The sequence below is a fragment of the Magnolia sinica genome, chromosome 6, assembly GCF_029962835.1.
Source record: "Magnolia sinica isolate HGM2019 chromosome 6, MsV1, whole genome shotgun sequence".
Taxonomy (NCBI): Eukaryota; Viridiplantae; Streptophyta; class Magnoliopsida; order Magnoliales; family Magnoliaceae; genus Magnolia; species Magnolia sinica.
Genome location: NC_080578.1, coordinates 81355099 through 81499277, shown reverse-complemented (window position 1 = coordinate 81499277; position 144179 = coordinate 81355099). Strand labels below are relative to the sequence as shown.

The following is a 144179-nucleotide window of genomic DNA, read 5'->3' as shown; positions in this document are numbered from 1 at the left end:
TGTGATAAACTATACATGTGTGTGTACTATGTGAATATAAAATGCATTCTATGTGTTTGTTAAAATGATTGAATGAAATTGTTATTATGATTTATGCTTGCCATGACTATTAATCTGGAATATATGTTTGTTGTACCTATGACAACCCCTTTATGAAAGGATTTGCCTTAATATATACTATAACTAATTTAGTTGTGTATATAGTATTATGTAGTCTAAGTGTTTGATAAAATGTCTGAATGAGAAAGTGTTTGATAAATTGCTTCCAACAAGGGTGTTGAGATAGGATTCTCAACTACCTTGTCCACAGTTATAGTTTCTTTCATGTAATGTAAATTGTTACTACGTGATTTATGGTTGAAATACACATGTATAACTATATGTTTAATATGTTCGATAAAGTGCTCGATGGGAATTATGCTTGAATTGTTCGTCAAATGCCGTTATGTTTAATATATGTGACTGCCTATTACATCTGAGTATGATTGGGACTACTACATAGTCCAGGCAATCGGTGACGGTTTCTAAGAGGGTGGCCGAACTAGTTTCGCCACATTAGATACGTTCGATGAATCCGAGCCGTACGGTGATTGTCGATAATGGTTAGGCAACGCGGAGTGCTTAAGTGCTCCATGCTGACTAATTCAACGTGCGCTCGTACCAATCGCACTTGTCAATTAACCCGATTGGCCTATTGTGTGTTTACCATGTATGAACACTATTGTTTGAATCTAAGGTATCACTTACCAATGTAAAGCCTGTTTAACCATGGTACCAAGATCCGCTAAGACTCATGAGCCAGACATGGTGGTGTATGGGACAACATCGTGGTTAAGCTGTAGGCCTACGCTGGGGTGACGAGTCTCCCCATAGTGACCAGTGAGCAACCCAAACTCGTGAGCCGAATATGGTGGCGTATAGGACACTGTATTCGAGCTATTGGCCTAGGTTCAGGTGAGCCTCCTGTAGTGACCTCGAGTATAAATTAGGCCACACTGAGGTGATAAGCTTCTTTATAGTGACCTCGAGTGTGAACTCGTGAACTTACCTATCCACTGCTTTTCATCAGGGGTGATGCCCTACAACTTGCCTATCATATGTGATTAACTAGGATTGACGATCCTAGATGGATCATTGTTTGGGTAAGTGATATAAAGGCAGGCACCTTGCTTTCCGAATCTGCTATATGAATAAGCCTAATAAATTACTTAGCTAACAACCATGCACCGCATTGCATTTGCTTTGGCGAGGAAGTAGATGTCTAAAGAGTTTGCTATGTACGACCGTGAGATGAAGTCGCTGAGGGAGTGCAGGCGAGGGCATGCATCATTACACATATCATTCCTGCATTAACGAGAGAACTTAGGACATTATTGTTGTATTACTTTATCATTGCTGCTTGACTGAATTGATAACATGTTAACCTTTACCTTATAGTACCACTAAATTGATCACTCACTCCCACTCTGGGACAGTGTTTTAAAACACCAACCAGACTCTGATTTAGATGCAGGTAGTGTTGCAGCTTACATGACGAAGCCAGACTTCATAGATGAGGAGGAGGAATTCTCCTATATTTAGCTATTAGGTGGGTCTCTATAGACTTTGTTCTGATTCGATGGGTTACAGGGATACATGGATTAGTTGGCAGTTACAGTTTGAAATTTTGTAAATTTTGGAACAAACACTTGTATACATTCAACCTGGAATAAATTCATACTTCGGATGGTGAAATACTTTTATATTATAATTCAAGTACTTAAGTCTTCCGCTTTCTTAATTTAATTACACCTGGAGTATGATATGTTATTTTAGAATAATCTCACCCATGTTTCATGCACTAATATGGATAACATTTAAACATCATTATCTATGTTGCATAAGTGATGCATCAGATCTCGGGAGTTGAGCCTTTGCTCGACCCTCGGAATTCGGGGCATTACAAGTTGGTATCAGAGCATGATTTGGATTAAACTGGACCTGGGTTATGCTAACACGACGCACACTGACATACTTCGACTTAGGAGGGGGCGAAAAAAATGTAGAAATGAATGTAGGATTCCCAGTTTCACCTATGGACGAAACTGACAGCTGAAATGCACCCCATATGCGTATAAGATTATGTGAAATGACCCCCATCCCTTTCTAGACCGTTAATTGACGGGTTGGGACGATAATTCGGTGAATCCCATGGTCAAAACACACCAAAAAGCGTGAATACGTGCGACTTGGAACTCGAAAGCACCTTAAACGGATGTGGAGGGCCACACTGTAAAATACAGTGGGACCTAAGGGGGTCCTGCATGTTTCCGGCATACCGGGAGGGGGTGGCCACCACCCCAGGATGGAGCCACCGCCGGAGGTCCAGAGAGGGGGCGGCGGCACCGCCCGCCTCACAATGCTCGGGTGGCAGCACTGCTCACCGCCCGGCCAGGTGGGCCCTAGCACACGTGTGGGACCACCCCACCACCCCTTTAAACCCTTTTTGAAGTTGTTTTAACCCATTGCATGCCTCTTCCACTCCATTTTCACTCCCAAATCCTCTAAACCTTCCTTTCCTTTCAAATCCTTTCATCCATACATTTCAAAGCTTAAAATCTTCTTCCTTATTCATCATTATTTCACTATTCCTCAATTTCATCTCCTTATCTTCACTATTTCTACCCCTTTGAGCACAAAAGCCCTCTTTTGTGTCTCATAACTTTCCAAATCTTCTACCCATTACATCTACCCACCTCTATTGCCTTGAAACCATCATTTTTATCTTTCTAACTTCCCTATCTATTGAGCACAAAGGCCCTCTTGTATCTCAAAACCTCCAAAAACTCACCAACCCATGTCATCCTTCAACCATTTCCACTCCCAATGGCTCTTTTTGAGTTTGTCACTACCATCTTCTCAATCTCTACGCTCCTTTCTCTCATGGGAAGGAAGAGAGCGGCCCCGAATGAGGCCGGGCCGAGCCAACCATGTTGTATTACGAAGAGGGCGGGCGTTAAAGCCAATGCGAGTGCTGAGCGTGAACGAAGGTCCAAGCGGGACCTCGATCCTCGAATTTCATTGGAAAGATCGTTACCGCTGGACATCAATCTCAGTAAGTTCTGCAACCGTAAGGTCGTGTTTGAAGCACACATCGATGAGAAGTTGTTTGGGACGTATCTAGTCATCGACTTTCTCCTGAAAAGTGGGTGGGGTCCCATATTTGAGGGAAACACTCATGTGCGTGAAGGCACTATGCATGCTTTCTATGCCCACATTCACAACCCATTGTTGAAGCCTCTTAAGTTTACTATCCCTTTGGGAAGGCAGGAGACTATGGTTGGCGTGGATGAGATTGCCCGCATTATGGGAGTTAAAAGAGGTGTGGTATGTGCCAGTGAGAAGAACCTCGCTAGTGAGCGAGACAAAAGACGCCGCACACATTTCCTATGTGGCCAGCTCAAGCATTGGAGGTGTAGTATAATAGCCTCGCTTCATCCAAGATGACGAACGACTTCCGCCTGCTCCACCACATATGCATGTATAATGTGTATCTTAAGTGTAGTAACCGCACCGAATGCAAAAGGTTCATGGTGGATTTCTTGTATAGAGTCGGGCAAGGAGAGAAAGTATGCCTGCCTACTCTTGTCCTATCTCAGATAATCCACGCTGCACAATTTACTAGGGAAAGCTCCTCGCCACCTTTTGGTTGACTTGTTTGCAAAATTGACCGCCATTACAGTTTCAGACTCCATACGGATAACATTGCCCTAATCCACATTATCAGCGAAAACACACTCGACAACATGGGCATTAGCCTTAAGCGATGCCAAGCCCGGCTTGAGGAGCAGAGCGATGATACAGAAGAAGAGAGTGAAGATGTCAAGGGAAGTGAAGGTGAGGAGGAAAGTGGTGATGAAGAAGAAGGAAGTGGAGAGAAAGGCAGTGGAAACGAGGGCAGTAATGAAGAGGGAGATCAGGAAGAAGAGGAGGAGGCCCAAGACTCTAATGGAGGCCCTCCTGTCACACCTGAAGATCGCCATGATCGAGCTGCCTTAGAAGCTTGCTTTGCTCATACTGAGGAGAGCTAAGCAGCCCTGAGACAGGAGGTCAGAGAGACCTAGGCTGAACTAAAATAAAAGCTTGAAAAGTTTCAGGCTTACATGAAGTAGAGATTTAAGAAGTTGTCCTACACTTTGAAGGCCCTCCTGTGCTGTATGCATGACAAGGGTGCTCCTCCATCATCACTAGATTCAAAGGGCTAGCCATGCGATATAGTCGCCTTTTATTTTGCTTTGTTTCTAGCTTTCTTTTGTAGTAGCCTTGGTAGGCTTGTTGGTTGTTAGTGTGTTTTAGGGTTTAAAACTTGTGTTAGAATAGTTCACATGCATCTTTTGTCATGATCCATGTGAGACTACATCTCATATATTTTGACGATTTTGGTTAAATGAAATGCATGAAGCTTCTTTTGATTTGGAATGTGAATGATGTTTGGATAAGTGTGTATCATTGTGCTAAATCTTATACGGGTTGCACCCTATGTTGTATATAGGGAATGCCACCTAAGAGCACTCGGAGCACTACACGTCTGGTACTTGGTGGATCGTTTGACGGGGCACCTCCCCTAAGCGATAGCCACACGGACCCTACTTTGGGCCCTGATAGTGACACCATGCTGGATTCTAAGCCGGCCACTAGCCCCACGAATGGGCCAGCATCTAGTGCACCACAGGTTCCAGAACAGAACCGTGCGTCTACCTCGACGCCATACATGCCTCAAGCGGCTCCTCCTCCTGATAGGTTGGAGCAGATGATGCTCCTTATGTAGCAGCAATAGTAGGTTTGGACCATTATTGTGGGGGCCCTTGCCCAAAACATGAACATGGTCCAGCCTGCACCACCTATACACCCTGCTGGAAATATGAATGCTAGTGGTCTTTTTGAGTTCTTCCAGCATTTCCGACCTCCCACCTTTGTGGGCACTCACAAACCCGAGGAGGCCGAGTACTGGCTTGATCGCATCTCTAAGATGTTGAAGCCACTGCCCTGCTGAGGTAGAGCAACTTGAGCTAGTCACCTATATGTTCGAGAAAGAGGTTAGTCTATGATGGGATAGCATCCTACGGACAGTTCCTGTAGGACACGTGTGGACCTGAGATGCATTTAAGACGTGCTTCCATGGGAAGTACTTCCCCCTCACTTACCGTAATGAAAAAGAGGGTGAGTTCCTTCGTCTGCAATAGGGAGGGATGACCATAGCCGAGTACGAGAATAGGTTTATAGAGCTGGCCAGATATGCTCATTTAATACTAGTGGAGGAGCCAATGCAAATGCGGCGATTTTTTGAGGATTTGCGGCCTAAGATACTTACGAAGATGTGTTGCGCTAGCATTCCCAACTATGCTAATCTAGTGAACATGTCCCTTCGAGCTGAGCAGGATAGGGATAGACTATCCCGAATACATGTACCCATGGGCCCAAGGCCCCGACCTGACTTGCTGAATCGACCATTCATCGGTAAGAGGCCATGTGCAGATTCACCTCCCAGGCTTATGGCTCCATTGACTCAGCAGAGGTGATCAGATTTGTGAGGCACCTACTGTAAGAGGTCGGGCCATTCAGATACTTACTACTTTACCAAGATGAGGGACAACGGCTTCTGACCGCCTCAGAAGATCAATTGCCAGCTTCCTCCAGCTATCTCAGCTTCACCTCTACGATCACTGCCACCAGCAAAACTTTTCTATAGGCCAAATGTACCTCGTAATAGGCTGCCTCAACAACCTATGATAGCCCAACCGAACTGTTCTCAACAGGCACGAGTATATGCGCTCGTAACTGACATCTGAGTCATCAGTTACAGTGCCTTTAGCCTTCGAAGTCACTGCCCACATCCAAGGTACACCCGTATTTCTATTGGTGGACACAGGGTCCACTATTTCTATGATATCATGTTCTACGGTCAAGTGGTTGGGCTGAGTACGACCCCTATGGTTGGGGTGAGAGTTATTGCATCAGTAGGAACTTCCACAGATGCCACTAAGTTATGTGAGGCTTGCTTGATAGACTTAGGAAGCATGGTGGTGTCTGTTGACCTGATCGTCACCATGATATACCAATACAACGTCATCCTCAGCATGGATTAACTTACTGAAATGAAGGCCGAGATCGACTGCAAAACCCGACTGGTGACTGCACATAGGCCTGAAAACACGACCTTCACCTTTCCCGTTCAGGTCAGTTGCCCCTTCCGGGTTCTTTGTTATGATTCCCTATTGAAAGATCATGATGGTCCGACAATTGGAAATATGCCTGTGGTTCAGGACTTCTGGGAAGTGTTTAAGATGATCCTTGGATTACCTCCTTGGCGAGAGATCGACTTTACTATCAACCTTATACCTGGTGCGAGATTCATTTCCTTGCCCACATATCGCATGCCTCCATGTGAAATGGAGGAATTGAGGAGACAGATTGATGATTTGTTGGATTCAGGTTTCATATGACCGAGTTATCTCCTTGGGGAGCACATATGTTGTTTGTGAAGAAGAAGGATGAATCACTATGATTGTGTATTGATTATTGCAGGTTAAACCAAGTGACAGTCAAGAACAAGTATCCTTTGCCCACAATAGTTGATTTGTTTGACCAGTTGAACGGGATATAGTATTTCTCGAAGATCGACTTACAGTCCAGGTACCATCAGTTGTGTGTCGGGGATGAAGATATGCAGAAGACGACATTCAAAACTAGTTTTGTGTACTACGAGTTCCTCATGATGTCGTTCGGACTTACGAACACACCGACAGTATTCATGGACCTCATGAACCGGGTGTTTCGACCGTACCTATACTGCTTCATCATCATATTTATAGATGACATTTTGATATACTCTAAGAGCCGAAAGGATCATGAAGAGCACCTGCGAGCAGTCTTTGATACTCTCAGGAAGAACTGGTTATTTGTTCAATACAAGAAATGTGACTTCTGGATGGAGGAAGTCAAGTTCCTGGGACATGTTGTGTCCAAGGAAGGTATCACTATGGACCTTGCCAAGGTGGCCGCAGTTTATGATTGGGAGCAACCCGGTTTGGTTACAGAAGTGAGAAGTTTTTTGGGACTTGCTGGCTACTATCGCTAATTTATTAAAGATTTTTCCAAGATAGCTAGACCGTTGTCTCAACTTATGCGAAAGGATTTTAAGTTTGCCTGGAATGAAAAGGCAGAAGCAGCCTTTCAGGAATTGAAGGACAAGTTGACGTTTGCACCCGTGCTAGTATTGCCAAAGCAAGGGGATAGGTATATGATTTACACCGATGCATTTCATGTTGGTTTGGGTTGTGTTCTTATGCAGAAGGATAGAGTGATTGCCCATACATCACGATAGTTGAGGAAACACGAAGAAAACTATCCCACGCACGACCTGAAAATTGGTAGTAGTTATCTTCGCATTAAAGCTCTGGAGACATTACCTCTACGGAGAGGAGTTCAAGCTCTTTTGCTACCACAAGATCCTCAAGTATATATTCATGCAGAGGGACCTAAATATGAGGCAGCGACGATGGATAGAAACCTTAAAGGACTTCATGTTTGAGGTCTCCTACCACCTGGTAAGGCTAACCTTGTGGCAGATGCGTTGAGCTGCAAGAAGACAATAGAATTTACAGCTCTGTTCATGATAAAAGATTGGAACATGGTAGAATTTATGCGGGACTTTGAACAGAAGCTTACGGTAGAGGACCCATTCGTGAGCGTCGCACATATTTGTGTGCAATCACTTATTGATGACTGAATCGTTGTGGCTCAGGGAGAAGATGAATGGTTGGTGAAGATGAGAAAATGAGCTAGTGACGATGAAGACTCTGAATGGAGAGTTGGTTCAGATGGGGGTTTACGTTATCGTGGCCGCTTATGCATCCCGAATCTTTATGACTTGAGAAAGGAAGTTCTCAAAGCTGCTCACAATTCGAAGATGGCAATGCATCATGGCAGTATGAAGATGGACCGAGACATGAAGCGTTCGTATTGGTGGGACAACATGAAGGCCCACATAGCAGATTTTATATCCCGTTGTCTCACATACCAGCAGGTCAAGGCCGAGCATTGCCGACCTCTTGGTTTACTTCAGCCAATACCTATAGCTGAATGGAAATGGACTTCATATTTATGGATTTCATTTTTGGATTATCGAAGACAAGGAAGGGACACGACTCAATTTGGGTGATTGTAGACCGATTGATGAAATCGGCTCATTTCTCCTATTAGAGTCTCAAACTCAGTAGATGATTTAGCCAAGCTGTACATCAAGTAGATAGTACGTCTGCATGGAGTTCCTATGGAGATTGTGTCGGATCGACACACCTGATTTACGTCTATCTTTTAGACTCGAATCGAAGAAGCAATGGGGTAAAACTGAAGTTCAGTATCACGTTCCACCTGCAGATTGACGGGCAGACAGAATGGGTAAATCAGGTGTTAGAGGACATGTTGCAGGCATGTGTGCTCGATTTCAAAGATAGTTGGGATGACTGTCTTCCCTATGTAGAATTCACTTATAACAACAGCTTTCAAGTGAGCATTGGCATGGCTCCTTACGAGGTACTATATGGGCGCCTATGTCGAGCATCGCATTATTAAGCAGAAGTTGACGAGAGAAGCCTGGTTGGCCTAGATTTAGTACAGGTGACTTCTGAGAAGATCGACATTATCAGGCGTAGACTTCTTACAGCACAGAGCGGAGAGAAGAGTTATGCCAATATAGGATGGCAGCAGTTAGAATTCGAGGTTAGGGACCATGTATTTCTTAAGGTTTCCCCAATGAAGGGAGTCCTTTGTTTTGGTAAGAAGGCGAAGCTTACGCCATGATTCATCGGCCTATTCCATATTCTAGACCGAATAGGTGTGGTAGCATACTGCCTCGCCTTGCCCACACCACTCGCAGGCGTGCATAACATATTTCATGTATCGATGCTGAAGAAATACGTTCCTGATCCTACTCACATTATTAAGTGGGAGTAGATGCAGTTAAGTAAAGATGCTACCTATGTACTGCGGCCAACACATATTTTGGATAGGAAAGAACAGGTACTACGCAACAAAGTTATCCTACTTGTGAAAGCATTATGAACACACCACACTGAGGAAGAGGCGACCTGGGAAATAGAAGCCGAGGTCTGTAAGAACTATCCTTAGATTCTCGAGGAGTACGAAAAGGTACTAATTTCGAGGATAATTTTTTTAAGGGGGTAGATTATAACATCTCAGAAAAATTCGTACAAAGACCCGAGTACCACCTCAAGCAGAAATCCTTAATGAGCGAATCCTTTAGAAATTAGACGAAAATTTATTAAGTACTAAATTAAATTAATCGGTGAATTATCTTGAATTACTATCTATATGAACTGTAAGACCTAAAACCATTAGAATCGCTAACTCATCATTACTCTAGAACCTAGGAGCAATCTTAAAACCCAGTTGCTCTCGGGAGCACATTGAAACTCTGTATCGGACCTGGACCGTCCGATTGCAGTGAAACTATAAGGTTATGACCGCCTTATTGGGCTTGACAAGCATCGCAAGAATCGATCCCAAATAATATCCAGAAACGTACAACTTGAGCCTGGAGCAAAGTGTGTGAGAAATGCGAATATCTTTAGAAAATGAACCAGAACTTAAGTGAATTGGACCATTCGCTTGCAGGTGAAATTGAAGGTTTTAGATTGTTAGATTTTGACCAAACTATTCCCTTGGATCAGGGAAATTTTCCTGCACAGGTCTGTACTTGTGGCCTTAATCGAGTGACGATGACTATTGAACTGATATGGGTCATCCATGGTCGATCCACAAATCTGATCAGACCGAAACCTTAACCTAACTTAGATCCATGGTCAGGGAACTTACTCCATGACATAGACAGGTAATGGACCTCCAGATGAGCTCCGTTTGCCCGAAACAGACGCCTTTTGGCTATAACTCAAGTATACCATGGCCATGGGGCTATTAACATCACTTCTAAGCCTATATAATGCCCTTAAACTACCCTTCTCTCATTCCATACGATTTTCTCTAACCCTAAGAGAGAGAAGAGAAAAGGAGAGAGAAAAGTGTGGAGATCGAAGGGAGATCCTTGAAGTTTGCTGTGGTACTTCTGTTCTGCTACTCCACGCATCGAATCGCCTTTACGTCTAGCTACCCAACTCATTTCAACTTCGTTTTGGGTAAGAATCCTAACCCTAATTTTGTTTTAGGGATTCAAATAGAGGAATGATAAAATAACTAACCTATCTCGTGATTTAGGTAGCCGTTATGCTGTACACGGGGATGTAGTATACGAATCGAGTTTGTAACGAGTGTACCGATGAAAGGTGCGAACTATTAATGTTTAAGTTATGGTTTTCAAGACTTTCAATGTCAGTAATGATTTATGTCTGACTTGATTGCTGTCATATGATCTTAGTTATGATGTATTTGATAAACTATACACGTGTGTGTACTATGTGAATATAAAATGCATTCTATGTGTTTGTTGAAATGATTGAATGAAATTGTTATTATGATTTATGCTTGCCATGACTATTAATCTGGAATATATGTTTGTTGTACGTATGATAACCCCTTTATGAAAAGATCTGCCTTAATATATACTATAACTAATTTAGTTGTGTATATAGTATTGTGTAGTCTAAGTGTTTGATAAAATGTCTGAATGAGAAAGTGTTTGATAAATTGCTTCCAACAAGGGTATTGATATAGGATTCTCAACTACCTTGTCCATAGTTATAGTTTCTTTCATGTAATGTAAATTGCTACTACGTGATTTATGGTTGAAATGCACATATATAACTATATGTTCAATATGTTCGATAAAATGCTTGATGGGAATTATGCTTGAATTGTTCGTCAAATGCTGTAATGATTAACATATGTGACTGCCTATTACATCTGAGTATGATTGGGACTACTACGCAGTCCAGGCAATCGGTAACGGTTTCTGAGAGGGTAGGGAACTAGTTTCGCCACATTAGATACGTTCGATGAATCTGAGCCGTACGGTGATTGTCAACAGTGGTTAGGCCATGTGGAGTGCTTATGTGCTCAATGCCAACTAATTCAATGTGTGCTCGTACCAATCGCACTTGTCAATTAACCTGATTGGCCTATTGTGTATTTACTATGTATGGACACTACTATTTGAATCTAAGGTACCACTTACTAATGTAAAGCTCGTTTAACTATGGTACCAGGATCCGCTAAGACTCATAAGCCAGACATGGTGGTTTATGGGACACTGTGGTCGAGCTGTCGGCCTACGCCGGGGTGACGAGCCTCCCTATAGTGACCAGTGAGCAACCCAAACTTATGAGTCGAATATGGTGGTGAATGGGATACTATATTCGAGTTGTCGGCCTATGTTCAGGTGACAAGCCTCCCGTAGTGACCTCGAGTATAAATTAGGCCTACGCTGAGGTGATGACCCTCTCCGCAATGACCTCGAGTGTGAACTCATGAACTTGCCTATCCACTACTTTTCATCAGAGGTGATGCCCTATAACTTGCTTATCGTATGTGATTAACTAGGATTGACGACCCTAGATGGATCATTGTTTGGGTAAGTGATATAAAGGGAGGTATCTTGGCTTTCTGAATCTGTTGTATGAATAAGCCCAATAAATTACTTGGCTAACATGATCATGCACCGCATACATGTGCTTTAGCGAGGAAGCACACGTTTAGGGAGTTTGCCATGCACGACTGTGAGATTAAGTTGCTTAGGGAGTGCAGGCGAGGGCATGCATCATTATGTATATCATTCTTGCATTACCAAGAGGACTTAGGACATGATCGTTGTATAGCTTTATCATTACTGCTTGACTGAATTGATAACATGTTAACCTTTGCCTCATAATACCACTGAGTTGATCACTCACTCCCACTCTAGGATGGTGTTTTAAAACACCAACCAGACTATGATTTAGATGCAGGTAGTGTTGTAGTTTACATGACGGAGTCGGACTTCATAGATGAGGTGGAGGAATTCTCCTATATTCAGCTATCAGGCAGGTCTCTGTAGACTTTGTTCTGATTCGATAGGATTACAGGGATACAGGGATTAGTTAGACAGTTACATTTTGAAATTTTGTAAAATTTAGAACAAACACTTGTATACATTCAGCCTGGAACATATTCATACTCTGGATGGCGAAATACTTTTATGTTATAATTCAAGTACTTAAGTCTTCCGGTTGCTTAGTTTAATTGCACCTGGAGTATGATATGTTATTTTGAAATAATCCCACTCATGTTTCATGCACTAATATGGACAACTTTTAAACATCATTATCTATGTTACATAAGTGATGCATCAGATCTCGGGAGTTGAGCCTTTGCTCAACCCTCGGAATTCAGGGCGTTACAATATAGCAATGTCTCTTTGATGGTGATTGTGTATTACAGAAGAGATCTTCTTCCATATGTATCGTGGTTATCTCCCCGAGATCCACGACGAAGATCTCGGGAAGATCTTATCTCAAAATATTTTAAGTATATTTGTATTATGAGCTGGTGGTCGATATCCGAGGTCGACCTTCGAAGGCCGATGTTGGTACCCAAGGCTGAGGTCAGTATTCGAGGCCGACCTTCGAGGTCGAAGTTGATACCCGAAGCCAAGGTTGATATTTAAGGCCAAGGTGTTTTTTCGGCCCTTAAGCAATCCATAGTCTTCAAGTCTGTACATCTGGTCAGTTCATTTTTACCCATACCAGTAGCCCCCTACTTCCGAGTGTTCTTTAGGAGCTCGAGAAATAAGTTAGTGTGGACTGACATTGTGTGATTCCTTGTGTCGAAGAGGTCAGGAGCTCGGACGGAGTAGATCTAATTGGATGAACAATAGTAAGATCGATAAGTCAATTGTTCAGTGGTAGATCGCGCAAAGTAGAATTAATAGGAGGGACTTTTTCCCTTCAACTGAGGGAAGTCCCGGTCATCAACCAATCGAAGTAGAGTGAGTAGGTTGGGCGATGCAGAGCTAATAGAAGAGACTTTTCTTCCCTTCAACTAAGGGAAGTCCAGTCGTTGATCGCGTAGCTCGGATAGTTGGAAATTGAAAGAAATTCTCCTCCCTCGACCTGCGGAGGTTCTTTCGTAGTGGAATTCACAGTGGAAGACTTTCTTCCCTTGCACTAAGGGAAGTCTTTGTAGTCAGTCATATAGTTCGGATAGTCGAGAAATCATTTAAAAGAATTTTCTTCCCCTAACCTGGGGAAGTTCTTTTATTATAGAACCCGTAAAGCAGTAGAAAACACAATAGTAGAATCATGAGCACCTTTTTTCCTTTTGAAAAGGGAGGTCGCTCTTGGTCAAGTAGGTCGGGGTTGGCCGACGAGTCTTATTATCGAGCTCAGTTGATTAGTTCAGCTCGGTCGTCAGGTTTCCTTGATCAGCTCAACTTCGTCAAGTACATACTTCGACCTGGTGTTTAAGGGAGTGTATCGATGAAAGCGACTTTTCAAATGTTGGGTGGTACGATGGTCCTGATCTTGGTCATTCTCTTTCTTTCTTTTGGCATTAACGGCAGAGGGCACCCCTTATCCCCTTCACTTCCTATCCTTAGCAGAGTTGTTTCCTTCTCGAGCAACTCTTCGTGAACTAAAGAACTCATCGGCATTAGAATATTTTTAAGCTCAGTTAAGTAGGTCGGCGAGGGTAGTCGGGAGGTTCTTACCAATAGGGAAGAGGAACTTTTCTCTTTTAAGGCTGACTAACATGGCGGCTAGAGCTATCTGGTCGGAATAGTCATCGACTTGGACAGCTTGTAACACCCAGTACCTTTCTGTACTCGGGTATTATCGTGAAGATCTAACTTAGTAATATAAACCTAGTTCATTGTACGTTCGCCTTTATTTTAGCATAAACCTAACCATACATCTTAGGCTTTGAAGCTTGAATAATCAGGGCCACGACGTCTTGTACTTGACACGTTGCTTGATCACACTAATAGGGCTCCTTAGGAAACCACGGATTTATCATTGTACCTTAGATCCACAATTAAGTTGCTAATAGGCAATCCATCATTGTTTACAATGATTACATTATTTGACCACCTAAAAATACCATCATTGTCCTTTAAACAAGTTAAGAAACCTTTTATTTTGGTTTGGGTCAGATTTGAAATAAAATCTGACTATTTGAAGTAAACCACATATACAAATTGAGTCATCCCTAAGTTGACTGGCAGGATGGACCATCACTTTATCAGAGAAGACAGATCTAGCCATCCATTGTCAATATTAGACATCGGATCATCAAATTCATTGTTCATCAAGCCACAGGGCCAAGGATTTATAATATGCATTAATTATAAGCTAAACACGTGAGTAAACCATCATGTTTCCTCTAAACTAGGTAGGGAGCTCCAAGGAGCGCTAATCATCAAGTAAGGGCATGATCTGACCGTTGGATCGTCGGGTGTTACCATATGGAACGGGAAACTATCAAATAAGGCCCACTTAGGCTATGGATTTCCCTCATAGTCATATTGGTGGCCCATTCTAAGCTGTTGGAGCTGATGATCGGGTTAGATTTTGTAAAGCTTCACTGTGAACCCCACTTTTGATCTAGGTGTGCACTAGTGCATGTGCACCCACTATGCACTGAACCAAAAATCGAGCCAACCGTGTGTTGATCCGATATCCTTCGAAACAGGGAAGTATCTTCCTTCCCTTTTTCCTTTAAAAAATAACCAACAACTGGAAAATCGTCCGTTGCCTGTGATCATGGCCCACCATTCGATCTTATTTAGAAATCCAAACCATTCATTCGAATTAGACGAGGATTTCAAATGGATCCCCATTTGACTTGATAGAAAACATAAAGGAAGGAAGAGGTTATCTCCCTATTCTCGTCAATGAAAGTTTAAACGGACAATGTTCGTTGTTTTGATCAGTGGTCCACCATCTGTGGTCACATGCATGATCAGAGCAGTCCATTATGACCAGGGGCTACCTCCAACCAAACCCTACCCCCTCCCATGTGCTGGAACACGTGTGCATGCACACGTTCTCTGGTGCAAACTGGATAGGCGCGACCATTTTTCCAAAAAAGAAAGCATATGTTTCTCATTACCACGCTGGCAGTCCGCATGCATCCCTACTCCTCTATCTCAACCATCCATCTGAAGGAAATCTTAGCCTTGCATTCAATGCCAGAAAAAGGTAGACACCCTGTTGGCAGATGAAAGGCAGTGGGATGCTTTCCTCTTTGGGTATGTAAGCTGGTGCAATCTTGGCTGTTGATGAGGCTTCGCCTAACCATCCCAGACATCCGAACTAAGGCAGCCTATGGTGACCAGCCTCCTGAAAACAACACCCCTCACGCGATATTTTAATTGCAACTGAAAATCTCGCTAGAAATTGGAGGAATCATGATTGCTGATGGGATAAGTGGGCCCCACAATGATCATTGGTCCCATCCAGCCCGTCCAGATGGCTTGGATAGCCATCTTAGACCATTGATGAGAACTCGCCATGAGAGGCGACTTCATCTTGCTCGTCCATCTTTGAAACCCACCATGACGCTGCATGCACCATTTTATGATATAAGTCGTTCATCTGGTGGCCCATAGTGCCAGATGATGATCCTAGACTATAAACTTCATCCATGCAAGCCGAAACGATAGGTGCAGTCATCCATCTGAACTGCTTATGGCATGGGATAACAATTATTGGGTGCGGTCGAAAGCTAGCCCTAGCCTTTATAAGGATCACGTTCTTTTTATGATGCGGCCAAGATTTCACGGAATAGAGAGAAAGAAGGAGATAAAATGGGAGAGAATAGAGGGGGAGTGAAACTCGGCGCGAGTGCGGGACTACTCCACACCAAGTCTCAGACAATCCGATTCAAGCCAAGTTGGGGTGGCCAGTAGCCTCGATTTTGATAAAGAATCAGAGAGAGAGAGAGAGAGAGAGAGAGAGAGAGAGAGAGAGGAAAAGAGAGGGCAAGGGAGAGAGAGGAGGACAATCTATTAATCACCGCTACTTGCTGTGCAATGCCATATTTCCGCTCGAGTAAGGCCGAGTCACGGCTCGAGTGGATGAGTTGGGGTTGAGTCCATAACTCTACTTTAACACTCCAGTGGGTGGTCTTGAGGGGGTCAATGAGTAAAGTTGGACACACCCCTCTGAGTTTTATGGCGCTCGGGTGTAACTCACGAGTCGAGTGAGTTGCAGGCGAGGCATAAGCTAGAGGCCTTGTTGGATCCCAGCAAAGCATAGGTAGCGAGAGAGAGAGAGAGAGAGAGAGAGAGAGAGAGAGAGAGAAGGCATGGCTGCTATTGAGTCCAGGAACTCGACTCACTGGGTTCGAGTTCAAGTCAAACCGGCTGGGTTGAGCTTCGTTTGGGTCTGCTCCAGTCATTGTTGGAGTTCCAGTAAAAGAAAAGGGGAAGGAAGAAAGGAGAGAGAAGAGAGAGAGAGAGAGAGGATGAGAAACAAGAAAGAGAGAGGGAGCTTGAGCTGTGGGTCATTGTCGGGTCGAACAAACTCGGCACACAGAGTCTAGTTGGGGCTGGGTTAGTCCAATAATTTTGCTAGACGTGTACGCATGAGTGAAGAGAAAAGAAAGGGAGAGGAGTTATTGTTGGACCGAGTTGGGTCCATTCTTGTGCAAGTCCAACTTGTTGTTGGGTCATGTAGACTTGACACGTTGAGTCAAAGTTGGGTTTGGGTTGCTAGCTAGGTAGCTAGACAAGTAAAACAAACAGGGAGAGAGAGAGGGAGTGAGTCGAGTCAAGTCTACCTCGGGAAGATTCTAAGGATGCATGCCCTTCCTAGCAACAATGTAGGCGATTCTACACTTAAGGTGATGACTTCTTCCCCTTAAGCTTTTCATTTCCAAATTAGTTTAAGAAATAGTGTTCATTGGAATTACAAATGTTATCATATAACATGTGGCCTCTTACATTAGTTATCTACTCTTAAGGCATGACTTACATTTAAATTACAGTTAATAGTTGTGAACTATGATTGCATGCAATAGTTACTTACATGATAGCTTCCATTTAAATTTCAATTGATAGCTTATATATTTGAATCATGATCTATTGTGATAATTATAAACTTAATGCTTAACATATATCTGACATGTTGTATCTATACGCTTTCACATGTTAATGAATTGTTGTAAGTCGCTTATGGATCTAAATTCGCTACATCTACTAGTGGAAAACTCCACTTGTGTATGTGAACCCACACTTAGGATGTAACAAGATAGAATGTGTTAGAGATGGACCCTCGACTTGGAGGTTATTTGGGGTGTGGAATACTAATGTGGGTTTACCATCCACAGGTTGTCTTGCCTACGTGGCTTTGGGAATGACTTCTTTACTGCTCTAATTTAACACTGCCCTACATAACCTCTTTACCATTTCGATTTGGTATTTACTTCATGCACCATTTTACCGCTTCAATTTAAGTAATTGTCTCATGATTTGATATTTGCCCTACGTGGCTTCGATAGTTCATTCCCATACAACCGTGTGATGGTAATTCCGACGTATTAAATTTGATTGGCCACTAGTCGATGGGCGTCCATTAAACATCCTAAGGCGAGAAATCTCATGAGCCAGAGATGGTGGGAATAGGACACTATGCCTAAGCTGTCGGCTTACGCTGGGTGACGAGGACCCGTAGTGACCTTTAAGTTACTTAAATTGGCTAGTTGTAATTGAAATAATATGGTTTGGCTAATCATGCATTCATATCATGCGGACGATGATGAGTGGCTAATTCTATATGTTATAACATGTGCCCTTAGGTTTAGTATGGTATCGTTTCACTAGCTCCCAAACCATCGACTATCGACCCACGTGTAAGGCCCGTATCCTAGTTCGTACCGTTCCTTAGACTTCCCCGATCATCCTAGTCGAATTCCAATACCTCGCGACCTGTAATCAACATCTGCGCCTGACCCTAAGTCACATCCTATAGATCTGAGTCAGCTCCACTTGAAACTTATACCTTAGCGACCGCGTCATCGCCGTAGTTGCAATGCTGCGTCTTGCGTACCGATGCAATACCCACGCCAGGAGTTATAGGCCCGCATATATTCCAAAGAAATGCCACATGTTGCGAATCCCGAGAGAATCTCTACCCAAACATCACATCAATCAAGTCAAGTATAACCTATCAATCACCCATATCTCTCTCTTCACTAAGTCAAATAAACCCATACCTAGTCATTCCTTTCTTACCAACAAGTCAACTAAGCCTATACCCTCCATCCCATCTCCCTTACAACAACCCATCCTCTCCCTCTCATTTTCTTTACCCATCCCAAGCAACCCAAGGAGAGGAAAACGTCCAAGCATTCTAAGGGAGAAGGAGAACCTAAGTGTGGCCCACTTCCTACCCCCAAATCTCTCATCATAGCCCTTCAATCATCATCATCTTCCATCAAAAAGAGAGCTAAGGAGTTTGGCATTCCATAGAACCAAGAAGATCTAACAGTGGGTGTTTTATAGGCTTAGATTTGTGTTTTGATGATGGGCCAAGTGGGCCTAGCGATTGATGGTATGGATCCTATTTGCGACCCATTTTGATGTATGTATTATAATCCTAGGAGAGCTCATAGTGGCGGAGCCCTCCATCACACGATTCTCTCTCTCTCTCTCTCTCTCTCTCTCTCTCTCTTTCTCTCTCTCTCCCTCTTTTGTGATGGTGTGTAGCCCACCTGTTCTAGACCGCTCGATCGTGAGGCCCACCTTGCTGCTTGCCCATTGGGACAAGCCCTGGATGAAGGGAAAATATATATTAGCTTGATCTAAATGTGTGGCCCACTAGACGTAGGACCACTGTGATTTTTGAGTTTTATCCACACTGCCCATTGTCTGGGACGGTGGGACCCACCCTGAACGTTTTGCACATGTGGGGTGTGGGGCCTACTATGATGGATGTGTTGTATCCTCACCATCCAGGGACTGGATGGTGGGAAGTAGATTGGATGGAGTACCTCACACCAGCTATATAGTTGTTGTATGACGTCAGCAAGTTCTGTGGGCCACCATGATGTACGTGTTTCTCCAAGCCGTCAATTTGTTTGGACGTGGGGCCCACCCCACACGTGTGACACATGTGGGCAGGTGGGACTCACCTTAATGTATTTACTCTATTCGCACCGTCCATCTGTCTAGGATGGTGGGCCAGATCATAAGGTTGTGTTATATCCAAACCGTCTGTCTGTTTGGGCACATGGGGCCCACCCCACACATGTGATATGTGTGGGCAGGTGGGACCACACCTTGATATATGTGATTTATATCCACACTGTCCATCTGGACGGGCAATGTAGGCACACTGAAATGTATGTGGTTTATATCAATGCCACCCATCTGTTTTGAGGTGTGGGCCCACCCCACACGTGTAGGTAGGAGGTACCTACCTTGATTAATGTATTTTGTATCTACACCATCCATTTGAACGGTGTGTTGAGTGGGGTGCGCATGATGTATGTGTTTCATTCTTGCTGTGTGGTGCACACCATAATGCATGTGTTTTTCACCCACGTCGTCCGTTCACTGGACGGGTGGGGTCCACCTTGATTTATATATTTTATATACATGCTGTCCGTCCACGGCCCACCATAATATATGTGTTAAATCCACACTGTGCATCCGCAAGGCTCACATGATGTATAGCCATACCGTCCACATGGGACGTGGGCCCCACGTGATGTACATGTTTGATCCAAACTACCTATATGTGAGGCCCAATCTGATGTGTATGAGGCCCATGTGATGCGGCCCACTTGATGTATATGAGGCCCTTGTGTAAGGCCTATTGTGATTGTATGAGGCCAATTATGACCGTATGAGGCCCATTGAGATTGTATGCGGCCCATTGTGATGTGTATTAGGCCCGTGTGATGTGGCCCACTTGATGTATATAAGGCTCATGTGATGCGGCCCACTTGATGTATCTGAGTCCCTTGTGTAAGGCTCATTGTGATTATATAAGGCCCATTATGATCGTATGAGGCCCAGATTGTATACGGCCCATTGTAATGTGTATTAGGCCCATGTGATGCTGCCCACTTGATGTATATGAGGCCCTTGTGTAAGGCCCATTGTGATTTGTATAAGGCCCATTATGATCGTATGAGGCCCATTAAGATTGTATATGACTCATTATGATGTGTATTAGGCCCATGCGATGCGGCCCACTTGATGTATATGAGGCTCATGTGATGCGGCCCACTTGATGTATATGAGGCCCATGTGATGCGGCCCATGGGGTGAAGCCCATTGTGATGTATGTTGGGCTATTATGTGAGGCCCATTATGTTGTATGTGAGGCCATAAGCCCCACTATATGTTTGGCCCTATGAGGGCCACTCCTTGGCAGTAATGTTGGTTGAATGTCCACATTGATGGGCAGTGATGGTTAAATGTCCACATTGTGACCTTCCCTTAGGCCTCGTTAGGCCTATTCTTGATATGAGTATGCTGTCTAGGCCCATCCTTGATATGAGGAGAGTACATCATCATCATATAACATACTTAGTATAGCTCTACAATCTATGCCCATGTGTATCATATGCATGCTTGATATAAGGAGTGATTAATCATAACACATGTCATTGGGCAAATTATTATGGGACTCCTTGAGAGACGGAGTTACCCCACATGAGCGCGCGGTACGCGCAGGTTTGATGCATGTCTGGATGGTATGACTCATGCATCTCGTATCTTGTGATATGACCACCATGCGCCCTAGCAACATCAGGGTCGTGGCCTCCACAAGCATGTCATGGATGGCCAGATGTGACACTAAAAATGTTTAGTTCTAGTATACAGGCGTGATAGTTGTCCCTGGGTGAAAATCCCTAAACCCCAGAGGCCAGGGGATGCCCCAACGTCTAAACCGAGTAGATATATATGAGCGCATGAGGGTCATATACTAATAAGCTGCGTCTCTCACTGTGTCATGTGTTGAAGGTTAAATATTGCTTATTAGACCTCAGTTACTACCTGGATTTATGAACATGGTACTGTTTAATGGCCCGATTTAATCGTGTTTGTGATGCAGGGTGTATTTACGAGCTTAGATTGAAATAGGATGTTAAAAGCATGGATTTAATGCCCATGAGTCACTAAGGCAACAGACGGACCACAGGGGACTAAGATCGACGGATTTGCATGTCAGAGATCCAAGAAAATCGAGAAAATGAAGCTTAAGTAGTCCGAAAGACGTCCAGAATGCAAGATCACAGGGTTCCGACCATCTGTTCAGCTCAAAACTCCATACGTGGCCTGATGACTATAAATGAACCGTACACGTCAAATTTTAACCCTCGGATCCCTGTAGAAGTGGCCCAAATGACAAATCAACCCATAAACTGTTGATTCTGGGCCCACCTGCAATCTGGATATGTTTCAAATGTTGGCTCAACTCATTAAACTAGCTAAGAAAAGGGATGGATGGATTAGATTTCTCATATCCATCACCATGGACCCCACTAGAGTTGAGAGTGCACAAGTGCACTCGATCGCACCATGCGGTCAAAGTCGGTTTGACCAACCTTCTGTTTTAAAAACAAAAACGGAAACCTCCGTTTTATCAGCGTCTGCACCATACCATCCGTTCGCAGTTGTGGGCCCCACCCATTGTACATTGGACAGTCCAAACTGTCTATAAGATTCCCAAGGCCCATTCTACCAAGGACTAGGTGACAATATTTTAAGAAACAAAGAGGATGAGATCATAACCATTCAAGCATGGGACAGACGGTGGAAAGAAAAATTCTGTGGGCCACACCTAATCCGAGCCAAAACAATTCATTCTTGAATGGTGTTTTACGAGGAGTCTAATGGACGGAGTGGATTTCGTAGACATTGGAAGGAGTGGGCCCCACCAAGAGTCCAGCGTTGACCTATATGTAGGCCCTATTTATGCACAGCGAAAAGCCTGGCCGATCCGAGCCATTTTGCAGTCATGAATAGGATCGGTCTGATGATCTGGACCATCCAAAAACATCCTAAGGAGGGACCGACCAGAGCCATGAAGCCTGAATGGCTTAGATCTTGCACTTGGAATTCATTTAGCCAAAAATTTCATTCAGACATAATCTGCTCCGTAGCCTTTCACTGCGAAAGGTGGTGCGGATGATGCATCTATGCTACCTGACTCCAAATTGCCTTTGGCTCGCAAGCTTCTAGTCACCGACTGCAACCGACCTTCCCTTCTATAAAAGAAAGAAAAGAATGTGAATCCGGGGCCTTTTGGTTTTGAATGTGTGAGAGAGAGAGAGAGAGAGAGAGAGAGAGAGAAAGATAGTAGTTTTTTTCTTTTCTTTTTTACTTTTTATTTTGTTTCTGTCTAAGGGATCTAGCCCATTCATGTTGGGCTGAACCTCTTAGTTAGGGCTAAGAGGTGAAGCTTGTAGTGTGATTAGGTTGTTAGCTTTGCTTTGATTCATGATTATTGAACTCTTGTAGATTTTAGTTTGATTATTAAGGAATACTTTTAGTTTTTAATGGTTTATTGTGACTTAAATTTCAATAGATCCGCAATAGCTTTAAGTATGTTCTTTTCATTATGAGATTGTGAACTTAGGAGGCCCTGTTGTTCACCATTGTCTCCTTGGCATAGTTGGGTGACGGAACCCCTTCCTAACTTTAACAATTCTCTTTTGATTGGCTGTGGTATTGATAAATTGTTATTGTTTACCATAGTCTCCTGGGCATAGTTAGGTGATGGAATCACTTCCAAATCTACACCAATCGTATATGTTGATGATTAAATCCATGAGACATTCAGAGATCTGACAAATCTCTTCTTACCAACTGGATAGGATGGGACTCTGATTCCAGTTGTGTCCTTAAATCAATATAAGGTAACTTCTCAATTGCTACATGTGGATCCTTGGCACCCTAGTTCCTACCTTTATTTTTATTAGTTTTTAATTAATCTATTCACAATTATTCCCTCATATTTTCTTGATTTAGATTACATCTTAGTCTAGTTCTAGTTCTATTTAGTTTCAGATTACGTACAGGTTTCAGTCCCTTGGGATTTGACCTCGGTCTCACTGAGTTTATTACTACATCACAACCCTATACTTGGGAAGTGAACATCATGGTTGGTTGGGAGGGGGTGTGGCCTTACCTACCTGAGGGAGTAGGCAAAGTTAGGTTGAGTCTGAGTAGCTTGAGGAATGGGTCCGTTATCGACGAGCCAGACCCGATATTCGCAGACAGATAGTAAGGTCTCTTCCACTTACCCAGTTGTGCGCTCGGATAGAGGCGGCAAGCTAGCGTAGAGTGTACTAGACCTCGATGATGATCCTAAAGATGTACGACATTGATATGTGGACTTATTAAGTCGGAGTTGCATACTCAGCATTTTACTCATTCATTCACTATCCACTTGGTGCACAATTAATTGTTATGTGTACCTTCGCAATGGTCAGGATCTCGGTTAGGGTGCACGACCAACCTGAGATCAAGAGTTTACCACATTGAGTTTGGCTATCTAAATTTAGGTATGAGACTAGTTTGGATAGAAGTCCCTTATGATGGACCTCATAACCTGTGATACTTCGTACTATCATCTTGACTTCACACTCCATCTTGGTCATTTCATTCACACCGCATATTACATTACATCCTTAGCACATAACATTTAGTTTACTATGCTTCTGTATTGCATAGCCTGAATAAGCTTGATGGTATTATGGACTTGCCAGGATCTGTATGAAGCATTACATCCGCGGCATATGACATTTTGGGTTATTATGTTTCTGCATTTATATGGCCTAGATGAGGTTAACGGTATTCGTGGACTCGTTAGGATTTGCATATTACATTGCTTTTTCGGTATATAATATTTGGCTTACTATGCTTCCGCATTGTATAGCTAATCTACATTGCTTCCTCAGTATCTGATATTGGCTTATTATGTTTTTGCATCGCATAGCCTAGATAAGGCTAATGATATTTATGGACTTACCGGCATGTTTTCGCATTTCTCCAATATCGCATACTTGACACGTACCTTATGTACACACTTTCATCACCCTTTAAGCTTTCTATAAGCTTATGCATGATAGATGCGTGCACCTAGCGTTAGGTGGCAGTAGCATTGAGCATGGAGCATGCAGCTGTCTTTTAAAGCTTTGATTTTCGATATATGTATTTCCCTTTCAGCACTGTATTCAACTATTTATATTAGTGGATATATGATGATGATGTTGCCTTTGTGATTTGGCTAAACTTGTGGTTATGCTTCTTACAAAATAAATGTATATTGGAAAATCCTCCTTGTAGGATCCTAGGATTGGAATCTAGTGTATGGGTGCTGGAAGCCAAGAATGGGGTACTACGGAGGCTGTCGGGCCGGATTTGGTGATCGAGAATTTTATGAGCCCAGTTTTTGAGTTTGGGGTGTGACACCACGTACGTGATGTACAATGGCTTGGTCATTATGCTGTACATGATGTACGCACGTGATGTGCTACATTGGTGACCAGTCATATGCATGAGTGACGAGCCCAAGTTCGATTAGATAAGCATCCCCAGGTCGATGTGCATTCACGTATCCATGCATTTAAACAAGACTGCATCATGTATTGTTTTGAATGCCTTGTTGTTTTTAACTATGTCTAGCTAAGGCGACGGCGTGTAATCTTGAGAAAAATTCAACTGAGTTGACCACTCTTCATCGAATATATAACCGTATAGGTAATACAAGCGACTTAAAAGATATTCATGTCCAAATGATAAAGAGTAAGGTACGATTATTAGGGATGCACGGCTGTATCTGCCAAGAGAGGTAGCATGATCTTGCGGCTCAAGTTTATATGGATTTTATTATTTCTCATGTGTAAATTGTGTAATTTTTGTATTTGTTAATATAGAGACATTAGTTTGTATAATTCATTATGGGCAGCTGCTCATATATTCTTAATGAAAATACAAATTTTCCTTTATGTTTGATTTTTCCATCTTTCACTAAACTACTAACTCTGAAAAAAGAACCTGAATTTGACTATCTTTAAAGGTTAACACTCAGGTTTTTAGAGAATGAGTTATATATTTAGGTTCCGAAAACCCGGGGTGTTACACAGCTTCAGTTTTAAAACATATCACATAGTCTTTTATCAGCTCGTCCTTCCTCCGAGTAATTGTAAGAAGATGAGTTGATGTCTTTCTTTTGTCTTTCCCACATATGAACTGTGTGACGAAGGCCTTGCTAAGTTGAATGGAGTTGATGGACTTCGGCTTCAATTACCTGTACCATTTTCGTGCAGTCCTTGATAAAGTCAAGGAGAAGGCTCGAAACATAACCGAGCGTGACGGGATGTAGAGCTCATCCATACCCTAAACGATTCCAAATGCTCGATCGGGTTGCCAGACTCAGAGTAGGGGGTGATTTATAGCATTCAAAATTTGGGCAAGAGTTGGGCTCCCATAATGTTGTTCGTAAACGACGGCTCAGTCTCCTCTAGCATAGCTTCGACATAGGCCGGTATTTGGGTGCGGTTGGCTTGGCGGATATCGCCAATCTGACTTCATGGTTCCCTAAGTTTTGCCTTTCAGGGCTCTCGTTCTTCGCTATTGCCTTGGGAGCCTTTCCACACCTCTTCTTCTCCAATGTGTGACACAAGTCAGAGTTGGTAGGCATGGCAGTTCCCGAGGTATGGGAGGGCGCATGGCTCGGCTGCCCAGGATGTTGCTTAGTTCTCTAAGAGTTGACCGGTGCTTGAGGTGGTGCAGATACCTCGGTGGCTGCCCGTACATTTATCCCCTGGTTGGAGATGGGTTTTGTCTTTCCAAGATCTACATTATCTAGTTAATGTTACTGGTCAATGATTTGACTTGATGTTCCAGAGAGATGAGTTGATCTCCTCGGTTTTGGGACCACTGCGCAGGGCCTGTGGGTGCAGAATTAGCTTGAAGTTGTAAGGGAGGGTCTTCGTGGTCTGTAAACTGCTCCACTGGGGGGGGGGGGGGGGGGGAACAACTGCTGCGATCACAGCTTGGGCCCTCTTCATACTTTTCACCATTGTAGAATCACTGTAAAAGATGGGAATGGCCTTGATGTCGTTCCCACAGACAGCGCGAAAAAGTTGATGTAAAAATTTGGTCGATCCTTCCTCACCTCATGCTAGCCGGAGTACCTGTGATTTAATAGAAAATAAGGGAAGACATTGGGGCTGTCGGTTAAGGACAGGGACCCTCCGATGCGTAAGTCAGGGTAGGTCTGTTGAAAGTGTAGAAGAATCGAGATATTTATTATGTGCACCTTTACTCATGGCAAGGGTGTATTTATAGACTTTTGGGGTGGTAGCATATATGACAATGCCTCTTGGATGGTGATTTCTATTACAGAATACATCTTCTGGATGCGTCGTGGTTATCTCCCCAAGATCCACGGTAAAGATCTCGGGAAGATCTTATCTCAATATATTCTAAGTATATTTGTATTCCGAGCTGGTGGTTGATATCGAAGGCTGACCTCCGAAGGTCGAGGTTGGTACCTGAGGCCAAGGTCGGTACTCGAAGCCGACCTCCGAGGCCGAGGTCAGTATTAGAGGCTGAGGTGATTCTTCAGCCCTCAAACAATCCATAGTCTTCTAGTCTATACATCTGGTCAGTCTATTTTTACCCATAACAAAAACCACCATTGATTTATCTAAATAATTGAATTATAATGAAGATCCTAAAAGAATCTAGCCAATGAATCAGATTTTGATTACCCTAAGTACATGACCCGAACTGACTAAATTACCATTGTGACACAGAGAACCAAATTAATTCAACTAAATCCCCTTAGGTAACAAATAAATGCACTTCGTAAACTATATCGTATACTTAACAATCTCCTCTACAAATCTAGTATTAAGATTTACAAAATCCTATTCCTAAAATCACCTTAAAGGTGGCCAAAATGCCCAAAAGAGATCTAGACCTTTCATTGATGGGCCAACAATCATGAAACTATAGGAATACGTTCACATTAGTGGACTTGAAATTTCACCTGGATCAGATATCTAAGATCATATCCTGAATCGTGTTACTTATATCAAAACCAAGGAGTGTGAGTTTTATGACTCACGTTGGTTTCTAGGAAACTCTATATTATAAAGGGTTTCACTTGGGAACTAGGGTTAGAAAATCAAAATTTAGGATTTTTCATAGGGTTTTAAGAGGGGTTTTGTTAGGAGACTTTGATTTAACTGCCAATTCTTCCATCCGATAACACCTTGCAGTGATTGAAGGTAATCATCCTACTTTAAAATTTTGAGACTGAATTAGGTTTTCTTGGGTTTAATTTATACTTTTTAAAAATCCTTGTAGGAATTAGGGTTTTTCTTAGTTCTTCCTATCCTAAATATCGTTAATACGTGAAATCATATCCGTGTGTGAGGACTATTCTTCTAAGTTAATATCTATCAACTTGTGATAGTTTTAGTTACTAAATTTTGTGTTTATATGGAGAATTCTCCTTTTCAAATGTTAGGATCTTACTAAGGTTATGATTCATATGCTATGTGTATTTACTTATATGTAAGAATGTTTAATTGTATGTATTTCTTATTCATAATGAGCTTATTGTTGTGAAAACGTGAATTTGTGTGTTTCGCATGCCAAGCATTTGGTTAACTGCCTAAGTGATGAAATTGATGTTATATTATGAATTTGTACTTCTTAACATGTTTAGGAGATTAAATACATGCACTGGATTAGTTTCTGAAAGAAACGTGAACATGTGATTGCCTACTTAGGGTTTGGCCATCATAGACTTATTCAGTCATTTAAGGTGGAACATGACCAAGCGATTCCAATCGGGTTGATTTTTCCATTGTTCACTCAACCCATTGAATCAGTTTAGGTTATAGATAATCATAATTCTTTGAACATTGTTGAATATCCTATGGAATCTATAATATTATGATTCTCATGGATGTACAGTCACCATCTAGTGATGTCTGTAACTCAAATGATCATACTCGTTACAGCTCATGGACCAAACACGTTGGTATGGTACACCGTGTGTGTTGTCTTTGACCTATACTAATTTGGTAATCTTACAGAGAGTCTTGAGCACTGATATAAGTGATGAGCCTACCATCATTGATCTTAGGTGACGACCCATACTGTATTAATTTAATGTCTTGTGTGAATGCCCGTACTTACGAAATTATTGATCTAGAAACATCGGATGACAAATCCTAATGAACTTGGGAACTGTGCAGACGAGCCATCTAGTTCCTACCTACTTGACTCATGATATAATTATGGTGTTATGGCTTCCCCGATACCATTGTTTTAATTGGGATTAATAAAGGCTTGACAATCATGGACGCATCACACTCATTTGATAGAGATATGTAACCCAAGTGTGGTATCCTTACCATCATTTGAACGAGATACGTAATCCGAAAGTGTGGTATCCTCAACATCATTTTCTAAATGCACGTAATCCCAAAGTGTGGTGTCACCAATATCATTTTATTGATGCACAAATCCCAAAGTGTGGTGTCATCAATATCATTTGATCGATGCATGTGATCCCAAAGTGTGGTGTCATCAACATTGGCATATCATAACCTACATGCATTAATTAACTAGATTAGGAACTATTTGCAATATTGTCTTTTATTACCTAAACTGGATTGTGTTAATATGTTTTGTTACCTGAACTCGATCGTATTGATAACATCTGTAACTTAAGGAATGGTAACACTGAGTTGATCATTCACTCCCACCTGGGATGGTGTTTTAAAACACTAACCAATCCTTTTTATGTAGGTTTCACCAAAGCCATTGTGATTGTTGATCAGGTATAGCCCGATATACTGTCGTTCTAAGGCTATCTATTAGAACTTTTATGGTGTCACGCCCTGAACTCGAAAACCGGGCTTACAAAATTCCTGATCATTGAATTCGGCGCCGACAGCCTCCATAGTACCCTATTCTCGGCTCTCGGCATCTATACACCAGGTTCCGATCCTGGGATCCTACAAGGAGGATTTCAAGCATGATTTTGATTTAGTATAATCATAATCATAAGCATAACCCACGAACAATAACCACAAAAATGCCATCACAAAATCCACTATGATAAAAAACTTTGAATACAGTGCGTATGAAGGAAAATACAAGATAATTATAATAATAGAAACTCTAAAAGCTCGGCTGCACACTGCAACTGCGATAAGGCGACGGCAGCGTCCTGGCGTCACCTGCACGCATCAATCGTGCATAAGCTTATAGAAAGCTTAGAGGGTGGTGTAAGTATGTGCGCAATATAAGCGTACTCAGAATGTAAGGTCAGAGAAATGCGGAATCATGCTGATAAGTACATGAATATAATCAGCTGTACCAAGGCTATGCGGTGTAAGAAATGAATGCTATCGGCCATGTCAAGACCATGCGATGCGAGATGCAGTTCAAGCATGCTAATCCTCATCATATATCAGTACAGTTATCATTCTGGATATTCACCGGGGTTCAGTACACTCCGAATGGCACTGCCGCTCTCCTAGTCGCATAGTCTAAGTGAGCGTAAGAAACATCACTATCCGCTTGGCCAATAGTCTGCCAATACCTATCCGCCACGTCGATAGTGGACCCCTTCACGAGCTGGTCAAACTCAGCCTAGTATTTCCCCTACTCTTAGGCGAGTAAGGCCACACCCCTTTCCAACCAACCAGGACACAGTGGGAGATGCGACCTCCTGGTATACAGCCCTCATGCGCTCATATATCCACTTGGTCTTGACGTTGGAGTCATCCTCTTATACCATCGGGTTTAGGAATTTTCACTTAGGGACATCTATGGCGCCCCGATGCTTAGTAACAATATTTTTGGTATCTGATCCTGCCATCCATGATGTGTCTGTGGAGGTCATAACCCTGATATCACTAGGGCATATAGTAATCATGTCATACAAATGTGAAGTGCATGAATCACACTACCAGTCATGCAACAGTCCCGCGCGTACCGCGCGCTTATGAAGGGAAACTCTGCTATCAGGGAGCCCATAAATAATCTACCCGAAGGCATATGCTATGACCAGTGACTTCTCATATCAAGCATGCATATGATGTGTATCTGCATGAATCATGTATTTATACTAAACAAGTTATGTGGTGATGGGCTCTGTTCATAACGATGATGGGCCTAGACGGACTACACACTATAAGTATGGGCCTATTAATGGGCCCTAGGGAGAGTCATAATGCGGACATTTAACCAACATTATCCTTACAATATGGACATCAAACCATAATTGCTCCCAAGGCATGGCCGCCAAAACATCATTTCATAACCCATGGTGGAATCATACATTGTAATAGGCCATATATATCACATTGGGCCTCAATCCATGGACCTCAGATACATTAAATGGGCCGCATAGCATGGGCCCATATATACATCAAGGTGGGCCTAATCACATAGGCCTCGCATACATCACAATGGGCCTCATAACATGGGCCCCATATTTATTAATGCGGCCTCAACAACGGGCCTCATACAAATCAAGGTGGGCCTCAACAATGGGCCATAAATATGGTAAGTGGGCCACACCACATGGGCCACATGTATATCAAATGGGTCACACTCAAATATAAGTGGTGATAAGGATTTCCACCATTAGAATTCCTAAGGGTTTAATGGTGGACGTTCAAACCCACTGCTTTCTATAATATGGTCCACCTGATCCTAGATCTGTCTTATATATATATATATATATATATATAATTTTATTCCATTACACCTTAAATTAATCTCCAAAATGATTGGACGGTTTGGATGAAACATATGCACACAGTGGATCCCATAGGGATGGGAAGGATGGACAGCATATATGAGGTGCATACCTCATGGTGGGGCCCACACTAATGGAAGGTGTGGATCACAATACATACATCAGTGGGTCCCATGTGGGGCCCACCATAATGTTTACTTTCCATCTAACCCATGGATAAGGTCACTTAGACCTGGGGGCCCACCGTACTGTTTATATGACATCCAAACTGTTGATAAGGTTATTCAGACCTGGGGCCCACCGTGCTATTTATATGACATCCAAATTGTTCATAAGGTCACGTGCACCAGGGGCCCACCGTAATGTTTATTTACCATCCAAACTGTTCATAAGGTCACGTGGACCAGGGGCCCACTGTAATGTTTATTTTCCACTTAACCGGTTGATGAGGTCATGTGGACCTAGGTTGAGGAGGAAAAACAAATTTCATATTGATCCAAAACTCCTGGCCCCAAAAAGGGTGTCAATGGCAAACGTCCAAGCCCTACTGTTTCCTATCGTGTGGGCCACCCGAGTCCCATGTACAACCTATTTTTGGGGTGGCCCGCTGTCAGAGGGGACCCGACAAAATGCACGGTGCGGATGTCCAAACCACATCATGGTGGGGCCCATGGTTGGGACCGTGGGTCCCTACTAGCCGCCCGTCTGTTTGCACAGCAGGCGCTGCCTGCGCACGTTCTGACAGCAGCAGTGTCAGCTGCATGAGTTTTGTTTATTTATTTATTTAAAAAAATTGTCTTACCACTATTTTTCCTATGTGGGGCCCGCATCAGGGAAATCGGACCTGGCCATTGGTTTCCATGGCTCCATACAAACTTATCAAGCCTAATATTGGGTATATTTCAGTGTGCAGAATTGTCGAGGCGTATTTCAATGGCAAAGAATATTATTCTCAATACTATGGGCCGTCAAGAAATCAGATTGAGTTTATTTTCGGCTCAACGCCTAAAATGATCTAAGGAAAAGGATGGACGACTTGGATTGAGTACATACATCAAGGTGGGGCCTGCATAAGTGGCCCACCATTTCCTTCTTTTTTTTTTGGTTAGCTCGTTAGTACACTCCCATGTCAATACACGCACTCCATGTTAGCCGCCCTTATCACGTCTAGCTTCTAGAGACGCTGGACGGCATGGATAAACAGGGGCATCATGGTGGGTCCCACATGCACGTGGCCCACCTGTTTGGACCACCTGATATTTATGTTTCCTTCCATCCGGGCCCGCTAATGGGCTGGATGACGTAGATCCAACACATTCATCCGATGGGTCCCACATGAAATATGTGATTCACAGTGGGCCACACTCACCCCTTCATCATCATCACCATTCAAAGAGAGAGAGAGAGAGAGAGAGAGAGAGAGAGAGAGAGAGAGAGAGAGAGAGAGACCCCGCCACTATGGGCCCCTCATGGATACAACACATACATCAAATGGGTCCCACAACAAGTGGGCCCTCAAATCATGAAATCAACGGTAGAAACTCAAAGATCATCCACCTCTAGGCCTTCTCCTTGCTCTCTTAGGCTCCTATGCTCCTTAGCTTGCCTTTTGATGGAGGTTGATGGGGTTTTAATGGTGGTAGATGATGATTGGAAGGTTGAGATGGAAGATGAGAAGGTGGGAAGAGTGGACCACACTTGGAGTTGGGAGTGAGGAGCTTGGACATATGGAGTTTGGGTTCCTTGGGAGATTTGAGAAATGAGAGAGAGAGTGAGGTGATGGGAATAATAAGAGGTGATGGAGTGATGGGTTTGTTTGAAAATTTTGTAAAAGAGGTATGGTTGTGTTTGAATTTTGGAAAAAGAGGAATGGGTAGGGAGAGAGAGGGTTGACTTGTGAAAAAAGAGGGATGGGTTGTTGTACTTAAGATATGGTTATACTCGACATTAATTGATTGATTGATGTGACATATTGTAGAGATTCTCTAGGAATTCACACGCACGACGTTTTTCTCGAAATGAACGTGGGCCCATATCTTCTAGCCTAAGTATCGGTTCGGTGCGCGAGTCATAGTGTTGGAACCGCGAAGACGATGCGGTCACTAAGATACAAGTTTCGGTTCGAACTGACTTCCATATGTGGGACCTGGTTTAGGATCACGCGCAAACGTTGGATACGGGTCAAGGATTGCCGGAATTCGACTGAAAGGACCGCGAATGCCAACAGAATGGTATGGACTAGGACACGGGTCTTATAGCTCTCCTCCAAATAAAAATTTCATCCTCGAAATTTACACAATCATTGCAAGTAAACATAATTCAGAAATATGAGAAAACATAGCATCATCATATAAAATCGGAGACATCATACAAGATACAACATACAATCAATCATCAAAGAGATGGGGATAGCGCTCTCGAATCTCGGCCTCACGCTCCCAAGACGCCAAATGGTGACTCCACTAAACCTTCACCAAGGGAATGACCTTGTCCGGAGGACCTGCTCCTTCCGATCAAGGATACGAATTGGTTGCTAAATGTAAGAAGCGTCCTCACGAACCTCCAATGACTCCCAATCAATAACAGGATCTACGTCTGACCCACATTTTCTCAACATAGAGATGTGGAAAACGTTGTGGACGCCAGACAACTGAGATAGTAAGGCAAGCCGATAGGCCACGACACCAATGCGCTCAGTGATCTCGAATGGTCCTATGAATCTCGAGGCAAGCTTGCCCTTCGCTCCAAATCGAACTATGCCCTTTATGGGCGAGACCTTGAGATACACTGTCCCCTACATCAAACTCCAAAGGATGATGCCGGCGATCAGTAAAACTTTTTTACCAGCTCTGAACTGTGTGCATCCTCTGCCTGATGATATCAATAACCTCTGATGTTTACTGCACAAGCTCGGGACCTAGGAGACGCCGCTCTCCGACCTCGGTCCAACAACTCGGAGATCTGCACGATCTGCCATATAATGCCTCAAAAGGAACCATGCCAATGGTCGCCTAATAGTTGTTGTTGCAACGAACTTAGCCAACTGCAGATGCTCATCCCAGCTACCCCTGAAGTCAATCACGCAAGCCTGAAGCATGTGCTCAAGGATCTGATTGATCCTCTCAGTCTGACCATCGGTCTACGGGTGATACGTGGTGCTGAACTGCAAATCAGTACCCATCGCTCTCAGAAACGATCGAGACTGGAACACCGTACAGTCTCACAATCTCCTTAATGAATAACCTCGCAAGCCGGTCCAAAGGCCAAGTTGCACGAATTGCAAGGAAATGTGCTGACTTCATCAAACGGTCCACGACAACCCAGATGGCGTCATGACAGCGCTGAGTCCTCGGCAAACCCATGATAAAATTGGTAGATACGTGCTCTCAGTTCCACGTCGGGACACTCAACGACTGCAATAGACCAAGGGGGTCTCTGATAATCGGCTTTGACACGTTGGCATGTGTCACACTTGGCCACAAAACTGGCGATCTGGCGCTTAATCCCCGCCCAAAAAGACTGTCTCCTCATATGACGATACATCTTCGTCAAGCCAGGGTTGATAGAAAACCTCGATCGATGTGCCTCAGTCATAAGATCTCTACGCAGCTTAGGAATATCTGGGACACATAATCGGCCTCTGAAGTGAAGTCCACCATCAGCACCAATCTGTCAATTTGTCTGACTCTCAGATGCTGCCTCTGCTCGATAATCCTATAACAACTCATCTGTCTGCTGAGCCTCGATCACCCTTGCGAGAAGAGAGGGTTAAATCAACAGACTCGATAGTTGAACGATAGAAGATTGCAAACCAAAATTGAAGTAGTACTCTGTTATATCCTCGAGCATCCTCCACTCCTGAATCATCATATGTGCCACCAGGCCTTGTGGCTGATGGCTGAGGGCATCCGCCACCATATTCGCTTTGCCTAAGTGGTACTGGAGGTCAAAATCATAGTCCTTCAGAAGCTCCATCCAATGTCTCTGTCTCATGTTCAGCTCGGACTGAGAGAATAGATACTTTAAGCTCTTGTGGTCAGAGAAGACCTCGAACCTGACCCCATAAAGATAGTGCCTCCAAACCTTTAGTGCGAAGATGACTGCTGCCAACTCTAAGTCATGCGTAGAGTAGTTCAGCTCATGGACCTTGAGTTGACGGGACGCGAAGGCTACAGGTCTGCCGTGCTACATCAGGATAACGCCTAAACAATATGTGAGGCATCGGTAAATACAATAAATCCATCACTCCTAGAAGGAAGATTGAGGACAGAAGCGGACATCAGACGGTCCTTCAGCTCTATAAATTCCTTCTCACATGCGTCAGTCTAAACAAAATCTATGCCCTTCCGAGTCAACCTGGTCAACGGTGCTGCAATACGGGAGAAGCCCTCAATGAAACGCCAATAGTATCCCGCTAAATCATGGAAACTGCAGATCTCAGACGCAGTTGTGGGCTGATCCCACTGACGCACTACCTCAACCTTCGAGGGGTCCACTGCAATACCTTCCCTCATCACCACGTGACCAAGGAATCTCACCCCTTCCTGCCAGAACTCGCACTTCTCTAGTTTCGCATACAGCTGGTAGGCACAGAGGGTCTGCAAGGCAATCTCCAGATGCTACATATGATCCTCACGGGTCCTCGAATATATCAAATGTCATCGACGAAGACTACAACAAATTGATCGAGATATGGATGGAAGACCTCATTCATCAACCGCATGAAGAACGTGGGTACATTGGTCAGTCCGAAGGATATGACCTGAAACTCAAAATGACCATAACGCGTCCTGAAAGCCGTCTTCAGGATGTCCTCCTCTCGGACTAGAATCTGATGATAACCGGAACGTAGGTCAATCTTCGAAAATAACTGTGCACCCTACTACTGATCAAACAAATCATCTATCTTCAAGAGTGGGTACTTGTTCTTGATCGTGACCCGGTTGAGCTCACGGTAATCCATACAGAGCCTCAAGAGACATCCTTCTTCCTGACGAAGAGTACCGATGCTCCCCATGGAGAACTGCTCGGATGAATGAATCCCAACTCATGCAACTCGTCTAACTGCCGCTGCAGCTCTCGCAACTCCACGGTGCCATACGGTACGGGGCCTTCGATATAGGCGCAGCACCGGGCACAAGATCAATCTGAAACTCAATATGCCGACGCGGTAGTAATCCTAGAATCTCCTAGAATACATCGAAAAAATCACAGACAATCGGCCACTGATCAATACAAGCGGCAACAGGCTCCTCAACGGCACAGGACATCAAGCAAGACAATGGCTCTCCTCGGGGCTCGGCAACAAACTGAAACTGCGGCAAGCCTGGTATGCAGAATGTGATTGTCCTCGCGGAATAGTCCAAGATGGCGTGGTACTCGACAAGCCAATCCATGCCTAAGATAACGTCGAAATCTGTCATCGACAACACAAATAAGTCAGCGGGCAAAAAGATATCACCGACCAAAACAGGACAAGATGAACAAAAACGTCTTAATAATATAGTTTTCCCCAAGAGCGTCGATATGGTCAATCCCTCACTAGCAGACTCTGTCGGTAATCCAGTCAATCGGTAAAAATCCTCAAACATGAATGAGTACGAAGCACCAGAATCAAATAACACTCGGGTGATGCATAAAGAGACTGGAAGTATACCCTCAACGACTCATCCGGAGGTCTACGGGTCCTGCTGGGCCGCATAGAATCTAGCCTGAGCTGTTTGGGGAGGTGCTTGTCCCTTCTGAGGTCCTTGATGCTGCTGATGCCTTTGCGGTGCCCTGTACTGCTATCTTTGTTGCTGCTGAGGCCTTGGCGGTTGAGGTGGCTGCGGTCGCTGCTGCGCTGGAGGCTATTGTGGCCCTCTTGACTGCCGCAGATGAGGGTGAGGGCACTCAGACAAGCGGTGCCCTGTCCCACCACATCTAAAATAGGTCCCTACAAATGACTGCTAGGGTGGCGTTGGAGGTGCTGCGGGGGTTACTGGTGCTCTAGCAGGTGGGTGACTCTTGTACCTCTTTGGGCGTCGATGCTGATGAGAGCTACTGGAGGGGGCCTACCTCTTCTGGCCTCTCCTCTGATCTCGATCACCCTGTGAGCCGGCCCACTCAATCTCATAAATCTAAGCCCTCCGCACTACCGCCTGAAAAGTCAGGAGCTTGTGCCCAATCACACGGCCTCAAAGATCGTAACGTAAGCCGTTCTCGAAACGGCGGGCCTTTCGCCCCTCATCATCAACCATATATGGTGCGAACCTCGATAACGCCACAAAACGGGACTCGTACTGCGCCACGGTCATGTCCCCCTGCACTAGAGTCTCGAACTCCAGTGCTCCCTGACGTCGAATGTGGTCAGGGAAGTACTGCTCCTCGAATCGGTCGATAAAGTCATCCCATGTCCAGACATAATGAGGTCCTGCGATGCGGGTATCGGAGGTCCACCAATGCTCGGCCTCTCCCTGGAGAAGAAATACATCCAATCAGACTCGCTACTAGGTCGTACATGCCATAGTATTAAAGATCTTGTCCACATCGGAGCGTCATCTCTCGGCTGCAGTCGGATCTGGCAGGCCCTGGAAACGCAGAGGATCGAGTTGTCTGAACTCTCGAAGAAAGGCGCTCGTGCGCTCCTACTCGGCCTGAGTTGGTGAAACAACTGGGCGCATACCCTGTCCATGAAGTGCGGTTGTTACAGCTTGTAACATCTGCTGTAACTGAGAGGCACTCACAGGTACAGTCGGATCCACACCGGCCTCAGGTGAAGGAACAACATCCTCAGGCTATGGAGTAGGGATCTCTTAGGGTGGAATGGGAGCCGCGGGTGGTAAAGCGGGAGCATCGGGTGGTGGAGCGGGAGTCGATCGGGTCACTCTCCTGCGTGACATATCCTATAGAAAAGAACAAAGTCGCCTATCAATCTTTGAAAACTCTCGAGGGCACGTTAGGAGACTCAATCGGAAGGTTACACACTCAGAACCTAATCGTCTTAAATTCATAACAAATATGTGATGTTGTTCTCATTTATTCCCAAGTTATGCTCTGATACCAACTTCCTTCAAGCCCCGAACTCAGAAACTGGGCTCATAAAATTCTCGATCACCGAATCTGGCGCCAACAGCCTCCGTAGTACCCCATTCTCGGCTCCTGGCATCTATACACCAAGTTCCAATCCGTGGATCCTACAAGGAGGATTTCAAGCATGATTTTGATTAAGTATAAGCATAACCATAAGCATAACCCACGAACAATAACCACAAGAATGCCATCACAAAATCCACTATGATAAAAAACTTTGAATACATGCGTATGAAGGGAAATACAAGATAATGATAATAACAGAAACTCCAAAAGCTCGGCTGCACACACTCCAACTGGGATAAGGCTACGGCTACATCCTGGCATCACCTGCACGCATCAATAGTGCATAAGCTTATAGAAAGCTTAGAGGGTGGTGTAAGTATGTGTGCAATATAAGCGTGCCTAGAATGCAAGGTTAGAGAAATGCAGAATCATGCTAATGAGTACATGAATGCAATCAGCCGTACCAAGTCTATGCGGTGCAAGATATGAATGCTATCGACCATGTCAAGACCATGCGATGCGAGATGCAGTTCAAGCATGCTAATCCTCATCATATATCAGTATAGTTCTCATTCTGAATATTCACTGGGGTTCAGTATACTCTGAATGGCATTGTTGCTCTCCTAGCCGCATAGTCCAAGTGAGAGTAAGAAACCTCACTATCCGCCTGGCCAATAGTCTGCCAATACCTATCTGGTACGTCGATAGTGGATCCATTCACGAGTTGGTCAAACTCAGCCTAGTATTGCCCCTACTCTCGGGAGAGTAAGACCACACCCCTTTCCAACCGACTACAATATAGTGGGAGACGCGGCCTCCTGGTATTTGGCCCTCATGCACTCATATATCAACTCGGTCTCGATGTTGGAGTCATCCTCTATTACCATCGGGTTTAGGAATTTTCACCCAAGGACATTTATGGTGCCCTGATGCTTAGTAACAATATTTTCGGTATCCGATCCTGCCATCCACAATGTGTCTATGAAGGTCATAACCCTGATGTTGCTAGGGCGTATAATAATCATGTCATATAAATGTGAAGTGCATGAATCACACTACCAGTCATGCAACAGTCCCGCATATACCGCGTGCTTATGAAGGGCAACTCTGCCTATCAGGGGCCCATAAATAATCTGCCCTAAGGCATATGCTATGACCAGTTACTCCTCATATCAAGCATGCATATGATGGGTATGAGCATAAATCATGGATCTATACTAAACAAGTTAGGTGGTGATGGGCTCTGTTCATAATGATGATGGGCCTAGATGGACTACACACTACAAGTATGAGCCTATCAATGGGCCCTAGGGAGAGTCATAATGCGGACATTAAACTAACATTATCCTTACAATGTGGACATCAAACCATCATTGCTCCCAAGGCATGGCCGCCAAAACATCATTAGATAACCCATGGTGGAATCATACATTACAATAGGCCTTATATTCATCCCATTGGGCCTCAACCCATGGACCTCAAATACATCAAATGGGCTGCATAGCATGGGCCCATATATACATCAAGGTGGGCCTAATCACATAGGCCTCGCATACATCACAATGGGCATCATAACATGGGCCCCATATTTATTAAGGCGGCCTCAACAACAGGCCTCATACAAATCAAGGTGAACCTCAACAATGGGCCATAAATATGGTAAGTGGGCCACACCACGTGGGCCACACTCAAATATAAGTGGTGTTAAGGATTTCCACCATTAGAATTCCCAAGGGTTTAATGGTGGACGTTCAAACCCACTATTTTTTATAATATGGTCCACCTGATCCTAGATCTGTCTTACACACACACACACACACACACACACACACACACACACATATAATTTTATTCTATCACAGGCCTTAAATTAATCTCCAAAATGATTGGATGGTTTGGATAAAACATATGCATCACGGTGGATCCCATAGGGATGGGAAGGATAGACGGCATATATGAGGTACATACCTCATGGTGGGGCCCACACTAATGGAAGGTGTGGATCACAATACATACATCAGTGGGTCCCATGTGGGGCCCACCATAATGTTTACTTTCCATCTGACCCATGGATAAGGTCACTCAGACCTGGGGGCCCACCGTACTGTTTATATGACATCCAAACTGTTGATAAGGTCAGTCAGACCTGGGGCCCACTATGCTGTTTATATGACACCCAAACTGTTCATAAGGTCACGTGGACCAGGGGCCCACCGTAATGCCATCCAAACTGTTCATAAGGTCACGTGGACCAGGGGCCCACCGTAATGTTTATTTTTCACCCAACCGATTGATGAGGTCACGTGGACCTGGGTTGAGGAGGAAAAACAAATTTCATATTGATCCAAAACTCCTAGCCCGCAAAAAGGGTTTCAATGGCAGACGTCCAATCCCTATTGTTTTCTACCGTGTGGGCCACCTAAGTCCCATGTACAACCTATTTTTTGGGGTGCCCCGCTGTCAGAGGGGACCCGACAAAATGCACGGCGTGGATGTCCAAACCACATACCGTGGGTCCCTACCTAGCCACCCGTCCGTTAGCATAGCAGGCACTGCCTGCACACGTTCTGACAGCAGTAACATCAGCTACATGAGTTTTGTTTATTTATTTATTTTTAAAAAAACTTGTCTTGCCACTGTTTTTCCTATGTGGGGCCCGCATCAGGGAAATTAGACCTTGCCATTGGTTTCCATGGCTCCATACAAACTTATCAAGCCCAATATTGGGTATATTTCGGTGTGCAGAAGTGTCGAGGTGTATTTCAATGGCAAAGAATACTATTCTCAATACTATGGGCCACCAGGAAATCAGATTGAGTTTATTTTTCGGCTCAACGCCTAAAATGATCTGAGGAAAAGGATGGACGGCTTGGATTGAGTACATACATCAAGGTGGGGCCTGCACGAGTGGCCCACCATTTCCTTCTCTTTTTTTTTGGTTAGCTCGTTAGTACACTCCCATGTCAGTACACGCACTCCATGTTAACCACCCTTATCACGTCCAGCGTCCAGAGATGCTGGACGACATGGATAAACAGGGGCATCATGGTGGGTCCCACATGCACGTGGCCCACTTGTTTGGACCACCTGATATTTATGTTTTCCTTCCATTCGGGCCCGCTAATGGGCTGGATGGCGTAGATCCAACACATTCATCCGATTGGTCCCACTTGAAATATGTGATTCACGGTGGGCCACAGTCACCCCTTCATCATCATCACCATTCAAAGAAAGAAAGAGAGAGAGAGAAAGAGAGAGAGAGACCCCGCCACTATGGGCCCCTCATGGATACAACACATACATCAAATGGGTCCCACAACAAGTGGGCCCTCAAATCATGAAATCAACAGTAGAAACTCAAAGATCACCCACCTCTAGGCCTTCTCCTTGCTCTCTTAGGCTCCTATGCTCCTTAGCTTTCCTTTTGATGAAGGTTGATGGGTTTTTGATGGTGGTAGATGATGATTGGAAGGTCGAGATGGAAGATGAGAAGGTGGGAAGAATGGGCCACACTTGGAGTTGGGAGTGAGGAGCTTGGACATATGGGGTTTGGGTTGCTTGGGAGATTTGAGAAATGAGAGAGTGAGTGAGGTGATGCGAATGATAAGAGGTGATGGAGTGATGGGTTTGTTTGAAAATTTTGTAAAAGAGGTATGGTTGTGATTGAATTTTGAAAAAAGAGGAATGGGTAGGGGGAGAGAGAGGGTTGACTTGTGAAAAAAGAGGGATGGGTTGTTGTACTTGAGGTATGGTTGTACTTGACATTGATTAATGGGACATGTTCTAGAGATTCTCTGGAAATTCGCATGCACGGTGTTTTCCTCGAAATGAACGTGGGCCCACATCTTCTAGCCTGGGTATCGGTTCAGTGCATGAGTCGCGGCGTTGGAACGGCGGCGACGACGCAGTCACTAAGATACAAGTTTCAATTCGAATCGGCTTCGTTATGCGGGACCCTGTTTAAGATCCCCCGTGAACGTCGGATACAAGTCGAGGATTGCCGGAATTCGACTGAAAGGACCGCGGAAGCCAAAGGAACGGTACGGACTAGGACACGAGTCTTACATATGACACTTCATAAGACTCTTAAACCATGTTGTAAATGTATATCGAGCCCCAACTAAGTAGATTTTAATGTTGACTTAGATAATTATACGGATATTATTGTGATTATGTGGCTCCACTTTAAACTCATACTATATATACATTATTTAGTTTAAATCTTCACTGATGAGTTGAAGTCATTTGATTTGTGCCAATAACTTATGCTTCCGCAATCAAATGTGACCCTCGAGAATTTGGGGATCGTTGATACACCCAACCCTTTGATTTCGGGGTGCAACATCATGTGAAATGCATGAAGTAGATGTAAATATTGAATGTAAATAAATAAAGATGTGAATGTGGGTGTGGAGTGGGTCTAAGAAGGGGAGAGGGGTGGATTCACCCAAAGCAGTGTACCTCTCATCTAGTGGGGTGAGTTCCCCCTGAGCACTGTGGATTGCACTTGGGACTCCCAGGTGCAATCCACAGTGGTCAGAGGGGATCCACCCTGCCAAGTGAGATCCAAATTGCTCAGGAGGGATTTGCCCCCCTCAGACCCACTCCACAATACATATACACATTAAGTTCCATATGCACTTGCACATCTACTTTCATATGCACTTGCACTTTCATACGTGCACTCATACAATTCAAAATTCATACCCACATGCATATGCACTTTCACACTTGCATTCATGCAATTCAAAATTTATAATCACATGCACACGCATATCCACTTCCACATGTACCTGCACATCCCACATACATCTTTTGTGAATAAATCATATTCTTTGAAAGAATGATAGAAGATATGAATGTTGAATAGAATGGATGAGTATGTGTATGTGAATGTGAATGTTGAATTGAAGATATGAATATGGGTGAAGATGTGAATGTGGATGTGGATGTGGTGTGTATAAAGATTTAAGTGTGGGTGTGGATCTCCCTAGGCACTGTGGATGTCACCTGGGGGTGTGGATCCCCCTCATCACTATAAATCCCCTTAGGACTACCAGGTGAGATCCACATTCATACAAATCTACTCTGCTTCACTTTCAAATCACTTTTACATTCACTTTCACAATTTCATTCATACAACTCTACATTTACAGTTTTATATTATATAATTAAAAATTTACAACCAATGCACTTACATCCGCATTCATACAAATCCACTTTCACATCCACTTCCATATGCAGTATCACATTCACTTCCATATTTTCATTCATGCAACTGAACATTCACATCCACATGCTCTTTCATATTCTCATTCATTCAATTTAAAATCCACTTCCACTTCCACATTAACAACTACATCCACATTTGCATTCATACAATTCAACGTTCACAACTCACAATCACATCCACATGCATATTCATTCATTCAATATTCATAAAAGGGTGCCCGGGTGGGATCCATAGTCATCAAGTGGTATCCATAGCGGGCCAAGAGGGATCCAGAATGCACAACTGGGATCACCATTGATCGCGAGATCCACAATGCCCACGTGCGATCCACAATGACAACCCTTTATAAAAAAAATGTTCACACTATGTATTGTTATCTCTACCCGCCATATTAATTGCACTCCCTTGAAGGAAAACTTGAAGAACTTCAAATTGATCATCGAAGTGAAGATAGTCACTAGATTGAAGGTACTGTCACCTCAAAATGTCATCGGAATGAAGGTACTGTCACTACAAATATGCTGGAGGATTGTCGGAGTGGGTCCCACAGAGGTGGAAGTAACGGTATTAACTACCTTTTTTAATAGCGGTGGTAGTCTCCTCTCTCTTGATTTGGTGGTCGTGGTCCCCTCTTTTTAAAAAACAAACCTCTCGAAATCCTTAAATGGGTTAGAATATGGGTCCAAGCTCACGTATATGCTTATGGAATGATATTGTGAGGCCCACCGTGCATCTTCATTGAAATCTCCTCCGACAATTAGCTTTAAAAAAAATAATATAAGGGCATGGGCCCAAGAATTAGGGAAGAAGATATCAGGGATGGACCACACTAGATAAAACATGCCAACAGAAAAAGGCCACTGTTCTCTTTATTGGGGGCCGTAGAGGCCTTGGATAAAGGTGAAATCAGTGCCCTCCGATGTCCCAGCATGCCCTAAAGTGAATGAACATATCAGATCTCCCAAGTAGTAGACCCATTTGTGGCTTCATGGGATCGACAATCTTTTCTTCAAAAATAAGTTTGCAAGCTATGACCGTATAATGGAACAAGTGGGCATAAGGGCACTTTCGTCCAAATAATGGGCAAAATCTCATCTCAGGGCTAAAAAAGTATAGCACCACGAGAAATTTGTCATTTTATCACTTACTTTATGCTGTAAGACTATTATAGTAAAATCCCCTCTCTTGTGCCGGTGGGTTTGGGAAGTCCTTAGTCATGCGTTTGATTTTGTTGGGACTGTGTTTCCATGATCCAAACTGTTCTAATAAGAGGCTGTTTAGGAGCTTGTAAATGAAGGAAAATGAAATCCATTTCATATTTATTGTTATTTCAACTACAAATGACATGCTCATTTGCATTTGAACGAAGTAAAAGAAATGCATTGAAATTTAACTATTATGTTTGGATGGGGCAACAAGGGATCGGAATGCATTGGCAGTTTTTAATATTTTCACAAAAATATATAAGCTTTAATATCCCAAATTAGCATACATGTGCAATATGTGAGGAAATGATTGTAATAAGTCCATTAAAATATATACTTTAGCCAGAAATAAAGAAATTCAAAGCCTCAAGTGGGCTACAAATGTAAAGATCACAAACAAGCAACTTACCAAGAATTTTAAATTGTTCAATTAAATGGCCAATGTTTGGACAGTTTAGATAATTCTATTGATGTGATTTTAGTAATGTACCCGATAATTGAATTGTTTCGAATTATCATCAGCGTGCCACGTGTACAATGGACACATGCATAGTGACACCCTTGTTTACTATGAAACTCTCCAAGGGAGCCTAAAAAGGCATCTCACACCATTTACTCCCAAACCTCTTCTTCAGGATTTCAAATAAGCCCTACTTATTCCCACTTCCATCCAAATGCATCTCTTACCACATTTCCCCCAATTTCTCTCTATTCCTCTCATTTACTCCCATCCAAATGACCCAAACGTCAGCCACCGTGAGTGGACTATGATGCAAATTTCTGTGAAAGATCCTGCCAGTCCCATCCTTGGCCTTATTTTTCAATAAAGGTAGACCGTTATTGTATCTTTCTTAATGATCAATTTTCAAGCCATCTATGAAGGTTTATGATTGTACCACATCGAAGGCATTTGGTGAACGGGCCATTGATAGCATGGCCCATCAGATCAACGGTATTTTGTGAAAAGATAGGTGCTTGGAAGCTTCGACAATTCATGTACTTTGGTGAAGGATAGCATAATCCCAATTCTAATTATAATTGGGAAGACTTTTATGACAATCTCTTCTAGCCTTTAGTCAATAGAAGTGGGCCCATGGTCAATGATGCAAGCCGTTGATAATAGGCCCCGTCATGGACTTATTATTCCTAAGAGTTCTCACTAATTGGACCATTCTAACCCTTCCATCTAGGGGAGCGGATTCGGGGGTAACACCTACTTCAGTTAGACCATAAGCATATGTTGTACATCCATGCCGTCCATCTGTTTTTCCAGCTCCTTTTAGAGGTTGGGTTAAAAAAAAAAAAGAAGTAGATCCAAATCGCAGGTGGACCACACCATATGAAATATGATTCACCATAAAAACTTCTCATGGGCCATAAAAGTTTTGGATCAAGCTAATATTTGTATTTTTCCTTCATCCATATTTCTGTGACCTCATCAATAGATTGGATGGCTAATAAACATTATGGTGGGCCCTAGGAAGTCTTCTATTGTGGGTGTTCAATCACCAATGTTTCCTATGGTATAGCCATCTGAGACTAGATCTACTTCATTTTTTAGCTCATGTCCTAAAATAAGCTGGAAAAATGGATGGACAACATGATATACAACCCATACATCAAGGTGGACCCCACAGTTATGGCCTGACCGAACTCAGTGTTATCCCAACCTCATTCACTCCCTTCCATCAGTGCCATACATGAATGCAACTTTGGTGGATCCCTAATTGTGGGGTTGATTGAGATATATGTACCTTACATCCATGTGCTCTATCTATTTTGACAACTCATTTTAGGGCATGATCCTAAAAACGAAGCAGATTTAAATCTCAAGTGGACCACACCACATGAAACAATGATGATTGAATACCCACCATTAAAAATGTTATGTGGGTCATTGAAATGTTTATTTGCCATCAATTTTTTTTAATAAGGTCACAAAGACTTGGACAAAGGGACCACACAAATGTCAGCTTAATCCAAAACTTTTGTGGCCCACAAGAAGTTTTTTAATGGTCAATTACCACTGTTTCGGTGGTGTGATCCATCTTAGATATGGATCTACTTAATTTTTTAGATCATGCCCTAAAATGAGCTATTCAAACAGATGGACGGTGTGGATGTAAGGCACATACATCACAATGGGCCCCATGGTAGGGATCCACCAACCTAAAAGGTAGGTCTAAACTATCCAATCAATGGCATGTAAAATTGAAGGTCTAAGATCGCTCTTGAAAGTTAGGTCCCGTTGTATATGTGGAAGACCATTTGATTGCTATGACTTTCGCCTGGGCGTGGAAGAGAAGGTTCTTGTATTCATGGATGGTTCAGATATGTGATGTGGATAGAAATAAGTCAAGATGCAACTATATGCATAGTAAAGTTTTAATGCACTTAGGCCTCGTTTGACAATGTGGATTCAGAGTAGTACTTGATTCCCTATATTCAAAATACTCCGTTGTGCTTGGCACCTTACCTTGGATTTGAAATCCCTGCATTTCAGCGATAGTTATGCATTGAAATTATGTAGTATATTTATAGGGGTTTGAATTTAATTACTAAATCAACTTTAATATCCCTAATCAATATACATGCGTGATGTTGAAGATAATTATTATAATAATCTAATAAGCTGGTTTTCTAATACTCCAGTATTGAGTATCATGGGGTGTCACTAGATTCTTTTTATCAACTATACAAATGCACCTGTGTACAAAACTCAAATGATAGAATCTAGGTTCCAACAAAATTTTGTAATCCCCCATAATGAATAAATTAAATCATCCATCATCAACATCGGGCCCTGGATCACTAGATCCACCGTCCATCTGATCCACAACTAATTTTGAGCGATCTAACACTCAAGTGCTACAATTAAATCGTTTGATCAATAAGAATGCTATTGATGTTCATATAAATTAGATTGGGAACCCTTATAACCATTAATATCAAACTAGGAAGCTATCTGACCATCGGATCGAAAGGAATCAATTTTTAAAACTTAAAACCTAGAACTGTGGCCAACCTGAACATTGGATCTACCTGAAAAATGGACTGAAGACCTATTAGACTCAGAAAATCTATATGATCGGTCTAGATTAAGGATAATTATTATAATGGACCCCTAACGGTTGCTGCATGTACATAGAGTGTGTGCTCTCACATCGCACTGAGCCAAACCCACGGTCAAATCGGGTTTGACCCAAGACCACCCGAAGAGGAAGGTCGTCCTCCTTTCCCGCTGGGAGACGGTTTAAACAGATATCATCCATATTTCTCGATTAGTGGCCCACATACATCATCGTAATGGATGATCTGAACCGTCTATCTGGTCCATAAGAAAGACTCGACCAAATACGTGGTCTTTTTACTCGTGGTTTCATGTGTTCGGCTGCACAAACTCTGCTCAGACAGTGATGTGTGCGGCCGTTCCACCAAAAACAGCATCACCTCTCCATTAGCAACCCTGGTAGTCTGTGGCAACTGATCATCTCAACCCTTCCTTTTGGTGCATTGCAGCATCCCATTGCAAATCGTGGCTTAATCGAGGACTCCCAAGAGCTTCGATCTAGAAGTTCTTCCAAGTCATCGGGAGCGTCAATCTTAGGGCGAGCATCAACTCATCCGGTTAAGATAGCAAGTTCCGCGAGAATATTTTTCTCGTGCAAGAATTTATCCGCGACAGAAATTATCGAAACCCATCAATATTTTGAGGAAGTTGTGATGATTGGTGGGTCCCTCCGTGATCATTGAGCCAATCCACACCGTTCACACGTTACTGATCATAAGATTATCCACCCAATTGTGGTTCGACATTTGAGGAGGTGTCATCTTCCTCGTGTTACTGGAAAAACCAATCTTCTTTGAGTGGGCCCTAGTCTCTAATTTGAAACGTTTATCTGCTGGCCCACATCCTTTGATGACCATCTGTAACGTTTGATTCCAACCATGCAATCCGGGTTGAGATTAACAACCCAATCTCATCTCAAACTTATAGTTTAGACGCATATAACTGTAAGTAATTAGTCGATTAGCTATGCTCGAATACTCTAGAAGCAGATTAGGAATACCTATAAAAGACTAGCTCGTAGGGTGACCTTTTTTGAAAATAGAAAGACAATGAGAAAGTGTCGTTTCTATCTTCCGAGTCTCGTACCGAGCAGGGACATGACCGAGTCACAAACTCCTGTCTGATCGGGTTGATGTCTGTTTCGGATCTCGTCGGCTGTCTGTAGGAGAAGCAGAGGGTGGAGCAAGCCAAGGTGAAGATGGTGCAGTGATGTTTCTCTTGGTAAGACTGTCAGCAGATGGGTTGACTTAGTCAATTTCTGAGTTCATCTAGGATGACTGGGTCCAGTTCCGCTGGACTCGAGCTGTTGTATTTTGTTTCAAAATTTATATTTAAATTTGAAATATTTTATTTTCCCTTCACATTTGAAAATTTTGATGTTTTGAGTTGTGAGTTTTGTCATACATCGAATTTTTCAAAAAAAATCTTCATATATATAAGATAAGCCTTTTGCCTTAGAGTTTGAACCCCAATGAGGGGGCATGTGAATAACTCTAATATATGCCATTGACCACACACGCACGCCAAACTGTGCTGTGTCGAGTCCGTGTGTGTGTGTGTGAGCGAGTGCGCGACGGGGCGGGACGGGATGGGCGTGGGTGCAGGTGCGGGTGCAAGTACGAGTGTACTCGTATGTGTATATGTATGGGTACTCGCAAGACTTTATTTGTGAGAGTGTACTCACACTTGCACCTTTTCATTTTAAACTAGAGAGATGTGTCCATTCGGTTGGTCGCACCTATTGGGTTTAAACCCAATGGACTTAACCTTTTCTAAAGGGTGCTTAATGCACCGCTTCAGAGTCTATAAAAGGACTTCCGTTTCAGTTTCTAAAGCACAAAAATCATTTCTTATATTATAAAAATCTCTCTATATTCTCGTTTACGAATTTTGAATGTTAAGTTCATCACTGAGTCAACTCAGCACTTTTGGGTTAAACTACAAGTGGTTCGAGCTCGCATACAATGAGTCCACCGCTGGGACCAAGTCATAGTCATTGTATCCTAGAGGTTGATTGCTCTAGAAATCTATTGCACTTGGGACGTTGTTCAAGGAGAGCAAATTCAATTTCAGGCCGAGTGACTCACGTCACACCTCGACTCAATTCAATAAGTCCTCTTTCTTAAGTTTTTTTTTTCTTGATTTTTAATAGTCTATTTAATTCAACCAAATATTCCAACAAGAGAAACTCAAATCCCCTCCAAGCACCCTAAAGGAGCTCTGGAATTGAGTTGGTTCTATCCAACCATTCAGATTCATTTGGCGAGTCAAAACTCGAGTCGATTTAATCGTAACTGGTGCAACTCATAACAAAGTTAGCTCATCTAAACCGCTAAGTTGATCCAAATCATGCTCTTCCTAAATGATGGTCAGGTAGGTGCGATCTCGATTATTTTGATTATTGGGTAAGGACAAAACAATGTTTAAATCAATGATATATATGAGAGCTGGAAATTGATTCGAGTTAACTTGTTTCAACTATATGAAGTAACTTGGTAATCTATGAGTCCCAGTTAGTTTTAGAAGCTGAACTCGGCTCTTGAATCATCAACAACCATTAATCCTCCCAAATCAAGTGAAATCTGATGATTTGAGCTTCGTTACGCTAGTTGGGTCCCAACCAAGTCGAGCTATTGGGGTAGCTCGAATCTAGGCAGACTCAGTGAGTCATGACCAAGTGAATGCCCAAATCATTACTCACTTAGCACGCTACACTAATATCAGATAAAGGACCTGGTGTAAGTAGGTTTATCTCAACTCTTGTGAGATTATAAAATTGGTGAATGGGCCATAGTCAACTTGTTTTGAACCGACTTAACTCCGATCAATTTTACTAAGTCTCTTTTGATCGAATCCTTGAAATCGAAGTTCACTTGAAAAAAGATCTTTTAAAAATAAATAAATTTAAGCTCCAGGTCAAATATAAGCTAACAAAACTATCGATCTATGACTAGAATTGTGTCACCGTCTAGCCTAGTAGGCAATCGAACAAAGTGACTTCTACTCTATAACTTCATAATCAAATTCCCTTCATCATTAAGAAGAAATCTAATGATCAACTCTAATTGTGGTGTAGGAGGCTGTATGTTCGTATATCTTTTGAATTACTAGACTTGGTGTTTGGCTGTTGAAAAATAATTAGCCCAAGGTGTTCAGATTTTCCTAATCTCATAATATATCGAGTTGGAGGTGTTCTCTTATGATGACTTTTCCCCTCGGGCTTCATGTTGGTCCAAGTGATAGTTTCACCTATAAACTTTCGCTAGCTTTATTTCATGCTCACCTATTTTAGTTATTAGAATAGATCTTCGAATCATATGCTCAACACTTATTTAGTATAAGCACTTACATGTTACACATAAATACCCCCTCATACATGTTAATTGTTTATGAAGCTTAGATTACCACATTAATTAGTGGAAAATTTAATTCATGCATGGAAATCTGAAGTTAGAATATGAACTTGAATGATCGTGATCACCTATGTCACGCCCCAAACTCGGAAACCGGGCTCACAAAATTCCCGATCGCCGAATCCGGCGCCGACAGCCTCCGTAGAACCCCATTCTTAGCTCCCAGCGCCCATTCGCCAGGTTCCGATCCTGGGATGCTACAAGGAGGATTTTCAACATCAGTTTGATTCGTAACAAGCATAACTAAAGGCATAACCCACAAACAGCAACCAAAAACTCCATCACATTTCTACTATAATAAAAAACTTTACAAGTACAATGAGCATAAGGGAAATACAATGATGATAGACCAAAAGCTCCAAAAAGATCAGCTACGCGCCCAAGCCTCAGCGCTGCTGCGATCCAACGTCACCTGCACGCAACGGTCATGCATAAGCTTATAGAAAGCTTAGAGGGTGGTGAAAGTGTATGCTCAAGGTGATAATGTAGCTATGCAGTATCAGAGTAATGCGGAACATGCTGATGAATGCCAAGAATACCATTAGCCGTACCAAGGCCATGCGGTGCAAGGAATGATGTCGGCCATACCAAGGCCATGCAATGCGAAATGCAACTCAAGCATACAAATCCTCATCTAAGTCCACATGTCAATACAGCTCAAAAATCTGGGATATCACCGGGGTCTAGTACACTCCAAGCCAGATTGCCGCCCCATCGCGCGTAATAAGGTGAGTGGAAAAGACCTCACTATCCGCCTGCCAATATCGGGCTCGGCTCGTCAATAGCGGACCCATTCCTCGAGCTGGTCAGACTCAGCCTAGCATTGCCCCCTACTCTCTGGCGGGTAAGGCCGCACCCCCTTCCAACCAACCACGACACAGTGGAAAGCGCAACCGTCTGGTAATCGGCACTCAGCACTCATGCATCCACTCGGTCTAGACGTTAGAGCAACCTCCTGGTACCATAAGGGTTTAGGGACTTTCACCCAGGGATATCTATAGCACCTCATGTAGAACAAGATTTCCGGTATCCAATCTTACCAACTACGATACGCCTGTAGAGGCTACGACCCTGATGTCATTAGGGCGTACAGTAACCATGTCACACGATGCGAAATGCATAAATCACACTATCCAGTCATGCAGTAATCCTGCGCATATCGTGCGCTCATGTAGGGCAACACCCCCTGTACGGGAGCCCCTAAACAATCTGCCCAAAGGCATATGCGATGATCAGTCATTCCTCATATCAAGCATACGTATGATGCATATGGTCATGAATCATGGAACTAAACATGCTAAATATGATGGATGATAATCATAACAAAGATGGGCCTAGACGGCCTACACATAACACGCATGGGCCCAACAATGGGCCCTAGGGAAAGGCATAATGCGGACATTTAACCAACATTATACTTGCAATGTGGACGTCAAACCAACATTGCTCCCAAGGCACGACTGTCATAAATCATGTTGGGATTGCACATTGCAATGGACCTTTGGTATATCCCATTGGGCCTTCAATACATCAAATGGGCCGTATCATATGGGCCTATATTCATTAAGTGGGCCACATAAATGGGCCGCACCAATGGGCCTTATGTACATTGCAATGGGCTATCACCCGTGGGCCTAAGAGTGCATCAAATGGGCCTAATCTTATGGGCCTTATGTGTATCAAATGGGCCACACCAATGGGGCCCCAAATGCACATCAAATGGGCCTCAACCCATAGGCCCCAATACGTCTTAATGGGCCTTAAACCATGGGCCCTTAATACCTCAAATGGGCCTCGACCCATTGGCCTTACATGCATATCAAAGTGGGCCTCAATCATGGGCCACAAGTAACTGAGGTGGGCCTCCCACCAATAAATATTATGTTAAATATGATAATATATATATATAATACATATGATATTATATATAATATAATATTATATATATATATATATATATAAATATACACACACGCACACACCACACACGCACGCACGCACACACACACGCACGCATAAGGGCCCCCAACTGTGAACATCACAGTGGCCCCACACAATCATCACAGTGGGCTCCACCGTCCAGGCGGACGGTGGACATTAACACATACATTTTGTGGGCTCCATGTGGGGCCCACCGTAATGTTTACTTTCCATCCAACCCGTTGACAAGGCCGAGTGGGCCTAGGTGGAGGGTGGGAGCAATTTTCACCCTGATCCAAAACTTCTGTGGACCCCAAATGGGTTTCAAAGGTAGAGGTTCAATCCCACTGTTCCATACGGTGTGGGCCACCTGAGTCTTGGATCACGCTGATTTTTGGGGTGGGCCCATGTCAGGGGGTGGCCCACCCTATGAACGGTTTAGATGGTATATAAACATCAAGGTGGGGCCCACAGCCACGGCCGTGGGTGGCTGGACGCACGTCCGTCCGCCCGGACTCTGGCGCAGGCAGCGCTGCCTGCTGCCGTCTGACACAGCAGCAGCGGCTGCTGTGTTGCCCTTTTATTTTTTTTTTTGATTTCATGATTTCCAGTGGTTTTCGCAGCAGGGGTCCACATCTAGGCGATCCACTCCGTCCAATGGCTCTCCATGCCTCACGACAGTCAAAACAAGCCCAATATTGGGCCTGTTTCAGTGTATAGAAGTGATAGAGGATGTTTCAATGGTATGCCCACTGTTTGCCATGTTATGGCCCGCCTGGAAGTCTGATTGGTCTCATCTTTTGGCTCAACGCCTAAAACCATCTTGGGAAAGGAATGAACGGCATGGATTTAATACATACATCAAGGTGGGGCCTACATGAGTGGGCCACCCAAAGCCTTGAACCAAGCTAGCATTTGTGTTTTCCCAAAAAAACGTCCAGCGTCCAGGGACGCTGGACGGTCTGCCATACAAGGTGGGCCTGCTCAGGTGGGCCACCACTGATGAATGGTGTGGGTACTACACATATAAGGTGGGCCCCACTAATAAATAAACAAAATACATGCTTCATGGTGGGGTCCATTCAAGTGGGCCACACGACCTCAATATCACCACAAAATAAAATAAAAAAATAAAAGAGAGAGAGGTAGAGAGTGAGACCGTGTGATGGAGGGACCCCGGCACTATGGGCCCTCCCTTGCACTAAATCATACATCAAGTGGGTCCCATTACATATGGGTCCATTAAAATTAAATCCAACGGTGGAGATCCCTTCTCCACTAAATTGAACGGTCTAGATGACCCTAAATATGCAAGAAAATAAACATCATGATGGGGTCCATGGAGAATGGCCCCATCATGGAACGATCATGATGATCCAAGTGGACCATCGGCCACATCTTAGGGTCCAAAGTGAGATCCAAACCATTGATCGGTTGGCCTCACTTGGCCCATCTTTAAAATATCAAAATCTACCCTATCAAGGCACCCACCACTTGACCTTCTCGCTCCCTTGGCTTCCTTAGCTCCTTATGCTCCTCTTTGATGGAGGAAGATGAAAAATGGATGGTTGAGATGAGAGATGAAGGGGTAGGAAAGGTGGGCCTCACAAATGAAATTTCTCACCATGGGAAGGCTTGGAGAAGTTCATACGTATGGTGCTCTCTTGCTTGGATTGGATTTGAAAAAATGAATAAGAGAGAGAGTTGTAAAGGGAGAGAGAGAGGGAATGATGGGTGATGGGGTGATGGATGGGAGAGAGGGATGGGTGTAAGAGCTCTTTTTGACTTTTTTGGCAAAATGTGTAAGAGGAGTTATGGGTTGTAAGAAATTTTTTGACTTTTGGGGCTTGCTTGGGTAAGGGTGAAAGTTGATGTGTACTTGACATGATGGGATTAATGGGATTAATTGATTGATGTGACACCTTGAAGAGATTCTCTCAGGATTCGCACCCGCGGCGTTTTCTCGCACCGAACGCTGGCCCACAACTCCCAACCAGAGCATCGCATCAGCGCGCGAGTCGCGGCATCGGAACCGCGGCGACGACGCGGTCGCTAAGGTACGAGTCCTGGGTTGAGTCGACTCGGGTTGACGACACGAGAATCCAGGTCTCGCGCAATTACCGGTTAAAGGTCAAAGGTTGCCGGAATTCGACCAGGAAGACCGCGGAAGCCTATGGAACGGTACGGTCTAGGATACGGGGCTTACAACCTATATAAAGTGGTTCCTCGAACTAGTAGCCATTTCGTGTAACGGATTAAATAAAATTTTGTTATAAACTTACCATCTCGTGGGTCATTTATGCATATGTGGCTTTTCGATTAACTCTCTTTTTATCGTATCCTTAAATGAACTTTTTTCCCTATGTGGCTTTTGATAAACTACTTTCAAATAAACTTGTGATGGTAAGTTTTACATGTTGTATCATGAAGCTACTTAGAAAGGTGATAAGGAAGTCTTTGGAAGGCAGTAGTGCTAAACGGTTACATGACAGGTGGCAAAGGGAGAAGCAAAGGAGTTCAAGTAGTGGATAATGGTTACGACAACCATTAAAATGTGGGAAGGATCCAAAATAGTTGGATCAAAGCTATAAATAAAAGGGAAATGCAATAAAGAAAATGGTCTCACACCAACCTAAACAAACTAAAAAAATTATATTTTCAATTATCTTTCAAATTATCCTATTGATTTACATTCATTAGTGTAATATTTTACTTTCCTTATTAAGAAAATTATATTTCTTAGTGTAATCTTTACTTTCCAAGCTTGCCGATTTATATTTCTTAGTGTAATCCGTAATAGTAACTAAGTAGCTAGTAATTCTAGCTGTAATTCGAGTCCATGCTTGCATGCTGGACTCAGTTAATCCATCAAAAAGGTATTCTTCAATGGTTCTTCACGAGCGACTGTAAGGATTTCTTTCTCATTTCATTTCATTTGTATTGAAAAGTCCTTTGGAAAAGAAAGCATAGGTATAACCCATCATCAGAGGATGAACCCCACCCTCTAAATATTGCCTAATCCAATTTACACATTGAGCGAGTGGCTAAATAGGCGACCAATCTCTTTAGATCTTAGTCATACACTATGTGTTTGCCTATCTTGGTGCTTGAGGTCAATGTTGTTTGGTTTAAATTGGAGCCGCAATTTCAGTTCTGGCACGCTTGCGCACTAGTGCAAAAAAAACAGCAAACACCAGTGTCATAAATATTTTCAAGAATTCGGTGTAACATTTGAGAATAAAGCGCATAGATATCCACCATCATTTTATCTGAGAACTTATTAAAGAACATGTCATATCACTGGATTATGTGCCCATTGAAAAACAACTTGCCGATATATTGACAAAACGTTTGGATGTTAGTAGATTCGGAAATCTCTAAAAGTCCATTGGGGTAGGTGCAACATAGGTAATTATTGGCTTAAAGGGAATCAATGACATATCCGAGGAGTTATAGCCTCAATGAAAAAGTTTGTGTATAAACTTGCTTGTTGTTTTTTGCTTTTGTGTTTGTCCTTTTTTTTAGGTGTCCTTAATTGTGTGTACAAATTTTAGTGTTAAAGATCAATATTTTTGTACATCTCATATTCAAAGTTAAAGCATACAAAAATCGATCTAACAAAGCTATCTGTTTGGCTTCGATGGGACCCTTGATGTCACGTCGATGCCATCGAAGTACTGGCTTTGATGACATTGAAGGAGCTTCGATGCCATTTAAGTATCGATGACATCAAATATAGGGTGCACGCAGTGACTGTTTTACTTCCAAATTCATTTTTCTCTTCTCTCACATTGTCCATTTGGCTCCCACATCTCTCCATCTCCTTCATCTTGTTGATTGGGTAGGTATATCGCTCCGGCATCCCTGGGTTTTAGTAATTATTAGTGGTAAGTCAGTTCCTTGTTTGTATTTATGTTAAATCCGTTAGTTTTTTTTTTTTTTTTTTAAATTACCACCTATTCTTTGCACGATTCCTATTTAGTGAGTTTCTTTTCCTTCAAATATTCTTTGTCATCCTTGCTCAATCATGCTGAAGCAAAAGGGAAAAGCCCTGGCAATTGGAGAGTCTTCTAAGGCCACATCGGATTTTGTGGCTACTCGATGCAACATGCGCTAGGAGGATCATCTCGATCTTATCATTGCTGAGTAGACGCGGTAGGGAGAGCATTTATCATTCCTGGAGCAGATGATCCAGACCGTTTAAAGCATAGTCCAGGATCTTGTTGATCTCATATCTTACTGCCAAGACGATGTCATCCTGTCGGGGTCTGGGCCGGATAGCTTGTTATTAGTATAAGGCGTGTTCAGTTTATGTCTGATCATCTTTGTCATGAATATCTTTTTGGATGAACCGAGATTGGATTACATGTATTTGAGAGAATTAACAGTATAGTTATGGATGTATTGGATAGTTGGGATGTTGCTACATTTTTTTTTTTGGATATTATATATTAACCGTCTTTAGCTATCTTTTATGAATGATATTTTCATATATACTTATGCTTTCCCCATACGTGGTTTTATGATTATTGTTCTTTCCTCTAAATATTATATCATACTCATATTTTCAACTATTATGATCACTTATGTCTTATCTAACATCATTTTCCAATAATTGACAAAAAGGGGGAGAAACATACTCTCACCATCTATTTCGGTTATGTTTTTGGAAATAATGGTGTTGCAGGAATTTAGAGGAGCATTGAAGAAGTATGTCTTGTGTGTCATGTAAATCATATATATTTTTAGTTCAAGACATCTAATCTTAAGTATTGATCAATTTGTATAGGTGTTTGTTAGGCTTTGTCACGTAATTGACAAATGAAGAGATTGAAAGTACCATAATTTGTTAATTAGCGTGAATTAAGAATCTTAGAGTCAAATGAGCCCTAAAGAAGAACCAAGATTGAAGACTCAAAGAATTGAAAGCATTTGATTTAAGACAAAGTAAGTAAGTCACAAGGCCTCATCAAACCCTATACCAAAACCCACCAAACATAGCCCTATACCTAGCCAATACCATATAGGAAAACCTATTAAATGTGAGAAAAAGTTAAGTAGGTCGACGCTCGAGTAAATGAATAAACTCTAAAAACAAACATCTTCGATGGCATTGAAGTTTCATCGAAGTGCTTTGATATCATCGAAGGCAGCTCGATAAGATCGAGCTTAAAGCACCATTTGTCTAACAAGAAATTGAGTTATATCTGGATTTTTGAGATGACATCAAAGATCCTTCGATGGCATCAAAAAACTCTTCGATGACATCGAAGAAATACTCAAATAGTCCAGTAAGAAATCATTTAAATTCTGAAATTTTGCGATGGCATCAAAGCAGCATTTGATACATCGAAGGGGCCTTTAATGACATTGAATGTCAGCTTGATGGTATCGAAATTGGAACCTAAATTGTCTAGCAACCTTAAGTCATAAAATTGGATTTTTGTGATGGTATTGAGCCATCCTTCGATGACATCGAAGGCCACTCGATGGCATTGTTAGATTTAAAGAAACTATCAAGCAACCTTTTGAATTATTATGCTAATTTTAGAGATGCTATTGATGGTCACTTCAATGACATCGAAGACACTTCGATGACATTTAACCTAACAGTTTTCTGTCCATTTTTTTACCATTGGAAATCTTTTCTTTATATTTATTTAAGATATTCTTTGGCAATTTGATGAGCAATTACGAGAGCTTTGTGAGACTTAATGCCCATATTCTCAAGCTCTCTTTCCTCGTGCAGCTCATCATTCAATCCTTTTCTTAAAGGCAATCATTGGAACATTTAAAGCTTGGATTGAATAACGAACTCTCCATCATTCATTGATGCTCTAGCAACCACATTCATTAAAAATTTGTATGCTAGTAAGTATTGAATGCTTAGCAATAAGGATCTTAAACTACTTCTTAAAGACCCATCAATACATAGTTAAGGATTCATCAAACCCTTAACCCAACAACCTCAGCATCTTCAACGAAGCATCATCATTTACTTGTGATACAAGGGAGTTGAAGATCCTTTATCATTCAAGAAGATCTTCATTAAAGTGTTTAATGGGGTTCACTCACTTTTAAGTAAGTACCAAGAGTCCATTGTATTTAGAAACCATTCATTTGTAGTTTTGGGTTTCAAAGTTTGAACTTCCAAACTTGACAAGTCCTTGTGTAGGCCTTCAACAAGAGAGTATGTTTGTATTATCCTTATGTAGGACTTCTCAAGTTCTTGTGTAGGACTTAATAAGATCTTGTGTAGGCCATCGACAGATGGAAAATGTTGACCTTATGTAGGTTGTGAAGGTTTATGGTGAACTTGATTTAAAACCATCTGAATAGTGAAATTCGGTATACTCTTGGAGAGAGTGGGTTAGCCGGGAGTGGAGTAGGCACATAGCCAAACTACTATACATCATGAGCATTGTGGTGAATGATTTGAATCTTTATTTATTATGTTTGGCTAATTAATATACTCTGTTTATTTTCCACAGCAAACATCTTTTGCAAAATGCATGAATGATGTGTTTCACTAGATAGACTATGTTTGTACACTTCTTCTTACTTAAATTTCTTTAATTATGTATCTAGAAGCAAGCACATGTAAATTGTTTAAATAAAATTTTAAAAGTCTTATTCACCCCCTTTAAGACATTAGACATATCTTCAATCTTCGCTTGTAGCGGTAAAACCGCAATTTCACTATTGAAATTTTCTTTTAGTAATTGGCTCAACTGGCTCAACCTACACCAACAAATTTTTGGTCTCACTTGTAGCATCCTTGCTAGCCTTCAACATTGATACCTTATTAAAGATGACATTTTTGCTAATGACCACCTTTTAAGAGTCAAAATCCCAAAGCTTGTAACTATTGAGTGTGAAATATTACATATTTTTCCTTTATTATACCTTAGTTTTATAGACATGAATACGCTTAATCAGTCTATTTTCACATGTTTTCTCTTGCAATGTGATTTTGAGAGCTAATGAGAAAAAGATGCTTAAAACATGGATTTAATGTTCAAAGGATTACCAAAGTGAAGATTGGATCTATGGAGATCAAGATTGAAGATTTGAAGAGTCCAAGACCCACAAAAACCCAGTAAAGAAGGAAGAAAATTAAAATTGCAAAGTGTAAAAAGTTGGATGTGCTAAAATCGATACTTTTGATGTCATCAAACTCTCTTTCGATGACATCAAAAGTATTTCGATCCCATCATAAAAATAAAAAATTCTGATTTGCTTGCTAGACATATTTAGGCAATTTTTAATTCCATTAAAAGAGTGTTCGATGACATTGAAAGAGAGTTTGATGCCATCGAAGCTAGTTCGATCTCATTGTAAAAATCATGAATTTCTGACTTTGGTCACTAGACACTTTGGAGCATTCTGCAATGCCATCGAGGAGATGTTTGATGCCATCGAAGATAAGTTCGATGATATCGAAGGACGTATAATGACATCAAGACGTTATGCAGATTTAAAGTCGGTTATTGGACAATTTCCCAATTCAACTCAGATTCTTCGATGGGAGCTCGATGCCATTAAAGGTGACATGGAAGCTGCATAAATTTGAGGCGGTTCTGAAGTCAGTCCAATCAAAGCTTATATAAAGGGATGTTTGAAGTTATTTTAGGGATGAATTAGGGTTGGAGTAAAGCAATGAGTCATAGAGTTTCAAGGAGTCCTCCCTCCTCTTCAATCCTTTGACTTTAGTTAGTTTTTATGTTTTTCTTTAAGAGTTTTAGATCAATCATGTCTATGGTTGGCTAATCTCTTAGTTAGAGCTAACGGGTAAAGCATGCAGTGTTTATTAATGTTTATTTTACTTTGATTCAAGTTATTTGATTTTATTGTTTAACAATTCTTAATTTTTTTTTGTTTGAATGAAGAAATAATTTTAGTTTATTTTGATCCATTGTCAACTCCAGGCACATTGGATGCTTATGAAGACTATGAATGCTTTCTTACCTATGACGTTTTAATCTATAGAATTCATTGATCTATCATTGACTCCTAGCATGATAAATGCTTTGAATAGATCTACTAATCAATTCACTGATGCTTTATGAGGGAACCAATTCAATGAAAGTTCATATCTATTTTGATGACGAATGATGTTTTAATCGTTCTATTATCCGGTTGGATAGGATAAGACTTCAATTTCAGTTATGTTACCCAATTGAATCAAGTAAAGTGACATTAAGGAAGCAATAAGTGAACCCTTGCCATCTAGTACTTCATCTATTGATAGTTTCTACACTATTGATCTCTTTAATCCATGTTTTAGTATTTAGTTTATATTCTAGTTCTAGTTCTAATCTATTTCGAAAACCACACTAAAAGTAAGTCCTTGTGGGTACGACCTTGGTCTCATTGAGTTATTACTACATCGCAGCCCTACATTTGGGGTGAGAAGTGAAAAGTAACCCTTAACACCTTGCTCATACTTGATAAAGATGTACTTCCTAGATTTATGATCCAACTTCATAATTTGTCCACTTTGCACGTAGACATATACTGGACACTTGAAGATTCTCATTCTTGAGTAATCGACGTCCTTGCTTGTCCAGACTTTCTCTTTATTCTTGGAGTCTAGTATTGTAGATGGTGACAGATTTATAATATAACATGTCATATTCACCATTTCTACCTTGAAGCTTTTACATGGTCCCGCATGTAACCACATAATATTTGCCATCTCCCATAGAGTTTTGTTTATCTTCTCTGTCACTCCATTCTGCTATGGGGTCCTTATAATTTAAAAGTGCCTTGTGATGCTCCGTTCTTTACAAAATTTCATGAATTTTTCCTCTCTATATTCTACCATTATCTGATCTGAGGTACTCAACCTGTCTCCCAGTTTGTTTATCTACTTCCGCCTTCCATTCCTTGGCAAACACCTTAGACTTATGTTTTAAGAAGTAGACTTAAACCTTCCTCGAGTAATCGTCTATGAAGCTAATGAAGTATTGTGCTCCTCTCTTAGACGATACTATCGCTAGCCCCTGAACATCGGAATGCATATAATCAAACACCCCATTACTAGTGTCTGTATATTTAAAACCCTTAAGGATATTAAGTTTTTCTTTAGATTTGGGACATGACTGACATCACTTAGAGTTCGTATGACTTCATCAAACATTCTTATCTTGATGGTCTATATTCCAATGGCTTTACACGCTGCGTTATTGCTTATCAAAACACTTCCACCATCATAAGAACTGTAGGAATCAAACAAACTTCTATCCGAGCACATGTGATCAAACATCCTGAATCAAGTATCCATGTATCTAAGAGATGACTCATACCTGAAGAGACCTAGAAGAAGTCTCCTTTTGAGCTCTCTTTTGCTAAACTGGCTGATTTACTTATGTTCCCTTTTCCTTTGCTTATAAGTCATCCTTCCGTTTCTAAAATTCTTTCTTGAAGTGAACCTTTACTCCATAATAGAAACATACATCCTTTCCTTTTGATTTTGATATGAACTTTTTCTTCCTGTTAAACCGAGATAGCTCCATAGATCTCCCACGCCTCTAACCCCCTTTCGCAACTAACCTTTCTTCCTGAGAATCATTATCTCTCAAATTCTTCCTCATCTCATTGGAAATGGGAGCCATGGTGATCTCTTTCAGATTAACTATATTCTTCCCATACAATGTAATAGTGATGAGATGTCGCATGATGTGGGAAGCAATGATAGAATTAACATCGCTTTGTCTTCTTCCTTGATCATCACTTCGAGCCTTAATAAGTTGCTACCTACATTCGTAAATGAGTTCATGTGCTCCAGGAGATTGGATCATTCCTTCATCCATAGTGCAAAAAGTTATTTCTACACAAACAACTTATTTATGAGGGACTTCGTCATATATAGGTCTTCTAGTTTCTTCCACGTCTTCATGGGAGATTCCTCATTTAGAATGTTGTACATGACTTCATCCGATAGACATAAACGGATGGTGCTCATAGCCTTCTCCCTGAGTTCACTCCAGTCATCATCCAATATCCTCTTCGGTTTATTCTCTAACAACGCCTTGCTCAACCCTTGTGATAGTAGAATATCCTTAACCTCCCCTACTACAAACTAAAATTGTTCTTCCCATCGAATTTCTATATATTGAACTTTAACCCTAACATTTTCGCTGAATTTTGAATGCCCTCAAATCTTATACTTTGATACCACTTTGTGGCAATTTAAAGCCCTCAACAAACCCAGATCAACCCTTGCTATTAGAAAAATGTATTTAATATCACCATTAATCTATGCACTTTACAATAGCAAATAGAATGATTGAATAAAGCAGAATAAATAAACAATAAAATAAGCAACCAAAGAACACAAGATATTTATGTAGAAAACCCCTGCGAGAAAAAATCATGGCACAAAGTGACAAAAATCCACTATGATCAAAGCCTTAGATATTACATCACTCATATTCTTCGATTACAGATGAAACCCAGATCTCTCCTTGCGATGCGCACTTAGGAAAATCCTAGCCCCCTAAGAAAATTCCTTTCATAGCCCTTACAAGCATTTAAAACCCTTCTAACCTTGTAAACCCACTGCCCTTAGAGAGAAAACACTCGTATTAACAAACCTTAATCGCGATAGGACTTAAATACCCTGATATATGCTAATCTGCATAACATGTTCGGTTGGATGTAAACAAACCGACTATACTTTTTTATCAAATTGAAAACGTGCAAAACTTCACAGCATGCAACCTGAGAATCCACCCAATTTTTTATCGAATCGAAAATGACCTCGGTGGAACTAAGATGGGACTTCTCTACACAGTAAATTGGCAAAATCCAAGGCATCCTGCATAATATAATACATGAAAGGGAGTATGTCGTTAAATGATATATGAATATCATGATTGATATTAGAAATTTTATTTAATCAAGGTTGAATGTTTACTTAAATAAGTTTTATCGAATCGAAAATGACCTCGGTGGAACTAAGATAAGACTTCTCTGTACAGTAAATTGGCAAAATCCAAGGCATCCTGCACAATATAATACATGAAAGGGAGTATGTCGTTAAATGATATATGACTGTCATGATTGATATTAGTAATTTTATTTAATCAAGGTTGAATGTTTACTTAAATAAGTTCAATGGATAAGAATTGTAACGTCCTCAATTTTTACTATTTTGGATTTCCAAAATGCTTGAAATTTTTTTGCTAGAATTAGCTTGCGTTGTCACTAACCGGCCCTTAATACTCGTGGTGAGCCTATATGTGGGCGGTACCAATAAAGAACCGCACAAATTTGATTAATCAACCGTAGAAAGCCACTGAATCTGCTTGATCACTTAAGCATCGAGTATAACCTTGTGATTTGTTCACATAGGGCTCAAATCTAACCGACCCATTACTAACTAATCAAGACGACCACAACTAAACTAAAGATCTACCCAAAACCAAGACAACTAGGGGTCGGATTGTAATTAACAAACCAAAGTGACATAATTTTCCATTTAGCTTACGAACCAATGGTTTAGAGTGATTATGATTGAATTGCCATTTTCACTAATTGCGAATAGGCCACACTATGAACATAGTTAATCCAAACCTTAATCATTGCATATAAGAAATCTTGCTACTTAATTTATTCCAGAAATGCATTGATTTTCCAAACGAGCTCTAGACCGCTCGTTAGTGGGCTACTAGTTCTGAAACTATAGAATAATGTTCGTCTTATTGGGCTCGACGTCCATCGTGGGAGCCAAACCCGAATAGTGTCTAGGATCGCTCAACTTAAGCCGAAGGGCGGGTGCATAAGAAGTGCAAATATCCTAGAGAATAACCTAAAACTTAAGTGATTTAAGTTGTACACTCTTTCGCAAAGTTAAGAGTTTCAAACTATCAATTTATGACCAAACTTAGCATATAGGATAATGATAATTATTCACACACTTTCGTATTACCGTGGCCCCGATCGATCATTGCTAACCGTTGATCTGACACGGGCTTCCCATGGCCGATCTGTGTATCCGATTGTACCGAGACTGTCTTAGCATGGATCGAGTGGTGGGGAACCTACCACATGGTATAGATGAGCCCGTGGACCCTCATTGGGGCCCTGTTGTTAGAAATGACCGCCCGTAGGGTATAAATATCAAATAGAGTGGCCTTAGGGCCATTTGCACACTATCTAGAACTATAAATAGCTCCCAAATTACCCCATTTCCTCCCAATCTAAATTTAAGAGCCTTAAGGTGAGAGAGAGAGAGAGAGAGAGGAGAAAAGAGAGAGATAAGGAAGAGAGGGATCGACAGAGGGCTTCCTACGAAGGGTGACCCATCTCCCACTTGACTCACTATCCTAACCACCACCGTCCTTGCTGTCAGAACTTCTCCAGTGACGACCTAGAGTAAACCTATGAACCTCGTTGTAGGTATAGGACTCTAAATGGGTCTTTCCCAACCCTAATGAAACCATATGCTTATATAGGTGGCTGACGATTCTTCCTTGGAAACATAATCCTAAGAGCAAGTCTTAGTCAGATATACTACCAATAGGTGCGGACCATGAGTGCTTATGTTACGATTTATAAATGTTACTGCTACAGTTAATGATTTATGATTGCTAATGTATTATGTGCATGATAACTTACATATATTTTAATTTATGTTCAATGGATTGCAATTTGTAGTACAACGACTCATCCGTATTCGATGAAATTTTTGAATGAGTAGATTATTGATTTTTATGATTGAATGTGAATCCAATCATCTTTAATGCTCATTGACTTAATTAGATTAAGAAGTAGAACTATAAGAGTAGTCTAGTTAGTCTGCAAATTTCCAGATATGGGTTGACCAAATTAGGTCGACCACCCCAGACACGTACGATTGCCTCGGGTCGAACACGGATGACCGACAGTGGTTAGACCACGCGGGGTGCTTACACACTCCATATCAATTACGCTGGTGTTCACCCATATCAACCGAAATTGTCTAAAGAACTGGTTAACCTTATATATGTTCACCATGTATGATCACAACTGTTTATATTCAGGACACCCCCTTATCATTTGCAAAGGTCTACTATTAGCAATTAGCATCGCGACCCTCAAGACTTGTGAGACAGGCATGGTGGTATGGGACATCGTGTGGGGCCCACCTTGACCTGATGTGTTTCATCCACATTGTCCAACCATTTGGCAAGCCCGTTTTAAGGCTTGAGACTAAACTGAGGCAGATTCAAATCTTTGGTGGGCCACCACGTGGACACCACCATGACCCTCCAGATTATACTAGACGGTGCTGGACAATGTTTGGACGATGCTGTCCAATGTTTGGACGGTACTGTCCAATGTTTGGACATATTGCCCAATGTTTGGATGGTGTGGATTTACATAGGCAATGTTTGGACAGTGTTGATCATCATTAGTGGGCCATGTGCCCCATGGAATAATAGTGTACAGTGGTACACATGTTACACCTACAACTATTGAAATGATTTTGGTGTGGTCCAAGCCCACTTGAGGCCCATTAGTGCAGCCCATCTATAAGGCCCATCATGATGTATTTGGCCCATGTGCGGGGCCCACCTATTTGTATTGTTAGGCCTGTGTAGCGTAGCTCATATGATGCATTTGAGGCCCAGATATGTGACCCATTTGATGGATATGTGGCTTAAGCAGTGCGAACCACTTATTGTATATAAGGCCCACGTATGATGTGAGACCCGTATCCTAGACCGTACCGTTTCGTGGACTTTTGCGGTCCTCCCAGTCGAATTTCGGCACGCTCGACCTGTATTCGACGTTTGCGTGTGATCCTAAGCTAAGTCCTACATATCAGAGTCAACTCGACTCGAAACTTCACTACGTGAAAGAGGGAAAAATAAGACAAATTTTGAGATGGTTGTGAACCGTCTCTAAAATTCCTTGGTTTAAAGACGGCTATAAACCATCTCTAAAATTTCAGACAGCTCTTAACCGTCTTTAATTTGAACTAAAATCGTCTTAAATGTTGAACATCCACAAATCATTTACAACGATCAAAGTCTGTCGGTAACTACTTAGAAAAGACGGTTATCGACCGTCTAGAATAAAAGACGGTCCTTAGCTGTCTTATAAGCAGTCATTTGAGACTGTCAGAGACTGTCTTTAGCCATCTTATAGTCATCATCTAAGACGGTCAGAGACCGTCTACATTAAAGACGGTCCTTAGCCGTCTTATAGCGGTCATTTGAGACGGTTAGAGACCATCTGCATTAGAGATGGTCTTTGGCTATTGTATAGTTGTCATTTGAGATAGTCAGAAACTGTCTGCATTAGAGACGGTCATTGGCTGTCTTATAGGCCTAAAACTACCTTAACCTTCCATTGTCATGACTCCCTCACGCAAGATAGAGCATGCCTTAACGTGGGGTTACTGTGGGGGCCACCTTGATGTATATATTACGTATCCAGGCCATCCATTAGTTTCTCACTCTACATCCTTCTTATTTTATTAAAAATCGAGATTCAGGAAATGAAGTTCGAAAAAAATTGAGATTAAAAAAAATCAAGATTTTGATAAATAATTGACATTCTGAATAAGAAAATTGAGAAGTTTAAAAAATTTATGAATTTGCAAAAAAAAAAAAGTAACAGAGAAGCTTAGAAAAACAATTAACAAAGTTTGAGAAAAATTGAGATTAAAAATAAAAAACTGTGATTTAATAAAAATAAATTTTGAAAAGAAAATAAGAATTTCGAATAAAGTTGATCATTTGTAAAAATAATTAGATTTCCAAAAAAAAAAATGATATTTTGAAAAAGAAATTGAAAATATTAAAAAATTTGTGAAAATTTTGACAACTTTGAAAAAAAAATTCGAAAAAGAAATTGAGATTGTATTTCGAAAAAAAAATAAAATGAAAAGTTCGATAACAAAAGTGAGATTTTGATGATGTGTTATATATCCATGCCGTCCATATGTTTCTTCAGCTCATTTTTGAGCGGGGTATAAAAAAAGTGTAGATTTAAATCTTAAGTGGACTGTACCACCAGAAAAAGTAGTAATATAGTGCCTTGCCATTAAAAATTATAAAGAGCCCGTCATAAGGTTTTAATAGTGTTTATTTGTAATCCAACTTGTTGATTATGTAAAGAAGATTTGGATGAAGGGAAACTACAAAGATCAAATTAATCCAAAACTTTTGTGGTCTTCAGAAGGTTTTTAATGGTTATTCATCACTGTTTTGATTGGTATGACCTACCTGAGATCAAAAGGTTTTTTATTTTGGAAGGTAAATTCATTTTTTCTTATTCCTTATATTATTTCTCTATTATATTTGTGTTGGTTTCAGAGTACAGGTAGCGATAGAAATTATTGGTCGATTGTGGCTTGTAGATAAAGGAATGAGTAACCAACAATACGAAGATGGGAGCCTTCCCTAGATATCCAGATCATTATTATCAACATAGAATTTTCCATCCACCGGTGACTTTTTAAGTAGGCTGTTTTTGGCCAGGAAAATGTTTTGAATATGGAATAGATAATTTAGTTGGTTGGCACCATAAATGTGATGGTGACTGAGAGCAGGGGAAGTGGAAATCTTTTTTTTTTTTGGGTAAATTTTCAGCATTCTGTTCGCATGGCATGTGTCACCTGATGAGTGGATACACATGGATTCGTGGGATCATATGATGGACATGGGATCCCAAATAGCACACAGCTTAAGTGTGTGTTGCGTTTGTGCTTGCCATTTAATATATTGAAATGGGATATTTTTTAAGGCCCAAAAAAGGGATTTCCTTTTCCATCTTAGACTCTATGGCAACTGGTTACCATCTAGATGCCTCTTTTTAAGGTTTTGGGAATTCACGAGTCAACAAGAACTTTTCTCTGAAAAGTGCGAAGTGGTCTCATTCCTCGGTAAGCTTTTCTCCATTGTAGTTTCGCATTGGATTTATTGAAGTAATTTTGGTGTGAGAATGCAAGGGTGAAAACTGTTTGCTGCTTCAGGTGGGATTCGAAATACTTGCATCCATCTATAACTATGTAAAGTTTCCTCAGTTATATGTATTGCCATTATTTGTGTATTCCACAGAAACCCCTGTCGGAGATAAGCCAGGAAATGGTCAGTGGTGTCCATATGGTTCATCTAAATAATGAACTTGATTTTTCAGAATAATTCTTGGCCTCATGTTTTTTTTTTTTTTTGTTTTTGTTTTTTGGCATCAGAAAAACGAAGATTTCGCATAAACACAAGCCATCCTTTGGACAGGAGCAATAGAGCCTGCTGTGGGGTTCAGTTTTCGAATTGAGTTCACAAAACAATGTCTAACAAAAGTGGAGGTTGTGCTGATCATTAGAAAAATATAAACTAGTCAAAGTCTCACTTTAGGACAGAGAAATCTGCAGGGTACTTGTATTGAAGCATGCAATTGAAACAAGAATATCTTAATTTTCATTCTTACCACATATTAGCTACGGTTAAAAAGAGAAATTGCATAGTTTTAATTTCACCATGTCTTTTCTTGAATTCATCTACTGCTGCTTCATTTCCCTGTTCACGAATCTTCTCCTGGTTGCTGCTGCGGCTGCTGCCACATCTGAACATACAGATTTTGATCCACGACAGGTTTGCCCATGACCTGAGGGCCAGGCTGCGGGGACATGTAGTAGTAAGGAATAGCATCGGTGGGAACCCCAACTGAACCAGCCCCACCCCTTGGGAGGGCCCCAAGCACCTCATCCTTCAGCTCCTCCCTTGGCACAATGTCAACCGGGAAGTCAAAGATGTCCGTCCGTGTGATCGCGGCTGCGATGTCAGTCTTCTGCAGGGTCTGCCTCTTGTTCTCTTCTGTGTGATTCCATGAACACAGTGTCAGTTCCAGGATGAACATCTCGCACGCCTTGGAAAACACGACTGGAGCTTCAGCCGATATCATCTGCACATCTTCATCAGCCTTCATGATCTTCTTGATCCTAGCCTGCGGCAGGCTGTGGTTTTTGAAGTAATTCGGTTTTTGAAGTAATTCACCTGTTTAATCTCCTGGTACTGGTTGTTCCAGAACATTTGGAGCTGCTGCTGCTGCTGTATGTGCTGATAAGCAAGCTGATGTTGAGCAAGCTGGGCTGGGGAAGCAGCAAGCAGTCGACTGGCCTCATGTTTCTAAAATATCCAATTGTCCAAATGGCAGGTGTATTACAGTGAAGAAACACTCAGTGTGCCAGTGGAGATGATAGAAGGGGAGTGTGAAGTTAGAAAGAAGCATGATCTTCCATCTCTGGATAGCCCTACAATCTTTGAGCATATCTTCTTCAGTGAATACATGTATGATCCTTCCAAATGCTGGGTGGTGTAGATAAAAGAGAAAGATGGCGATGATGTTAAGATGCAAGAACAAGGAAACAAGTGTACATGGCTATGGAACAAGTGTACTGATTACAGTACAAACACCATTTATTTGAAATGTCGGCGACTTACAACTTTTCAGGTGGGAACTTGAAGCCATGGAAGGGCTTCCAGATTACATGAAGGCTTGCTATCGCGCACTTGTGAACACTATGGATGAAATAGAGAGCCATATGGTGCCGGATGAAAAATTCTACCGTACAAACTACATAAAAAGAGAAGTATGATTACATCCAACTCTACCTCATGTTATTTCTTACATTCTTCATGTATATTCCTTCTACCTGAGCCCTCCTATATGGATGATTGAAATTGCCAGAATGTGGGTACAACTACATGTTCCTTATGAATTTGTGACAGTTATATGCATGGAAGTGTTATAGTGTCATTGAGATTGATGATTTTGGACTTGGTTTTGCAGGAATTTACTCCCATTCAGCTGCAAGAAGGTGAGTTTTATTACCTTCAATCAGAAGTTAACCGTGTAACTCGCCTCCCCTTACGCATTCAAATTTGATTGAGAATCCAAATACACCCTCCTTGCATATGCTTTTCCAGCCACTGAAACATTCGCTCATGTTAGAAAGCCATTCCATGCAGTGACAAACCCGGATACCATGACCACAATTTTGTACTCTTTATAAAAGAATTTAGAAAGAGTCCTAAGACTAACTCTAAAGCTCATTGTAAAATGCAAGCCATTGATTGTATCTAATTGTAGTGCTTAAAGTCTAACTTCATAAACAAAACATGCAAATTATAACCTGTGATTTTAGTATTGCAGGTTGCTGGTAATGAGAATAGCATCACTGCATTTTAGATGGACATAAAGGTCAAGACAAATCAAATCAACAGAACTCAGTTTCTTCAGGAGATGCTTTGTTTCTTGTGCATTGGAAAGACAGGTTTTTGAATGTTAAGTTTTTTGTCATGTTGATTCAGGTTTTTTGTCATGTTGATTCAAGTTTTTATTTTTATTTTTATTTTTATTTTGTTGTTGAAGCATGTATGTTTCTGGATTTGTTCATCTATTTGAACATTTAGTTTTCCTAGCTTGATTTGATTGCCACTTGTATACATGTCATAGATCCGTACATTGTATTGTTAAAATCTGAAGATGTGCTTGTGGAGAATGAGAGATCTGATATTAATGGAGAAAGACATGAAAAATAAAATAAAATCAGTTAGTCCAGTTATCTATTTTTATGAATTATTGATTGTATTACTTTCTTTTCAAAAATCAGGTCTCCACCAAAACTTTCTAAGCTTCTCTTCTACATAGGTCAGTTCTCTTCAATTCTAAAATGAAAATTCTAATTTGGAATTGGATAAGAGATGCTTTCTTGGTTTGAGTGTAGGGCTAACAGCTTAGTGGGTGAGGCCCTGACCGTGGGACCCACCTTGATGTATATGTTGTATATCCACGTTGTTCATTTGTTTTGCCACACAAGTAGGGATTGAATTCCCACCATAAAAAACTTCTCGGGATCCATGAAAGCTTGGATCAAGCTGCTATTTGTGTTTCGTCCTGGTCTGTGTGAACTTATCAACAGGTTGGATGGCAAATAAACATTACTGTGGATCTAGGAAGTTTTTAATGGTGGATGTTCAATCACCACTGTTTTTTTGTCGTGTGGTCCACCTGGGATTTATATCTGCCTTAATTTTTGGACCGTGCTCTAAAAAGAGATGGTGAAACGGATGGATGACGTGGATATACACCACATACATCAAGGTGGGCCCCACGGTCAGGACCTCACCCACTAAGTTGTTACCCCTGCCTCACCTAATCCATGTTCATGTCACATGTGCAGCAATGACATGGGGCATGGTACCTCCCATGCATCCAATGACACTGGATCTGGTCCTTATCTGGTTACTTGAGGCAAAATTGAGGGTAAGTGCTTTAGCCTCAATTTTTAACCTTTTTAACCACGGTTTTGAATGGAGGCTAAAGCCCGTTTGTCTTGTAGTGGTGGCTAGTGATTTAGAGGTCTATAATGGGTTGTGGAAGCTGTTATGGATTTGACTTTTGGCTATGGAAATGCAAAAAGTTGATTTGGCTAAACACTTGCCAGTAAAAATAGTTTGCCAATATCATGAAAATGAATTTTCAAAACTTTATAAATGCTTTATGGTTGCAAATTCACGTGGACCATAGAACCCATGAATTTAATAACCTTTTGTTTTATGCTACTAGATTTTATAATGTCATTATATTAGAAGTTTGTAGACCGTGAATGCCATCTCACTAAATGAATATTGTTGTTTCTATTTTTTTTCAAACCTTCTTTTAATTCATTGATTAGTTTTCATAAGATTGTACATATTCTGTTGTAAAGGAAAATAAAAGGGCTTGATTAGTTTTTGAGCTCTTTTAAGCTTTCTTATCATTCATGTATGGCAGTGCAAACTTATGCTAAACTGTAACTCTAATCCGAACTTTGTGTGCAATCTGATTAAGTACATTAATGGTTCAATTTGATCAAGTGCATTAATATCTAATACTATCTTATTTCTTTATAGGATAACACTGCCATGTTTATGGACCCTTTTGCTACAATTCTTGATATCATCATCATTGGACTCTTATGCATGAGAATCAACAAGGTATCCCTTTCACACATGCCTCTTTTTACAAAGCATTAATTTTTGATGCTGTTTCTAGTAACTCGAATTGAAATACTTTTCTTTATTATTTCCTTGTCCACTTAAATAAAGCTTCTATTTAAGTTTAACAATTCTTCTTAATTCTGAATTATAACCATGTTTTGTTGGTTAAATATTTTTTTATTAGATGAAAGAAACACAAAAAAAAGAAAATTGCTGCTTTTTTTTTTAATGCAAGAAATTTTCCGAGGCTTTAAGTCGCCTTTATCTCTAAAATATTGAAATCCGAGATGGTCCATAACCGTCTTGTTTTAAAGACGTTAAATGCATGCTGACGACGGCCACAGACCGTCAGTGTTTTAGACGGTTTGTAACTGTCAATCATCAAAGACGGTCCATAACAGACCTTTTATTGTCCATCTTTAATTACGGTCCATGACCGTCCTTCTTTACAGACGGTCTATAATTGTCCTTTTAATGTCCATCTTTAATGACGGTCCATGATCGTCCTTTAACTAATACGACACAGTAAAATAGGATGGCCCATGTGACGGTTCAAAACCGTCATTTATTGAGATTTGAGATGGTTTTTAGCTGTCCTTTTTTCACTATTTTGGCGTAGTGCTTGTACCCTAGTGACCGCGCTGTCACCGCGACTCGGGCATCGATCCGATACCCGGGCCAGGAGATGTGGCCCCTCATTTATTCCGAAGAAACACCGCGCATTACGAATTCTGAGAGAATCTCTACGACCTGTCACATCAATCAATCAAGTACACATCATTTCACAAGTCAAGTACAACCACCCATGCTCCATGCCACCTCACCCCTCACAAGTCAACTCTCTCTCTCCCCACCCATCCCTCTTTTACCCAAAATTCAACTAAACCCATACCTTTTCATTCCCTTCCTTACAACACCCATTCCACCTATCCCTTATCATCCCATCACTCCTCTCTCTCTCTCTCTCTCTCTCTCTCTCTCTCTCTCTCTCTCCCATTTTCAAACTTATTCTCCCAAGCAACCATGGGAGGTGGACGTCCAAGCTCTCCATGCGAAAGAGCTAGGTGTGGCCCACCTTCCTACCTCTCATCTCCACCCTCCAAAATCAATCTTAACCGTTGAATCTTGATTCCTTGGAGCTCTAGAACCTGTTGATGGAAGAAGGAAGAAGAGATCTTGAGGTGGGTGATCTGCTGTTGATTTCAAATTTTTTTGGGCCCACTTGTTGTGGGACCCACTTGATGTATGCATTGTATAGGGAGGGCCCAATAGTGGCGGGGTCCCTCCCCTTTACGTTTTTTTTCTCTCTCTCTCTCCCTTATGATGGAGTGGGCCCCACTAATATGGGTTATATCTACTCCGTCAGTTAGATGGTGTGGCCCGCCATATTGCATGCGATGATCCACATCATCCACCGTTGGGGTGGTGGGAATCCCACCCGCTAGACTACCCTGGTCCATAGCTCAAGTGGTAGGCTGGATGAAAGATACCTCGTATCAACACTGAGGTCTTAGTTTTGACCCCTATTGGAGGTGGCTAACAGTGTAGTGTGTGTACTCAGCCATTTGGCCCTGCGTGTGACCCACTTGAGCAATGGATTGGCTGGTGGCTGTTAATTTGTGGGCCCCACCTTATCTGATGTATGTATTCTGTCCACACCGTCCATCAAGGACGATCGGATCTCACGTGGATTACATCCAGCACACTGGACCAATATATATATATATATATATATATATATATATATATATATATATATATATTATGTATGAGAGGTGGGCCCCACATGGGATCATCAGTTGTCTTTGTTATATATATGTGTGTGTGTGTGTGTGTGTGTGTGGGCCACACCACGTGGCAACCCACCCTGATGTTTTGTTCCCTAGCCATCCGGATGGGCTGTGGGGAGACATCATGCTTTAGGGGTGGGCCCCACGTGGGACCATCAGTTGTATTTGTTTTATATATATATATATGTGTGTGTGTGTGTACTCAGCCATTTGGCCCTACGTGTGACCCACCTGAGCAATGGATTGGCTGGTGGCTATTGATTTGTGGGCCCCACCTTATCTGATGTATGTATTCTATCCATACCGTTCATCAGGGACGGTGGGATCTCACGTGGATTACATCCAACACACTGGACCAATATATATATTATGTGTGAGAGGTGGGCCCCACATGGCACCATCAGTTGTATTTGTTGTATATGTGTGTGTGTGTGTGGGCCACACCACGTGGCAGCCCACCCTGATGTTTTGTTCCCCTGCTGTCCATCTGGATGGGTTGTGGGGACCCATCATGCTTTAGGGGTGCCATTTGCACCGTCCATTGTGGCCCTGATGGATGTGTTCTATCCAAACCGTCCTTCCATTTGACATGCTCATCATGGTGGACCATGCTCGTGGACCCCACCTTGATCTATGTGTTTCATCTGCATCGTCCATTTGGATGGTGCCATGATTGGCCCCACCATGATGCGGTGTTGTATCTGCATTGTCCGTGCAGTGGCCCACCTTGATGTTTGTGTTTATCTCACCTCTCATCCATTTGTGGAGCGCACCATGATGTATGGGTCTTATCCACACCATCAGACCTTGGACAGTGGGGCCCACCATGATGCACGTGTTATATCTATACCGTCCAACCATTTTGAGAGATCATTTTATGGCATGAGAAAAGGAATGAGTCAAATCTGAAGTTCCAGCGGACCCCACCATTGAAAAATAGTGGGGACAGTGACATCCACCATTCAAAACTTCTAAGGGCCATAGTAGTTTCCAATCAAGCTATATTTTTACTTCATCTATCTATATGATAACTTATGAATACGTTGGTTCTCTAAAATACATAACGGTGGGGCCTATAAATGTTTCAACGATGGGTGTGGCTACTTCCACGGTTTTCTGCGGTGGGCCCTGTGGAGTTTTAACGGTGAAAATCATTATCTCCAGTACTATTTGTGGTATGGTCCAGATGACCATTTGATATTATTCATTTTTTTGGTAATACTCTAAAATGATCTCTAAAAATAGATGTATGGTGTAAATGGTATAGATGGTGCGGCCCATTTGATGGAGCCCATTGTGATGTATTTGGGGCCCATGGGTTGAGGCTCGTTGTGATGTATTTGGGGCACATGGGTTGAGGCCCATTGTGATGTATTTGGAGCCTATGGGTAGAGGCCTATTGTGATGTATTTGGGGCATATGGGTTGAGGCCCATTGTGATATATTTGGAGCCCATGGGTAAAGGCCCACTATGATGTATTTGAGGCGCATGAGATGTAGCCCTTTGTGATGTATATTAGGCCCGTATCAGAGGCCCATTGTGATGTATATTAGGCCTGTGTGAGCGGGCCAATGTGATGCATATGTGGCCCATGAGTCAGGCCTATCGTGATATGTATTAAGCTCTTAAGTGAGGCCCATGGTGTTGTATATTAGGCCCTTGTGTGAGGCCATGGGCCCACTATATGTTTGGCTCTATATGGGCCACTCCTTGGGAGCAATGTTGGTTAAATGTTCATATTGTTGGGCAATGATGGTTAAACGTCCTCATTGTGACCTTCCCTTAGGCCTCTTGTCGGGCTGATTATCAAGGCTGATTGTTGAGGCCTATTATGACTGTCGAGGCCGAGGCCGATTATCGAAGCTGATTCCGATTGTTGAGGTCGATTCCGATTATCGAAGCCGATTGTTAAGGCCGATTCTGATTTTCGAGGCTGATTATTGAGGCCGATTCCGATTCTGATTATCAAGGTTGATTCTGATTGTTGAGGCCAATTCTGATTATCGAGTCCAATTCCGATTGTTGAGGCCGATTCTGATTCTGATTATCAAGGCTAATTCTGATTGTCGAGGCCGATTGTTGAGGCCGATTTCAATTTCGACTGTCGAGGTGGATTGTTGAGGCCGATTCCGATTTCGATTATTGAGGCCGACTCCGATTATCGAAGCTGATTTCAATTGTCGAGGCCGATTTCGATTATTGAAGCCAATTTCAATTGTTGACGCTAATTCCGATTGTCGAGGCCGATTGTCGAGACCCATATGATGTATATGCGGCCCGTAGTTGAGGCCCATTGTGATGTGTATTTGGCTTGTGTTTGAGGCCCAATGTGATGCATATGCAGCCTATAATTGAGGCCTATTGTGATGTGTATTCAGTACATGTTTATGGCCCAATGTGATGTATATGTGGCCCATATTTGAGGCCCATTGTGATGTGTATTCAGCCTGTGTTTAAGGCCCAATGTGATGTATATGAGGCCTATGTGATGAGGCCCATTGTGGTGCATTTGAGGGCCAGGCGATGGAGCCCATTGTGATGTATATTAGGCCCATGTGAGAGGCCCATCGTGATGTATATTAAGTTCTTCAGTAAGACCCATGATGTTGTATATTAGGCCCTTGTATGAGGTCATGGGTCCACTATATGTTAGTCTCTATTTGGGCCATTCTTTGGGGGCAATGTTAGTTAAATGTCCACATTGTTGAGGCCAATTGTCGATGCCGGTTATTGACACCGATTATGAGTATGAGATAGTATAGCATCATGATACATTCCCATACGCATCATCTGCATATTTGTTATGAGATGTGGTTGACCATTGCATATGTCATTGGGCAGATTGTTATGAGACTCCCTGATAGGCGAAGATCGTCTCACATGAGTGCACGGTATACGTAGGAATGATGCATGAATGGATTGTATGACTCATGCATCTTACATTGTGTGTTGTGATTACTATATGCCTTAGTGACATCAGGGTCGTAGCCTCCACAGGCATATCGTGGATGGCCAAATGAGACCTGAAAATCTATTACTAGCATTGGGCCGCCATAGATGACCCTGGGTGAAAATTTCTAAACCCTCTTGGTACCAAATGATACCCCAACGTCGAGACCGAGTGGATATATATGAGCGCATGAGGGCCGTATACCAGTAGGCCGCGTCTCTCACTGTGTTGTGGTTGGTTGTGAGGGGGTGTGGCCTTACCTGCTTAAGGGAGTAGGCATAGCTAGGCTAAGTCTGATCAGCTCCTAAATGGGTCTGCTATCGACAAGTTGGGCCGATACTGGTAAGCAGATAATGAGGTCTCTTCTACTTACCCAGTTGTATTGTGTGCTTGATGAGGTGGCAAGCTAGCGTAGAGTGTACTAGACCCCGGTGATGATCCCAGAGATTTACAGTACTGATATGTGGACTTATTAAGTAGGAGTTGTATACTCATTCATTCATTCACTATCCACTCGAGCTGGTGTTGCTCAACTATTTGTTATGTATACCTTCACAATGGCAGAATTTTGGTTGGGGCGCGCGACTAACCTGAGATCAGGAGTTTACCATATTGAGTCTGACTATCCAAATTAGGTATGAGACTGGTTTGGATAGAAGTCCCTTGTGATGGACCCCATAGCCTGCGATACTACATACTATCATCCCGACTTCACACTCTAGCATGCTCATTCCATTCGCACTGCATATTATATTATATCCGTGACATATGGCATTTTGGGTTACTGTGTTTCTGCATTTATATGGTCTAAGTATGGCTGACACTATTCATGAACTCATTAGGAATTGTATATTGCATTGCATCATCGGCATCTGATATTTGACTCTTTATGACTCTTCATTTGCATAGCTAATCTGTATTGCATATTCTAACATTGTTGACTCATGGACTTGTCAGTGTTTTTGCTTACTCTGATATCATATGATTCATGATCTTACCAGTATTTCTGATATTGTATGATTATGACATTGTATTAAATACTTGGCACTGACCTTGTGCATACACTTACACCACCCTCTAAGCTTTCTATAAGCTTATGCATGATAGATGCGTGCAGGTAATGTTAGGTTGCAGCATCGTGGAGCTTGGAGCATGTAGCTGACTTCTGGAGCTTAAATTTTATCATATGTATTTCCCTTTTAGCACTGTATTCAAATGATTACATTGGTGGATATGTGCTGATGATGTTGCCTTTGTGATTTGGGTAAACTTGTGGTTATGCTTATTTCGAGTTAAATATATGTTGGAAAATCCTCCTTATAGGGTCCCAGGATCGAAATCTGGCGCATGAGCACTGTGATCCAAGAATGGGGTACTACGGAGGCTGTCGGCACCAGATTCAGTGATCAAGAATTTTGTGAGTCCGGTTTCTGAGTTTGGGACATGTCATATGAGGCCCATGGTAATGCATTTACAGCCCATTTGATAAGGCCCATTGCGATAGCTTGGAGGCCCATGGGACGTGGCTCATTGTGATATATCCGAGGCCTATGGGCGCGGCCCATTGAGATGTACCTGAAGCCCATAGGCGTGGCTCATTGTGATACGTTCGATGCCCTTATATGAAGCCCAACGCGATATATGAGAGGCCCATGCATGAGGCCCAATGTGATGTATGTGTGGCCGTTATGTTGTGTATGAATCCCTTATATAGGCCACTCCTTAGGAGCAATGTTGGTTAGATGTCCACATTGATGGGCAATGATGGTTAGATGTCCTTATTGTGACCTTCTCTTAGGTCTTGTTAGGCCCATTCTCTAAGTGGGTTAACCCAAATAAGTGGGCCCCATTCACCATAGACGGATGGCTCCATGCCATCAGATTTAATATAACCGCGGTCGTGGTCCGATCTTTATATTATGGTTGATCGGCCGTCCATCTATAGACCCCGCCTTATTTATAGGTCGATTGTTGAGGCCAATTTCGATTTCGATTGCCGAGGCCGATTATCGAAGCTGACTAACCTAAGCTCAGGAGTTTACTACATTGAGTATGACTATCCAAATTTAGGTATGGGACTGGTTTTGATAGAAGTCCCTTGTGATGGACCCCGTAGCCTGTGATACTACGTACTATCATCCCTACCTCACACTCCAGCTTGGTCATTTCATTCGCACCGCATATGGCATCCGCAGGCATATGGCATTTTGGGTTGTTATATTTTCTATACTTATATGGCCTAGACAGACTTAGCAGGATTTACATATTGCATTGTACCCTCGGCATTTGATATTTGGCTCTCTATGACTCCTCATTTGTATAGCTGATCTGTATTGCATACTATGATATTGTATGACTCATGGACTTGTCAGTATGTTCGCTTACTCTGTTATCGTAAGATTCATGATCTTACTAATATTTTCGACATGTATGATTATGACACTACATTGAATACTTGACACTTATCTTGTGCATACACTTTCACCACCCTCTAAGCTTTCTATAAGCTTATGAACGATAGATGTGTGTAGATGGCGTTAGGTTGTAGCAACGTTGAGCTTAAAGCATGTAGCTGTCTTCTGGAGCTTTGATTTTTTATATATGTATTTCCCTTTCAGCGCCGTATTCAACTGTTTATATTAGTAGATATGTGATGATGATGTCGCCTTTGTGATTTCGGTAAACTTGTAGTTATGTTTATTACGAGATACATGTACATTTGAAAATCCTCTTTGTAGGATCCCATGATCGGAATCTGTCGTATGGACACTGGGATCGAGAATGGGGTACTACGGAGGCTGTCGACACCGGATTTTGCGATCGAAAATTTTGTTAGCCCAGTTTCCTAGTTTAGGACGTGACACATTATGTCTGTGTTGTTGGCCTACATTGGGGTGACGAGCCTCCCTGTAGTAACTGCGAGCATTACTTTTACAACTTGCCTTTTGTATGTATTCAACTGGGAGTGACGAACCCAGACAGATCAGGGATTATATGCGTAGGACCGTTGTGGTCATCCCGCGGCCAGTGATTTAGTTGAGATCAATGACTAAAAGGGAGGTGTCCTAGCTTTCCTAAACTGCTGGATGAATATGGATAATTAATCACTCGGCTAACATAACCATTCACTACATCACATAAGTATAGAATGTGGCGAAACAAGCGTTGAAGTCACATGTTGAGGAAGTGTTATCATTTGTGAACCATGTTGTTGGAGTCGCGTGTTGAGGGAGTGTTAGATGTGAGGGCATGCATCATTTCATAAACTCCATTATTTGCATTAATAACAATAATTAAGAAGTGTTTATTTTAAATTACTTTATCATTCCTATGTTGATAGACTTGATAACATGTGTAACCCATGCTTTATGGAACCACTGAGTTGATCACCCAATCTTACTTTGGGACAGTGTTTTAAAATACTAACTAAAAGCTAATGTAGATGTAGGGACCGTCGATGTCAATGCGCTGGAGCCGACATTCATGGATGAGGATGAGGAGTTCTCCCACTTCCGGCTCTCGGATGGGCCGATGTAGGCCGCATACTTTTAGGCAGGGAGCGTTAGGTGCACCTGCTTAGGTGGGCGTTGCATTACTATGTTTTGTTTTGTTTTTTTTTTTGGAATTGTATACACATTAAACCCAGTTGTAGACTCATACTCTGGAAGAAATCTCATAATATATGTTTTGGACTTACACATTTGCTTTAATCACATTAGATCTGGAGTATGATACACTATTTAGTACAATTCTATGTATGCCCGCCCAATGTAAAAGTAATTGGGAAATCGGCTTTCGCAAAGCATAAGTGATGTTCAGAATCTTAGGAGTCGAGCTTTGCTTGACCCTCGAAATTCAGTGCGTTACAAGAATGCTTTAGTGCCATTAGAAGTATATTTTGTAAATATTTGAATTTAAGAAGGGTATTTTGTAAAATCGATGTCTTTAAAACTTTCAAAATGAATAATAGAGAAGGTTCTTATACTATAGTCATATAGGCCAGGTGGGGGAATGGTGGAATTATAAATAAGGAGTGGCTCATATGTCCACACTTTTATCTTTAATGGATTATCTTTCTCATTTTGACCTTTTACATTCCAAGGACGTCATTTCACATCACGAGAATGTCTTTTCTCATTTTAAAGAGTTGACTGATTCCATTCCAAAGAGATTCCTTTTAAGTATAAAAACTATCAACATTTCAGAGTTAGGTTAATGTTTTTTATTAATTGGATGAGATAAAGAGTCACATAATTAATGAATTCATTTAATGAATTGGATATTCATCACATCCATCCAAAATCATGTGCATTGTCATAAAAAAGAAAGTCACATCTCCATGGGATGATTGTCCAATGCTATGATATTAGGACAAATCAAAATTAATGATCTACTTGCTCAAAAGCGTAACACCAAGCCCAAAAACAAAATCACTGATGCTGATTTCTAGGTTTCATCATAAACATAATTAGTTACTTCCAATTACGTAAATTAGTAGTTCAAATGATATATTTAAATTGAAAGGTTAGATTTGCTTAATCATTTCCATTTAAGAGGCAATGCAGCCCCAGTTTAGATGGTCTAGATGAGCATCACATATGAGGAAGATCAATCATCACCATTTTCAAAATAATGATAAACCATCATAGGAGTTTGACCTTAGGCATGTGTGACAACCAACAATATGCTATAACATGACAACATAATGTTGTTAGGATAGATCATGACTATAACTATTGGATCTAAGATCATGTTCATTGATCAGACTGCTGACCTGATGAGATACACAACTAAAGGCTTTAAAAACTTCAAGGTTGAAAGATTCTAAACTTTAAGCCATGACACGTAAAGCTACGGTTAAAGAAGCCTGTCTCCAAAAGAAGATCAAAGGGTTTAAATATTCTAATATGAGAGCTTTATTTTGGGTATCCCATACACCATATGGCCATCATTTAAAAGGTTTAGAACATAGAAATATAACCTGGATCCATTAGAATGTAGGATAACTTGAGAGTAGTCAGAAAGAAAAACATCTTTTGCTGCCATCTTGAAAAGAATTGACTGCCAAAATGATCCAGTCATATGAAGTTTTGGTTCATAACTTGAATAGAATGAATTGCATCCATTGTGAAAAGATATCAAATCTATCTTAAATGTTAGAAAATTAAATATTTCTTGCACACAATGGATGATAGAAAAAAGATAACGAGACGATCAGATCTATTAAGATCAAGGCTCGACTTAAATAGTCAATTTCTCAAGACAGATTTGCTGCACTTTTTCTGTAAATTCCAACAAGTGTAAATGAAGGTTATCTATAAATTATCTTCAGGATATAATGAACTCTCAATCCGAATTTCAACATGAAAATTTGCACGTTAAGTGTTGAACAGATCTCTAGTTTTGACACTGATATGCCTTTAAGACGTTCAGAAAAAACTTAGCAAGAAGTTAGATCGAGAGTAATTGCACAGAAGATGATATAATCTTAAGAATTAAGAGTATTAACTTCTGAATTATAGTATCTAGGATTTATATCAATTGAAAGGTTATGAATTTCTTCCTAAAGAAATGCTAATGTGTCTCTTCAAGAAATCCATACCCATTCATAGTAAACAATATCCCTTCATGAAAGGACATGACTATTTGTCCTATGGCAGTTATTTCTGTACTCATTCCGACAAAAACAGTTATCCAACAGTAAAAAATGTATCTACATAAGCGACACGTGGCATAGATGTCACATGTCACAATTACTCTTAATCAACAAAAGGTAATAAATCATCAAGGTAAACCCTAGTTCAATTCCAGTTGCACCATGGCCCAAAAAATTTGAACTATGTGCCAAAAAAACTAAGGCTCTTTTTGCTCCTTGCGACGATGCGCATGTGCTAAGTGCACCTAATAAAGCGCCAAAAAGTGCCCAAGCAGCCCTACAACCCATGCCACGCGCGCGCAGATGGTGCTTGCACCATCCTCGAGGAGATTTAAACCCTGGTTACATAAACAAAAACCCCTTCTCTTACTGACTGTCTATACACACTATTTATAGAAAGTTTAAATAATTAATATATTTATTTACTTTCTAAAAATAAATTTTATTTTTAAAATTTATTTTTATTCTAAAAAATACAGCAATCCCCTACAATTTCAAAAATAAAATCAGATACTAGAACAAATGGCATATCAGTATAAATAGATGCATAAGTAAAGGTATCTTTTAGATTTGAACCTTTATTTTAGTGTATACGTATCAAAGTTATGTCAGGTACTTAGTGACCCATTAGTCTTGAACTAAGAACCTTAAATGACTCACTAGACACATAACACACATCTATTCATATATAATTAGAGATCTAGAAGTTTGCACATTTCTGGCCTTATGCGTATCCTTATTTCATGATTATTCTAAAGACGATCCTAATATCTTCAAACGCGGTCTCACTTCTCTACTTATATACGTAGATCTATTAAAGATGATTCTGCTTCATCTTAAGAGATCTGCTAAGTTTATGATGGATTTAACATATTCCACTATGATTACTCCATCTCTGAGCAATCCTTTAACAAAGTTATGCCTTAGACCTACATTTCTAGACTTACTATTATAAGTCTTACTCATAGCACGATAAAGAGTAGCCTGACTATCATAAAAGATAGATATGACAGGAGTAGGTTTTGGTCAATACGTGATTTCCAATAGTATGTATCTTAGTCATTCACCTTCTTTACAAGCAGCACCAAGTGCAATAAACTCACTTTCTATTGTAAAGTGAGATATGCACGTTAATTTCTTATATGCCCATGATATTGCTCCTCCTCCAAGAGTGAATATCCAGCCAGTTGTAGATTTAGATTCTATGTTATTTGCATTCTAGCTTGAATTGTTGTACCCTTCAAGTACAGTAGGATATGATTAATAATGCAGTCCATAGTCTATGGTTCCTCTTAGATACTTTAAAACTCTCGAAATCGCATTCCAGTGTACTTATCCTGGATTACTGGTATACCTGTTTAGTATTCCTACTATGAATGGTATATCGGGTCTAGTGCAATTCATTGCATACATTAAACTCCCAATAGCACTCGCATATTCTTGTTGTGTTTTACATCTACCAGCATTTTTAACCAATTTAATATTTAGATCAAATTGGGTTAAAATCAGTTTACCATTATAATGATTAAACTTCTTTAACACTTTCTCTAGGTAATGAGATTGTGTTAAGGCTATTCCATCATTAAGATTATAAATCTTAATACCTAATATTACATCGGCTTTACCCATATCCTTCATGTCAAAGTTGGTATTTAGAAACTTTTTAGTTTTTTTCACACAGTCCTCATTTGGTCCAAATATTATCATATCATCTACATATAGGCAGATAATGATTTGACCTTTAATATATATGCACTTATCTATTTAGTTTACTCTAAAATTATTAGATTGTACTACTTGATAAAACTTCTCATGGCATTACTTAGGAGCTTGCTTGAGCCCATAGAGAGATTTGACTAGTTTACACACTTTTTTCTCTTGCCCAGGTTGAGCAAACCCTTCAGGTTGTTCCATATAGACTTCCTCATCTAAATCACCATTTAAGAATGCTATTTTGACATCTATTTGATGAATTACTAGGTGTTGAATTACTGCAAGAGCCAGTAAAGTCCTAATGTTAGATATATGAGTAACAAGAGCATATGTATCCTTAAGACTCGTGAGCCAGACATGGTAGTATGGGATACCGTGTCTGTATTCTCGACCTACACTGGGGTGACGACCCTCCCTGTAGTAACGCGAGCATTCCTTTTACAACTTGCCTTTCGTATGTATCCAGCTGGGAGTGACGAACCCAGACAGATCAGGGATTATAGGTGTATAACTGTTGTGGTCATCTCTCATCTAGTGATTCAGTCAAAATTGATGACTAAAAGGGAGGTGTCCTAGCTTCCTCAAACTGCTGGATGAATAGGCAAAATTAATCACTCAGTTAACATAACCATTCACTACATCACATTAATATAGAATATGGTGAAACAAGCGTTAAATTCGTGTGTTGAGGAAGTGTTGTCATTTGTGAACTAGATGATTGGAGTCGTGTGTTGAGGTAGTGTTAGATGTGAGGGCATGCATCATTTCATAAACCCCATTATTTGCATTAATAAGAATAATAGTATTTGTTTTACATTACTTTATCATTCATGTGCTGATAGACTTGATAACATGTGTAACCTATGCTTTATGGAACCACTGAGTTGATCACCCACTCTTACTTTGGGACGGTGTTTTAAAATACCAACTAAAAGCTAATGTAGATGCAGGGACTGTTGATGTCGATGCGCTGAAGCCAGCATTCATGAATGAGGAGGAGGAGTTCTCCTACTTCCGGCTCTCGGATGGGCCAAAGTAGGCTACGTACTTCTAGTCAGGGAGCGTTGGGCGCACGGGCTTAGGTGGGTGTTGCATTACTATGTTTTGTTATTATTATTATTATTATTATTTGGAATTTTATATACATTAAACACAGCTGTAGACTCATACTCTGGAAGAAATCTCATAATATATATTTTGAACTTAACACATTTGCTTTAATCACATTAGATCTGGAGTATGATACACCGTTTAGTATAATTTTATGCATGCCCAAATGCCCAATGTAAAAGTAATTGGGAAATCGGCTTTCGCAAAGTATAAGTGATGTCCAAAATCTTGGGAGTCGAGCTTTGCTCGAGCCTCGAAATTCAGTGCGTTACAAGAATGCTTTAGTGCCATCAGAAGTGTATTTTGTAAATATTTGAATTTAAGAAGGGTATTTTGCAAAATCAATGTCTTTAAAACTTTCAAAATGAATAACAGAGAAGGTTCTTATACTGTAGTCATATAGGCCAAGTGGGAGAATGGTGGAATTATAAATAAGGAGTGGCCTATATGTCCACACTTTTCATCTTTAATGGATTATCTTTCTCATTTTGACCTTTTACATTCCAAGGATGTCATTTCACATCAGTAGAATGTCTTTTCTCATTTTGAAGAGTTGACTAAAAACTATCAAAATTTCAGAGTTAGGTTAATGTTTTTGATTAATTGGAGGAGATAAAGAATCACATAATTAATGAATTCATTTAATGAATTGGAATCAAATCATCTATATATGTATATATTCCTAGGCTCTTAGTCTCTCTTTCTAACTCAATATTGCAGTGGAATACACCAATTTTCATTCACACATCATAGCTAAAAGATAAAACAAAAGATTAAATTCAATTGATTTCAGTTATTAATTAGGCGGGAGGCGATGCATAATTAAAGTTTAAATCGTTGAAATCATTCAGCCAATGACTTATCACTACCAAAATTTATCATCTAGTTCATTGGTGCAGCGCATACCCTCTTATTTCACACAATCATTTTCTAATGCATCAAATCAAGATCTTCTCAATTTATATTATTTTTAAAATCTTATAATTAGTAATAAAATATCACATTTTAACACATTTGATCAACAATTTTTAAAGTCTCTTCCTTGTTTGATACTTACCATCTCTCTTACACGTATACTCACATGCATGCATGCATAAATCACATGATATGCACCCATTTAGGCCTAAGGAGTATTCATTTAAGCCAGACAAGCTCCATATAAGAGGCACTTACTTTAATCTCCAGTAAATATAATATTCATCACATCCATCCAAAATCATGTGCGTCCTCATTAAAAAAAAAGAAAAAAAGTCACGGCTCCATGGGTTGATTGTAATGTTATGATATTAGGACAAATCAAAATTAATGATCTACTTGCTCGAAGACATAACACCAAGCTCCAAAACAAAATCACCGACACTAATTTCTAGGTTTCGTCATAAATCTAATTAGTTACTTCCAAGTACAATAAATCAGTAGTTCAAACGATATATTTAAATTGAACGGTTAGATTTGCTTGATCATTTCCATTTAAGAGGCATGGCAGCCCTAGTTTAGATGGTCTGGATGAGCATCGCATATGAGGAAGATCAATCATCACCATTTTCAAAACAGTGATAAACCATCGTAAGAGTCTGACCTTACGCATGTGCATGTGACGACCAACAGGTATGCTATAACATGACAACATAATGTTATCAGGATAGATCATGACTATAACTATTGGATCTAAGATCATGTTCGTTGATTAGACTGCTGACCTGATGAGATACACAACTAAAGGTGGCCACCTTTAAAAACTTCATGGTTGAAAGATTCTAAACTTTGAGCCATGACATACAAAGCTACGGTTAAAGAAGCCTGTCTCTAAAGGAAGATCAAAGGGTTTAAATATTCTAATACGAGAGCTTTATTTTGGATATACCATGAGGCCATCATTTAAAAGGTTTGGAACATTGAAATATAACCCGGATCCATTAGCTTTATTTCATACCTATCTTAATAATAATAAGTGGACATAGAACTAATCGACTATTTTCCATGACACCAAAATCATTTACACCGTACGTTAACCTGCCATGTGTAGGATATCCTTACCATGAAAATGGTAGGACCCACCTGGCACAAAACTAATGGGCCATGCTTAGAAATTACTTGAAAACTGTCTGTGGTGTAGCCCACTTGAGCTTTGAATCTGCCAAATGTTTGGGCCATGCCTTAAAATGACCTCTAAGATTTGATTTTATGAACAATGTGGATATAACACATAATCACAGTGGGCCCACATAACTTGGTGACGTCAACACACCACCGAGGTCAGTGGTGTGTGGCACACCACGACAATCCGCTTCCACTCATCTACACCAAAGTGGTACAGCTGCTGTATGTGAACTTTCACGTGCATCAATTATTTTAATGCCTGACTTGTATCCATGCAAAAGGGGGGTGACATCATGATGACACTAGAATTCGAGTTGGTCCACTCGTCTAGCAGCAGGACACAACATCAAGATCAATGGACAGACGATGGTGTGACTCAGTGTACTGGTGTGTGGCCCACCCAATGAGTAGATCGACGTGATTTTATATCATGCATGTTGGAGTATGCCTAATAAATGACCCACTGAAGTTGGTGGCTGAGCTCGCGCTTGGGGCCAAGCTAGAGCCTAGGATTTACTGTGTGTTTGATGGACCGTGGCCCAGCTCGGGCCATCTTACGAGCAGACCATGTGTGTGTGTGTGGGAAAAGATTCTATATATATATGCGGTGGAGCCCATGGGTACTTCCCATGAGGTCGAACTGTGTGGGCTCACCATGATGCATGTCGAGCATCTATCCCATTAGTCAGATGCACCATTGCATGGTGGCCCTAGGGCTTAAAAATCAAGTCAATCCATGACTTTTATGGGCCACACCACATACAAAAGTTGAGAAGGGTTACCCTCCATTAAAACATTCATAATCATATGTTAGGCCCACTGAGATGTGATTCACAAATCCAGCCCATCCATTATGTGTGTCCCACTTGGATGAGGGGTCAGACCAAGTTTCAGATGCATCCAAATTTCAGGTGGGCCCCAACAAATGATTTTATATGTTTTAGGCATGTCTTCACATGATTTTAGATGGTATGGCCCACCTGAGTTCCGGCTGATTTTTTGGGATATCGTATTATTTAAAGGGGAACCATCAAATACACGATATTGATGTTGGACACGCATCACGGTGGGGCCCACACAACTTGACCTCATGGGAAGTTCCCATGAGCTTGACGGCATAGAACCTTTTCCATATATATATATATATATATATATATATATATATATATATATATATATAATCTTTTATCTTTTTTTGGGCTTCACTTGTTGATATTGAGGCCCTGTACCTTTTAGGATGGATCAACAATGGCTCCTGAATGCAAAATGTATACAATTGATTGAGGAAACGTGGGAATGAAACTCCTAGGAATTTGAAAGCTCCTACCTGCTGCACAAGTATGAAGTCATTTGGGCGCTCATAAGTTCAGCCACACCATTGAACCGATGAAGAACTAAAATAATATAAGCCATTCAGACTCTAGGTCCAGTAACTTCCAAAGCATGACTTAGCAATAGACTAAGTGTGTTTCAACACCGAGGTCAAGGGTAAAAATATTCATGTGGTTCATGTGGTGTGTGTGGATGCATGTGAAAAGATATAATACATGATCTACCTTATTAGCCACAACCACTTACCTTGCGTGGCAAGGTTACGTGGGCCTCAAATTTGGGGTCATGCCTTAAAATGATCTCATAACATGGATAGACAATGTGGATATAACACATGACATGATGGGGCTTGTTTACAACTATTTTTGGTGTCTTGACATGGACCAATAGAAATACATCACGTGGAGACAATACGTGTTTGGTATAATTAGAATTGCATTCACACTCGAAAAGAATATACATTTGATCTTCTTTCAGCGTCACACATTTTGTCATTATAGCGACAGTATAGATTCTTTTGTAGTCCTTTTAGGGGGACGGATCATCATATACCACATGCCCACTAAATGAGGAACGCGCTCGTCATGGCTATAAAATTTTGTTGGGCAAGCATATCTTATCTCACAACTATATATGATCTTATCTATGAGGCAGTCTTCTATAGTCCTTTCAAAATGGGAGATTTTTCAAAAAAGTTTAGAGAACCAAAAACGATTCAGAATATTCTAAAGACCAAGGGGACAAGTTGACATCCAAGCCAACTTGGACAGATTCCCAAGCCGAATCGTAAAGGGAAGGTTGAACCGATATTAAGTCTTATTATACATGATAATTGAAATCAAGAGAATGGGAGGTTTGGTTTGTCCAAATGACATATCAACATAGGGGGTCAAATCCCTCCAACACTCTAGATAATCACCGTTCAAGGTGATTAAATGAAGAAGATGGTTTGATCTGGATCATCCAACACCTTCAAGTTAACAAGGTGGGCCATTAAGAGACGTTAGGTGGTCACATTCGATAAAAATCAGCCCTTGAGGTCCTTAGACCTTAGCGTAGTTGTCTTTACAAGAGGAACTTTGGTGGTCTCAAGCCTAATATTTAGTGGGCCATGAAAATCTTTGCTAAGAATTAGCTACAAAAAGAAGACGCAAAAGCTAGTGAGTTTGGAGTCCTTTCTTCTCAAAGTAAGTCCCGATTTACTAAGGAAAATGTTGCGTATCTGTAAAGCTCGCGTGAAGAATCTCGAAGGACCTAAAAGACAAGTGAGGGACTTTTACCGCCTCGAGAAAGCTACAAAAAGGAACACTCGAAGAAGATCTCGAGGCCCCAATGCCAAACACATGTATCTACATGTCTACTTTACATTTATGCACATTTTACTTTTTTTAGCCTAATTCACTACTACTCAATGGCTTTCACCGTAGTAGGATTATCTTAAGAGTAGATTAAATATATGTAACCTTAAGTTGTCAGATCTCGATGTTCATATGAGTTCCGATTCAGTTGTTCATACTCCATGCATATTCTGCTCACCATTTGCCTCCATTGTTTATTTCGATAAGTGCATCGAAAATTTATCTTATTTCCCGCTTCAATTAAACATTAAAGCACAACAGTTGTAACAAGGCCAATAAATAAAATTTGATCGTATTTATGCTAGTCTTAATTCTATTATATGTTGATCTTCTACTCTAATTAAGGAACATCACATTAAAGCATTGATGAAATAAAAAATCTTTAAACCGGTTGATTCTATAATCATTGGTACATGACAAAAGGAACTCTTTCGTGAGGGCTAAACCGTTCCTTAGCTTAAATCGCCTAAGTATGATATGCATTAAATCAGTTAGTCAACGGTGGAGAAGACTTTGGGTTCAGATCCAGTCTGTTCATCTTCACCTAGGGTTACCAGCTGATTCAGTCAATATCTTTGAGTTGAACAAACTCTGGTACGCCTGCACAATCATACACGCATTCGTACTTTGGATTCAGGTCTTCAGTCATACAAATGACCTTAATTGGCTGAATTGAGAATCTGAACAGCCAGAAATCTTTACCGTGTAAACACACCACATATCCATACCATGCCATCTAATTTCCCAGATGAGAGAACAAATTTCCTTAAGCTCGGTTAACATCTTATAAGCTGTGATGTGACGCCATTTCATTACTCCTGATCGATATTAGTAAAAAAGTAGCACACTAACTTTCAAAAGATTATTAGATGATAGGTGCGTCAATAAAATGACACAACGTCATATCTAGATCGAATATACTCTCTCAGATGAGCATATATATATATATATATATATATATATATATATATATATATATATATATATATATATAGATGATACAGTCATGTGACGGTTCCCGTGCAAAGGCTCATTAACATGCAACGAAACAAGTGATGCCATGTGGGTGGACCCCACAATGCAAGCTTATTCAAGGTGATTCTCATTTTAACAGTAGCATTCCTTGTATGGACTATTCTCACATTTCCAGTAAAATGTCCGAATCGTAAAAGAAGATCAATGAAAGGTGGGGCCCATGATTGGGCCATGTAACTAAACCAAACGGATCAGCAGACTAGAGTGGTCAATCGGTACCTAAAGGGTCCGGATCCCTTTTGACCCGGTAGGAAATCGGGTGAGGTTTGTATCTCACCTTTTGGACCGGGTTAAAAATAGGTCCAAATGGCTTCTGGTTAGGTCCATTAACTTGGACCCGTTTAAAATTGGGTCAATTCGGATTTGGGTCGGGTCTAATTAATTTTAAGAGCATTATTATTAAATATATTGATTATTCTAACAAAATGTGGATTTATTTCTAAGCTGCACGGATGAAAGAGCATTGATTAATTTGCACATCATGCAGATGTCAAGAGAGGAATATGTCTGCAATCTAATCCATTCATTTGATCTTTTTTTTTTCAAAACCCTACTAAAAACAGAGATTAAAAGGCTTGATAGATACCCAACGGGTAAATGATTGGATCCGGGTTTGGGTCTTCAAGAACTAAACCAAGATTTGAAAGCACCAGGACCTGAACCCGAACCTGGTTAGCTCGGTATGGGTACAATACAACCCAGATCGAACCTGACCCGGTGACTACATTAAACAGATTAGGTATCCTAGGGTCATTCTTGCTAAAAATATTTTATCTTTAAAAGAAAAATAAAATAAAATAAAATTAAGATCTCATTTAGAATATTTTTGGCGCAAATATGAAAAGAAACTATAATACTCTAGCAGAGTGCGATGGTTGATACTCAGATACTAAAAAAATAATTATACTTACAGTATGCACACAACTCAAATTCCACTGTCCAATTTAATTATGAGCCCAAATGGTAGTATAGTAGAAATAGAAAATTATTCTTAGTTGTCTAACTATCCCAGCTGTGGACATTTAATGGACTTTTGACATGAAAGAATGGCTATATTTTTTCACATGAAGCAAACAAACATCCATGAATCCATGGTTATATATTCTTCAACTCCTCTAATTTTAGGATGCTACCTATCTACATTGCAGCTCCACTTTGAGCTCATCCATGCCATGTGTACAATCAGAATACCGGAGTATCAACTATCACTCCAGCCAAGTATTAAATAACTCCCTAAATATGATTACAGAAGCTTGATAAATGACAAAGTAATTGCAATCTAACACAAGTCTTGGTGTAGCACTCGAACTCCTTAAACACATCTTCTTTCGGTGACTCTTCGCAGATGTTCACGAACCCGATGTTTCCAAGAATTTTAGTTCTTAAAATATCTTCAACATAAACAAATGAGGTCTTCATCCTGTTACCATTTTCCGCTGCGAAATGGGTGATATTAGCGTTTGGCTGGCTAATAGTAAATATGAAAATGGTATAAAAATATGAAAATGATATAACACAGCTTGTTATACTATAGTGTGGCATGTATATCCAATTAAGGAATGTCTTGTGGCATCTTAAAAGCACTTTTAAGCAAAAGAAAGCGATTGAGTAGTGACTTACAGTGGGCTGTATTGTATCATTTTATGGGAATTTAAAATACATCGAAGCATGCGGTGCAGTCAATGATCTTTATGTGTTAAGGGACACTGGCGCCGACCAAAAAAAGAAAAGAAAAGGGGAAGCCATGTGGATGGACCCCACAATGTAAGTGTAGCAGTGTTGATTTTCATTTTAGTGGTAGCATTTACCCACGTGAAGTTTTGTTCTTCGAGTAAAATGTCTCCAATTGTAAATAATTGAAGAGAGAGGAAGTGGTTTGGTGGATGAGAAGGGAGAAGATTCCTTCCAAGGCCAAGTTTTGGACTCTTCTGTGAGGTAGTCATCTTTTCTTATTCATGAATGTTTGATGGCTCCATGAAATAAAAAATAAAAAGGGTTTCTATGATGGAGAGCTTCTCTCATAGTACATATTCACTAGTAAATTATAGAGGTGGGCACCGGACGACTCGATCCAGCTAACTCGACTCGTCCGACTTGTTCAAATCCAACTCGACTCGAACCGAATAAGTGAGTCGGTCCGAACCGAGTAGGCTTCGCCCAATCCTAACTCAAACTAAGTTGAGTTCAAGTTACCTAGTAACTCGACCCAAAACTCAATCTAGTCAGACTCGACTCAATCCGAAACCCAACTCGACCTGACTCTTTAACCTACTTGCCGCACCCTACCCCAACCCGATCTCAAACTCTCTCTCCCTCCCTCATCCTCCTCTTCCAAGCCCGACAACCCACCACCATCACCCTCCTCCTCCTCCTCCTCCTCTTCCTCCTCTCTCTCCTCTCCACTCCCTCCCTCATCCTCCTCTCTCTCTCTTCTCTACTCCCTCCCTTCCTCATCTCTCAATTTGACTCAGTGCCAACTCAACCCAACTTGGTACTTCTGACCGGATTGAACTCAGTCCGGATCAATCCAGGCCAAACCGAACTCGGATCAAGTCGGGCATGCTGGACTCGGTATCAAGTCAGATCAAGTTCGGGTCAGGCCTATTTCAAAACCGAATCGAGTTGAGTCAGCCCTAACTCAGTCCGACTTGATTTGATGCCCAACTCTAGTAAATTGTCTAAATGCCTTTTTATTCTTGTTTGGATCAAGAATTACATCAATAAAAGTGTAGAAGTGTCATTATTATGATTTTACTAGTTCAGTAGTCAAATTACTGATGAATTAGAAGGTAGGTACTATAATTTATAATCACTACAATTTTACATTGTGTTATAGTAAAAATCTCCTATCTAAACACTCACATTAGCATATTTTTCTACAATTTGACATTGAAGTAATATTGTGAAGACGTTATTATTATGATTTTACCATGATAAATCATATACAGGAATTGTCAATTAAATTATTTATTTTCAAGAGATAAGTATTGTAATTTGTAATTAGAACACTTTTATTGCATGTTAATATAATTGATAATCCAAACCGACCCTAAAAAATGATTTTAAAAAATGATTTTATCATTTCGAGAAACTACTTATCTACATAAAGTTACAAAGAAAAGAGCCCAAAATCTCATGATTTGCTTGCCTGAGGCTGTGAACAAGCTACCTATGTTTGACTCAGTGAGTTATTTGATACTCTGGCCAATGTGATGGTTAATACACATGCACTAAAATTGTACTCACAAAAGACATTAGCTCTAGTTACAAATCCTTTGTTCGATGAGCTAGAACCCTTGATTGTTTGTCGTTAGATGTCCATTAACTTCTCCACCGGTCCGCCTCTTAGGGAATCCAATTAGTGCAACTTCTAGTTAACCATTCATTTAAAGTTGGTTGTGAAGACTTGAATAGTTTACAATTTGATGCAGGCCGTGTATCAACCCTCACACTTCACCGCAGTATCAAAGTTTCAGTTCTGCTATGATAGGGTGTAGACTTTTGGCGCTTTGTTACCCACCTTGTATGGACCATCTACCGAACAATATCCTTTAAGAGGATATTGTAATTTTTTAGCTTGTCTACAAGAAATAGATTGGTATGGATAAATACACCAGCTGTCCAGCTGTCCACATTCAATTTTTAAAAAGGAGTTAAAATCCATTGCTAGAATCTTCTGATTTGGGATTATGACATGGTCCATCCACACGGGGTGGGCCACCATAGATGAACCTAATGAGAGACGGAATCTCTCTTTCCCTCTCTTTCTCTCCCTTACACTTGTGTACGTACAGCCCCACTATGTAGGGATGAAGTCTAGTTTATTAGGATCCTTGCCGCGTGATCTCCCACGGTGAGGTGGTCTATGTGAGGAAGATCGCACGTGGAGAGAGGCATGACATTACACTAGTATTCATTTCTTAGGGTATTCTTTGTATGAGCGGAAGAAAGGTAAAGTCATGTATTTTCATTTCTTTTGTTTATATATAGTGAAGAAAAAAGTTCCGTGTTATTGTCCCGTTGATTGATTAGACATATTATCGAATCACGTAAATTCTTATGTCTCTTGTCTCTTATTTCGGTTTGGCTCCATAAGCTTTTGCTTGGCTATTTTCTTTTGTATTTTGATATCATTAAGTAGGCGTTTTTTCACAACATTTGTTATTAGAGCCAAAGGTTGAGAAACATTTTAGCACAAGAACAATGTTGGTGTTTGTTTTTTTGCAATTGTATTTCAGATGCTTGGATCGTGTTCTACTAGATTCGAGGTGTCAAAGTTCGATGAATCCAATTACACATTGTGGAAACTGAAGATGAATGTGGTGTTGGTGAATGAAGGATGTGCAATTGCAATCCAAGAAAATAAATAAATAAATATATATATATATATATATATATATATATATATATATATATATATATATATATATATATATATATATATATATATATATATATATATAGGGAAAATGTACTATGCGCTCGACCTCACGATAAGCTCCCGTGAGGTCGAGCTGTGTGGGCCCCACCGTGATGCGTGTCGACCATCAACACTGTGCATTTGATGGTTCCCCTTTAAATTATAGGATATCCCAAAAATCAGCAGTATACAGAACTCAGGTGGGCCATACTATCTAAAATCATGTGAAGACACCGTTAAAACATATAAAAGCACTTGGTGGGGCCCACCTGAGTTTTGAATGCTGCTAAAACTTGGTCTGAACCCTCATCCAAGTGGGACACACATAATGGATGGGTTGGATTTGCAAACCACATCTCGGTGGGCCCAAAAAATGATTATGAATGTTTTAATGGTGCACGGCCCCTCCCCACTTCTGTATGTGGTGTGGCCCACACAAGTCACGGATTGACTTGATTTTTGAGACCTAGGCCCACAATGGAATGGTGCATCTGACTGATGGGGTAGATGTTCGAAACGCATCACGGTGGGACCCACACAGCTCGACCTCATGGGACGGACTAGTGAGGTCGAGCACATAGTACCTTTTCCTATATATATATATATTGAAGAGATGAAAGATGAGGTATTTGAGGAGAAAAATCAATTAGCCATGGCGGATCTTCTTCTTGTTATAGATGATTCGGCTTTTGTTCAACGTGTCTGATCAAACCACGACAAAATGTTTGTGGGACAAATTGCGAAATCTATATGAAGTAAAATTGATGTCGAACAACATATTTCTCCAATAGCAATGTACAACTTAAGTATAAAGGAATGGTTATCTTTGTAAGAACACTTTATGGGTTTAACACCCCGATTAGTAGATTGGCGACAATCAATGTGAAGATTGACGATGAAAAAAATGTTGCACTTTTTGTTCTGTTCGATGCCAGAATTGTGAGTTGGTGTGATCATGAATATCAGTAATGGTTAAATCTTAATATGGAGTTAGTCATGTCCACATTGCTTACCAAAAGAGTCTTATAGAAAATAACATGGAGAATTTGCTAGTGATGTTATGATAGTCAGATGAAGATCTACTGAGAAGTTTATTAGTGGGAGAGATCAAATAAGATCCTAGTCAAAAGAGCATAAAACATGTAAGTATTAGAATTGCGAAAAAATGGTCACTAGTGTAAAAATTGTAGACTCAAGAAAGAAAGTTAGAAAATTTATAAACCTGATTCGTATGATTAAGCATTTGCAGATTTAAAAGGTTGTTAAGAAAATCTAGTTGAGAAAGATGATTCATCCAAAGATAGGAAAGTGTTGTCTATAGTAATTCCACAAGAGAATCTGAGTAGTTAACGGACCTTAGATTTAAGCGCTTCGTTCCATATGACTCCACACAGAGATTGTTTTTACATATATCAGTTATCTGATAGCGACACAATTTACATGGGTAATGATATCACATGTAAAATTGTGGAGGTTGGAAATAATAGAATTACTATGTTTGGTAATATCACACGTACAATTTTTAGTGTGCAACACATGCCGAACTTGTGGAAGAGTCTTCTATTATTGAAAAAGTTCGATTAAGATGGTTATAAATTTTATTGTGAAAAGAGTTGATTGAAAATTGTAAAAGAGACGATGGTGGTGGCAAAATGAGAGTTAACGAGCGGTTTATATCATTTGATTGGGGATAATGTTGTTAACAATGCTATTGTTGCTAATGTCATGATAGACTCTACTACAATTTGGCATAGGCGTTTGGGCCACATGAGCAAGCAAGGACTAAAGGTACTTTTCGATCAAAATTTACTTCATAATTTAAAGTCTATTAATTTCAATTTTTTGTGAGGATTGTTTATTTGGAAAGCTCCTAAGAGCTAATTTTTCTCATCCACAATTAAAAGTAACGATGTTTTAAATCTAAATCATTTTGACACTTGAGAGGCTCCAATCGAATCCTTGGGGAGGTTCAAATGCTTTGTTTCTTTTATTGACGATTTTTCTAGGAGGGTATGGAGTTACATGTTAAAAAAGAAAAGTAATGCTTTTACTTTTTTTATCAAGTTTAAAACATTTGTTGAAAATCAAAAGAAAAAAAAAAGTTTCTGAGAACTGATAATGGATAGAGTTGTACATGAGTCGAACTGAGTCGAGCTTAGCACAGCTCGACTCGGCTCAATCAATAGCTGACACCAACTCGAACTCACCTCAGCTTAGTCCTCATGCCTGACTAGCCAGCTCAGCATGGTTCGATCAACAACTTGGGCTAGTTCGAGCCTGTGTGGCATTTTCTTAAACACATGAAGTGCACCTTTAATTTCTCATAGTACGCAAAACCATAGCAGCAGTTTATAGGTATTTCATCAAACGCTTGGTAGGCAGCATCAAAATCAAGATACGGGGGTAGTTTTATCATGTAAAGGTCTTTTTTTAGTGATTTGTTTCGTATCCATACCTTCCTCACCACCAGCCGATCTTGCGGAGAATGTATGCACTCGAAACAACACTTCGTTGAGTCATTTCATCAAGCTCTTGGTGAGCAATATCAATATCAAAATAACTGAGTCATCGAACTAATTCGATCCGAGTTGATTTAAGCTCAAACAAGCTAAAACTCGGCTCGAAATTTTTTCAAGCTCCAAAAATTAGCTCAACTTGGCTCGAACTCAATTTCGAATCGAGTCGAATTGATCTTTTTCGAGTTGAGTTGAGTAAGTTAACCGAGCTAACTCGGTTCACGTACAACTCTAATAATGGAAGATAATATACCTTAAAAGAATTTAGGGATTTTTGTTGTGAGCACAGTGTTAAGAGGAACTACACGGTCCCTGGTACTCCACAACAAAACGAAGTTACATAATATATTAATTGTATGCTTATGGACCATGCTAGGAGCATGTTGAGTTCGGCTAGGCTCGAGCAATGTTTTTGGATGGAAACCATTAATAAGGATTGTTACTTGATAAATTGTTCTCCTACGTCTGCACTTAATTGCAAGAGCCCTGAAGAAACCTGTTAATTATCCGTTCTTTCATAGTTTTGGTTGTGATGCTTATATATGTATTCAAAAAGAGCATAAGACTAAGATAGATGTAAGGTCCAGAAAGTGTATTTTTCTTGGCTATGTAGATGGAACAAGGGGGTACAGTTGTGGGACCCTATTGTCCACAAGTTAATAATTGGTTAAGATGTGGTTTTAACAAAGATTCATTATAGAAAGATATAGAATTTCTGAGCTCAGAGTCATAAGAGATAATTGAATTAGAATCTTCAAACGATGTTCAAAATCAGCCAACTGATTTAGATGATCAACAAGTTGATGATATTATTAAAGATGAAGCTGGTGAAGAGTATGTAGATGAAATACCGAGTGCTAAAACTCAAAATAATCAAGGTCGACCAAAGAGAATTATAAAACTATCTGTTTGGCCTAAGGATTATATTATGGCTTACAATTGTATGATAGAAAAGTGTGAGCCTTATTCATACCAATGGGCATGTGAATATTTGGATGCTAGCTAATAGAGAGTGTCCATGGAATAGGAGATTGAAGCTCCACATAAGAACAAAACTTTGGAATTTATTGAGTTACCCAAGAGGCAGAAATTTGGATTTTCTTGATCTGTTCAGTGAGCAATCTGAGAAATTTGGATTTTCTTGATCCAATTAAAGATGCTCTCGATAGATTGAAATCCCCTGTATTAAACTAGAGGAAAGGTACCAATTTTAATAATCTCCACCATGGCTTCAATCTTCTATAATCACTACTTCAAACTTTTAATACCATCTCTAATCTTCATCATCGCTTTATGTACACACTCTGTCTTCATTCATCCTTTGCCAAGCCCAGATAAGTCAAGCAAGAACTTTTCTATAGAAACCATTTTGTAAGAATATTCACAAGATTTTTGCTAATGTGAATCTTCTTAAGAGAAACACCGCCTTCCTTTAATATCTGCCGAATAAAGTGATGATGCATATGAATGTATTTAGTCCGAGAATGGTATAACGAGTTCTTTGCCAATTGATTGTGCTTTCACTGTCACAATGCACAAGCATGACTTCCTGTTGAAGCCACAACTTATTCATCATTTATCTCAACTAAATCACTTCTTTAAATGCTTTTATCATCGACATATACTCAGCTTTGGTTGTGGAAAGAGCAACCATGGACCAAAGCTTCGACACCAACTGATCACTCCACCCACTAGCACAAATGAGTAACCAAAAGTCGACTTTCTGTTACCAACGTTATCAGTATAATTGGCATGCACATAGCCTACCAATTTCTCTTTAAAATTTTCAAATGTCAAGACATAGCTAATCATACCTCATATATAACAAAGTAGTTATTTCATTGCTTCCCAGCGGTACTTGCAAGCCTTTGACTGTATCTGCTCACAACACCTACTACATGTGAAATATCCAATCTAGTATAGACCATGACACATATGAGATTGCCAACTGTGCTCGAATAGGGCACATGAGACATATACTACTTTTCTTCATTGGGTGTAAGATATTATTTTGAAGAAAGTTAAAAGTGAGCAGCATAGGGTGTACTATCCAGTTTAGCCTTATTAAGTCCAAACTTGACTAAAACCTTTTCAAGATACTCCTCCTGAGACAACCATAGCCTGCTCCTTTCCCTATCCATGTGTACATCAATGCCAAGAATCCTTTTTGCAGCCCCTATGTCACGCCCCAAACTCGAAAATCGGGCTCATAAAATTTTCGATTACCAAATCCGGTGCCGATAGCCTTCGTAGTACCCCATTATCGGCTCCCAGCGCCCATATGCCAGATTCCGATCCCGGGATCCTACAAGGAGGATTTTCCAACGTACATTTGTCTCATAAGAAGCATAATCACAAGTTTACCTAAATCACAAAGGTAACATCATCATCACATATCTACTAATATAAATATTTGAATACAGTGCTGAAAAGGAAATACATATATCGAAATCAAAGCTCCAAAAGACCGTTGTGCGCTCCAAGCTCAATGCTGCTACAATCTAATGCCACCTGTACGCATCTATCATATATAAGCTTATAGAAAGCTTAGAGGGTGGTGTAAGTGTGTGCACAAGGTAAGTGTCAAGTATACAATACAGGTCCATAAAACATACAATGTCGAAAATACTGGCAAGTCTATAAATCATACAATATCAGAGTATGCAATGCAGATAAATTATGCAATGCGGAGACAGAGAGCCAAATATCAAATGCCGAAGATGCAATGCAATATACAAATCCTGAAGAGCCACGAATACCATCAACCTCATTTAGGTCATATAAATGCAGAAACATAGTAATCCAAAATACCAAATATTGTGAATGCAATGCAATATACGGTGCGAATGAAATGACTAAGCTAGAGTGAATTCGGGATGATAGTACGTAGTATCGCAGGATATAGGGTCCATTACAAGGGACTTCTATCCAAACCAGTCGCATACTTAAATTTGGATAGCTAAACTCAATGTGGTAAACCCTTGACCTTAGGTTAGTCGTGCGCCCAGACCGAAATCTATGTCATTGTGAAGGTACACAATAATTAGTTACACACCACCAGCCCGAGTAGATAGTGAATGAATGAAGGAATGAGTATGCAATTCCTACTTAATAAGTCCACGTATGAGTGCTGTACATTTCTGGGATCATCACGAGGTCTAGTACACTCCAAACCAAATTCCCGCCCCATCGCACACAACTAGGTGAGTGGAAGAGACCTCACTATCTTCCTGGCCAGTAGTCAGCCAATACTTACCCGACACATCGATAGCGGACCCATTTATGAGCTGGTCAAACTCAGCCTAGTTTTGCTCACTACGAATCGGGCGGATAAGGCCACACCCCCTTCCAATCGACTACGACACAGTAGGAGACGCAGCCTACTGGTATTTGGCACTTGGGTGCTCATATAATCTACTCAGTTTAGATGTTAGAGCATCTCCTGGACACGAAGGTTTAGGGACTTTCACCTATGAACATCCAAAGTGCCTAGATGCTTGAACCAAACATTTCTGGTGTCCTATCTAGCCATCCACAACATGTTTGTGGAGGCCATAGCCCTGATGTCGATAGGGCATATAATAATTACAATCACACAATGCAAGATGCAGGAGTCACGCAGTCTAATCATGCATTAATCCTACACCAACCATGTGCTCATGTGGGATAACTCCACTTATCAAGGAGTTCCATAAACCACCTGCACTATGGCATATGCAGTGGTCAATCACATCTCATAACAAACATGCAGATGATGTGTATGTATATGTATCATGATACTAAGCTGTCACATACTCATAATCGATATCAATAACCGGCCTTAACAATTAGCTTCGATATCTAGCCTCGATAATCATCCTCGATAATCAGCCTCGACAATTGGAATCAGCCTCGATAGTCAGCCTCGACAATCGGAATCAGCTTCGACAATCGGAATCGGCCTCAATCATCGGAATCGGCCTCGGCAATTGGAATCGGCCTTGATAATCGGCCTCAACAATCAAAATCGGCCTCGACAATCGAAATCGGCCTCGATAATCGGAATCAGCCTCGACAATTGAAATCGGCCTCAATAATTGGAATTGGCCTCGACAATCAGAATCGGCCTCGATAATCGTCATCGATAATCGGCCTCAATAATTGGCCTAACAAGGGGCCTAAGGGAAGGTCACGATGTGGACATGTAACCATCATTGCCCATCAATGTGGACATTTAACCAACGTTTCTCCTAAGGAGTGACCCACATAGAGCCAAACGTATAGTGGGTCCATGGCCTCATACAAGGGCCTGATATATATATCACCATGGGCCTCACTTAAGGGCCTAATACACATCACGATGGGCCTCACTCAAGGGCCACATATGCATCACATTGAGCCTTAAATACGGGCTGCATATACATCAAAATAGGCCGCAATACGTGGGCCTCAAACACATCACAATTGACCACAACCCATGAGCCACGAATATATCACAATGGGCCACAACCCATGGGCCCCGAATACATCTCAATGGGTCTCAACCCATGGGTCCCAAATACATCTTAATGGGTCTCAACCCATGGGCCCCAAATATATCTCAATGGGCCTCAACCCATAGGCTTCATATACATCAAGTGGGTTGTATCGATGGGCTGCACCAACAAGCCTCATATACATCAAGTGGGCCGTATCAATGGGCTGCACCAATGGGCCTCATATACATCAAGTGGGTCGTATCAATGGGCCACACCAACGTGCCTCATATATATCAAGTGGGCCGTATCAATGGGTCGCACCAATGGGCCTCATATACATCAAGTGGGCCGCATCAATGGACTGCACCAATGCACAATATGTGGGCCCCGCACATGCAGTAAATGGGCCCCACCAGATGGTCAACGTGGATATAGAATGCATACATCAAGTGGGTCACACGTCCCATGGATAGTGTGGATAGGCATGCCCTATATGATCTAGACGGTTAGGATATAACACATATCATGATGGAGTCCCCACTATCCCAACCTGATGGATGGTGTGGATTAAATCATACATCAAGGTGGACCACGTGTATAGGGTCCACGTCCAACACATGGATGGGACGGCATGGATGAAACACTTACATCATGGTCGGTCCCACTTAAAGATGGACGGCATGGCTAGAATACATACATCAGGGCCCCAGCTGGACAGTCAGCGTGAATATACAACACATGCATTATGATGGGGCCCACTGTCCACACTGGACTGAATGGTGTGGATCAAAACATATATCATAGTGGTCCCACCGTCAGGACACACGTGCAGAGGGTGGGTCCCACTTGAAATTGCTGACGTAATTCAGCAGCTATATAGCTGCACGGTACACCAGCCAATCTACATCAGAATGGATGGCGTGTATAGAACACATACATCACAGCTGGCGTCCCACCGTCCCAATCCAGCGGACGGTGTGGATATGAAATAAATACATCAAGGTGGGTCCCACGGGCCTGATGATGCCCATGCACAGCAGCACATTGTTGCTCATCCATCAGATGGATGGTCTGGACATAGCATATACATTATGGTGTGGGTCACACCGTCTAGACAGTGGATGGTGTGGATGAAACACATCATTGCAGGACCCACGTCCATGCATCTGGACGGTTGGATGTAACACATACCTAACGGTGGGGCCCATAGAACTTGCAAACGTCAGCACATCAGCTATATCGCTGGGTGTGAGGTACCCTAGCCAACCAACTCCCACCATCCATGGATTGGACGGTGTGGATACAACATATCATCTCGTGGGCCCCATGTGCTGGAGGTAGTACGGACCACATGCATCACGGTGCGCTCCACCCAGCATCGTCCAGATGGATGGTGCGGATGCACAAGAGGAAAGTCTAGAGCTGTCAACGGGTACCTCGTGGACCCGACCTGATTGTAACAGGTTTATATATATATATATATATATATATATATATATATATATATATATATATATATATATATACACATATATATACATATACATATGTTACGTATTATTTTATTATATTTTTTTTGTTTCTGTTTGTTTTTTTTTTGAAAGATCTGCAACATCCAGGCCTGGGATGGCCTGGATGAATGCATACATCAAAGTACAGCCCCACACGTGGGGTGGGTCCCACCGTCCAAGTAATGGACGATCTGGATAAGTCCCTTACATCACGGTGGGCCACTGGTATTAAATCAAGCTGAAATTTGTGTTTTCCCTCTGATTAGGCCCGTCCAAAGGGACTACCAGGTGGGCCCACTTGGTGGATGACATGGGTAAAATACATACTTTGTGGTGGGGTCCATCTCGTGGATAGCATGGATCAAGTGGGACACACTCCATCACAAAAAAATAGAGAGAGAGAGGGAGAGAGAGATTGGAATAGCGGAGGGACCCCACCACTATGGGTCCCTCTTTAATATAGATCATACATCAAGATGGGTCCCACCACAAGTGGGCCCTCAAATCATCAAATCCAAGCAAAAATTATAAATTTAATTCTAAAAAACACTCACCTTAAATCTCTTCTTGGATCAATGGCAAGCTAAGCTCCTCGACTTCGACTTTGATGGAGGTAAATGAAGATTGGATGGTGGATGTGAGGCCCGTATCTTAGTCCATACCATTTCGTAGGTTCCCACGTTCCTCTCGATCGAATTCCAGCAACCTACGACCATTATCTGACGTTTACACGTAATCCTAAGTCGAGTCCTGCAAACCTGAGTCGGCTCAACCCGAGACTTATACCCTAACGACCGCGCCGTCGCCGTGGTTCCGACGCCATGTATTACGCACTAAGATGATACCTGGACTAGGAGATGTGGGCCCACATTCAGTTCGAGGAAAACGCCGCGCATTTGCAATCCCAAGAGAATCTCTACAACGTGTCCCATCAATCAAGTACACATCAAAGGTCAAGTACATATCCCATCACTTCCTTACCAAAGCAACCCCAAAGTCAAAGCAACCCATCCCTTACATGTCAAAGTACACATCACCCATCCCTCTCACTCCTTACAACCTCTCTCTCTCTCTCATTCCTCCCAAGCAACTCAAACACCCAACGTCCATGGCTTCCATGGAGAAGCTAGTGTGCCCCACCTTCCTACCTCCCATCTCCACCATCCAAGCATCATCTCGACTATTAAAGTGCATTCCATGGAGCTCTAGGACGCATCGATGGAAGAAGAAGTCTAAGAAGATCAAAGGTGGGTGATTTGTAGGTTAGCTTTTATTTTTTTATGATGGATTAAGTGAGGCCTACCGATTAATGGTATGGATCCCATTTGGGACCCATCTTGATGTATGTTTTGTAACTTAGGAGGGCTCATAGTGGCGGAGCCCTCCATCTCTCGATTTTTCTCTCTCCTTCTCTTTCACTTTATGGTGATGATAAGGCCTTGTGGCCCACCTGGATGGACCCCACAACAAAGTATGCATTTTATCCATGCCTTCCATCAAGTGGGCCCACATAGGTGCTGAAATCCCATTACAGCATGGGTGAAGGGGTGCACAGCCACCTGTGGAAAACGGTGGCTAAGGCCGCTGCTACCAGCGTCTAGGGCTGCAGCGTCCTAGTCTGCTTAAAGAGGGAGCAGTGTGGGACCCACAACAGGCCCCACCCTTGATGTATATATTCAATCCACACCATCCACCCTTTTTCCCATCTCATTTTAGGCATTGAGCCAAAAAATGAAGCCAATCTGAATCTCTGGCGGGCCATAATGTATGAAACAGTAATTTTGGGTGATTTAAACCGTTAAGGCCCGTTGTAATGTTTCTATATACTGAAAAATATTGCATATTGGACTCGTTAGATCTATTATGAGTCGGGGAGACCAATAGTTGGCATGGATCCCCTTGATGTGGGCCCCACCCATGAAAAACCTCACAAAAATAACAAAAATAAAATTAAATAAAATAAACAAAAATATATGTATATGGGACGTTGTTGCTGACGCTGCAGCAAGCAGCATCCTTGCTGCTTGTTTAAGGGTGGGACGGTAGGCCCCACCTCGAGGTATGTTGTACATCTATACCGTGCATTTGATGGGTCCCCTTTGGGAACTAGGATTCCCCAAAAATTAGTCCTACATGGGGCTCAGGTGATCCACACCACCAAAAGTAGTAGTGGATTGAACGTCTACCATTGAAACCTTTCTGAGTCACAGAAGTTTTGGATCAAAATGAAATTTGTTTTTCATCTTTATTCAGGCCTTTATGATCTTATGAGCAGATTGGATGGAAAATAAATTTTATGGTGGGCCCCACATGGGACCCACCTATGTCGAAATGGATTGGTTGGTGTCCGTTGCACAGCTGTATAACCGTGGTATTGACGTCAGCAAGTCTATGGACGGCGGGTCCCCTTTTGATGTATGTTCCTCACCCACCATCCACGTGGACGGTGGGGCCTACATGTGATGTGTGCGGGGTCCACATCGTCTAGATGGATAGGACGGTGGGACCCAGTAGATGTATTTATTTTATTTACACCATCCAGAGACTCTGGACGGTGGAAATTCCCAATGATGTATGTACTTTACCTACTGGACAGTGCAGTGTACTCCACTATGATGTATGTGGTGTATCCACATGTGTGGAGCCCGCGTGTGATGTAGGTCTTTATGATGTAAGTGTTTTATCCCAGCCGTCCATCATCTGTACGGTGGGATACCTCCATGATGTATCTGTTCTATCTTCATGTAAGTCGTCCATCAGTTTGAGGAAGGTGGACCCCAGCGTGATGGATGGGTACATCCCCACTGTCCTCCATTTGCTGGGCTGAGACCCGCCCCACATGTGCTGCACGTGCAAGGGTGGGGCCCACCCTAATGTATGTGTTATATCAACACTACGTGGGGCCCACACATGATGTATATGTTTTATTCACGCTGTCCACCATCCAGCAATGGACGGTGGAGCCCTCTAATGTAAGTATTTTACCCATTCTGTCTAGTCCAGGGGACATGGACCCCACCTTGATGTATGTGCTTCATTCTATGCCGTCCATCTCAAGGGTCCACCGTGATGCATATATTTCTCCAAGTCGTCCACCTGTTCTGCCAGTGTGGGACCGCCATAGTGTATTTATTTCATCCACACCATCCAGATTGTGCTAGACGGTGCTGGATAATGTTTGGACATGCTGATGTACATGGACAATGTTTAGACGGTGCTGATCACATTAGTGAACCATGTACCCCTCTGATAGTGTACAATGATACCCATGTTGCACCTGCCACTATTGAAATGATTTTAGATGTAATCTAAGCTCCCACTTGTGGCCCATCTGCGAGGCCCACCTTGATGTATTTTGTGGCCCATTCGAGAGGCCCACTTTGATATACTTGCGGTCCATCTGTGAGGCCCACCTTGATATATTTGTAGCCCTTCTATGAGGCGCATTAGTGCGCCCCATTGACCCACTTGATGTGTATGAGGCCCATGTGCAGGGCCCACCTATGATGTATATTAGTCCCATGTGTAGGGCCCACCTATTATGTATTTGAAGCCCATGGGTTGTGGCCCATTGTGATGTATTTAAGGCCCATGAGTGAGGCCCATTGTGATATATTCGAGGCCCAATGTGATGTATTCGAGGCCCATGGGCGAGGCCTAATGTGATGTATTCGAGGCCCATGAGTGAGGCCCATTGTGAAGTATTCGAGATCGATGTGATATGGCCCATAGTGATGTGTATGTAGCCCTTATATGAGGCCCATTACTATGTGTATTAGGCCTTTGTGTGAGGCCATGGGCCCACTATATGTTTAACCCTATGTGGGCCACTCCTTCGGAGCAATGTTGGTTGAATGTCCACATTGACGGGCAATGATGGTTGGATGTCCACATTGTGACCTTCCCATGGGCCTTGTTAGGCCCATTCTCACCGATTGTCGATTCTGATCGTCGATTCCAGTTGTCGAGGCCGAGTTTGATTGACAAGGCCGATTCCGTTAGTCGAGGCCGATTGTCGAGGCCAATTCCGATCATTGATTTCGATTGTCGAGGCCAAGTTCGATTGACAAGGCCGATTTCGTATGTTGAGGCCGATTCCGATTGTCAAGGCCTAGTCTAATTGATGAGGCCAATTCCATTAGTTGAGGCCGATTCTGATCGTCAATTTCAATTTTCGAGGTCGAGTCCGATTGACGAGGCCGATTTCGTATGTCGAGGCCAATTCCAATTGTCGATTACGATCGTCAATTTCGATTATCGAGGCCGAGTCCGATTGACGAGGTCGATTCCACTTGACGAGGTCGAGTCCAATTGACGAGGTCGATTCCATTAGTCGAGGTCGATTGTCGAGGTTGATTCCGATTGTCGATTCCAATTATCGAGGCCGATTCTGTATGTTGAGGCCGATTCCGATTGTTGATTTCGATTGTCGAGGCCAAGTCCGTTAGTCGAGGCCGATTTCGATTGTCGATTCCGATCGTTGATTCTAATTGTCGAGGCCGAGTTCGATTGACGAGGCCGATTCCGTTAGTCGAGGCCGATTTCGATGGTCGATTCCGATTGTCAAGGCCGAGTCCGATTGACGAGGCTGATTCCGTATGTCGAGGCCGATTCTGATTGCCGATTCTGAATATCAAGGCCGATTCTGAGTACGTGATAGCATAGCATCTTGATACATGACCATATGCATCATCTGTATGTTTGATTATGAGATATGGTTGGCCATTGCATATGACAGGTTGTTCATGGGACTCCTTGATAGGTGGAGTTGCCCCACATGAGCGCACGGTATGCGTAGGATTGATGCATGATTGGACTGTGTGCCTCATGCATCTTACATCGTGTGTTGTGATTACTGTACGCCCTAGCGACATCAGGACCGTAGCCTCCACAGGCATACCGTGGATGGCCAGATGGGACATCAGAAATCTGTTCTACATGGGGTGCTATAGATATCCATGGGTGAAAGTCCCTAAACCCTCTTGGTTCCAGAAGTTGCTCCAACGTCTAGACCGAGTGGATATATGAATGCATGAGAGCCGTATACCGTTAGGCCGCGTCTCTCACTTTATCGTGGTCGGTTGGAAAGGGGTGCGGCCTTACTTGCCTGAGAAGAGGGGACAAAGTTAGGCTAAGTTTGACCAGCTCGAGGAATGGGTCCACTATCGACGAGCCGGGCCCAATATCGGCAGGTAGATAGTGAGGTCTCTTCCACTCACCGTGTTACACGCGATGGGGTGGCAATCTGGTTTGGAGTGTAATAGACCCCGATGATTTTTCAGAGAGGAACCGTACTGATATATGGACTTATTAAGTAGGAGTTGCATACTCATTCATTCATTCATTCATTCACTATCCACTCGGCCAAGATTCATTAAGTGGTGCGCAACTATGTGTTACATGTACCTTCACAATGGCCAGGATTTTGGTTGGGGCGCGCGACTAACCTGAGATCAGGAGTTTACCACATTGAGTCTGACTATCCAAATTTAGGTATGGGACTGGTTTGGATAGAAGTCCCTTGTGATGGACCTCATAGCCTGCGATACTACGTACTATCATCCCGACTTTACTCCAGCTTGGTCATTTCATTCACACCGTATATTGCATTGCATCATCGGTATCTGATATTTGGCTTGCTATCTCTGCATTGCATAGTTGTTCTACATTTCTTCATCAGTATATGATATTATTTTTATTATATTTTTGCATCGCATAGCCTGGATAAGGCTGATGGTATTTATGGGCCTATTAGTATGTTTTCTTATTACTCTGATATCGTATGATTTATGAACTTACTAGTATTTCTGATATTGTATGAGTTATGAGCTTATTAGTATTTCCGCTTACTCTGATTTCTCTGATATTGCTCACTTAGTACTTACCTTGTACACACACTTTCACCATCCACTAAGCTTTCTATAAGCTTATACACGATAGTTGCGTGCAGGTGGCGTTAGGTTGCAGCAGCGTTAAGCATGGACCGTGTAGCGGTCTTCTGGAGCTTTGATTTTGACATATGTATTTCCCTTTCAGCATTGTATTTAAATATTTATATTAGTGGATATGTGATGATAATGTTGCCTTTATGATTTGGGTAAACCTGTGGTTATGCTTCTTATGAGATAAATGTACATTGGAAAATCCTCCTTGTAGGATCACAGGATCGGAATCTCGTGTATGAGTGCTGGGAGCCGAGAATGGGGTACTACGGAGGCTATCGGCACCAAATTCGACGATCGGGATTCCTGTGAGTCCGATCTCCGAGTTTAGGGTGTGACAATGGAGTTTAGGGTAGGTAAGTGGGCCACACCTAGCTCTCCTCTTGGAAAGCTTGGACGTCTACCCTTGAGAGTTACTTGAAAATGGAGTGTGAAATGAGAGAGAAAGAGAGAAGTGATGTGCATGACATGAGAGGTATGGTGCTTTTTGACTTGTTAGAAAGAAATGAATAGGATGAGTAAGGGTGTTGTTGACTTTGGGTGAGAGAGGGATGGGTAGGGTATGGGTTGTACTTGATTTGATTGTTTGATGGATTGATTTAATGGGTTGTAGAGATTCTCTCAAAATCTGCAATACATGGCATTTCATCAAAAAAAACATGGGCCCACAACTCCTGGCCCGAGTATCGAATCGACACATGAGACGCAGCGTTGGAACCGCGGCGACGACGCGATCGCAAAGATACAAGTTTCGGGTTAAGCCAACTTTGGAATACAGGATACGACTTAAGGTTGTGTGCAAATGCCGATTACAGGTCGCGGGTTACCGAAATTTGACCGAGATGATCGCGGAAGCCTACAGAACGGTACAGTCTGGGATACGGGCCTTACACCCTAAATCTTTCATCTCAAATGTCCTGAATAATTGAGCCTTCAGTATGTTGATTTCTGACATGTCATGGCTAACGATAAGCATATCATCTACATACAATACTAGAATTATGAATTCTCCATTACTTAGTGATCTACAATAGATATAATGATCAAACTCACTTCTAATAAACCATTGGCTTAACATGAAAGAATCAAACTTTTTATACCATTGCTTAGGTGACTGTTTCAGGCTGTATAACGACCTTTGCAAACCTTAATTTTTACTTCCTATACATCAAACTCTTTAGGTTTCTTCATGTAAATCTATTTTTCTAGTTTACCGTGTAGAAAAGTGGTCTTCACATCCAACTGTTCTAATTTCATATTATATTGGGCAACCAATGCCAATATGAATATGATAGATACATTCATAACTGGTGTGAATATCTCACTGAAGTTAACGCCTTCTTGAGCATAGCCCTTCATAACCAGTTTTTCCTTGTACCTATCTAATTTCTTATGGAAAATCCACTTGCACCCAATTTGTTTTCACCCCAGCAGAAAGCTCCATCAGCTCACACATTTCATTCTTATACAAAGAATCCATCTCATCATGCATCATTGTCATCCAATTCTAGGTATCTCGGTCATCTAGTGCTTCATGGAAGGTAGATAAATCCCCCTCATTCATAATGAGGAAAACACAATATTTGAGTCATCCCTGTATATCAGTGGCAACCTGTAATTTCTTTGCGGATAACTTCCGACAGGTGATGTAACCACCACTTCATGTACCTCTTCATGCCACTGATCTACTTTAAGTATTTCACATCTGTCAATTTCAACATCAACAACCGATTTTTCGATTTTCTTGTTCTCATCCTTCTAATATAAGGAACCTTCATCAAATTTGATATCACGACTAAATATGTTTTTCATGAAATCTAGTCGTACAGCCTGTACCCTTTCACTCCATCACCATAGCTGACAAAGGTATACTTTTTTGTCATTTGGTCTAATTTATCATTTTCAACTAACGATACATGAGAGTAAATGTCACAACAAAAGATTCACAACCCTAAGTGGTCAATCTTGATCACTCCACACTTCTTTTGAAATTTTACAATCAATTGCTAAATATAGAGATAAATTTACTAAATAGCAAGTTATATTAATGGCCTTGACCCATTGCTCCTTGTCTAACCCAGCATTACTCAGAATACTTCGAGCTCTTTCCAAAAGAGTCTGATTCATATACTCTGCCATTTCATTCTACTCTGTTGTATGCCTAACTGTGTTATGCCTTATGATCCTCTCATTCTTATAAAATAGATTAAATTCCTTTAAAGTAAACTCTCAGTCGTTATCGGTCCTCACTCTTTCAACTTTCACCCCAACTATTTTTCAACAATAGCCTTTCATAACTTAAAAGTGACAAAAACTTTGAATTTATTCTTCATGAAATAAATCCATACTTTTCTAGAGAAATTATTAATGAATGTTACGGAGAATGACAACCCTCCTCTAGAAAAAAATGTGATGACCCCCACATATTAGAATGCACGTAGTCAAGCCGTCCTTTACTAATATATTTTCCAATTTTAAATAACAATCTTGATTGTTTAGTTTATATGCAATGCTCACGTATATTTAAATAAAAAAAATTAATGCAAGAATTAAACCATGATTAAGTGGTAACTTCATACCACGCTCGCTCACATAGCTCAGGTGCGCATGCCACACACGTGTTGATGTGGATTCTATTACAAACGCTGTAGATCCACCCAATATAGTGCTCTCAATAAACTTATAAAGGTTTTCACTCTTTTGTGCCTTCATAACTATGAGTGCCCCATTTGAAACTTTTAGGACACCTTCATACCCGACCAATTTGCATCAGAGTGCCTCAAGAGCTCCTAAAGATATAATATTCTTCTTCATGTCTGAAATGTGCCTCACATTCATCAGTTATACGAATTGATCCAATTCCAATAATCTTACAAGTATGATCAATGCCCATAAGAACCAAGCTACCATCATACTCATTGTCCTTGGCGAACCAACTCCAATGAAGACATATGTGATATGATGCCCTCGTATCCAAAATCCACTCGTTATATAAGTATTCGACCTTGAACACAGATAATACATTACAGCCACTCGTCTCCTCACTAGATTTCCCTGAATTGGCCTCTTTTAGTGAATTATCTGAATTCTCATCTCTATGGGTTTTGGGATTTGTGTAGTCCTTCATATGTCCTATCTTACTATAATTTCAACACTTCAACTTCCCCTTATCCTTTGACTTAGACCTCAATCGAGACTTACCCTTCTCTCATTCAGATGATCTTTCCCTTGCAACCAGTACCCTTGTAGAAGTACATTCCCATCGTTATTCATTCTCTGTTGTTTGGATTGAAGGCCAGAGATAACCGCATCAAGGTCCAAGGTATCCCTATAATGGCACAAAGTATCCACTATATTCTCATAGGAATATGGAAGGGACGTCAATAACATTAAGGCTTTATCTTCTTCATCGATCTTCACCTCCACACTTGTCAGTTTGCAAATTAGTTTGTTGAAGGCACAGACTAATAAAATAGAGTGTACTCCCATTATCCATTGTAACCTAGAAGAAAAATCTATGGGGCCACCATCTGTCCATCTTTCCATATCATTTTAAAGTATGTCCCTAAAATTAAAGCATACTTAAAGTTCAAGTGGATCCCATGAAAGGAAACAGTGGCAATTGAACGCGTGTAGTTGAAAACTTCCTGGGAGCACAAAACTTTTTTTGATGAAGCTGATATTTTTGTTCTTCCTTCATCCATGTCTCCTGACCTTATGAATAGGTTGGATGACAAATAAACATCAATGTGAGCTTGAGGAAGGTTTCAACGGTGGACATCATTACCCCTACTTTTTCTTAATGTCTGGTCAATTTTAGTCTATGACCTTTTAAACAACCCCATCGTAGATACATCAAAATCCACTTATTGATTTCGGTTAATTGTTAATCGAGGCAATTGTACATTAAGAATATACCCTAAAGATGTCCATTAGATCAGATCAACCAAGTTCAAGGCGTACAAGTGGCAGAGCATGTAAAGAAGTACCAACCCAAATTCACCTGCAAACCATGTGCAATTTCTTTTAAGTGCCTTTCTTGGATACGGGGGTGTAAAATCCTTATCCATTGATACAGTGGTTTGAACAATGTATCCAGCCTAGCTAGTCTCCGGCTTTCAAGTCAATGTGGGTTGTGGTAATGGCCAATCATATCCGCCATGGGGCACCTTCGCCTATTTAAGCAACTCTTAGAGGAGCAAAGCAATCCATAGAGAGTTCAAGGAGATGGAGGAGAGAAGATCGTACAGAAAAAGTGAGCACTCTAGAGAGATAAAAAAACTTTGGAAGAAATACATACAAAAGGTCTGCCCAAACAAATTCTCGAGATCAGACAGTGGCATTGCAATCCTTATGTTCCAAAACTATTGATAGTCAAATGCATACTGAACCTCTGGTGCCTCAAAAAATGCTTTATATCCACCTCTTTCCATTGAGAAGTAAAAAGCAACGTTGACGTCAACGAATAGGGTTGGAATCCGAGATGTCCAATCACTCTTTTTATTACAAAATGGTGTTTAATTTCCATGTTTTCCCTCTCACATCTTGAATCAGGCCGTATTCAACTCTGCACATTCTCTACACACAATGTATACACTCATGCTTTTGTTCAATTTTCATTCCTTTAATAGTTTACTAACCTGGGCCCTAAAAAGTTTGCGAAGTATGGCTTTACACTGCTTACTTTCTTTACTTTATTACTGCTTTAAGTTCTCTTATATTTTGCTTACCCGGGTCTTAAAAAACCTAATCTGATTTATGAAACACTTGTTATGCACAACCACCACATGTTAGATGCAAAACTAACCTTAGAATGAATCAAACACACAACGAAGAAACAAAAATTTGAGGAATCACAAAGAACACAACAATTTTACATTAAAGATCCCTTGCGGAAAAAAAAAACAATAAAACCAAGCGATAAATGATCCATTATGAAAAGAGAATTACAAGAGATGGACAACTTATAGATTCGAAACCCTCGTCTCCAAAGACGGATTCTCATTCTCAAAACCCTAGCTCCTTCTCTAGCACATGTTGTATTTTTCCTAATCCCACAATAACCTAGTTTTTATAGCATGGATACGGAATTGGAAACAAAACTGCGCACTTAGACAAAAGTTACGTAAATTGTCAATCAAATTGACTCCAATCTAGGGTCGTCGATCAAATCAAGAGTGCCCAAAAGGGTCTAGAGAGAAATTTTTTATTTTCAGATTCTCGATCAAATCGACGTTGTTGTCGATCAAATCAAAATCTGTCCAATGAACAATTTGAGAAAATTGGGATTTTCTCAATCCGATCAAAGATGCTCTTAATCAATTGAAATCTCCTATATTAAACCAAAATTGAAGCCACCAATTTCAACACATATCAGCTACACAAGCATGTAAAAAAGCTATTTGGTTAGAGAGGTTGTTAAAAGAAATGAATTCAAATAGAAAGTGGTGGTGATTCATTGTGACATTCAGAGTGCACTCACATGGCTAACAATCTAATATTTCATTCTCGGACCAAGCACATCGGTGTTCAATATCACTTTATTCGCGATGTGGTGGAAATGGTAAGATCTCATTACAAAAAATCCACATCAATGACAACGTTGTAGATTTGCTAATGAAGCCTATTGCAGGGGAGAAGTTTGTTTGGTACAGGACTTCTTTCGGGCTTATTGTCACTTAGTGATTGGTGACATTTGGGCAACTGTTATTAGGTGTGTTTTTTACACTATTAGAGAAACTAATCTTTAAGTAGGAGATTATTGTGGCAATGGAGTCCTAATGATAGATGGAATCTCTCTCTTTCTGTCTCCTTCTCTATCTCTTACTCTTGTATACGTACAGTCGTATGTACGTATGGATGAAGTCCAGTTTTTATAGATCTTTAATGCGTGCTCTCTCACGTGATGTGGTCTATATAAGGAGAACTATAGGCAAAGAAAGGCATGTCATTCTAATAGAATTCATCTTCTGGGGTATTATTTGTACGGGTGGGTGAGAGGTAAGCCTTGTATTTTCATATCTTTGGTTTATATCATATTGTTGCCTCGCAGATTAGGCATATTGTTGAACCACATAAATCCTTATGCATGTTTTCTTTTATTTTGGTTTGACTATTTTATTTTATATTTTGTCCTTGCTGGCATTGATTAAGTATAGGTGTTTTTCCGCAATAGAACCATTCCCCTACTTGTTAGAACCTTAACTTGAGTATATTGTATAAGCCTCAAAAAGAAAGGAGGGGGAATCCAAAAAAACCAACGGCATTGATGATGTTTCTGTTCTTATCTATTTTAGGGGTTGTTTAGCAATGTGAAATTAGAGAGATTTGCAATTTATTAAGTGTTTGGTACTTAGCAATTGTAGGGATTTGAATTTGAGAAGAACCCAAATTCTTTTTGAACTCCCACTTCAAAGTTTTGTTTTTAAATCTACGTACTTTGTATGGATTAAAAGCCACTTGACTCCATGGGAGTTCAAATCCACAATGCCAAACGAGCTTTAAACAAAGACTAAAGAGATGTTGCATGCTATCAAAGCATTATAATCTATAGTGTTCCCAGTTACGCCAGTTTACTTTGATTGTCCAAGCCGATCGATCGACTATCTCTTAAGTCCATAAGACATTTCATAGGATACCATGAAAAAATTGTTATGGTCCAATCATCCTTGCTTTGGCCTTATTATCTATAGTCATCCTACTTCCAAGCCATGGATGGGATGGTTATGATTACATAACAAAAGTGATTCTTTGGAATCATAAGCAAAATTCAAAAAAGGGTTCGGATGGGCCTCATTTCAAGATTTGAAGACACGAAGAACAAATCAGATGAGTGTTGTATTTGAAAGTTGTTTTAAAAATAAATTGTTATTTCAAAATTTCCATTGGGTCAGGTCTTGGCTATGGCCATAGAGGTGTGCAAGCCCGTAGATGTGTCTTTTCACGCAAGTCTGAAAAAGTAACACTATTTCATATTTTTTGTTTTGGAAAGTTATGTCTTTTTAAACCTATGGGTCACACCAATTGGGTTTAAAACCAATAGTCACAACCTTTTTTGAAAGGGTGTCTCTACACCCTTAAGGGTGTCTTCACAAAGTATATAAATAGACTTCTTTGTCTGATTTTTAAGTGTGAAAAAGAATATGAGAAAAGTCTGGTTTACTTTCAAAGTATGGTTAAGTGTTTTCATGTTCAGGTTAAAACTACATATGATTCGAGCTCATGTACACTGAGTGCACCACTGGAATCGAGTGATAGTCGTTGTATCCTGAAGGTCGATTGTCCGGAGAATCTTGTTGCACTTGGGATGCAATCCAAGGAGGGAAAATTCAATTTCAAGCCGAGTGATTTCAAATCACGCCTCGACTTCTACAAATCGATAAGTTTTCTCCTTTTCGCTTTTTAATTTTATTTAGTTTAAATAGTTTTTGGAACATTGTTCAAAACCCCAAGTGTAGGGTCGCGATGTAGTAATAATCTTGGTAAGACTGAGGTCGAATCCGCAAAGACTGAACTTACGTACCTCAGCAAAGAATTTCTTCTTATCTTACTCAGTCCAATATATTGGTGTGAAACCCGTGGCAAGATAATTAACAAAGTCCACAAACCAAGGTGAATGGGAGACTTTAAACAATTGTTCGTCAAGGAACGTGTCATTTATATGTGTCGTCTCAAGGGAATCAGAGAGATCAAGGCGGGAAAGATGATCAGCCACTATATTCTCTATTCCCTTTTTATCTTTTATTTCCAAATCAAATTCTTGGAGTAGGAGGATCCATCTTATCAAGCAAGGCTTAGCATCATTCTTAGAAACAAGATACTTAAGTGCAGCATAATCTGTGTAGATGATGATCTTAAATCTAATCAAGTAGGACTTAAATTTGTCCAAAGCGAATACTACGACTAAGAGTTCCTTCTCCATTGTAGAGTAATTCATTTGAGCAGGATTAAGATTTTTACTTGCATAATGAATAACGCAAGGCTTCTTTTCTTTTCTTTGGCCTAACACCGCCCCAAAAGCATAGTCGGACGCATCACACATAATTTCGAAAGGAAAGTTCCGGTCGGGTGGTTTCATGATAGGTGTAGTGGTTAACATGCCCTTAAGCTTAGAAAAAGTTTCTTGGCATTGCTTAGTCCACTCATATGGTACGTCCTTTTGAAGTTGATTACATAAAGGATGAGAAAAGTGACTAAAGTCCTTTATGAATCATCTATAAAATCTGGCGTGTCCTAGGAAGGATCGCATGTCACGTATGTTCTTAGGTGGAGGTAAGTTAGAGATAAGATCAATCTTAGCCTTATGTACCTCAATTCCCTTCAACGAGATGATATGTCCAAGGACAATTTCCTTACGAACCATGAAGCGACACCTTTTCCAATTCAATACCAAGTTCTTCTCCTCACATTGCTTCAGCACATTTTTTAAAATTTTTAAGCATTTACTGAAAGATTGACCAAAGACAAAGAAATCATCCATGAAGACCTCTAAATATTACCCCACCATATTAGAAAAAATACTCATCATGCATCACTGAAAAGTGGCAGGGGCATTACATAGTCCGAATGACATCCTTCGATAAGCAAAGGTGTTAAAGGGACATGTGAATATGGTCTTTTCCTAATCTTCATGAGCTATCTCTATATGGTTGTAGCTCGAATACTTGTCAAGGAAGCAATAGTATGAGTGACCAGCCAGCCTTTCCAAAATTTGATCAATGAAGGGCAAAAGAAAATGGTCATTCCTCGTGACGGTATTCAATTTCCTATAGTCAATATACATTCTTCAACCAGTAGTAACTCTAGTTGGCATGAGTTCATTATTGGCATTGGCTACTATAGTGATTCCAGGCTTCTTAGGAACAACCTGAGTTGGACTCACCCGTTGGCTATCCGATATGGGGTATATGATACCCACATTTAATAGTTTAAGAACCTCGGCCTTAACCACTTCTTTCATGTTTGGATTTAATCTACGTTGTGATTGCTGAGAGGTCGTCGTATTATCCTCTAGATAAATGTGGTGAGTACAAATCGAAGGGTCAATTCCCTTAAGGTCCACAATCAACCATCCGAGGGCCCCCTTGTGCTTAATGAGAGTAGAAATAAGCATACTCTCCTATTCTTGCTCGAAGTGGGAAGAAATCACTATGGGGTATGTCTCGTCTTGACCTAAATAGACATATTATTTTCATAGACCTTCGAATTTCACCCCTATACATAAAATTCTACTCTCTTCTGTCTCACTCAAGTGAATTGGTTTTGAGAGCATTCTGTCACTCTTTGGTGACCTTTAACTTCAACCTTATTCACCGCCTATGTGCCCTTTACAGTCACTCATTCCACAGAGTTAGTTGGGGCTTCTTCCTCAAGTTAAGTCATGATCGTGCATTCGATGAAAGAGCTTTACAAGTGGCACTGATCTTCTTCAGTCACGTAATATTTTTGTATAAGGCTTTTGCCCATTGTCCAAGATTCCCTACTGTTGCCCCTCATGGGAGTCTGGATCATGTCTCAGTCCCAATGTGGTTAATCATTCAAAAAGACCAACTAAGGATCATTGGCTTGGTTAACCTTTACCTGACCAACTATCTAATACTACAAAAGCTCATTAAACAAAGCTTTTTAGCTTTATTAAGGATTTGGCTCAAACTCTTTGATAGATTCCCATGTGTTATAGACCCGTTCGCCAATTTATTCTCAATTATCCCAATCTTCAAAATCTATGAGTGTGCAAGCGCACCCTTCCATTTTGAAGTCGGGCGAGACAAGCTACATTTAGCTAGGCGCCTCTTTTCCTTCTGCCCAACTCCCCGAAAACAATGTTCAACTTGCATGTGTTAAGCATATATAGCTAGTGTTCCATGGTTTGGCTGATGCTAGTGTCTAGTCTCACTTTCCCATTTCTTATTTTTTGTCCCTTTGACAACTTTTAAAATTTTACAACGACCAAAATGTCTCTACTGCAGTCCTAACACCCAGACGATGTTTTAGTGTGGGAGAAGTTAAGAGAGCCTCGTACAAATGTGTGGAGCGGGTCCTGTGAAATCATAATTGGGTCCACTCCACAGGAGATCTAATCTGCTCATTGTATTCAATCAATTCTAAACCCATAAAAGCTTTAATTTCATTATGATCCAAGCCCCACAAATATCAATAATAGTGGGCTTTCATTCTTATTTATGTCCTTTATCCCATCTATTTCCCCTGGTGTGGTCTACCTTTGATGTGGTTTTCTGTCATTCTTGGGCTCATGCCCTGAAATGAAAAACCCAATCAAATGAATAACGTGGATTTAACATATGACATCATAGGTGTTCGCTTGATACCCCAAGTGCAAGGTTGCAAAGTAATAATAATTCGGTGAGACCAAGATCAAACCCACATGGACTGTATATTTAAGTTGTTTTCTGAATTATTTTAGGATTAGAACTAGCGGCTTAACTAAATCTGAAAATAGTGCAGATATTGTTTTATGAAATGAACTATTGATTTAAGGTGTTAGAGCATTAAGGATCCACTTGTACCTAATTTTAATACTATTTTACTTGATTTAGTTAAATATAACGCAACTTGAATTGAAGTCCTAATCTATCCAGATAGATAATGGAGCGATTAAACCATAATTATCATTCAAACAGAAATCTGAACATTCATAGGTTCGGTTTTCACATAAAAGTCTAGTTGCAATGATTTGTAAGGAATTCGAAGCATCCACCATGCCCTTAGTCAATGATGGATCACAGAATCTCACAAATTAAACAATCATAAAGTAAATAAGGAAGCATTTAGATAATTCCTAAGCTTCCACTGTTCCTGGAGTCGACGATGGATCAAAATAAAATAAAAAATACTTCTTCTTTCAAACCAAATTTCATAAATAGTTCAACATGCAATCATTTATAACTTGAGTCAAAGTGAAATAAACATCCAAACAACTACAAGCTTCACCTCTTAATTCTAACTAAGAGATTCAACAAACTGAATACATGATTCAACTCAAACTCTCAAACAAAAACATGAAAAACAACTCAAACCGACAGATCAAAGAGGAGGAAAAACTCATTGCTGCTCCGCACACTGCTGCTACCTCTCCTGTAACGCCCTGAAATTTGGGGGTCGAGCATAGCTCAGCTCCCGAGTTCCAAAACATCACTTATGCAACATATTTAATGATGAATGTATGTTGACTGTATTAGTACATAAAACATGGAATAGATTAAGCCAAAACACAGATATGATTCAGGGACAAGTGAATAAAGCAAGCGGAAGACTTATAGCAAAATATGTGTACAAGTGTAAATCCCTGAATTACATATACAACCAGATCGTGTAAAAGTGTTATTTATCAAAATTATAAATATCAATTACATCGTTTCAGTTCCAAAAATATAATCCCAGAGATCCTGCGCAACAGACCGAGGCTCGCTAGAACCCGTCTGAAAACTGCATATAGGAGAAGGCAGCCTCGTCGTCATCCAGCTCCCGCTCTGCCTCAGACGTCGCATCCACATCTGCAACATTAGGGCCTAAGACAGAGTCTGGTGGGTGTGTAACACCGCCCCAGAAACGTGGGAGTGAGTGATCAACTCAGTGGAACAATAAGGCACTGGTTAACATGTTATCAGTTCAATCAAACAGTAATGATAAAGCAGAACAATTAAATAAATCCTAAGTACTCTTGTTAATGCAGGTATGAATGCAATATGATGCGTGCCCTCACACGTACACCCTCAGCGTCTTCATCTTACGTTACGCATGACATCGCCTCAAAGTGCGCCACGTCTACAAAGCACATGCAAATGCGGTGCATGGATATGATTACCAAGTTATTATAGTCCATTTCACACAACAGGATTGGGAAGCTAAGATACCTTCCTCATATCACCATCCAAACAGTGATCCATACTAGGGTCGTCAATCCTAGACATCTCATACGATCATATAGTTGAGGTCGTAGCAAAGGGCTCGTCACCAATCAATGCACGCCTTTCATGCCCTTACTACCACAGATCGGCTCGTCACCTCCTTGCGGTATTCAGGTATGCTCGAGGTCACTACAAAGGGCTCGTCACCAATCAATGTAGGCCGACAGCACGAATATAGTGTCTCATACCACCATAATCGGCTCACGAGTTTAGTTGCTCACTGGTCACTACGGGGAGGCTCGTCACCCCAGCGTAGGCTGACAGCTCGACCACGGTGTCCCATACCACCATGTCCGGCTCATGAGTCTTAGCGGATCAAGTACCATAGTTAAGAGGATTTCACTGGTAAGTTCGGTATCCTAGATTCAAACAGTAGCGTCCATACATGGTTAACATACATCGGACAATCGGGTTATTTGACGAACTCGACTAGCACGAGCGCACGTCGAATTGAGCGACATGGAGTGCGCAAACACTCCGCGTGGCCAAACCACTGCCGACAACTCTAATACGACTCGGGTTCGTCTAATACGTCCTACATGGCGAAAGCAATCTCAACCACGCATATAGGGTCAATTACCGATTTCCTGGACTAAGGCATAGTCCCAAACACCTTACACTACTACAGCTACTCATATGGATTGTAAGACAGTAATGGAACAACAACTCAAATCATGGTACATCATCACTTGAAGAAATAACAACTTAACATACATGTAAGCATAGGAGATGCTTGAATTTAAATAACATGGAATGTAACTGCATAAGGGAAATCATGCGCATCCATAGGAGTATTGAGAATCACTTCTCAACGCCCACAATTCGTGCAATAAGTTACACTTAGATCATTCATGCATTTCTACAAACACTTAGCATACATGGAACAACATACATGACGTATGTTGGAATACATGCACTTAGACAATTCCTTTTACCAAGGAGTCGTCATACATGCATCTAGCATACATACATGACAAATAATCATGGCAAACACAAGTGCGTATTTTATACGTATACGGTACTTTATAAATACACATAGAATACACAAATCTCAATATAACACATGCATATCAGGAAAGCAATGTAAACACAACATTTGGCATGTGAAATGTCATCCATAACAAGAATAAATCACTAACTGGGATTGAAAGCCTTGAAAACCATAACCTATACACTTAAAGTCCGCACCTTAAGCAAAGAAAGAACCGCCGAGCTGATTTAGACGAGTTGTCTTCGTCAACGGCGCTAGAATACCCTAAAATAAGGATAGAAATGAGATACAACAACACCAAGGCTAGTCTAAGCTCTAACACAGGTTAGGGTTAGGTTAACTTACCCCAAGAGAACTCAGAATCGTCAGAAGAACGATTCAAAGTGAAGGTTCGAAGATGAAGAAGAACAAGGAAGAAATCAAGATGATTCACCAACTTATCTCTCTCACTTACTCTCTCTTTTCCACTCTCTTTCCAAGCTAGGGTTAGAGAAAATCGTATGGAAAAGAGAGCTAGGGTTTAAGGACTATAAATAGGCCTTTATTTGACGAAAATAACCCCAGGGTCAAGGTATACTTAGGTTATAACCAAAGTAAGCCTTTCTCGATCCAACGAAGCACTTCTGGTGGGCCTATAACCACGAAAGGTCAGACTTAAGCTCCTTGACCATGGATCTAGGTCAAGCAGAGTTTTCATACCGACCGGCTCTTCAGATCAGCCGTAGCGGACCACACTCAATTCAACAGTCACGGAATCTCGATCAGGTCCACAAGCACTAGGATATGCCTGGGCCAACTATCCTGATCAGAGGGTGAAATTGGGTCAGAATCCAACGGTCAGAATGCTTAAAATCGTCGCGCAAGCGACACGACTCAGATTTCAATAAAAGCTTAATAAATTCCAACCGTTCTCACACTCTTCACTCCGAACTCAATCAAATCGACCCAGAACATCGGATCGACTTGATTTTCGAGGTGAAGATCAAGCCCAACTCGGTGACCGCAACAGCCTAAGATCATCGCCATCGAACTTTCGACGCACAGTCCAGGTCCAATCCAGATCTTCCAAAAAATCCCCAGAACAACTGGATTTAGCGATGGATCCCAGATTTCAGAGTAACGTAGCGCTCACTAATCTACACGTTTAGAGCCATGCAGATATAATTTAAAGTGATTGATGCGAATTTCACAAGCAATCGAGTAAAGCGCTAATTACCCCAAAACAACTACTTAAGGAAAGATTAGCACAAAAATTCCAAGGTCGTTACATCTCCTCTCCTCCAAAACATCTCAAAAACCCTACAAGCATCCCTATTTATAAGTTTACAATAGACCGACTTTGAAACCACCTCAATTTATACACTTTAGTTACGCTACGGTTGCATCGAAGTAGCATATGAAAAATTTATGCAAAATCAATCAAACTTAGGTCTCACCTAAGCTATCTTAGGTGGGACAGAAGTTGCTTCGGTCGGACCGAGTCGATCTGAATTAAGTCTAAAAATTACAATTTTTCACTGGACTGTTTTGTGCACTTTCGATTGGACCGAAGGTCAAGCCAAAGATTAAGACGAATGATCTATTTTCTGCTATTGGACTTGCGATTTTTCCAGTCTTTTCTTCCTCCTTTGCACTTGATTTTCTTAGATCTTTGGTATGTGAATTCTTCATTAATCACCTCAAAATCTCTAGATCTTCCCTTGGTAATCCTTTGAGTATTAAACTCTTTGAAAACAATGTTCGTTTCTCCATTGCTCTTGAATTTTCCTTGTAAGAGGAAACAAATGTAATGAGATCATTTACGCACAGTAATATTCATAAAACTAAGTTATAACAAAGGGGGAAATATGTAATATTTCACACTCAACACACTCCCCGAACCAGTATTTTGCTAGTCCTAAGCAAAACATATGAACATTAACTCTCAAAACTTCAAATTCCACATGCACATGCCTTTAGAAAACAACTTTTTGTGCAACATTATACATATGAGTAGTATTCAAAGACAAGGATATAAGCTTAATAATCCAGCTTCTAATGTCATTAGCAAATAATTGGACTCAGTCCTTTTTCATCAATTAATCAATAAAGTGCATTCAATCATCAAGTTCCTAGCGTGTATCATGATTTCCAACTTACAATTCCAAGAAGTTAGCGTCCTTTTATAGTGTTAGGTATGTTCATTACTTTAAAGTGGACAGCTCAACACAGGTACTGATTTCAAACTTATCTCCATTTTTACTCATTTTCCAGCTTTGGATTTTATATCGATGGCTTGTAATTATTTTCATTCTTTCTCTTTCTTTTCATTTATTCTTTCACATATTCTTACCATAGCTAGCCCATTATCGATCTTACTGTTTTTTCTTAGCTGGTTATCATTTCATTCAATTTTTTAGCATTTCTTTTTTTCTTTTAATACTTTGGGTAGATAAAGATCTCCAGACATGGTTCCTGATCACTTTTAAGTAATTATCATGTTAACACTAGAACGTAAGCAAGCATCACAGGTTATAAGTTGTGAATTGTGAGTTGGACTTAATTGGTGTTTAAAAATTTCTATTGATTTGTTAATTAGGACTTTGTTCAATCATTTACTAATTAACTAGTCTCTAAGTTCCAAGATTTATTCTTTTGTCTACTTTCAGTACTCAGCATATATACCAATTACGTAGAATTTTGTGTTCTAAAAGAGTTTTGAAATCAAAAATTTGAAAAGTTCAAAATTTTTTAAAAGATTTGGCTCAACAAACTAGAAGGACACTGATTTAATTAGATCCATCTAATCTCACCCCCAACCTAAATTTTACATTGTCCTCAATGTAAGAGATATGCAATCAACTCAATATGAGATAAAATGAATAAATGAGGAATGAGTTAGAAGGATAATACCTGAGAAGGAAGAATATAGCGGTATACAAAGTCTTCATTATGTAAGGGATTATTGGAAAAAAAAGTACTATTAAAACAAAACCAAATAAAACTAAAGTAAACTAATCTAATCCTAAGTCCTATAAAAGCAATAAGGGGACCTCCATCAGACTAGAAGGTCAGTCCTGATAAACAAGGTCAATTAGAGGGATGGACGTGTCCTTTGAATCAAAATTTTCAATGAATAGTTTGAGTCGACGGTCGTTCACTTCGAAAATGTTACCATTCATTGGATTTTCTATCTCGACCGCCCTATGAGGATAAATCATTTTAAGTATGAAAGGGCCGGTCCAACGAAATCTCAGTTTCCCTGGAAATAAATAAAATATAAAATTATACAAGAGGACTTTTTGATTTAGTTCAAGTATTTTCCAAAGAATGTTTCGGTCATGGAACTTCTTCATCCTGTCATTGTAAATTCTATAGTTTTTATACTCATCATTTTGGATTTCCTTAAGTTTATTAATTTGTAATTTATGCAACAAGCCGGCGTTAAGGTTGAAATTAAAATTCTTTACTGCCCAATATACCTTACACTCTAGTTCCACAGGTAAGTGTCAAGCTTTCCTATAGACAAGTTGGAGACATTCTAATAGGGATTTTATATGCGGCACAATATGCCCATAATGCATCGGTCAATTAAATTAACCAATCTTTACAATCGAGGTTTACCGTTTTTCTCTAGAATTATATAAGAGGACTTTTTTATTTAGTTCAAGTATTTTCCAAAGAATGTTCCGGTCATGGAACTTCTTCATCCTGTCATTGTAAATTCTAGAGTTTTCATACTCATCATTTTGGATTTTTCTTAAGTTCATTAATTTGTAATTTACGCAACAAGCCGGCGTTAAGGTTGAAATTGAAATTCTTTACTGCCCAGTATACCTTACACTCTAGTTCCACAGGTAAGTGCCAAGCTTTCCCATAGACAAGTCTAAAGGGAGACATTCTAATAGGGATTTTGTATGCGGTACAGTATGCCCATAATGCATCAGTCAATTGAATTAACCAATCTTTACGATCAAGGTTTACCATTTTTCTCGAGAATTTGTTTAGTTTTTCCTATTTGAAATCTCAGCTTGACTGCTTGTCTGCGGGTGATAGGGAGTACTTTATGCGAGATGCCATATTTCTTTATTAGTATTTGAGATGAGCTATTACAAAAGTGGGTTCTACCATCACTTATAATGACTTGAGGTGTTCCGAACAGAGATATGACGTTTTCTTTTCAGAATTTAATGACTATGTAGTGGTCATTATTTTGGCACGAGACCTGTTCGACCCATTTAGAGACATAATCAACTATAAGCAAACTGTAAAGGTTTTTAAATGATTGGGAGAATGGTCCCATGAAATCGATGCCCCAACAATCGAATGCTTCAATAGTAAGGATCAGTTTCAATGGTATCATATTCCAACGGGACAATTTTTCCAACTTTTGACAATGCTCGAAGGCTTTGCAAAAGTTGTTAGTGTCCTTAAACATAGTGGGCCAATAAAAGCCACACTGTAGAATTTTTATTGTGGTTTTCTTGGCCGAAAAGTAGCCACCACCGGCGTGTGAGTGACAGAAGGAGATTTCATTTTGATGTTCATTGTTAGGAACACATCTCCTTATGATTCGATCTGGGCAATACTCGAATAGGTACAGATCATCTCAAATGTACTTGCGCACCTCGGAAAAAATTTCCTTCTATCTTGGTTGGTCTAGTATGTCGGTGTGAAACCTATACTAAGATAGTTTGCAATATCAGCAAACTAAGGTAGTTGAGAGACTTTAAAAAGTTGTTTATTAGAGAACATGTCATTGATATGAGTCATCTCAATGGAATCGGATAAGACTGGCCTAAAGAGATGATCGGGTACGACGTTTTCTACACCTTTCTTATCACATATTCTAATGTCGAATTTTGGAGTAGAAGGATCCATCTTAACAAATGGGGCTTGGCATCCTTCTTAGCCAGAAGATAATTCAGCACTGAATAGTCCGTAAAAGCTATAATCTTGGATCCTATTAAGTAAGACCTAAACTTGTCCAAGGCAAAGCTACAGGTAAGAGTTCCTTCTCCGTAGTCGAGTAATTCACTTGGGCAGATTTTAACATTCTACTTACGTACTAGATTACATATGGCTTCTTTTCTTTTTATCTACCCTAACACTTCCCCAATACCATAGTCACTTACATCGCACATGATCTCAAAAGGGAGATTCCATTCGGGTGGCTACATGATAGGAGTACTAGTCAACATACCCTTAAGCTTAGAGAAAGCTTTCTGGCATTTTCAGTCCACTCAAATGGGGTATCCTTTTGAAGAAGATTATACAAAGGACTTGATATGTGACTAAAGTCCTTAATGAGTATTCTATAAAAAATCGGCGTGTTCTAAAAAGGAACGCATATCACGTATGCTTTTGCGTGAAGATAGGTTAGAGATAAGATCAATTTTTACCTTGTCTACCTCAATTTTGTTGGACGAAATTATGTGTCTAAGGAATATTCCCTTTTGAACCATAAAATGACATTTCTTCCAATTAAGCATAAGGTTTTTTTTCTCACATCTCTTCAACACTAGTTTAAGATGTTCAATGCATTCGCTGAAGGATGAACCAAAGACAGAGAAATCGTCCATGAAGACCTCTAAAAAGTGTCCCACCATGTTTAAGAAAATACTTAACATGAACGCTGGAATGTGGACGGTGCGTTACACAATCCGAATGACATCCTTTGGTATGCAAAAATGCCAAAAGGACATGTGAATGTTGTTTTCTCTTGATCTTCAGGAGTTATCTCTATCTAGTTGTAGCCTGAATATCCGTCCAAAAAGTAGTAGTAGGAATGCCAGCTAACCTTTCTAGAATTTAGTCAACAAAAGGTAGAGGAAAGTGGTCTTTCCTAGTGATGGTATTCAATTTATGGTAGTCAATGCACATTCTCCAACCAGTAATGACTCTGGTTGGCCTAAGTTCATTGTCTATATTGGCTACAATGGTGATCTCAGACTTCTTAGGAACCACATGTGTATGACTCACCCATTGGCTATCAGATACTGGGTATATGATACCCACATCCAATGGTTTAAGCACCTCGACTTTAACCACTTCTTCATATTTGAGTTTAATCGGCATTGTAGTTGCCTTGAGATTTTTACATTTTTCTGGAGGTGAATGCTATAAGTACAGATTAAATGATCAATTTCCTTGAGGTTCACAATGGTCCATCCAAGGGCTCCTTTATGTTCCCTGAGAGTCGCGATGAGCGTACTCTCTTGTTCCCTATCCAGGTGGGAAGAAATCACCACCGGATATGTCTCATCTTAACCTAAGTAAGCATATTTAATATTAGCTGACATCGATTTTATATCAAGCTTTGATGCCTTGACACTTGACGATAGAAGCGTTTTTTCATTTTAAAGCAGCTACTCAAATTGTGGCCTTCGCCGGTTAGTTTCAAGTACCGGTGCTACATTTAAGAAGGCATCCATCTCCTTAATCATATCATCATCTACATCAGTGGAGTGGGCCAAGCATGTTTCTAGAGTATTAGAGCATTGCGTCAGGAGAGCTCTATCTTCCACGAACGAGTTAATCAAGTTAATGTCATGGGAATCATCAATATCCTTGGGTTGTTTGCACATGTCAAAAATGTTCAGTTCTAGTGTCATGTTCCCGAAAGTTAGTTTCATAATTTCATTCCTACAGTTGATGATTGCATTTGAGGTGGCTAGGAATGGACGGCCCAAGATGATGGGAATTTGAGTACTTGTGTTCATGACGGGCTATGCATCTAAGACGATAAAATCTATTGGGTAGTAGAATTTATCAACTTGGACTAGCACATCCTCAATCATTCCTCTCAGTATATGAACTGAACAGTCATCTAATTGAAGTGTGGTCCTAGTGGGTTTTAATTCACCAAAGCTTAGTTGTTCATAAACTGAGTATGGAATCAAGTTTACACGTGCTCCTAAGTCAAAAAGTGCATGTTCGATTCAGTGGTTCCTAATTACAAAAGAGATAGTTGGGCTACCAGGATCCTTGTATTTTTGCAGTACATTTTTCTTTAGGATGACACTCAGTTTCTCAGTCAGAAAATTTTTCTTTTGAATATTATGTCGTCTCTTAGCTATGCACAAGTCTTTTAGGAACTTGGCATATGAGAGAATTTTTTTAATGGCATCCAAGAGAGGGATATTGATTTTCACCTATTTCAGAACCTCCAGAATATCCTGAGTGTTAGACAGAGGTTTTGGCAAAATCAACCATTGGAAAAATGGTACAAGAGGCTTGTATTCTCTTTCCGGTTTCTTTTCTTGTGAGGCATGGTTAGGTCTATCATCCCTCTTAGCCTATTCCGTGTCTTTAGGCTTTTCGCCCCTCGTAGGATGGTTTTATGAAATATCTTTCCACATCTAAGAGTGGTGATAGTTATAGCTTGTTCCATATGGTTTGAAGAGCTAGGGTCACTTAATTCATACTGTCGTTTTGGGTTAGGGAGACGTTGGGCCGGCAAGGTCCCTTTTTCCCTAACTGTAAGTTGTGACTCTATTTTCTGAGTGGATGAAACAAACATTCCTAGGAATGTTTTAATGTCCTAGAATGCTTGTAACATGTTTTCATTGATTTTCTCTTAATTTTACATAAATTTCTTAATCGTATCCTCCTAGGGTTTTCTTTGATTGAGAATTTGAGGAAAGGCCCCTTGAGGAGTCAATGTCTGTCTATTCCTGTAACATCCCGGATTTTTCCCAACTTGGCAATGGATGTCCTTGGACGTATAATTGCCCTAAGACCTTATTCTGTTGTAATTAAGTATTAATAGCTTGGATCACTTTCTATATTAACTACAAAGGCCCAAGTACCACCTCAGGTAGAAATCAAATAGGACCAAATCATTTAGAAACTAGATTCTCTGTGTAATGGGCCCTAATCACTTTAAATAGTATGGGCATATGTGTAGCATATTGTAGGTTCAGATGATGGCGTAGCCTGCGAGGCGGAGGCGGACTTTTATGATGATGAGGAGGGTTTCTCCTATATACAGCTATCAGGTGTGTCTATGTAGACCGTGTTCTGATCGACGGGGTTTACAGGGATGTTGACTAGATACCATTACACTCGTTATGATTGTATTTTGGAGCACATATGTATATTCATTTTGTACATTTTGGAGGTATACATGTACATGTTTAACCTAGTAACCTGATCATACTTCGGAGACTTACTACAGTTCATATATCTTATACATCTAATACAGTCTTCCGCTTGCAAAATTCACTTGTCTCTGGAGTATGATATGTTGTTTTGGTATAATCTCATTCATGTTTAATGCACTAATATGGACAACATTTAATCATCATTATCCATGTTTCATAAGTGATGCGTTGGAACTCGGGAGTTGAGTTTGTGCTCGACCCCTGATTTTCAGGGCATTACAGTTCCTCCAACTGAAGTTAGGGTGGTTCCTCCAGCCGAGGTTATATTTGAGATGGGAGTGTTAAATGGTCATTGATAGTTGTTTACAACATTTGTAGGAAAATCCTGTGTCCAGTGCATGCTGCTAGCACAAATACCACAAACATCTTGAACAACCTCATTGGGTTTGATTGATTCTATTTTCTTAAGTTTCATGCCCTCGACTTTTCTAGTGAGATTAACAACCCTAGCGCTCATATCTTCATTGTCCCTCAAGATGTATTCCTCCCTTTTCTTGTGAATGTGTTGGCTTAGAAGTCGTGGCTTTTGAGGAGGTATTCCATAATTATGCGTTTTTAGCAAGTCAAAATAATCTCATGCATCATCAGCCTCCTTGTTCATAAACTCCCTGTTACACATCATTTCTACGAACTGGTGGATGGGTAAAGTCAGTCCATCGTAGAAAAAGCTTATTACCCACTAAATTTTATATCCGTGATGTGGAAAGGAGTTTAAGAGATCTTTAAATCTCCCAACATTGTAAGTGAGTCTCTTCTTCTCTCTGGGAGAAATTCATGATTGCTCTCTTTAAGGTATTTGTCTTATGGACCGGGAAGAACTTTTTAAGGAACTTCTGGGTCATTTCACCCCATGTTTCGATTGATCATGGCCTTAAGGAGTGCAACCATGACTTAACCCTCTCTTTCAATGAGAATGGGAACAACTTAAGTCTCAAGGTGTCTTCAAACACAATGTTGAATTATAGGGTGGCTCTAGTCTCATCGAATTCCTTTAACTGCAGATATGGACTTTCAGAGTCAAGCCCATGAAATTTCAAAAGTAATTGAATCATTTCTGGCTTAAAATCCACGTTTTCTGCATTATGTGAGAACGTCATGCATGAAGGTGTACTTGCCCTCGCTAGTTGTAAATAATCACATAAATTTCTAGGCGAAGGAGGGGCTTGGTGCACTTCATTCTTGTCCTGTATTTCTTCCACTAGATGGTGCAGTTGATTTGTAGCCATCCCTTATGTTAACTCGGAGGATATAGGGTGGTGTCTAGTCCGGTGAAGGATAGGCAACCCTTCAACTTATCCTCCTTCACTCAATAGTCTTAGAGTATTGTCATGCACCCACTTGGGCATGAAACACTATAGGTTTCCTATATTCTAAACACACTACTAATTTAGCAAAAAAATTCAGCGACAATATTTAAAAGGGAATGGGAAGGATATTACTAAATGGGCGACATTACCCATGTTAGTTGCTTCAAAATAGGAAAACAAGTTAGTATCTTGAAGGAAAATGATCCTAATCCTAAAAATTCCAAAAAAAAAAAAAAAACCTAAACCTGGTACTAAGCTAATTTTAAAACTAAGTAATTCAGAAAAACACAGCGCAGTCCTCAACAACAGTGCCAAAAACTTGTTTGCTCGATACCCTAAATGTAAGGTTGAAAAGTAATAATAACTCGGTGAGACTGAGGTCGAACCCACAAAGACTATATATTTTAAGTGGTTTTCTAAATTATTTTAGGATTAGAACTAGCGGCTTAACTAAATCTGAAAATAGTGCATACATTGTTTTATGAAATGAACTATTAATTTAAGGTGTTAGAGCGTCAATGATCCACTTGTACCTAATTTTAATGCTATTTTACTTGATTCAGTTGAATATGACACGGCTGGAATTGAAGTCCTAATCTATCCAACCGAATAATGGAGCGATTAAACCATAATTATCATTCAAACAGAAATCCAAACATTCATAGGTTCGGTTTTCACATATCAGTCTAGTTGTAATGATTTGTAAGGAATTTGAAGCATCCACCATACCCTTAGTCAATGATAGATCAAAGAATCTCACAAATGAAACAACCACAAAGTAAATAAGGAAGCATTCAGAGAATTCCTAAGCTTCCACCGTGCCCGGAGTTGACGATGGATCAAAATAAAACCGAAAATACTTTGTCTTTTAAACTAAAATCCATGAATAGTTCAACATGCAATCATTCATAACTTAAATCAAAGTGAAATAAACATCCAAATAACTACAAGCTTTACCTCTTAGCTCTAACTAAGATATTCAACCAACCAAATACATGATTTGAATCAAACTCTTAAAGAAAAATATGAAAAACAACTCAAATCAATGGATTGAAGAGGAGGAAGAACTCATTGCTGCTCCACACACTGTTGCTACCTCTCATCTCCTCCAAAACGTCCCAAAAACCCCAAAAGCATCCCTATTTATAAGTTTACAACGGACCAACTTTGAAACCACCTCAATTTACGCACTTTAGTTACTCTTCGGTCGCACCAAAGTTTCATCTGAAAAATCTGTGCAAAATCTGTCAAACTTAGGTCCCGCCTAAGCTATCTTAGGTGGGATTGGACCAAGTCGAGCCGAAGGTTGAGCCGAATTAAGTATGAAAATCACAATTTTCCACTAGACAATTTTGTGCACGTTCAGTCGGACTGAATGTTCTGTTTTCTGCTATTGGACTTGCGATTTTTTTTTTCTTTTTTCTTCCTCCATTGCACTTGGTTTTCTAGGATCTTTAGCATGTGAATTTTTCATTAATCACCTCCAAATCTCCAGATATTCCCTTGGTAATCTTTTGATCATTAAACTCCTTGCTTTAAGTGTTCGTTTCTCCATTGCTCTCAAATTTTCCTTACAAGAGAAAACAAGGGTAATGAGATCATTTAAACATAGAAATATTCATAAAATCAAGTTATAACAAGGAAAAATATGCAATATTTCACACTTAACAGTGAGTCCCACAAAAGTTTTCTACATACCCTTTTGTGGGGCCAAGCAGTAGGAAATGATCCCATTTTCAATTTCAAAATTTGTTTTAAAGGGAAACCGAACAAAACCGTTCTTCTTCATTTGAAGCTTCTTTGGTGGGACCCACTACCACTCTCTCGCCATTACATTCTTCAGCATTCAATTGAATTCTCCATCGATCCTTTCACTTGTGTTCCATTATACATTTTTATTTTTCACTAAAAAAATGAACATTATGGTCTTCTCCATTCCATTCAACTACCCACTAGCCTTTCATCTACAGTATCGACATAAGATGTAGAAAGATAGGTAAATATAACCCATATCATTGAAGTAAGAAAATTGAGCTTTATAACATTTACAATGACGACCTACTAAAAATCACAATGATGACCCGTTGAAAATCTCAACGACAACCCCTACCACATTACAATGACAATCTACTAAAATTCACAATGGCGACCCATTGTACATGACAATGGCGACCTATTTTACACGAAAATTGTGATCTCTATTTTTCACTTTTATTTTTTATGTTTTCAATAATATTTTTAAGCTTAATAGCTCCATTTTTCTTTTTTAAGTACACTAATATATGAAGATCATGGCTCTCTGACCCCATAATATGTTATTTTGACGATGAGTGTGTATATGAAAAAGGAGAGATTCTCATATAAGAGTAACGAATCTAGATGTATCATTGTAAGCATTGAAATTACATATTAGGAGCTTATAGCTAAAATGGACAAGATTATGAAGACAACACCCAAGGAATATGATGTTGGAATGAAGGTTGTATATCCTAGGAAAGGTCGCATATCTCCCTTCACACATTATCAGAGACAACAAAGATGTCATGGTGTATATGCTTTTCTTTTCTCATAATTCTAATTTTTAAATACCATTATATATAAACAAAGCAAGGTTATAACTGTTGTCTAAAAACCTTTATTTGTATATCTAAAATAGTGTCACTGGATATGGGTGCAAACAACGCTGCATTCATTAATGCAGATCTTTCCGGATATTTGAATATGGTTGACAATCCTAATAACATATATAGCACATGACAACAGTGACCCGTATCACATGACAACAGTAACCTATAGAATTGACAACAATGACCATTATTAAACTTGGATAACCAACATTCTCGAAATCTTATAAATTTTTATTTTTAAAAAAATAATTAAAAAAAAAAAAAATCAACCTGAAATATGGGATTTTCGTCCAAATTAACTCAACATTTATAGAATCTTATAAATATACCAAAAAACATCATATTTCTTCAATTTTATCATACACCAAACATTCATACATACAATTATATACATCTCACAGCCATATATAAATATATACAAGTCCAAAAGAATCATACAAATCATTCATATTCTTATATAATAATCTTTCTTCCTCCTTCTCATAAAAAAATCTCATTGTTATGGGTTTAGAGGCCACCTTCTTTATCTTCATAGTGACTAGGACATCAAATTTCTTTATTTCCTTCACTTCTTCCTCAACCTTATTTTCCTTTTCACAGGGTATAATATTGGTACTTCATGCTTCCTACACTGTTGAGACATACGAACAAAAGGGTGTTTTTGAATTTCAGAATTTTATCCTCCAAGTTAACAAATGTGGTAACATAATTAGTATAATAATAATAAAAAAAATACAAACAAAAAATGCTCAACCATATTTATATTTGAAACTTATCAGGCTAAATTCAGTCTTCTTTTGTTGTGAATTAATGGAACATAAAGGATCAATGTTGTTAATTTTTAGCCGATCGTTGTTGTTATGTACAACAGGTCGTTATTGCGAATTTTCAGCGGATCACTGTTGTCATGTACAACAGATCATCATTGTCATGTGCAACGGGCCGTTGTCATGTACAACAGGTCATCTTTGTGAATTTTCAACGAATCGTCATTGTGAATTTTCTACATATCATCATTATCATGTACAGCAGGTCACCATTGTCATTTACAACATTTTCAGTGGTTCGCCTATCATTTTTACTGGGTTGACATTCTTGTTTAAATTGATCCCAACTATTTCATGATCTAAATGGTCGCCATTATCATTTTAGCGGGTCCCAACTATTTCATGTAAAATGGGTCACCGTTAACATTTTCAATGGGTCCCAATTGTTTCTTGTATAGCGGGTCCCCCTCTTCAACTACAATAGGTCCCATACATCCATCTCCTTGTCATTGTCAACCCCGACACTTCCCTAACACATTAAAATCCCAAACATTGATCCATTCTCCTAATATCAATCTTTCAAAACAAAAAATCCCTAAATAGTACCACACTAAAAAAATAATAAAAACATCATAACCCAAACAATCTTTTGCCTTTGGCCACCATTTTAGGGATAGTGCTCACCGGAGACTGAAAAAACAGTTAGCTGGAAAGTAAAAAACAGGACGTCGTTTTTTCCCAAGTTGTTGATTCAAATAAGGGAGAGAAAACTAAGTGGCAGAGTTGTCAAAGAGTCATCGGAGAGTGTGCTAGTTCCACATAGGTAGCTTTCAACTGTCGGAAACAGTGGTGATCTCCTATCTCTAAAGAAAAAAAATTTAAAAATTTAAAAAATTAAAAAAAAAATCTAAAAATTGAAAACTGGAGTCCTCTCATATGGCTAGGCCCACAAAAGAGTATTCAGACAACTTTATGGGGCTCACAGTGAGTTGTGTGCGAAATTCACGCCATCCATTCGGTTGGAGTTTTCATTTCCAGCTGTTGGCACAAGAATGAGAAAAACTACATCAAAGGTGGATCACACTAGAGGAAATAAATGGGAATGAATGCCCACCAATATTTTAATTTGTGGCCACAGGGAGTTTGAATCAGACTAAAATCAATATTTTCTATGGTTATGAAATTGATGGAATAAAATGTGTGAATTAAATTTCGTGTGGAGTGAGCCAAATTATAGTTTCATGGGACTCACTCTACACATCTAGAATGGGCTTCTTAACTTCTCTAGCATTCAATTGTGGTGCAGGCTCCATCCCCAATATAAGGAGGTTCCCACAAAATACCAAAAGTCACTAGAGAGATAAAAAACATAAGAAATGAAAAAGTAGGGCTAAACACTGACACAAGCCAAACTATGGGCCTTTTTTTTTTCTTTAAAAAAAAATAAATAAATAAATAAAAATCCCTTTAAAGGCTACCCAGGACATGCCGAGAAAGATGCATACGAAACACAGCGGCTGTATCACACTTGCGATAAAGCCCATGTTTGAGATGCATCTCACGTGTGGAATATCCAATCTGTGTAAAAGGTAGTACACACCATAAAAACAAGTGATGTAGAAATCAGTTGGATTTACTTATTGGGTGGGCAACACCATTACACACTGACTCATATGCCCAGATGTCCTTTGATTTTGATGATGTGTCCGGATCAATAAGTATATTTGTCTGATTTTCATATGAAGTGATTAAAATTTTGTGGCCCACCTTTTTCACGGATTGGATATCCGGCACGAGCGGTAGTTTTGCTGGGAAAAAATGGTGGTACAACAGCTGTTGATCAGTTCCCACAAATAAACCCAAATTGCTCATTCGCCGTGATTAAATGAGGGACCTCATCTGAAGGGCAGAACACGTGTAAAAGATTCAGCCACTCATCAGGTTGGTTACACTTCCCTCATCATGCATCCCATATTACTGTCTTACAGGAGAGATGGTACACTTTTGTTTTACTATCTGAAAAAAAATAATAATAAATAAATAAATAAATAAAAGCAAGTACACGCATGAGCATGAAGTGGCCCTGGGGGAGCGCAGTTGTCTAGGGCCTAGAGAATTGTATACGTGAAATCCACTCCGTTGATCAGATTATAACAGTTGTTTTCACCGTACATATAAAAACTCAGATCAATAAAAAACTTAAATAAGCCACATTAATGGGAAAAATAATTAACCATTCTAAAACCCTAAGAATCACACATTTGGGAGTGCTTATTTTTGGATCAGGCCTTGCATTTTCTCTTCATCCAGATGATCCCAGTTGATGAACGGATTGAAATGTACATACCATGGTAGCCCCACACACAAACTTATGATTAGCATTCTAGGACTATAATATGAGATGCATTCTTAATTCAAAAGATACCCTTATTCGATTATCTGACCATCAGATTGGTGGTCATTTACCTAACACTCAAAATAAAATATATCCTATGACTTTATTTCCACGAACCAGTGTCCACTAATCAGACGACAGGGCTAGCTGTCCAACCAATCTGATTTTTGGAGGATAACTTTGTGACAGTAGATTAGAAAACTGATACATTTAATTTAAATTAATATATGCTGCGTGTACCTTTTCTAAGGGCCTGCCTATCAAGCATCTGACTCTGAGGTAGAGGTGTACACGAGTCGATCTGGTTCGAGCTTTGCGCAGCTGGGCCCGACTTGGCTAGCAAGATACCCCAACTCAGAACTTGGCTTAGCCTGGTCATCCAGGCTGGATTGGCAGCGGAGCTCAGTTAGCAACTTGGGCTAGTTCGAGCCAAATTCAAGTTCGAGTCTTCGAGCCGTTCAAGTTCGTGTCTTTAAATCTAGCATATCTTAAAACAGTTTGTCTACGAATGACAGCTTAAATGAACCGAGTCAAGCTGTTTTGACGTTTTGGATCAATCTCTAGAGTTTTTCCACTCACAGTCTGTTCGAAGTTCCTTCTCTTTTTCTTTTTTTTTTTTAAATTTCTGGGAGGTTTCGACATGTGTTTTTATTCTTAGACAGATGCGTTTGGATGCTTTCTTTTCTGTTTTGATTCTTAGACAGATGCGTTTGGATGCTTTCTTTTTTCTTTTTCTTTTTCAGATCCTTTTAGTTTAAGTTGGATTTCTATTTGGATGAGTTACCCCTCTCTCTCTCTCTCTCTCTCTCTCTCTCTCTCTCTCTGAATTTTAGAGACTTTTGTGTGGATTTTGTACTTTTGTGTTGTAATTTTGCTAGAAAATACTTTTTTTTTTCAAGATTTGATCTAAGTTCTGATGTAGAGTGGGTCGCGGACAGTTTCATGGCCAAGATGGATCAGAAAAGGCCCGGTCGACGACAGAAGTGATCCGGACCGTCGGACCTTAGATTGGGCGTATCTCACAATCCAGAATGAGTTACCTGACGTAAAATATATGATTTTGGGGTAGAATGAGCTACTTTAGCCAACCAACCCAGCTACGCCGGGTCGCGCAGCCCGGAATTGCGAAAAATCCCTTGATCAACGGTCGTTTCCCTGTTTTAATTTCGTTTTTACTATAAATAGTAAGTTTTAGTTTGATTATAACTCTTCATCCATTGGGCCATAGGGAACTATCCTACTACAAGGATCCTTGTGGCAGGTTCGCCCCAGGGAACTGCACAGCCCAAGGGGAAGAAACCCATAGGAGCACGCACTCAAACTCCTACGTCTGAGAACCGAAATTAGGGAAGGGAGCAAGCTAGAGCCCAAAGGAGCGTATCGACTGCTGCTAGTCCAAGTAGAATCCTGGACCCCTATGCTCGGCTAAGGCCCGATAACTGCTATCATTGTGGCCAATCGGACCACCTATCAAATACTTGTCCCTAGCAAAAAATGGCAAACCTCGCCATCAATGATGGTAGTGCTAATAACGCTTATGAAGATCCAGATATTAAAGAACAGGAACATACTACCGAGGACGAAGCAGATAATTCAAGTTGGGTTCAGCAAGATCACGGCGAGTCGCTCGTCATGAGGTGACTATTATATGCACCAAGAAAAGAAATGCATCCACAGCGGCATAACATCTTCTGCACTAGGTGTACGGTGAATCGAAAGGTTTGTGACGTGATCATTGACAGTGGAAGCAGCGAGAACATCATCTCCAAGGTCATGGTGGAACATATGTAATTGAAAACGAAGCGTCATCCCTCTCCATATACAATCGGTTGCATCAAGAAGGTTAACGAAACAAAGGTAACTAAACGGTGCATCATATCCTTTTCAATTGGTAAACATTATAAAGATGAAGTAGTATGAGATGTGGTTGACATGGAAGCATGTCATATACTACTCGGCCGGCCCTGGCAATCTGACCGTGACGCTACTCATAAAGGGCGAGATAACATATATATCTTCGTCAAGGACGGCCGGAAGACCATATTGGCCCCTATGGATCCAGAGAGACCACCTGAAATTTCTAAAGTGGAGGGTCATTTTCTCTTAACCATACGGGACTTTGTGGAAGAATCCAAAGAAATAGGACGGACTTATGCATTAATTATAAAAGGGAAAGAACTTGAGCCTACCATCATCCCTGAAAGACTAGGGCCCCTGCTACATGAATTCAAAGAAATCTGGCCCAATGACCTTCCCGATGGGTTACCCCCCATGAGGGATATCCAACATCATATCGACTTTGTCTCTAGGTCTAGTTTACCTAATCATCCTCATTATCGAATGAGTCCGAATGAGTGCGAGATTCTGCAGAGACTAGTAGAGGAGTTGATCTGTAAGGGTCTTATTCGAGAAAGCATGAGTCCATGTGTTGTACCAGCTCTATTAACTCTAAAGTAAGATGGGAGTTGGTGCATGTGTGTCGACAGCCGAGCCATCAACAAAATCACTATAAAATACAGGTTTCCTATACCACGGTTGGATGATATACTGGACATGCTAGAGGGTGCAAAAATATTTTCTAAATTGGACCTAAGGAGCGGCTACCATCAATTTCGAATACGATCGGGTGATAAGTGGAAAACAGCCTTTAAGACCAATGAAGGATTATACGAATGGATGGTCATGCCCTTTGGTTCTTCGAATGCGCCTAGTACATTTATGAGATTTATGAACCAGATTCTGAAACCTTTCATTGGGCGGTTCGTTGTGGTTTATTTTAATGATATTTTGATATACAGTCAAAACAAAACCACCCATATGGAACACCTCAAGAAGGTCCTTCAAGTGCTCACTAAAAATAAACTATATCTCAATTTAAAAAAGTACAACTTCATGACAGATAGCTTATTATTTCTGGATTTTTTCGTAACATCCACGGGCATTCGGGTGGATGAGGAAAAGGTGAAGGCAATCAGAGAATGGCCAGTTCCCACAAATATTCATGAAGTGCGAATTTTTCATGGACTGGCGACATTCTATCGTCGATTCGTGAAAAATTTCAGTACCATCATGTCACCAATCACAGATTGCATGAAGAAAGGGCAATTTCAGTGGACTGACGAAGCCGACAAGAGCTTTGTTGTAATCAAGTGCAGATTATCCACCACCCCGGTTCTTGTACTTCTCAACTTTGACACTCTTTGAAGTCGAATGTAATGCCTCATATGTCGAAATTAGGGGAGTTTTGTCTCAAAAAGGTAGGGCGGTAGCTTTCTACAGTGAGAAACTTAGCGATGCACGCAAGAAGTGGTCTACATATGAGATCGAGTTATACGCGGTGGTCCAGGCACTGTGACACTGACAAAATTATTTGATTCAAAGGGAATTCATACTTTACATGGACCATCAAGCTCTCAAATTCATTAATAGTCAAGTTAACATTAACTGTGTGCATGCTAGATGGATCTCATTTTTGTAGTAATTCACGTTCGTACTAAAACACAAGTCAGGGCAACAGAACAAAGTAGTGGATGCATTGAGTCGTCATGCAACTTTGTTACTCACTATGAGCAATGAGGTTGTCGGGTTCGAACACCTCAAAGACATATATGCCTATGATAACGACTTCAAGGACGCATGGGTTAGATGCCAAGAAGGTCACCCCAGAGACTTACATATGTAAGACGGATTCCTTTTCAAGGGGAATCGACTGTGCATCCCGAACAGTTCGCTAAAGGAACAAATAATCCAAGAGCTACATGGAGGTGGCCTCAATGGACACCTTGGGCGAGACAAGACGCGAGCTCTTATGGAAGAGCGGTATTACTGGCTGCAATTGATATGTGATGTGAGAAAGGAAGTCCAACGTTGTTATATTTGTCAGACCTCCAAAGGGCAATCTCATAAAATGGGCCTCTACACCCCATTACCCTTGCCTGACGGCCCTTGGGAGGATTTATCTATAGACTTCGTCCTTGGCCTCCCACGAACACAACGCGACATGGATTCAGTGTTCGTGGTAGTAGATCATTTCTCTAAGATGACGCACTTTATTCCATGCAAGAAGACTCTCGATGCAACACACGTGGCAAATTTATTCTTTAAAGAAATTGTGCGGCTACACGGGATTTCCAAAACTATTACTTCTGACCGTGACACAAAATTCATAAGCCACTTTTGGCAGACTTTGTGGACTAGATTCGATACACAACTTCAGTTCAGCAGCGCCTACCACCCACAGACTGACGGTCAAACTGAGGTTGTGAATTACACGTTGGGAAACCTCCTTCAATGTATTTCAAGAGAAAAATCGAAGCAGTGGGATTTGCTTTTGTCTCAAACCGAGTTTGCATTCAACAACATGGTAAATCGCTCGATAGGAAATCTTCCTTACAGGTTATTTATGGACGAGTACCTCTCCACACACTAGACTTAGTCCCTCTGCTCAAGCTCCCAGGCATGAGCATTGCTGCAGAACATATGGCTGACAAGATCATGGGCATTCATGCGGAGGTACAAACCAAGCTACATGCCTCGAACGAAAAGTACAATGAGCAAGTGGACAAGCATCGGCAACAAAAGGTGTTCGAGGTGGGCGACCAAGTAATGGTCTATCTGCGCAAAGAACAATTTTCGACCGGAACATACAACAAGTTGAAGAATAAAAAGATTGGACCAGTACCAATCATCTAAAAGATCAATGATAATGCTTATGTTGTTGATCTTCCAAATGACATGGCGATCTCATGGACTTTCAACATCGCGGACCTGACCGAGTATCATGAACCAGCGCAGGATGAGAACTCGAGGACGAGTTCTTTTGAAGTGGAGGGGACTGATGTAGAGCGGGTCGTGGACAGTTTCATGGCCAAGATGGATCAGAAAAGGCCCGGTCGACGACAGAAGTGATCCAGACCGTCGGACCTTAGATTGGGCGTATCTCACAATCCAGAATGAGTTACCTGACGTAAAATATATGATTTTGGGGTAGAATGAGCTACTTTAGCCAACCAACGGTCATTTTCCTGTTTTAATTTCGTTTTTACTATAAATAGTAAGTTTTAATTTGATTATAACTCTTCATCCGTTGGGCTTTAGGAGTTGCGCCCAACGTGAAAAGAGCTTAGAATAATTAGGAGAACGGTTTGGTGAAGCCAAATACGACACTTACTATTTTTGGTCGAAAACCTTGCGCACTAGTAGACATCACGACCGTCTATAAATAGTAAGTTTACTATTTATAGTAAGTCGCGAATTCTAAGAGTTTTAGTTGTAGTTTGATTCTGATTTCTTTCCCATTGCTTGGTACCCTATTTAAAGAGTTGTGAACTCATTTTTATAGAAGAATTAATCAATTTCGAATTTCTTAGAATTTATTTCTATTTTGTTGCTTTCTTTCCTCGTGGCTTTGAGAAGTCTCTGTGAGGAGTCTAGAGAAGCTCTGTGGATTTGGAGTAGTTATCCTCTTGAGGAAGACGGTGCTCAACCTCA

General features: G+C 40.6%; 1 pseudogene; it reads right to left on the bottom strand.

Annotated features, from left to right (window-relative positions):
- Positions 1-69028: 69028 nt before the first annotated feature.
- Positions 69029-113921, bottom strand: LOC131249674 (nuclear transcription factor Y subunit C-2-like; annotated as a pseudogene).
- Positions 113922-144179: the final 30258 nt, after the last annotated feature.